We start from the raw sequence: 144,179 nt of genomic DNA, 5'->3' as shown, positions 1-144,179 counted from the left end.
CAGTCCCCCAGCCACCCTCTGGAGAGAACTCAGTCCCCCAGCAACCCTCTGGAGAGAACACAGTCCCTCAGCAACCCTCTGGAGAGATCACAGTCCCTCAGCAACCCTCTGGAGAGAACACAGTCCCTCAGCAACCCTCTGGAGAGATCACAGTCCCTCAGCGACCCTCTGGAGAGAACTCAGTCCCTCAGCAACCCTCTGGAGAGAACACAGTCCCTCAGCAACCCTCTGGAGAGATCACAGTCCCTCAGCGACCCTCTGGAGAGAACACAGTCCCTCGGCAACCCTCTGGAGAGAACTCAGTCCCCCAGCAACCCTCTGGAGAGAACTCAGTCCCTCAGCAACCCTCTGGAGAGAACTCAGTCCCTCAGCAACCCTCTGGAGAGAACTCAGTCCCTCAGCAACCCTCTGGAGAGAACTCAGTCCCCCAGCAACCCTCTGGAGAGAACTCAGTCCCTCAGCAACCCTCTGGAGAGAACACAGTCCCTCAGCAACCCTCTGGAGAGAACTCAGTCCCTTGGCAACCCTCTGGAGAGAACTCAGTCCCTCAGCAACCCTCTGGAGAGAACTCAGTCCCCCAGCAACCCTCTGGAGAGAACTCAGTCCCTCAGCAACCCTCTGGAGAGAACACAGTCCCTCAGCATCCTTCTTTAGAGATCACAGTCCCTCAACAACCCTAGTAGTTACTGAACAACCCTAGTAGTTACTGAAGTTCCCCTGGGTGGTGAGGTGAAGAGGCTTGGACCCTGGCATGGGAAACATTTAAATTGCATACTCCTTGCGTCCTCTCTCCTCGTCTCCTTCTCAAAACCCATTGATTGACAAACTCAGATGTCCCTCCCCTCTGACCTTTTCCTCAAGTAGGTTTTGAGAAGGAGACGAGAGAGGACACACGGATTATGCAATTGAGATGTTCCCCATGCCAGGGTCCAAGCCTTCTCACGTCAGCGCCCAGGGGAACTTCAGTAACTACAATTGGTTCCTGGTCAGACCATAATGTACAGCATTATTTACACTAAATGGCCAAAAGTATGTGGACACCTGCTCATCAAACATCTCATTCCAAAATCATGGACATCCGTATGGAGTTGGTCCTCCCTTTGCTGCTATAACAGCCTTCACTCTTCTGGGAAGGCTTTCCACTAGATGTTGGAACATTGCTGCAAGGACTCGCTTCCATTCAGCCACAAGAGCATTAGTGAGATCGGGCACAGATGTTGTGTGATTAGGCCTGGTTTGCAGTCTTTGTTCCAATTCATCCCAAAGGTGTTCGATGGGGTTGAGATCAGGGCTCTGTGCAGGTCAGTCAAGTTCTTCCGTTATCGACAAATCATTTCTGTATGGACCTTTGTGCATGGGGGTATTGTCATGCTGAAACAGGAAAGGGCCTTCCCCAAACTGTTGCCACAAAGTTGAATGCACAGATCGTCTAAAATGTAATTGTATGCTATAGCATTAAGTTATTAGTTATTAGAAAATTTGGTGGTGAGTGTTGCAACTGAGGACAGACAATTTTTACGCCCTTCAGCACTTTGCAGTCCCGTTCTGTGAGTTTGTGTGGTCTATCACTTCTGTTATTGCCATGATTGCTCCTAGATGTTTCCACTTCACAATAACAGCACTTAGCTGACGAGAGAGAGACGTCATCAGAGCGCACAACAGGACACTGGACTGTCTGCACTCAGTCTGTTGTTTACATTAAAACGTTTAATTAAATCCATTTTAATCCCAACTAAAGGTTTGTTACTAAGGATTCCACAACGCAGGTAGCCTTTACGGCTGGGACTGCAAGTTTGTGTTCCTTTTTTTTGCGTGGATTCCGCAAGTGCTAGCTGTCTGTACTACAGACAACTGTCATCGTCGTGGGAAAGACTCACTGTTATCTTCTCGTAAAACAACTGGTTGCAGTATAGTGCCAATCTGGATACCAAGCAGATCCTGAGGGAATCTACGAGTACCGACAGCGTTACACTATGGAGGAACAACATACTCCTTCGTGGAAAGATCCGACCACCTCACAAAATAACTTTAACCCAACAAACAAAACAGAAAAACAGATTAATCTACAGACACGGACGATTTACTTACCATTGAAGTAGAGGCTAGTGCTCTGGCTGGAATCCATGCACCACTGGAACAGTTGTGTGAGGAGGTAGCAGGGCTGGAATCCATGCAACACTGGAACAGTTGTGTGAGGAGGTAGCAGGGCTGGAATCCATGCACCACTGGAACAGTTGTGTGAGGAGGTAGCAGGGCTGGAATCCATGCACCACTGGAACAGTTGTGTGAGGAGGTAGCAGGGCTGGAATCCATGCACCACTGGAACAGTTGTGTGAGGAGGTAGCAGGGCTGGAATCCATGCAACACTGGAACAGTTGTGTGAGGAGGTAGCAGGGCTGGAATCCATGCAACACTGGAACAGTTGTGTGAGGAGGTAGCTGGAACAGTTGTGTGAGGAGGTAGCAGGGCTGGAATCCATGCAACACTGGAACAGTTGTGTGAGGAGGTAGCAGGGCTGGAATCCATGCAACACTGGAACAGATATGTGAGGAGGTAGCAGGGCTGGAATCCATGCAACACTGGAACAGTTATGTGAGGAGGTAGCAGGGCTGGAATCCATGCAACACTGGGACAGTTGTGTGAGGAGGTAGCAGGGCTGGAATCCATGCAACACTGGAACAGTTGTGTGAGGAGGTAGCAGGGCTGGAATCCATGCAACACTGGAACAGTTGTGTGAGGAGGTAGCAGGGCTGGAATCCATGCAACACTGGAACAGTTGTGTGAGGAGGTAGCAGGGCTGGAATCCATGCAACACTGGAACAGTTGTGTGAGGAGGTAGCAGGGCTGGAATCCATGCAACACTGGAACAGTTGTGTGAGGAGGTAGCAGGGCTGGAATCCATGCAACACTGGAACAGTTGTGTGAGGAGGTAGCAGGGCTGGAATCCATGCAACACTGGAACCGTTGTGTGAGGAGGTAGCAGGGCTGGAATCCATGCAACACTGGAACAGTTGTGTGAGGAGGTAGCAGGGCTGGAATCCATGCAACACTGGAACAGTTGTGTGAGGAGGTAGCAGGGCTGGAATCCATGCAACACTGGAACAGTTATGTGACGAGGTAGCAGGGCTGGAATCCATGCAACACTGGAACAGTTGTGTGAGGAGGTAGCAGGGCTGGAATCCATGCAACACTGGAACAGTTGTGTGAGGAGGTAGCAGGGCTGGAATCCATGCAACACTGGAACAGTTGTGTGAGGAGGTAGCAGGGCTGGAATCCATGCAACACTGGAACAGTTGTGTGAGGAGGTAGCAGGGCTGGAATCCATGCAACACTGGAACAGTTATGTGAGGAGGTAGCAGGGCTGGAATCCATGCAACACTGGAACAGTTGTGTGAGGAGGTAGCAGGGCTGGAATCCATGCAACACTGGAACAGTTGTGTGAGGAGGTAGCAGGGCTGGAATCCATGCAACACTGGAACAGTTGTGTGAGGAGGTAGCAGGGCTGAGGGGGAGTTTGGAGTTCAGCCAGAGTTAAATTCTCAACCTCCAAAGAGAAAACAAGACACTCACAGTCAAGGTAAAAATACACGATTCCAACATGGATTGTCTACTCAGGGAAAACAGGGTGATGAATGAGACGCTACTAGACATACAAAGTCGTAGCGTGAAAATCTATTTTTTTCTGGTATTCCTGAGGACGCATCCAATAATCTCGAGGGCGCGATCAGAGAATTCATGAAATCCGCATTGAAACTTCCTATAGAGACTGTAAACAAGGTGTCTTTCCACCGAGTACAGACTTGGAGCTTCCTATAGAGACTGTAAACAAGGTGGCTTTCCACCGGGTAAAGACTTGGAACTTCCTATAGAGACTGTAAACAAGGTGGCTTTTCACCGGGTAAAGACTTGGAACTTCCTATAGAGACTGTAAACAAGGTGGCTTTTCACCGGGTAAAGACTTGGAACTTCCTATAGAGACTGTAAACAAGGTGGCTTTCCACCGAGTAAAGACTTGGAGCTCGGAGCTACAAGACCAAGGGTCCCCGACCGACCATCGCAAAATTTGAACACTACCAACAAAAGGAGCTGATCAAAAGCAGAGGAAGGGAGCTTCAAGGGACCAAATTCAGTCTCAATGACCAATTTCCAAAGGAGATAAATGAACGTCGTAAGAGACTGTATCCGGTACAAAGACAACAAAGGAAGGATGGTAGGCGTTCCTTTATCATTGTGGAGAAACTCTTTGTAGATGGACAGCTGTTCCGAGACAGCTCCATAACACCATGGCTGTATTAAATTCTACAGGGACTTCAGGTTATGAATAAAGGTATGGGAAATGTTTAAAATATCTGAACATTATGAAGTGAATATGAACACACACGTACTCAACTTACACATACAGACTTATACACACACACACACCTGATCTCGCTCTCTTCTCTCACTCTCTCTTTCTCTCTTTTCTCTCCTCTCCCTCTCTATTGTCGAGAACTGTTTTGTAATTTCATGTGTTTATTGTTTGTCTATCTTTTTTATGTATTTGTCTACATGTTTATGTATGTTTACAACAAGCAAGGGGACGATATCAGAGTCGGGGCATTGGGGAATAATAACATATTGTACGGAATAAATTTGTACTGTAGTGAAGCCGTCTCCAGAGTAATGCAAGGTCTCTTTCATGTGAAACGTCAATTGCTATGGAAATGCTGGGATGTGTTTTTCAATGATGTTAAATGGAATTATGATGCAACTATGATGGTGATACGATATGGATTACAATTATGAATATTAAGGCTATACACACTACATGTTACACACATAGACACTCAAACATGCAAATTGGCAGAGTTGTTATTTATTTGGACATCACACATTATAGTCTTACTCTTATACTAGCCTTACTCTCTCATTATATCATATTCAATATCATACACATCAGCCTACTCAGATTTGTTACATACATAATTTGTCTCAATTTCTTTACATTGTGGCATTGGCTTACAGGCAAACAGGCAAGGGAATAAAAAAAATATTGCTAGAACCTATTTCTAATTCTAAATATCAGACATTTGAAAGCTCTAGTTTTGACCTTCATAATACCTCTGATGGCAGTAACTTTACAAGCTCTAATTATGGTCAATTTAGCCTGATAATAGTATCTAGTTTTGGTAAGGGGTGAAATAAGTATAGCTAGTTATAATTGTAATGGTTTGGAAGATTATAAAAAAAGATAATTCTTTACATGGCTAAATGAAAACGAACATAACATATACTGTTTACAAGAATCTCACTCTACATCCTTAGATGAAGTTGCGTAGAAAAATGCATTTTCTGTCATGTACAAAGGAACTCAAAGGGTGTGATGATATTAATTAACAAAATTTTAATCTGAATGTGCAAATAATCAGGATTGATTCTCAAGGAAGGTGGATCCTTTGGATATGAAAGTGGACGAAAAATCTCATTAATCTATATGGTCCAAATCAGGATGATCCACACCTCTTCAAAAAGATTTATACCAATTTCTTGAACTTACAGGCAACAAATGATCTAATCTTTATGGTAGGAGACTATAACTGTAACGGCTGTTGGAAGGAGGACCAAGGTGCAGCGTGGTACGTGTTCATCTTTATTATTTGAACTGACCTCTGATTAACAAAAAAACAACGAAGAGAACGAACGAAACAGTTCTGTCTGGTGCAGAAAGACACAAAACAGAAAACAACTACCCACCAAAACCCATGTGGGAAAAAGCTGCCTAAGTACCTCTGCCTCTGATTGAGAGGCATACCCGGCCAAACAACAAAGAAATACAAAACATAGAAACTGAACATAGAATGCCCACCCTAGTCACACCCTGGCCTAAACAAAATAGAGAATAAAAGCCTCTCTGTGGCCAGGGCGTGACAATAACACAGTGTCAAGTACCTCAATGGACCGTAAAGGTAATCACTCTACAGACTATCATCACCATGCCCTTAAGGAAATCACAAATATTATGGACACATTAGAAATAGTGGATATTTGGAGACTAAAAAAAACCGACCTAGTGAGATATACATGGAGACTTAATCAAGCTCGTCGTCTTGACTACTTTCTTGTCTCTTTCTCTCTTGCATCAAAGGTTAAAAAAAAGTTTTAATGGGAGACAGAATACGATCAGATCATCATCTAATTGGCATTCACATAACTAGTAGATTTTCCACGTGGACCCAGATATTGGAAATTTAATCAGTTTACTGGAGGACAACTTATTTTTAACTAAGACAAAAGAATATATATAGTATAATATATATACAGTATAATATAGGTTCAGCAAATCCCCTTATTGTCTGGGATACCTTTAAATGTACCTTCAGGGGTCATTAAATTCAATTTTCATCAATAATAAAAAAGCAGCAGATAGCAATAAAAACGATACTACAGAGATACAAAATAAGTTAGAGGAAAAACAAAAAGAACTTGAAGAACTTATTCAGGAACGAACCAATGTAATCTATTACTAAAATAAAGCAAACTGGATGGAATATGGAGAGAAATGCACAAAATTCTTCCTGAATCTCCAATACAGGAACGCTAACAAAAATAATTTGCAGAAACTCGTTACTGAAGACGGAGTCATCTATAATTCTCCGAATTATATTTTAAAAGAGGAAGCTAATTATTTTAGGCAAATGTTCTCTTTTCCGTCTCATCCTCTCCCACTGAATGAAGATCACATTTACATTTACATTTAAGTCATTTAGCAGACGCTCTTATCCAGAGCGACTTACAAATTGGTGCATACACCTTATGACATCCAGTGGAACAGCCACTTACAATAGTGCATCTAAATCTTTTAGGGGGGTGAGAAGGATTACTTACCCTATCCTAGGTATTCCTTGAAGAGGTGGGGTTTCAGGTGTCTCCGGAAGGTGGTGATTGACTCCGCTGTCCTGGCGTCGTGAGGGAGTTTGTTCCACCATTGGGGGCCAGGGCAGCGAACAGTTTTGACTGGGCTGAGCGGGAACTGTACTTCCTCAGTGGTAGGGAGGCGAGCAGGCCAGAGGTGGATGAACGCAGTGCCCTTGTTTGGGTGTAGGGCCTGATCAGAGCCTGGAGGTACTGAGGTGCCGTTCCCCTCACAGCTCCGTAGGCAAGCACCATGGTCTTGTAGCGGATGCGAGCTTCAACTGGAAGCCAGTGGAGAGAGCGGAGGAGCGGGGTGACGTGAGAGAACTTGGGAAGGTTGAACACCAGACGGGCTGCGGCGTTCTGGATGAGTTGTAGGGGTTTAATGGCACAGGCAGGGAGCCCAGCCAACAGCGAGTTGCAGTAATCAAGACGGGAGATGACAAGTGCCTGGATTAGGACCTGCGCCGCTTCCTGTGTGAGGCAGGGTCGTACTCTGCGGATGTTGTAGAGCATGAACCTACAGGAACGGGACACCGCCTTGATGTTAGTTGAGAACGACAGTGTGTTGTCCAGGATCACGCCAAGGTTCTTAGCGCTCTGGGAGGAGGACACAATGGAGTTGTCAACCGTGATGGCGAGATCATGGAACGGGCAATCCTTCCCCGGGAGGAAGAGGAGCTCCGTCTTGCTGAGGTTCAGCTTGAGGTGGTGATCCGTCATCCACACTGATATGTCTGCCAGACATGCAGAGATGCGATTCGCCACCTGGTCATCAGAAGGGGAAAGGAGAAGATTAATTGTGTGTCGTCTGCATAGCAATGATAGGAGAGACCATGTGAGGTTATGACAGAGCCAAGTGACTTGGTGTATAGCGAGAATAAGAGAGGGCCTAGAACAGAGCCCTGGGGACACCAGTGGTGAGAGCGCGTGGTGAGGAGACAGATTCTCGCCACGCCACCTGGTAGGAGCGACCTGTCAGGTAGGACGCAATCCAAGCGTGGGCCGCGCCGGAGATGCCCAACTCGGAGAGGGTGGAGAGGAGGATCTGATGGTTCACAGTATCGAAGGCAGCCGATAGGTCTAGAAGGATGAGAGCAGAGGAGAGAGAGTTAGCTTTAGCAGTGCGGAGCGCCTCCGTGATACAGAGAAGAGCAGTCTCAGTTGAATGACTAGTCTTGAAACCTGACTGATTTGGATCAAGAAGGTCATTCTGAGAGAGATAGCGGTAGAGCTGGCCAAGGACGGCATGCTCAAGAGTTTTGGAGAGAAAAGAGAGAAGGGATACTGGTCTGTAGTTGTTGACATCGGAGGGATCGAGTGTAGGTTTTTTCAGAAGGGTGCAACTCTCGCTCTCTTGAAGACGGGAGGGACGTAGCCAGCGGTCAGGGATGAGTTGATGAGCGAGGTGAGGTAAGGGAGAAGGTCTCCGGAAATGGTCTGGAGAAGAGAGGAGGGGATAGGGTCAAGCGGGCAGGTTGTTGGGCGGCCGGCCGTCACAAGACGCGAGATTTCATCTGGAGAGAGAGGGGGAGAAAGAGGTCAGAGCATAGGGTAGGGCAGTGTGAGCAGAACCAGCGGTGTCGTTTGACTTAGCAAACGAGGATCGGATGTCGTCGACCTTCTTTTCAAAATGGTTGACGAAGTCATCTGCAGAGAGGGGAGGAGGGGGATTCAGGAGGGAGGAGAAGGTGGCAAAGAGCTTCCTAGGGTTAGAGGCAGATGCTTGGAATTTAGAATGGTAGAAAGTGGCTTTAGCAGCAGAGACAGAGGAGGAAAATGTAGAGAGGAGGGAGTGAAAGGATGCCAGGTCCGCAGGGAGGCGGTTTTCCTCCATTTCCGCTCGGCTGCCCGGAGCCCTGTTCTGTGAGCTCTCAATGAGTCGTCGAGCCATGGAGCGGGAGGGAGGACCGAGCCGGCCTGGAGGATAGGGGACATAGAGAGTCAAAGGATGCAGAAAGGGAGGAGAGGAGGGTTGAGGAGGCAGAATCAGGAGATAGGTTGGAGAAAGTTTGAGCAGAGGGAAGAGATGATAGGATGGAAGAGGAGAGAGTAGCGGGGAGAGAGAGCGAAGGTTGGGACGGCGCGATACCATCCGAGTAGGGGCAGTGTGGGAAGTGTTGGATGAGAGCGAGAGGGAAAAGGATACAAGGTAGTGGTCGGAGACTTGGAGGGGAGTTGCAATGAGGTTAGTAGAAGAGCAGCATCTAGTAAAGATGAGGTCAAGCGTATTGCCTGCCTTGTGAGTAGGGGGGGAAGGTGAGAGGGTGAGGTCAAAAGAGGAGAGGAGTGGAAAGAAGGAGGCAGAGAGGAATGAGTCAAAGGTAGACGTGGGGAGGTTAAAGTCGCCCAGAACTGTGAGAGGTGAGCCGTCCTCAGGAAAGGAGCTTATCAAGGCATCAAGCTCATTGATGAACTCTCCAAGGGAACCTGGAGGGCGATAAATGATAAGGATGTTAAGCTTGAAAGGGCTGGTAACTGTGACAGCATGGAATTCAAAGGAGGCGATAGACAGATGGGTAAGGGGAGAAAGAGAGAAAGACCACTTGGGAGAGATGAGGATCCCGGTGCCACCACCCCGCTGACCAGAAGCTCTCGGGGTGTGCGAGAACACGTGGGCGGACGAGGAGAGAGCAGTAGGAGTAGCAGTGTTATCTGTGGTGATCCATGTTTCCGTCAGTGCCAAGAAGTCGAGGGACTGGAGGGAGGCATAGGCTGAGATGAACTCTGCCTTGTTGGCCGCAGATCGGCAGTTCCAGAGGCTACCGGAGACCTGGAACTCCACGTGGGTCGTACGCGCTGGGACCACCAGATTAGGTGGCCGCGGCCACGCAGTGTGGAGCGTTTGTATGATCTGTGCAGAGAGGAGAGAACAGGGATAGACAGACACATAGTTGACAGGCTACAGAAAAGGCTACGCTAATGCAAGGAGATTGGAATGACAAGTGGACTACACGTCTCGAATGTTCAGAAAGTTAAGCTTACATAGCAAGAATCTTATTGACTAAAATGATTAAAATGATACAGTACTGCTGAAGTAGGCTAGCTGGCAGTAGCTGCGTTGTTGACACTAATCAAGTCGTTCCGTTGAGTGTAATAGTTTCTACAGTGCTACTATTCGGGGGCTAGCTGGCTAGCTAGCAGTGTTGTTTACGTTACGTTGCGTTAAAAGAACGACAATAGCTGGCTAGCTAACCTAGGAAATCGCTCTAGACTACACAATTATCTTTGAAACAAAGACGGCTATGTAACTAGCTATGTAGCTAGCTACGATCAAACAAATCAAACCGTTGTACTGTAATGAAATGAAAATGTGATACTACCTGTGAATGCGATCGGGTTGTTGAGTCTATTCGGTAGACGTTGGCTAGCTGTTGGCTAGCTGTTGGCTAGCTGTTGGCTAGCTAGCAGAGTCTCCTACGTTAAGGACGACAAATAGCTGGCTAGCGAACCTCAGTGAATTAAGATAATCACTCCAAGACTACACACTCTAAACTACACAATTATCTTGGAAACAAAGACAGCTGTGTAGCTAGCTAACACTAAACTAATCAAGTCGTTCAGTTGAGTGAATAGCACTACAGTGATGCTAATCTGTGTGCGTTAGCTAGCGTTGCTAGCTCCTGGGCGAATAGCAGTGTAGACTACGTTAGGGCGACGAAATACGATAATTATGCAATTATCTCTGATACAAGGACGGCTATGTAGCTAGCTAAGAAGAATTGCTAAGATTAGACAAATCAAACCGTTGTACTATAATGAAATGTAATGAAAAAGTTCTACAACCTGCAGAGCGAAGTGCGAATGCGACCGCTCGCTCCAACCCGGAAGTGACGTCATCAGTGACGTTCACGGTAAGGAATTCTTTCCAGATAATATAAAAAATTGAAAATTAACAAATGCACAGAAAGATCAGTGCGAAGGCCAAATTACAGAGGAATAACTTTTTGAGGCTATTAAATCCTTTCAGTCTGAAAAACCCCGGGAATTGATGGCATACTGGTAGAGGTATATCAAATATTTTTTTATATACTAAAAGCTCCATTGTTAGATTGTTTTAACTACTCCTATAGAAATGGTAGTCTGTCACGTACTCAGCAGGAAGGTCTGATTTCTCTATTATTAAAACAAGACCCAGATGGCAAATATAAAGACCCAGTCTATCTAAAAAACTGGAGGCCCCTTGCACTTCAATGTTGTGATGCAAAAATACTAGCAAAATGCAGAGCACTCAGAATTAAAAGGGTTTTACCAGGTATTGTTCATCCTGATCAGACAAGTTTTTTACATGGACGATACATTGCAGATAATATACGACAACTACTAGAAATCATGAAACACATAAGAAGCCAGGAATGGTATTTATAGCAGATTTTGAAAAGGCATTTGATAAAGTAAGACTGGATTTTATTTAAAAATGCCTAGATTTTTTCAAGTTCCGTAATTCTCTTATAAAATGGGTAAAAATAATGTATAGCAACCCCAGGTGTAAAATAGTAAATAATGGCTACTTCTCAGAGAGTTTTGAATTGTCAAGAGGAGTTAAACAAGGGTGTCCGCTGTCACCATATCTATTCGTTAATGGCCATCGAAATGCTAGCTATTAAAATCAGATCCAAGAACAACATTAGAGGATTAGAAATCCAAGGCTTAAAAACAAAGGTGTCCATGTATGCCGATGACTCAACTTTTATGTTGAGTCCTTAAGTTAGATCCCTGCAATGTCTCATTAAAGATCTAGATAACTTTTCTGTCCTCTCTGGACTAAAACCTAATTATGATAAGTGTGCAATATTACTTGGATCCTTAAAAAATACAACTTTTACATTACCTTGCAGCTTACCTACAAAATGGGCTGATGGTGAAGTAGACATACTCAGTATTCATATCACAAAATATATAAATAAGCTTTCCACAATGAATTTCAATAGAAACCTTGTAAAAATAGACAAGATCCTGCAACCATGGAGAGGTAAATACCTGTCTATTTATGGAAAAAAGGCCCTGATTAACTCCTTAGTCATATCTCAGTTTACTCACTTACTTATGGCGTTTTTCAAATCATATGAGCAAAAAATATTTCACTTTATCTGGGACGCTAAACTAGACAAAATATAACGTGCCTATCTATATAATGAATATGAATTGGGTGGGTTGGGATAATTAAATATATTCAAGCACTAAAAGCTTCAGTCATTCAAAAGTTTTATTTGAACCCTAAATTCTCAAGTAGATTAATGAGAAAAGCTCATCCATTGTTTAAAAATGGCCTTTTTGTCTTTGTGCAGATTGCCATGTCTCATTTTCAATTAATTGAAAATTATACTTTTTTCAAAGTATCCGTCTTTTTCAAACAAGCATTGCAGAGCTGGCTACAATTTCAATTTCCTCCCCCTGAAAATATAGAACAAATATTACAACAAATATTATGGCTGAACTCAAATGTGCTGGTTGATAAATACCCATATTTAGGGGAAAGATGTTTGAAAAGGTTATTTGGTTCTTAAATGATATTGTAAATCGGAATGGAAGAGTTATGTTCTTCATGGAGTTATCAGAATTGTACGGGAAGGTCTGCTCAATCCAAAAGTACAACCAATTGAGTACAGCATTGCCCCAAAAATGGAGGAGGCGGGTGGCAGCGGGAGGAGGTAGGGAACTGGTCTGTCTGCCCAATATAAAGGATCAATACTGGAGGAGGTAGGGAACTGGTCTGTCTGCCCAATATAAAGGATCAATACTGGAGGAGGCAGGTGGCAGTGGGAGGAGGTAGGGAACTGGTCTGTCTGCCCAATATAAAGGATCAAAACTGGAGGTGTCAGCGGGAGGAGGTAGGAGGAGGTAGGGAACTGGTCTGTCTGCCCAATATAAAGGATCAATACTGGAGGAGGCAGGTGGCAGCGGGAGGAGGTAGGGAACTGGTCTGTCTGCCCAATATAAAGGATCACAACTGGAGGAGGCAGGGGGCAGCAGGAGGAGGTAGGGAACTGGTCTGTCTGCCCAATATAAAGGATCAAAACTGGAGGAGGCAGGTGACAATGGGAGGAGGTAGGGAACTGGTCTGTCTGCCCAATATAAAGGATCAATACTGGAGGAGGCAGCTGGCAGCAGGAGGAGGTAGGGAACTGGTCTGTCTGCCCAATATAAAGGATCAATACTGGAGGAGGCAGCTGGCAGCAGGAGGAGGTAGGGAACTGGTCTGTCTGCCCAATATAAAGGATCAATACTGGAGGAGGTAGGGAACTGGTCTGTCTGCCCAATATAAAGGATCAAAACTGGAGGAGGCAGGTGGCAGCGGGAGGAGGTAGGGAACTGGTCTGTCTGCCCAATATAAAGGATCAATACTGGAGGAGGTGGGGAACTGGTCTGTCTGCCCAATATAAAGGATCAATACTGGAGGAGGCAGGGAACTGGTCTGTCTGCCCAATATAAAGGATCAATACTGGAGGAGGAGGGTGGCAGCAGGAGGAGGTAGGGAACTGGTCTGTCTGCCCAATATAAAGGATCAATACTGGAGGAGGTAGGGAACTGGTCTGTCTGCCCAATATAAAGGATCAATACTGGAGGAGGAGGGTGGCAGCGGGAGGAGGAGGGAACTGGTCTGTCTGCCCAATATAAAGGATCAATACTGGAGGAGGCGGGTGGCAGCGGGAGGAGGTAGGGAACTGGTCTGTCTGCCCAATATAAAGGATCAATACTGGAGGAGGAGGGTAGGAGGAGGTAGGGAACTGGTCTGTCTGCCCAATATAAAGGATCAATACTGGAGGAGGTAGGGAACTGGTCTGTCTGCCCAATATAAAGGATCAATACTGGAGGAGGCAGGTGGCAGTGGGAGGAGGTAGGGAACTGGTCTGTCAGCCCAATATAAAGGATCAATACTGGAGGAGGAGGGTGGCAGCGGGAGGAGGTAGGGAACTGGTCTGTCTGCCCAATATAAAGGATCAAAACTGGAGGAGGCAGGGGGCAGTGGGAGGAGGTAGGGAACTGGTCTATCTGCCAAATATAAACGATCAAAACTGGAGGAGGTAGGGAACTGGTCTGTCTGCCCAATATAAAGGATCAATACTGGAGGAAGTAGGGAACTGGTCTGTCTGCCCAATATAAAGGATCAATACTGGAGGAGGTAGGGAACTGGTCTGTCTGCCCAATATAAAGGATCTAAACTGGAGGAGGCAGGTGGCAGTGGGAGGAGGTAGGGAACTGGTCTGTCTGCCCAATATAAAGGATCAATACTGGAGGAGGTAGGGAACTGGTCTGTCTGCCCAATATAAAGGATCAAAACTGGAGGAGGTAGGGAACTGGTCTGTCTGCCCAATATAAAGGATCAATACTGGAGGAGGTAGGGAACTGGTCTGTCTGCCCAATATAAAGGATCAATACTGGAGGAGGTAGGGAACTGGTCTGTCTGCCCAATATAAAGGATCTAAACTGGAGGAGGCAGGTGGCAGTGGGAGGAGGTAGGGAACTGGTCTGTCTGCCCAATATAAAGGATCTAAACTGGAGGAGGCAGGTGGCAGTGGGAGGAGGTAGGGAACTGGTCTGTCTGCCCAATATAAAGGATCAATACTGGAGAAGGCAGGGGGAGGAGGGAGGAGGTAGGGAACTGGTCTGTCTGCCCAATATAAAGGATCAAAACTGGAGAAGGCAGGGGAGGAGGGAGGAGGTAGGGAACTGGTCTGTCTGCCCAATATAAAGGATCAATACTGGAGGAGGCAGGTGGGAGGAGGGAGGAGGTAGGGAACTGGTCTGTCTGCCCAATATAAAGGATCAATACTGGAGAAGGCAGGGGGAGGAGGGAGGAGGTAGGGAACTGGTCTGTCTGCCCAATATAAAGGATCAATACTGGAGGAGGCAGGGAACTGGTCTGTCTGCCCAATATAAAGGATCAATACTGGAGGAGGAGGGTGGCAGCGGGAGGAGGTAGGGAACTGGTCTGTCTGCCCAATATAAAGGATCAATACTGGAGGAGGTAGGGAACTGGTCTGTCTGCCCAATATAAAGGATCAATACTGGAGGAGGAGGGTGGCAGCGGGAGGAGGTAGGGAACTGGTCTGTCTGCCCAATATAAAGGATCAATACTGGAGGAGGCAGGTGGCAGTGGGAGGAGGTAGGGAACTGGTCTGTCTGCCCAATATAAAGGATCAAAACTGGAGGTGTCAGCGGGAGGAGGTAGGAGGAGGTAGGGAACTGGTCTGTCTGCCCAATATAAAGGATCAATACTGGAGGAGGCAGGTGGCAGCGGGAGGAGGTAGGGAACTGGTCTGTCTGCCCAATATAAAGGATCACAACTGGAGGAGGCAGGGGGCAGCAGGAGGAGGTAGGGAACTGGTCTGTCTGCCCAATATAAAGGATCAAAACTGGAGGAGGCAGGTGACAATGGGAGGAGGTAGGGAACTGGTCTGTCTGCCCAATATAAAGGATCAATACTGGAGGAGGCAGCTGGCAGCAGGAGGAGGTAGGGAACTGGTCTGTCTGCCCAATATAAAGGATCAATACTGGAGGAGGCAGCTGGCAGCAGGAGGAGGTAGGGAACTGGTCTGTCTGCCCAATATAAAGGATCAATACTGGAGGAGGTAGGGAACTGGTCTGTCTGCCCAATATAAAGGATCAAAACTGGAGGAGGCAGGTGGCAGCGGGAGGAGGTAGGGAACTGGTCTGTCTGCCCAATATAAAGGATCAATACTGGAGGAGGTGGGGAACTGGTCTGTCTGCCCAATATAAAGGATCAATACTGGAGGAGGTAGGGAACTGGTCTGTCTGCCCAATATAAAGGATCAATACTGGAGGAGGAGGGTGGCAGCGGGAGGAGGTAGGGAACTGGTCTGTCTGCCCAATATAAAGGATCAATACTGGAGGAGGTAGGGAACTGGTCTGTCTGCCCAATATAAAGGATCAATACTGGAGGAGGAGGGTGGGAGGAGGTAGGGAACTGGTCTGTCTGCCCAATATAAAGGATCAATACTGGAGGAGGGTGGCAGTGGGAGGAGGTAGGGAACTGGTCTGTCTGCCCAATATAAAGGATCAATACTGGAGGAGGTAGGGAACTGGTCTGTCTGCCAATATAAAGGATCAATACTGGAGGAGGTAGGGAACTGGTCTGTCTGCCCAATATAAAGGATCAATACTGGAGGAGGCAGGTGGCAGTGGGAGGAGGTAGGGAACTGGTCTGTCAGCCCAATATAAAGGATCAATACTGGAGGAGGAGGGTGGCAGCGGGAGGAGGTAGGGAACTGGTCTGTCTGCCCAATATAAAGGATCAAAACTGGAGGAGGCAGGGGGCAGTGGGAGGAGGTAGGGAACTGGTCTATCTGCCAAATATAAACGATCAAAACTGGAGGAGGTAGGGAACTGGTCTGTCTGCCCAATATAAAGGATCAATACTGGAGGAAGTAGGGAACTGGTCTGTCTGCCCAATATAAAGGATCAATACTGGAGGAGGTAGGGAACTGGTCTGTCTGCCCAATATAAAGGATCTAAACTGGAGGAGGCAGGTGGCAGTGGGAGGAGGTAGGGAACTGGTCTGTCTGCCCAATATAAAGGATCAATACTGGAGGAGGTAGGGAACTGGTCTGTCTGCCCAATATAAAGGATCAAAACTGGAGGAGGTAGGGAACTGGTCTGTCTGCCCAATATAAAGGATCAATACTGGAGGAGGTAGGGAACTGGTCTGTCTGCCCAATATAAAGGATCAATACTGGAGGAGGTAGGGAACTGGTCTGTCTGCCCAATATAAAGGATCTAAACTGGAGGAGGCAGGTGGCAGTGGGAGGAGGTAGGGAACTGGTCTGTCTGCCCAATATAAAGGATCTAAACTGGAGGAGGCAGGTGGCAGTGGGAGGAGGTAGGGAACTGGTCTGTCTGCCCAATATAAAGGATCAATACTGGAGAAGGCAGGGGAGGAGGGAGGAGGTAGGGAACTGGTCTGTCTGCCCAATATAAAGGATCAAAACTGGAGAAGGCAGGGGGAGGAGGGAGGAGGTAGGGAACTGGTCTGTCTGCCCAATATAAAGGATCAATACTGGAGGAGGCAGGTGGGAGGAGGGAGGAGGTAGGGAACTGGTCTGTCTGCCCAATATAAAGGATCAATACTGGAGAAGGCAGGGGAGGAGGGAGGAGGTAGGGAACTGGTCTGTCTGCCCAATATAAAGGATCAAAACTGGAGAAGGCAGGGGGAGGAGGGAGGAGGTAGGGAACTGGTCTGTCTGCCCAATATAAAGGATCAATACTGGAGGAGGCAGGTGGGAGGAGGGAGGAGGTAGGGAACTGGTCTGTCTGCCCAATATAAAGGATCAATACTGGAGGAGGAGGGTGGCAGCGGGAGGAGGTAGGGAACTGGTCTGTCTGCCCAATATAAAGGATCAATACTGGAGGAGGCGGGTGGCAGTGGGAGGAGGTAGGGAACTGGTCTGTCTGCCCAATATAAAGGATCAATACTGGAGGAGGCAGGTGGCAGTGGGAGGAGGTAGGGAACTGGTCTGTCTGCCCAATATAAAGGATCAATACTGGAGGAGGCAGGGAACTGGTCTGTCTGCCCAATATAAAGGATCAAAACTGGCGGAGGAATAAAAATAGCATAAATAGGAAAGTTTACCAGTTCCATTTGAGGACCAGGATGTTGACAACTGTGCCAAACAGATTGCAAAATAGTTGGGAAGAGATTTTTGATGTACTGATTTCATGGTACAGGGTGTATGAGTTGATATATAAAACGCAAGATTTAAGACTTCGTGCTTTTCAGCTAAAATTATTACATAGAATTCTTGCCACCAACAAAATGTTGAATATTTGGGGCATAAAATCATTGAAGCTCTGCATATTTTGTTGTGAGGATACAGAATCAATAGACCATTTATTTGGGTATTGCCCTCAGGTAGCCTGTTTCTGGTCTCTGGTTCAGGAATGGCTGATCAAAAATTGACCCTAGAAATAGTACTGTTAGGAGATCTGGAGAGACCGGGTCCGGGTCAGTTAATTACTAATATACTAATACTCTTAGTTAAAGTATTTATCTTCAACACGCAATCTGTAGATTCTATTCGATTAGATAGATTGAAATTGTACGTTAAATATTATAGCATTGTTGAAAGATATGTGTTGCGTAGAAACACGAAGTGGGTGACCAACAGAGATAAATGGGATGGGCTGAGGGAAGTTGAGGGTTGGTATGTGGAATTGGAGACAAGTGGGAGTGGAGTTGCATTAGTACAACTAATGCCAGTTTGCCTGAGGCTGATGCAGTGCAGGTGTTTTTACAACTAATGCCAGTTTGCCTGAGGCTGATGCAGTGCAGGTGTTTTTAATGCCAGTTTGCCTGAGGCTGATGCAGTGCAGGTGTTTTTAATGCCAGTTTACCTGAGGCTGATGCAGTGCAGGTGTTTTTACAACTAATGCCAGTTTGCCTGAGGCTGATGCAGTGCAGGTGTTTTTACAACTAATGCCAGTTTGCCTGAGGCTGATGCAGTGCAGGTGTTTTTAATGCCAGTTTGCCTGAGGCTGATGCAGTGCAGGTGTTTTTAATGCCAGTTTACCTGAGGCTGATGCAGTGCAGGTGTTTTTACAACTAATGACGGTTTGCCTGAGGCTGATGCAGTGCAGGTGTTTTTAATGCCAGTTTGCCTGAGGCTGATGCAGTGCAGGTGTTTTTAATGCCAGTTTGCCTGAGGCTGATGCAGTGCAGGTGTTTTTACAGCTAATGCCAGTTTGCCTGAGGCTGATGCAGTGCAGGTGTTTTTACAACTAATGACGGTTTGCCTGAGGCTGATGCAGTGCAGGTGTTTTTAATGCCAGTTTGCCTGAGGCTGATGCAGTGCAGGTGTTTTTACAGCTAATGACGGTTTACCTGAGGCTGATGCAGTGCAGGTGTTTTTAATGCCAGTTTGCCTGAGGCTGATGCAGTACAGGTGTTTTTAATGCCGGTTTACCTGAGGCTGATGCAGTGCAGGTGTTTTTACAGCTAATGCCAGTTTGCCTGAGGCTGATGCAGTGCAGGTGTTTTTACAACTAATGACGGTTTGCCTGAGGCTGATGCAGTGCAGGTGTTTTTACAACTAATGCCAGTTTGCCTGAGGCTGATCCAGTGCAGGTGTTTTTAATGCGGTTTGCCTGAGGCTGATGCAGTGAAGGTGTTTCTAATGCCGGTTTGCCTGAGGCTGATGCAGTGAAGGTGTTTCTAATGCCGGTTTGCCTGAGGCTGATGCAGTGAAGGTGTTTCTAATGCCGGTTTACCTGAGGCTGATGCAGTGCAGGTGTTTTTACAGCTAATGCCAGTTTGCCTGAGGCTGATGCAGTGCAGGTGTTTTTAATGCCAGTTTACCTGAGGCTGATGCAGTGCAGGTGTTTTTACAACTAATGCCAGTTTGCCTGAGGCTGATGCAGTGCAGGTGTTTTTACAACTAATGCCAGTTTGCCTGAGGCTGATGCAGTGAAGGTGTTTTTACAACTAATGCCAGTTTGCCTGAGGCTGATGCAGTGCAGGTGTTTTTACAACTAATGCCGGTTTGCCTGAGGCTGATGCAGTGCAGGTGTTTTTACAACTAATGCCGGTTTGCCTGAGGCTGATGCAGTGAAGGTGTTTTTACAACTAATGCCAGTTTGCCTGAGGCTGATGCAGTGCAGGTGTTTTTAATGCCAGTTTACCTGAGGCTGATGCAGTGCAGGTGTTTTTACAACTAATGCCAGTTTGCCTGAGGCTGATGCAGTGCAGGTGTTTTTACAACTAATGCCAGTTTGCCTGAGGCTGATGCAGTGAAGGTGTTTTTACAACTAATGCCAGTTTGCCTGAGGCTGATGCAGTGCAGGTGTTTTTACAGCTAATGCCGGTTTGCCTGAGGCTGATGCAGTGCAGGTGTTTTTAATGACGGTTTGCCTGAGGCTGATGCAGTGCAGGTGTTTTTACAACTAATGCCAGTTTGCCTGAGGCTGATGCAGTGCAGGTGTTTCTAATGACGGTTTGCCTGAGGCTGATGCAGTGAAGGTGTTTTTACAACTAATGCCAGTTTGCCTGAGGCTGATGCAGTGCAGGTGTTTTTACAACTAATGCCAGTTTGCCTGAGGCTGATGCAGTGCAGGTGTTTTTACAACTAATGCCAGTTTGCCTGAGGCTGATGCAGTGCAGGTGTTTTTAATGCCAGTTTGCCTGAGGCTGATGCAGTGCAGGTGTTTTTAATGCCAGTTTGCCTGAGGCTGATGCAGTGCAGGTGTTTTTAATGCCAGTTTGCCTGAGGCTGATGCAGTGAAGGTGTTTTTACAACTAATGCCAGTTTGCCTGAGGCTGATGCAGTGCAGGTGTTTTTAATGCCAGTTTGCCTGAGGCTGATGCAGTGCAGGTGTTTTTAATGCCAGTTTGCCTGAGGCTGATGCAGTGCAGGTGTTTTTAATGCCAGTTTGCCTGAGGCTGATGCAGTGCAGGTGTTTTTAATGCCAGTTTGCCTGAGGCTGATGCAGTGCAGGTGTTTTTAATGCCAGTTTGCCTGAGGCTGATGCAGTGCAGGTGTTTTTACAACTAATGCCAGTTTGCCTGAGGCTGATGCAGTGCAGGTGTTTCTAATGACGGTTTGCCTGAGGCTGATGCAGTGAAGGTGTTTCTAATGCCGGTTTGCCTGAGGCTGATGCAGTGCAGGTGTTTCTAATGACGGTTTGCCTGAGGCTGATGCAGTGCAGGTGTTTCTAATGACGGTTTGCCTGAGGCTGATGCAGTGCAGGTGTTTTTACAGCTAATGCCGGTTTGCCTGAGGCTGATGCAGTGCAGGTGTTTTTACAGCTAATGCCGGTTTGCCTGAGGCTGATGCAGTGCAGGTGTTTTTAATGACGGTTTGCCTGAGGCTGATGCAGTGCAGGTGTTTTTACAACTAATGCCGGTTTGCCTGAGGCTGATGCAGTGCAGGTGTTTTTACAACTAATGCCGGTTGCCTGAGGCTGATGCAGTGCAGGTGTTTTTACAACTAATGCCGGTTTGCCTGAGGCTGATGCAGTGAAGGTGTTTTTACAACTAATGCCCTGAGGCTTGCCTGAGGCTGATGCAGTGCAGGTGTTTTTACAACTAATGCCAGTTTGCCTGAGGCTGATGCAGTGAAGGTGTTTTTAATGCCAGTTTGCCTGAGGCTGATGCAGTGCAGGTGTTTGTACACATGCATATACACACACTCTCATTCAAATAAACACATGTAAGAACACACACATACATGTAATAGTGCCAGACATGCAAACAAACATATAAAGTCGGCATTGCTGTTATGATTTCACTTGTCCTTGATGTCCTTTGTTTTAAATTAATTGTTTTATTTTGCATTGTTGTTCTCTGTTTTCTTCTGTCTTTTCCTTTTTTCTCTTTAGTTGATTCTCTTGGTTGTTGGTGCATTGGGAGGTTCTTGGGGGTGGGGAATGGAATCAAGTATATATTTTTTTCTTCTGGGGTGGACTGTGGGAGGGGTCTCGAATGGTTGAGGGACAGCTATTGGGGAACTGTGGGGGGATCTTGGAGGGTTTGGGTTTCACAGATTGTGATCATGAAAAAGGAAATGACATGACATTTATTGTATATCACTATCATGCACATGCACCCTCACACATAAGGATGGCTCTGTTGCGGAAAGACTGATACATGTTTGACAATGTCTTGATGCTGTATTGGTTGTCCTTCATGTTCTAATACTTTAATGTTCCTCCTTCCCTGTGTTTTTGTAATAAGTAATTATCAAAAAAAAATATATATATATTTTTTTAAACAACAGCCCTTACAGTTGACTGGGGCAGCTCAAGCAGGACAGACATTTGACTAACTGACTTGTTGGAAAGGTGGCATCCTATGACGGTGCCGCGTTGAAAGTCACTGAGCTCTTCAGTAAGGCCCTTCTACTGCTAATGTTTGGCTATGGAGATTAAATGGCTGTGTGCTCGATTTTATACGCCTGTCAGCAACGGGTGTGGCTGAAATAGCCAAATCCACTAATTTGAAGGTGTGTCTACATACTTTTGTGTATATAGTGTACCGTATATCTGTCATGTTCCTTTCTATGCCTCTGTTAAGAGAAGTTACAGAACTGTTGATTTTCTTTCTTTAACTACAGCATTCTCATTAGAACCTTCAGGCCCATTTCAATCAGATTCACTTTACTGATGTTTTGACGATGTTGAAGATGGAACTGCATTAGAGCTGTCAAATCTAAAACGGCTCCCGGCATTATACCTAAAGCAGACATTGTCATTTGCTGCAGAGTCAATTGAGATATATCTCATGCAGACTTGTTTACAAGTTCCAACACTATAATGTGAGATGTAATCTACACCTCCATTAGGATGTTAGAAATCCTCATTATTTAGTTTCATGATTTTCAATTTGAGCGTCATTATTTCTATATAGCCCACACTTTCTCCTTCTGAACCTCTAACGCAAGTGGGACGGGTGTGGCTTCGTGACAATGGGAGGATTTGATAATGCTGAGCCGTGGGGCACCGGTCTATGGCCCCTGACGTCAACGGGCAAAAGAAATGAGGGAGGAGAGCCCTTCTCAAATGGAACAGTAATCTGCGCCACTCAGTCAACAAGGCAGCATGGTGCATTGTCCAGAAACATACATCTATTTAACATAAAATATAAATGTAGGGTTGAATTTTCAAACTGGTTTTCATTGGGAAGGAAGATAAAGCGTTTTTATCAAAAGCAATCACTTACTCCTCCATTAATTAATGAAATGATTTACTTCAGTTTGTTTTGAGCCGTCTTTGCCATGGGCTTTGAATGGGGCACCTGGCTCACGCCCGGGAGGCAGCCTGGTTCCCAGAATGAATGCAATCAACTTTCATCCGGTGCAAAACCCAGGCGCCCGAGCCAGATTAATCAAATCCCCACATTGAACACAAGAGCAGCTGCTCACCGATTTGACAGCTCCAATGCAACTCCACCTCCAACACCACCAAAACATCAGCTATGCGGGTGTCGGCTATTAAATCAAATCAAATTGTATTTGTTACATGCACCGAATACAACAGGTAGACCTTACCATGAAATGCGTATTTACAAGCCCGTAACCAACAATGCAGTTTGTTTTAAGTAAGAAAATATTTGCTACAAAAATACATAAAAATAAAAAGTATTTAAAAAAGTAACACAATAAAATAACCATAACAAGGCTATATAGGAGGTATAGGTACAGAGTCAATGTGAGGGGGTACAGGTTAGTCGAGGTAGTTGAGGTAATATGTCTATGCATAGATAATAAACAGCCAGTAGCAGCAGCTTAAAAAAGGGGGTGAATGCAAATTGTCCGGGGTAGCAACTTGAGTCTCTGCTCGGCAGTCTCATGGCTTGGGGGTAGAAGTTGTTAAGGAGCCTTTTGGACCTCGACTTGGCGCTCCTGTACCGCTTGCCATGCAGAGAGAACAGCCTAGGACTTGGGAGGTTGGAGTCTTTGACAATATTTAGGGCCTTCCTCTGACACCGCCTAGTATAGAGGTCCTGGACGACAGGAAGCTTGGCCCGGTTTATATTTGCAGCTACTCTTCCTGGGGTCCAGGAAAATTAAGACAGTTATACAATTGCAAAAACATTACAATATATTCAAAACAGATTTCACAACACTTTGTGTGCCCTCAGGTCCCTACTCTACTACCACATATCTACAACACAAAATCCATGTGTATGTGTGTGTATAGTGCGTATGTTATCGTATGTGTCTGTGCTTATGTTTGTGTTTTTTCACAGTCCCCGGTGTTCCATAAGGTGCATTTGTATCTGTTTTTTAAATCTAATTTTACTGCTTGCATCAGTTACTTGAAGTGGAATAGAGTTTCCATGTAGTCATGGCTCTATGTAGTACTGTGCGCCTCCCATAGTCTGTTCTGGATGTGGGGATTGTGAAGAGACCTCTGGTGGCATGTCGGTTAATATTTGATCTGATTAAGTCTTAGCCTTCAGATACGGTGAAATATGCAGTACCTGCTAGGTGAAGACATCTGTTTCTGATGTTATCTACAGTACTGACAGTAAGGACATCGTAGTACTTAGTTTCACTTGCTATATGATGCATTTGTTTTGTTGTTAATGTCATAAAATACCTGTCAAAAACACTTCCAATAAAGCATCACAGTACTGCTGTCTGTATTATTATGCAAACCACACAATGTTCAACAAATGGAAATAATTGAAAACTCATTTTTTAAAGAAAACAGAAGGTTATATTTATGCTATTCAATTGTTTTGTTTAATATACAACATTAAGAATGAAAATGTAGAATTAGAAAAGTGGTGATATTTAAATAAACATTGACAGGGAAACAGCAGAAAAGTGGTGATATTTAAATAAACATTGACAGGGAAACTGCAGAAAAGCTGGTGATATTTAAATAAACATTGACAGGGAAACAGCAGAAATACATACAATACCCCATAATGAAAGAGCAAAAACAGGTTTTAGGATTTTTTTTGCAAATAAGAAATAAAAAACTGAAATATCACATGTACATAAGTATTCAGACCCTTTACTCAGTACTTTGTTAAACTGCTTTTGGCAACCCTTTGGGTTGGAGGAGCAAACCCAGAGAAGACAAGGCAGGATACAGGCAAAGATTTTTTTATAACTAACCCAATGTAGACTGGGCAGAACAAACAAGGAAATGGGGAGAGCCAAGCACGAGCTAGCGAGATCGTATTGACTCGTTCTATCATGTATTTGCATATTTCTGTTAGGGAACACCTACTCTGTGAAATGTGTGTGTGCAATAACTCAATTCGCCCATGCACACATTCTAAACATCTCACTTTTTAGAAACTTTGGGAAAAGGTCAAGTCTACAAAACGCAGTCAGTCCACTGTTCGTAACAGATTCTAGTTTTGGGAACGGAAAACTGTATGGAAATCAGATGTTTCATTAATAATCTCTGCTCCATCTCCTCCCACTGCTGGCACCTGGGCTTCTTCTTCTTCTTCTGTAGGAATGGATGGCATCCAACTTTTAGACACCGCCACCTACTTTAAATCAAATCAACTGTATTGGTCACATACACATGGTTAGCAGATGTTAATGCGAGTGTAGCGAAATGCTTGTGCTTCTGGTTCCAACAATGCAGTAGTAACCAACGAGTAATCTAACCTAACAATTTCAAAACTACTACCTTATACACACACAAATGTAAAGAGATAAAGAATATGTACATAAAGATATATGAATGAGTGATGGTACAGAACGGTATAGGCAAGATGCAGTAGATGCTATCGAGTACAGTATATACATATGAGATGAGTAATGTAGGGTATGTAAACAAAGTGCCATAGTTTAAAGTGTATTACATAAAGATGCAGTAGATGATAGAGTACAGTATAAACATATACATATGAGATAAGTAATGTAGGGTATGTAAACATTATATTAAGTAGCATAGTTTAAAGTGGCTAGTGATATATTTTACATCAATTCCCATTATTGAAGTGGCTGGAGTTGAGTCAGTGTGTTGGCAGCAGCCACTCAATGTTAGTGGTGGCTGTTTAACAGTCTGATGGCCTTGAGATAGAAGCTGTTTTTCAGTCTCTCGGTCCCTGCTTTGATGCACCTGTACTGACCTTGCCTTCTGGATGATAGCGGGGTGAACAGGCAGTGGCTCGGGTGGTTGTTGTCCTTGATGATCTTTATGGCCTTCCTGTGACATCGGGTGGTGTTGGTATCCTGGAGGGCAGGTAGTTTGCCCCCAGTGATGCGTTGTGCAGACCTCACTACCCTCTGGAGAGCCTTACAGTTGTGAGTGGAGCAGTTGCCGTACCAGGTGGTGATACAGCCCGACAGGATGCTCTCGATTGTGCATCTGTAGAAGTTTGTGAGTGCTTTTGGTGACAAGCCGAATTTCTTCAGCCTCCTGAGGTTCCAGAGGTGCTGCTGCGCCTTCTTCACGATGCTGTCTGTGTGGGTGGACTAATTTGTTTTGTCCGTGATGTGTACACCGAGGAACTTAAAACTTACTACCCTCTCCACTACTGTCCCATCGATGTGGATAGGGGGGTGCTCCCTCTGCTGTTTCCTGAAGTCCACAATCATCTCTTTTGTTTTGTTGACGTTGAGTGTGAGGTTATTTTCCTGACACCACACTCCGAGGGCCCTCACCTCCTCCCTGTAGGCTGTCTCGTCGTTGTTGGTAATCAAGCCTACCACTGTTGTGTGTCGTCCGCAAACTTGATGATTGAGTTGGAGGCGTGCGTGGCCACGCAGTCGTGGGTGAACAGGGAGTACAGGAGAGGGCTCAGAACGCACCCCTGTGGGGCCCCAGCGTTGAGGATCAAAGGGGTGCAGATGTTGTTACCTACCCTCACCACCTGGGGGCGGCCCGTCAGGAAGTCCTGTACCCAGTTGCACAGGGCGGGGTCGAGACCCAGGGTCTCGAGCTTGATGACGAGTTTAGAGGGTACTATGGTGTTAAATGCTGAGCTGTAGTCGATGAACATTCTCACATAGGTATTCCTCTTGTCCAGATGGGTCAGGGACCTATGTGGACCTATTTGGGCGGTAAGCAAATTGGAGTGGGTCTAGGGTTTCAGGTAGGGTGGAGGTGATATGGTCCTTGACTAGGCTCTCAAAGCACTTCATGATGACGGAAGTGAGTGCTACGAGGCGGTAGTTGTTTAGCTCAGTTACCTTAGATATCTTGGGAACAGGGACAATGGTGGCCCTCTTGAAGCATGTGGGAACAGCAGACTGGTATAGGGATTGATTGAATATGTCTGTAAACACACCAGCCAGCTGGTCTGCGCATGCTCTGAGGACGCGGCTAGGGATGCCGTCTGGGCCTGTAGCCTTGCGAGGGTTAACACGTTTAAATGTTTTACTCATTTTGTCTGTCATAGTTGAAGTGTACATATGATGAAAATTACAGGCCTCTCTCATCTTTTTAAGTGGGAGAACTTGCACAATTGGTGGCTGACTAAATACTTTTTTGCCCCACTGTACCATGTTATTTTCCTGCCATGGTACTGACCAAAAAAATATATACCATTGTTTTGTCCTACCAGCATGTAGTGAAACATGAAAGCATGGTATTTGTTTACAATGTATTATGATGGTCTGTGTCCCACCGTTTTTCAGATAAAGTAACCAAAACGTAGTAATTTATGGTAACGTCAACTCACGTAAACTCGTACATCGCCTTGGTCCGTACAATTGCCCTTATTTTAGCGCCCCCAAAACGTAATACTTCCAGATCAACTGTAATGTCAATACCATTGTAAAGCACAATTTCTCCCCTTTCCAACAGAATCAATTTCATGACCTAAACACTGCCCGTTTCTGCATAATTCAAGCAGGCAATGAGTCCCGTCGGGTCTTTTAAAAAATGGCAGGTGGGGAAGCCAAACTAATGCGTGATAGTGAGACGGAGAGATGTGTGGGAAAATAGCTTTTTTTCACCCGATCTGTCCAACTTATCACCTTATCGCCTCTAAAATGTAAATGAACACTATAAAAAGTTTATATAATGTTTCATCACATTTGAAGGTTTGTGTCGAATTTGAATCGGGTATTTAGGGCGGTGCTAAAGTGATCTTAGAAATAAACAGCGGCTTTGAGAATGATGATCGCATGCAATGATGACGCAAAAAATGACGAGGTATCCTCCCCTTACTGTCCATTTCTTGTTTCTAAAGGATGAGTGTAGTGCTACACCTGGTGGAGAGAGATTGTAAGACAGAAATAGTTGCTTTATGCGTGCTGTACTTTACGACATGACACGTCCCGAAGTAACGGAGGGTTCGTTTTTTTCAACTTTTCTCCAATACTATAGAGCCATTATCATGTCGATCAACGCTTGAATAGAAACCTAGTTCACGCCCCCGATTTTGAAGTCAACATAGTCCCATTAGTTTTCTTTGTAGCCTCATTTGAATGTTGCGGTTGCGCACATTTGTACGGAATGGGGTGAGTTTACTCACTTAATGCAACATTGACTACTAGCTCTGCAATGGCAAAGCGTAGGTCTAGTACCCTCTTAAATCCCTTTATCGCTTAGTCAAAAAGCACAACACACAGCCTAGTAGTGTAGTGTACCCTCTTAAACCTTGGGACCTGGATAGGGTATGGTGAGAAGAATGAAGGAAGTCTGAAACCATGACGATTTAAAATAGTTCATCTGGTGCTTCTCTCTTCAATACAGTTCTCAGTTGGTTCTCTCTCATTCAACTGACTTGACTACTCTTGTACAATTGTAAATAGCCAACATAATCTTTTTATACTATTATTTTTTTTACTATTTACTATCGTATCTAATAGATACATGTTCATCGTGTAATTCTCAACATATCCCTAAAAACAGCAAGCTACAACGCTTCCCTTTGTTTACACTGTGAGAACGTTCGTTGGTTCTGTCGCCACGACGACAGGCTAGCTTGACTGGAGCTAATTTTAGCCGACGTTAGCTTTTATGCTAACATACTTTTAGAAATGAATTGAACTATGAAAACATTATTAAGAAATAACAACAACCATATCATTACACTCCGCATAACTTCGTGTCATATCCTATGCTTTCTAACTCGCTCACCGTAATGACAACGTTTAAAATGTTTTGTTTTTAGATGGCTCCTCACTCCTGTTCAAACTGACTCACTGACTAGTCAGGTTAGCACGAGCCACTGTAGAGGGAGACGCGTGAGGGCAACCACTGGAGCGAGCGGCTCCCCCTGCCGGCCGAAACATGCGCAACACCCCTTGACTGTCAATATTGTGAATTATTACAAAATGCCAAAGAGTAGGCTACCATATATCTCACATTCTCCTACATTTCAGGTAATCAACACGGGGAACCAAAACATGAGCAAAAAAGGTACTGTAATGCTGTTGTCTGTGCCCAATTATGTTTGTACCATGTTGTGTTGCTACCATGTTGTTGTTACCTTGCTATGTTGTTGTCTTAAATCAAATCAAATTTATTTATATAGCCCTTCGTACATCAGCTGATATCTCAAAGTGCTGTACAGAAACCCAGCCTAAAACCCCAAACAGCAAACAATGCAGGTGTAAAAGCACGGTGGCTAGGAAAAACTCCCTAGAAAGGCCAAAACCTAGGAAGAAACCTAGAGAGGAACCGGGCTATGTGGGGTGGCCAGTCCTCTTCTGGCTGTGCCGGGTAGAGATTATAACAGAACATGACCAAGATGTTCAAATGTTCATAAATGACCAGCATGGTCGAATAATAATAAGGCAGAACAGTTGAAACTGGAGCAGCAGCACAGTCAGGTGGACTGGGGACAGCAATGAGCCATCATGTCAGGTAGTCCTGGGGCACGGTCCTAGGGCTCAGGTCCTCCGAGAGAGAGAAAGAAAGAGAGAATTAGAGAGAGCATATGTGGGGTGGCCAGTCCTCTTCTGGCTGTGCCGGGTGGAGATTATAACAGAACGTGGCCAAGATGTTCAAATGTTCATAAATGACCAGCATGGTTGAATAATAGTAAGGCAGAACAGTTGAAACTGGAGCAGCAGCATGGCCAGGTGGACTGGGGACAGCAAGGAGTCATCATGTCAGGTAGTCCTGGGACATGGTCCTAGGGCCCAGGCCAGTTGAAACTGGAGCAGCAGCATGGCCAGGTGGACTGGGGACAGCAAGGAGTCATCATGTCAGGTAGTCCTGGGGCATGGTCCTAGGGCTCAGGTCCTCCGAGAGAGAGAAAGAAAGAGAGGAGAGAATTAGAGAACGCACACTTAGATTCACACAGGACACCGAATAGGACAGGAGAAGTACTCCAGATATAACAAACTGACCCTAGCCCCCGACACATAAACTACTGCAGCATAAATACTGGAGGCTGAGACAGGAGGGGTCAGGAGACACTGTGGCCCCATCCGAGGACACCCCGGACAGGGCCAAACAGGAAGGATATAACCCCACCCACTTTGCCAAAGCACAGCCCCCACACCACTAGAGGGATATCTTCAACCACCAACTTACCATCCTGAGACAAGGCCGAGTATAGCCCACAAAGATCTCCGCCACGGTACAACCCAAGGGGGGCGCCAACCCAGACAGGCCGACCACAACAGTGGATCAACCCACCCAGGTGACGCACCCCCCCAGGGACGGCACGAGAGAGCCCCAGCAAGCCAGTGACTCAGCCCCAGTAACAGGGTTAGAGGCAGAGAATCCCAGTGGAAAGAGGAGAACCGGCCAGGCAGAGACAGTAAGGGCGGTTCGTTGCTCCAGAGCCTTTCTGTTCACCTTCCCACTCCTGGGCCAGACTACACTCAATCATATGACCCACTGAAGAGATGAGTCTTCAGTAAAGACTTAAAGGTTGAGACCGAGTTTGCGTCTCTGACATGGGTAGGCAGACCGTTCCATAAAAATGGAGCTCTATAGGAGAAAGCCCTGCCTCCAGCTGTTTGCTTAGAAATTCTAGGGACAATTAGGAGGCCTGCGTCTTGTGACCGTAGCGTACGTGTAGGTATGTACGGCAGGACCAAATCAGAGAGGTAGGTAGGAGCAAGCCCATGTAATGCTTTGTAGGTTAGCAGTAAAACCTTGAAATCAGCCCTTGCTTTGACAGGAAGCCAGTGTAGAGAGGCTAGCACTGGAGTAATATGATCAAATTTGTTGGTTCTAGTCAGGATTCTAGCAGCCGTATTTAGCACTAACTGAAGTTTATTTAGTGCTTTATCCGGGTAGCCGGAAAATAGAGCATTGCAGTAGTCTAACCTAGAAGTGACAAAAACATGGATTAATTTTTCTGCATCATTTTTGGACAGAAAGTTTCTGATTTTTGCAATGTTACGTAGATGGAAAAAAGCTGTCCTCGAAATGGTCTTGATATGTTCTTCAAAAGAGAGATCAGGGTCCAGAGTAACGCCGAGGTCCTTCACAGTTTTATTTGAGACGACTGTACAACCATTAAGATTAATTGTCAGATTCAACAGAAGATCTCTTTGTTTCTTGGGACCTAGAACAAGCATCTCTGTTTTGTCCGAGTTTAATAGTAGAAAGTTTGCAGCCATCCACTTCCTTATGTCTGAAACACATGCTTCTAGCGAGGGCAATTTTGGTGCTTCACCATGTTTCATTGAAATGTACAGCTGTGTGTCATCCGCATAGCAGTGAAAGTTTACATTATGTTTTCGAATAACATCCCCAAGAGGTACTACTTTATGTAGTGTTGTGTTGTCTCTCTTGTCGTGATGTGTGTTTTGTCCTATATTTATATATTTTGTTTAATTATCCCAGCCGGCCGTCCCTGCTGGAGGCCTTTGCCCTTTGGTAGGCCGTCATTGTAAATAACTCCACCCTTAGGATTATTCAGCATGTCAACAACCATTTCAACAGTAACATCTGTTACTCCCAATATCTCTTTTGCCTTCTCCACAATAACCTTCGACCTGTCATTTCTGCTTTCCACAACCCGACTCGTATTGATAACCTTACCAATAAAGGCTATGAAGTGAACTTTATTCATTATCAAAGTGTCCTTTGACAGTCTACATTCATGAGCACCAGATTTCTGAACAGGTCTCCAAACCATGCCAGGGCCATCAGAAGCACCAGTCCTGACAGCAGGCCCACTTACTACAGGTACATCCATGTCAGCTCCATCAGTCTGACAGCAGGCCCACTTACTACAGGTACATCCCTGTCAGCTCCATCAGTCTGACAGCAGGCCCACTTACTACAGGTACATCCATGTCAGATCCATCAGTCTGACAGCAGGCCTACTTACTACAGGTACATCCCTGTCAGATCCATCAGTCTGACAGCAGGCCCACTTACTACAGGTACATCCCTGTCAGATCCATCAGTCTGACAGCAGGCCCACTTACTACAGGTACATCCCTGTCAGATCCATCAGTCTGACAGCAGGCCCACTTACTACAGGTACATCCCTGTCAGCTCCATCAGTCTGACAGCAGGCCCACTTACTACAGGTACATCCATGTCAGCTCCATCAGTCTGACAGCAGGCCCAGGTCCTCTCTTCACCATATTTAGCAGTGAGTGGAAACGCCAACCGGATGCTTTAGATTTATACATCTGGTGAAACATCAGGCTCGTTGTTCTCTGTGGCGCAGATTATGTAATTATTACCCCGATTCTGTTGCAAAGTGTTTTTTTACAACAGAAACCATTTACTTCAAAGGAAAATGCAAACAAGAGTTTACTATTGGACAAATTCAGGTTAATCCCGCCACGTTTCATTCCTTTTCCTCTTTTTACTTCTGTTTGGTTCTTAAACCCCAGGGGTGTATTCATTAGTCGGGTTTCCGTTGCAAAATGTTTAGTCTGTTACAAAATGTGTTGCAATGGAAACTGTTATTTCAAACGAAAACAAGACTTTCTATTGGACAAATTCATGTAGGTCCTTCCTTGTTAGATCCTGTTTCCTTCAATTTGGTTCCTAGATAGTAAACGTCAACAATAAACGGTTTCGCAACAGACTAATAAACATTTTGCAACGGAATCTGACTAATGAATACACCCCAGAAGTGTTTGGCAAATTCAGGTTAGTCCCTCCCCATTTCGTCCATGTTTGCTTCTGTTTAAGAAATGCTTTGAAACAAAATTGGCAGAATGAATACACCCCAGCTGTCATTGCAAAGTCAGCAGTGGGAGAAGCCTCACAATGTTATAATTGAAAAGTTCTCTAAATTAAATTGTCATCTATAGGCCTAATGTTACCAACATCACATGTCCAATAACATAAAATACATGCCACGATAATGATTGTGTTGGATTAGGGATTTCATAATTCAAATTATTTTTAAATTAAACTCCAAACATGTCAAATTACTTTTATATTTTATATTATTTTAAAACACCCAGATTTGCCTTATTCTAGATTGTTTTATAATATTATCTGACCCTTGTACCATTTGCATGGATTGCATTTTACAATTGTAAATGGTTTGAATGCGTAGCAAATAAATCTGAAATAACAGCTGTTATTAGGACCCTAGTGACGGTCCTCCACTTTGTTTTCTATGGACTCCTATGAGAATAGCGTTTATATTCTAGTCCGTGTCGAAACATTCAGGCGCGGTTGAAGGATACCTAAAACTGTACTTTTGCCTTCCGCGTTGGCAATTCCTTCGGTGCCGACTTTTCTCCACGTCAGTTTTGCATTGTAGACAGATAATATTCTAGCGTTGTTATAAAACACTCATGTAACGTCGACGATAACTTTGTAGTTATCTAAGAAACAGCCACCAGTCGCATCGACAATGTCATTAACGTTACTGGAGACGGATGACAGCTATGACTTTGTTTTTAAAATAGTTTTAGTGGGCGATGTAGGTGTTGGCAAAACTTGTGTGGTTCAACGGTTCAAGTCCGGCAATTTCATGGAAAGACAAGGAAATACCATCGGAGTGGACTTTACCATGAAGACAATGGATATTCAAGGGAAGAGAGTGAAGGTTAGTAGCTAAAGTAACCTGATGTGAATTGATCAATTCCCATAGCCTAGCCTATGTAACTGTTAACCAAAGTCAACAATAGACAGTGGCGCGTATTCATGGATGCGAAGGGAAGCCAGGCTTCCCCCCAAAATTGATCCCCCACTGAAATAAATACATCAAATATTTTATTTCGTTACTCTGTGTTTCATAATTTTCCTTCAATTCGCAAGAGGCTGAATGGACACTCTCACCAGAGAAACCACCCGAGAAAGCGAACCAGCTCTGTGTGTAGTGATGCTGTATGACATTATTGACACCCATAGCATTGAATCCAAGGGAAGCCAGCGAGCATTTGCAATAGGGTCCAGCTCTGCCGCCATATATCAGAGCAGTCATCCCTCAGGGTCTCTACGCTGTATATACAGCAGTATGTGGACACCCCTTCAAATGAGTGGATTCTGCTTTTTCAGCCACACCTGTTGCTGACAGGTGTATAAAATCGAGCACACAGTCATGCAATCAACATAGACAAACATTGGCAGTAGCATGTCCCGTACTGAAGAGTTCAGTGACTTTCAACGTGGCACCGCCATAGGATGCCACCTTTCCAACAAGTCAGTTTGTCAAATGTCTTCTCTGCTGTAAGTGCTGTTATTGAGAAGTGGAAACATCTAGGAGCAACAACGGCTCAGCCAGCGAAGTGGTAGGCCACACAAACTCAGAACAAGACTGCTGAAACGTGTAAAAAATTGTCTGTCCTCGGTTGCAACACTCACTACCGAGGTCTAAACTGCCTCTGGAAGCAACGTCAGCACAATAACTGTTTGTCGGGAGCTTCATGAAATGGGTTTCCATGGCTGAGCAGCCAAGCGTCGGCTGGAGTGGTGTAAAGCTCGCTGCCATTGGACTCAGGAGCAATTGCACAACTGTATCTCTACTTGCACATCATCTTCTGCACATCTATTCCAGTGTTTAATTGCTAAATTGTAATTATTTTGCCACTATGGCCTATTTATTGCCTTACCTCCCTAACCGTGCTTCATTTGCACACACTGTATATAGATTTTTCTATTGTGTTATTGACTTGGCGTTTGTTTATCCCATGTGTAACTCTGTGTTTGTGTCGCATTGCTTTGCTTTATTCTTGGCAAGGTCTCTGTTGTGAATGAGAACTTGTTCTCAACTGGCCTACCTGGTTAAATCAAGGTGTTCTCAACTGGCCTACCTGGTTAAATCAAGGTGTTCTCAACTGGCCTACCTGGTTAAATCAAGGTGTTCTCAACTGGCCTACCTGGTTAAATCAAGGTGTTCTCAACTGGCCTACCTGGTTAAATCAAGGTGTTCTCAACTGGCCTACCTGGTTAAATCAAGGTGTTCTCAACTGGCCTACCTGGTGAAATAAAGGTGTTCTCAACTAGCCTACCTGGTTAAATAAAGGTGTTCTCAACTAGCCTACCTGGTTAAATAAAGGTGTTCTCAATTGGCCTACCTGGTTAAATAAAGGTGTTCTCAACTGGCCTACCTGGTTAAATAAAGGTGTTCTCAACTGGCCTACCTGGTTAAATAAAGGTGTTCTCAATTGGCCTACCTGGTTAAATCAAGGTGTTCTCAACTGGCCTACCTGGTTAAATAAAGGTGTTCTCAACTGGCCTACCTGGTTAAATAAAGGTGTTCTCAACTAGCCTACCTGGTTAAATAAAGGTGTTCTCAACTAGCCTACCTGGTTAAATAAAGGTGTTCTCAACTAGCCTACCTGGTTAAATCAAGGTGTTCTCAACTAGCCTACCTGGTTAAATAAAGGTGTTCTCAACTAGCCTACCTGGTTAAATAAAGGTGTTCTCAACTGGCCTACCTGGTTAAATAAAGGTGTTCTCAATTGGCCTACCTGGTTAAATAAAGGTGTTCTCAACTGGCCTACCTGGTTAAATAAAGGTGTTCTCAACTGGCCTACCTGGTTAAATAAAGGTGTTCTCAATTGGCCTACCTGGTTAAATCAAGGTGTTCTCAACTGGCCTACCTGGTTAAATAAAGGTGTTCTCAACTAGCCTACCTGGTTAAATAAAGGTGTTCTCAACTAGCCTACCTGGTTAAATAAAGGTGTTCTCAACTAGCCTACCTGGTTAAATAAAGGTGTTCTCAACTGGCCTACCTGGTTAAATCAAGGTGTTCTCAACTAGCCTACCTGGTTAAATAAAGGTGTTCTCAACTGGCCTACCTGGTTAAATAAAGGTGAAATAAAACATATTTTTAAAAAAATGGAAATGTGTTCTCAGGAGTGATGAATCATGCTTTACCATCTGGCAGTCCAACGGACGAGTCTGGATTTGGAGGATGCCAGGAGAACGCTACCTGCCTCAATGCATAGCGCCAACTGTAAAGTTTGGTGGAGGAGGAATAATGGTCTGCGGCTGTTTTTCATTGTTCAGGCCCCTTAGTTCCAGTGAAGGGAAAGCTTAACGCTACAGCACACAATGACATTCTAGGCTATTCTGTGCTTCCAGCTTTGTGCTAACCGTTTGGGGAAGGCCCCATGCACAAAGCGAGGTCCACACAGAAATGGTTTGTCAAGATCCATGTGGAAGAACTTGACTAGCCTACACGGAGACCTGACCTCAACCCCATTTGAACAGCTTTGGGATGAATTGGAACGCCAACTGTGAGCCAGGCCTAATCACCCAACATCAGTGCCCGACCTCACTAATGCTCTTGGGGCTGAATGGAAGCAAGTCCCCGCAGCAATGTTCCAACATCTAGTGGAAAGCCTTCCCAGAAGAGTGGAGGCTGTTATAGCAGCAAAGGGGGGACCAACTCCATATTAATGCTCATACTTTTAGACTTTTACTCAAGTAGTATTTTACTGGGTGACTTTCACTTTTACTTGAGTAACTTTCTATTAAGGTATCTATACTTTTACTCAAGTATGACAATTGGGTACTTTTTCCACCACTGCATTTTAGCCAGGTAGGCTAGGACAAAAACTAAAAGCTTCTACTGTATGACAGTCAACATGAGAGGATGGCATCGGCGTTTCTCAATAAGTAGGGTGAGTCAACATGTTTTTTCTACTTGCACGAACACACACACACACACAGAAATTAAAACCATGGAGAGCCTCATCATATTTAGCTTACTTTGATTGAACTATATTGTTTTTGGTATCTTTTAGTTGTCACTGTATTAGACTAAGCATAGGTAATTTGATGATGTTGAAATGGTACTGGAATAGTGGAAGCAGCTGCTGGGTTCTTTGACTTGCGGTAGCATGACTCCTGGGTTCTTTGTGACTTGCGGTAACCTGACTCTCCTGGGTTCTTTGACTTGCGGTAGCATGACTCCTGGGTTCTTTGTGACTTGCGGTAACCTGACTCTCCTGGGTTCTTTGTGACTTGCGGTAGCATGACTCCTGGGTTCTTTGTGACTTGCGGTAACCTGACTCTCCTGGGTTCTTTGTGACTTGCGGTAGCCTGACTCTCCTGGGTTCTTTGACTTGCGGTAACCTGACTCTCCTGGGTTCTTTGTGACTTGCGGTAACCTGACTCTCCTGGGTTCTTTGTGACTTGCGGTAGCATGACTCCTGGGTTCTTTGTGACTTGCGGTAACCTGACTCTCCTGGGTTCTTTGTGACTTGCGGTAGCATGACTCCTGGGTTCTTTGTGACTTGCGGTAACCTGACTCTCCTGGGTTCTTTGTGACTTGCGGTAACCTGACTCTCCTGGGTTCTTTGTGACTTGCGGTAGCCTGACTCTCCTGGGTTCTTTGTGACTTGCGGTAACCTGACTCTCCTGGGTTCTTTGTGACTTGCGGTAGGTAGCCTGACTCTCCTGGGTTCTTTGTGAGTTGCGGTAGCCTCACTCTCCTGGTTTCTAAATTAGTAGCTGTTTAGTGGTCTCAAATGTCTGAAACATTAACTTGATTGACCTTGCTGTAGGTCATGTAACTGTTTTACATGCAATATGCTTTGTGGGCTTCACTAGACAGATGTTGCTCTCTGGTTTGGTGATGAAACAAAGGTGTGGTTGAATTTATTCTGCCACTGTGTCTTGTCTCATCCTTAGGCCAATATATCACAGTGTCAAGACATATGAACTAACAGGTTATAGAGCAAACAACGCAATTATCACAACACACAGGTTGATTTGATTTGATTTGTTGTAATATGTATTTGTTTTCCCCTGGCTTGCAGTGTGTGGGGGAAATCACTGGGGAAGCCCACTGCCAATGATAATATGTGTAGTTAACTAGCTCTGAGATTACCCTGGGTTAGGGCTCACTGTGAGATAACCCTGGGTTAGGGCTAACTCTGTGAGATAACCCTGGGCTAGGGCTAACTCTGTGAGATAACCCTGGGCTAGGGCTAACTCTGTGAGATAACCCTGGGCTAGGGCTAACTCTGTGAGATAACCCTGGGTTAGGGCTAACTCTGTGAGATAACCCTGGGTTAGGGCTAACTCTGTGAGATAACCCTGGGTTAGGGCTAACTCTGTGAGATAACCCTGGGTTAGGGCTAACTCTGTGAGATAACCCTGGGTTAGGGCTAACTCTGAGAGATAACCCTGGGTTAGGGCTAACTCTGTGAGATAACCCTGGGTTAGGGCTAACTCTGTGAGATAACCCTGGGTTAGGGCTAACTCTGTGAGATAACCCTGGGTTAGGGCTAACTCTGTGAGATAACCCTGGGTTAGGGCTAACTCTGTGAGATAACCCTGGGTTAGGGCTAACTCTGTGAGATTACCCTGGGTTAGGGCTAACTCTGTGAGATTACCCTGGGTTAGGGCTAACTCTGTGAGATTACCCTGGGTTGGGGCTCACTCTGTGAGATAACCCTGGGTTGGGGCTCACTCTGTGAGATAACCCTGGGTTAGGGCTCACTCTGTGAGATAACCCTGGGTTGGGGCTCACTCTGTGAGATAACCCTGGGTTAGGGCTCACTCTGTGAGATTACCCTGGTTTAGGGCTAACTCTGAGAGATTACCCTGGGTTAGGACTCACTGTGAGATAACCCTCGGTTAGGGCTAAGTTTGTGAGAACCCTGGGTTAGGGCTAACTCTGTGAGAACCCTGGGTTAGGGCTAACTCTGTGAGATAACCCTGGGTTAGGGCTAACTCTGTGAGATAACCCTGGGTTAGGGCTAACTCTGTGAGATAACCCTGGGTTAGGGCTAACTCTGTGAGATAACCCTGGGTTAGGGCTAACTCTGTGAGATAACCCTGGGTTAGGGCTAACTCTGTGAGATAACCCTGGGTTAGGGCTAACTCTGTGAGATAACCCTGGGTTAGGGCTAACTCTGTGAGATTACCCTGGGTTAGGGCTAACTCTGTGAGATTACCCTGGGTTGGGGCTCACTCTGTGAGATTACCCTGGGTTGGGGCTCACTCTGTGAGATAACCCTGGGTTGGGGCTCACTCTGTGAGATTACCCTGGGTTAGGGCTAACTCTGTGAGATAACCCTGGGTTGGGGCTCACTCTGTGAGATAACCCTGGGTTGGGGCTCACTCTGTGAGATTACCCTGGGTTAGGGCTAACTCTGTGAGATAACCCTGGGTTGGGGCTCACTCTGTGAGATAACCCTGGGTTGAATATGTTGTCCAGCTGCAGATCTGGGACACGGCGGGCCAGGAACGTTTCAGGACGATCACCCAGAGTTATTACCGCAGCACCAACGGAGCCGTCATTGCCTATGACATCACTAAGAGAGGAACCTTCATGGCTGTGCCCAAGTGGATGGAGGACGTCAAGAAATACGGAGGGTCAAACATTGTACCCCTGCTCATCGGTTAGTTGTTAGTTACTAGGGTCAGACTTTATCTGGATAGTCCATCTATAGATGGATAGCTGAATGATTGATTTCCAGTTAGGTAACAGTTAGGGATTACAGTTAGGGTTAGCATAAGGATTAGGGTCAGCGTTAGGGTTAGCATAAGGGTTAGGGTTAGCATAAGGGTTAGGGTTAGCATAAGGGTTAGGGTTAGAATAAGGGTTAGGGTTAGAATTAGGGTTAGCATAAGGGTTAGGGTTAGCATAAGGGTTAGGGTTAGCATAAGGGTTAGAATAATGGTTAGGGTTAGAATAAGGGTTGGGGTTAGAATAAGGGTTAGCATAAGGGTTAGGGTTAGCATAAGGGTTAGGGTTAGCATAAGGGTTAGAATAATGGTTAGGGTTAGAATAAGGGTTGGGGTTAGAATAAGGGTTAGCATAAGGGTTAGGGTTAGCATAAGGGTTAGGGTTAGCATAAGGGTTAGGGTTAGCATAAGGGTTAGAATAAGGGTTAAGGTTAGCATAAGGGTTAGGGTTAGCATAAGGGTTAGGGTTAGCATAAGGGTTAGGGTAAGGATAAGGGTAAGGGTTCAAGTTAGGGTTAAAGCAACATCTCAAGGCACAACACCTCTCCTCTATTTGACCTAGATAGTTTGTGTGTATGTATTGATATGTAGGCTACGTGTGCCTTTTTTACATGTGTAGTTCTGTCCTTGAGCTGTCTATTAATGTTCTGTATTATGTTTTGTGTGGACACCAGGAAGAGTAGCTGCTGATTTTGCAACCGCTAATGGGGATCCTAATAAAGTCCCAAATACCCTATGTATTGACTGGCCCCTATGGACTGACTGACTAGCTGGCTGACTGGCCCCTATGGACTGACTGGCTGACTGGCCCCTATGGACTGGCTGGTGGCTGACTGGCCCCTATGGACTGACTGACTAGCTGGCTGACTGGCCCCTATGGACTGACTGGCTGACTGGCCCCTATGGACTGGCTGGTGGCTGACTGGCCCCTATGGACTGACTGGCCCCTATGGACTGGCTGGCTAACTGGCCCCTATGGGCTGGCTGACTGGCCACTATGGACTGACTGGCCCCTATGGACTGACTGGCTGACTGGCCCCTATGGACTGACTGACTAGCTGGCTGACTGGCCCCTATGGACTGGCTGGCTGACTGCCCCATATGGACTGGCTGACTGGCCCCTTTAAAAAAAAAAATTATACCTTTATTTAACTAGGCAAGTCAGTTAAGAACAAATTCTTATTTACAATGACGGCCTAGGAACAGTGGGTTAACTGCCTGTTCAGGGGCAGAACGACAGATTTGTACCTTGTCAGCTCGGGGATTTGAACTTGCAACCTTCCGGTTACTAGTCCAACACTCTAACCACTAGGCTACCCTGCCGCCCCTATGGACTGACTGGCCCCTATGCATGGAATGACCTGCTGACTGGTCCCTATGTACTGACTGGCCCCTATGGACTGGCTGGCTGACTGGCCCCTATGGACTGGCTGGCTGACTGGCCCCTATGGACTGGCTGGCTGACTGGCCCCTATGAATTGACTGCCTGACTGGCCCCTATGGACTGACTGACTGACTGGCTGGCTGACTGGCCCCTATGGACTGGCCGACTGGCCCCTATGGACTGGCTGACTGGCCCCTATGGACTGACTGGCCCCTATGGACTGACTGGCTGGCTGGCTGATTGACTGGCCCCTATGGACTGACTAACTGACTGGCCCCTATGGACTGACTGACTGACTGGCCCCTATGGACTGACTGACTGACCCCTATGGACTGGCTGACTGACCCCTATAAATTGACTGGCTGACTGGCCCCTATGGACTGGCTGACTGGTCCCTATGTACTGGCTGACTGGCCCCTATGCATGGACTGACTGGCTGACTGGTCCCTATGTATTGACTGACTGGCTGACTGACTGGCCCCTATGGACTGACTGGCTGGCTGACTGGCCCCTGTGGACTGGCTGACTGGCCCCTATGCATGGACTGACTAGCTGACTTGTCCCTATGTACTGGCTGACTGGCCCCTATGCATGGACTGACTGGCTGACTGGCCCCTATGCACTGGCTGACTGGCCCCAATGCATGGACTGAGTGACTCACTGGCTGACTGGCCCCTATGTATGGACTGACTGCCCCCTATGGACTGACTGGCTGACTGGCCCCTATGTATGCACTGACTGGCCCCTATGGACTGACTGGCTGACTGGCCCCTATGGACTGGCTGGCTGACTGGCCCCTATGGACTGGCTGGCTGACTGGCCCCTATGGACTGGCTGGCTGACTGGCCCCTATGAATTGACTGCCTGACTGGCCCCTATGGACTGACTGACTGACTGGCTGGCTGACTGGTCCCTATGTATGTACTGGCTGACTGGTCCCTATGTATGTACTGGCTGACTGGTCCCTATGGACTGACTGACTGGTCCCTATGTATGTATGTATGTACTGGCTGACTGGTCCCTATGTATGTATGTACTGGCTGACTGGTCCCTATGTATGTATGTACGTACTGGCTGACTGGTCCCTATGTATGTATGTACTGGCTGACTGGTCCCTATGTATGTATGTACGTACTGGCTGACTGGTCCCTATGTATGTATGTACTGGCTGACTGGTCCCTATGGACTGGCTGACTGGTCCCTATGTATGCATGTATGTACTGGCTGACTGGTCCCTATGTATGTATGTACTGGCTGACTGGTCCCTATGTATGTATGTATGTACGTACTGGCTGACTGGTTCCTATGTATGTATGTACTGGCTGACTGGTCCCTATGGACTGGCTGACTGGCCCCTATGGACTGGCTGACTGGTCCCTATGTACTGGCTGACTGGCCCCTATGCATGGACTGACTGGCTGACTGGTCCCTATGTATTGACTGACTGGCTGGCTGACTGACTGGCCCCTATGGACTGGCTGGCTGACTGGCCCCTGTGGACTGGCTGACTGGCCCCTATGCATGGACTGACTAGCTGACTTGTCCCTATGTACTGGCTGACTGGCCCCTATGCATGGACTGACTGACTCACTGGCTGACTGGCCCCTATGTATGGACTGACTGGCCCCTATGGACTGACTGGCTGACTGGCCCCTGTGTATGGACTGACTGGCCCCTATGGACTGACTGGCTGACTGGCCCCTATGTATGTACTGGCTGACTGGTCCCTGTGGACTGACTGACTGGTCCCTATGGACTGACTGACTGGCTGACTGGTCCCTATGTATGTACTGGCTGACTGGTCCCTGTGGACTGACTGACTGGTCCCTATGGACTGACTGACTGGTCCCTATGGACTGACTGACTGGTCCCTATGGACTGACTGACTGACTGACTGGTCCCTATGTATGTACTGGCTGACTGGTCCCTATGGACTGACTGACTGACTGGTCCCTATGGACTCGCTGACTGGTCCCTATGTATGTACTGGCTGACTGGTCCCTATGGACTGACTGACTGGTCCCTATGTACTGGCTGACTGGTCCCTATGGACTGGCTGACTGGTCCCTATGGACTGACTGACTGGTCCCTATGTATGTACTTGCTGACTGGTCCGTATGTATGTACTTGCTGACTGGTCCCTATGTATGTACTGGCTGACTGGTCCCTATGGACTGACTGACTGGTCCCTATGGACTGGCTGACTGGTCCCTATGGACTGACTGACTGACTGGCTGACTGGTCCATATGTATGTACTGGCTGACTGGTCCCTGTATGTATGTATGTACTGGCTGACTGGTCCCTATGTATGTATGTACTGGCTGACTGGTCCCTATGTATGTATGTACTGGCTGACTGGTCCCTATGTATGTATGTACTGGCTGACTGGTCCCTATGGACTGACTGACTGGCTGACTGGTCCCTATGGACTGGCTGACTGGTCACTATGGACTGACTGACTGGCTGACTGATCCCTATGGACTGACTGACTGGCTGACTGGTCCCTATGTATGTACTGGCTGACTGGTCCCTATGGACTGGCTGACTGGTCCCTATGTATGGACTGACTGACTGGCGCCTATGTACGGACTGGCCCCTATGGACTAACTGACATAGTGGTCCCTATGGACTGACAAGTTGACTGAGTGAATGGCCTCTATGGGCTGACTGGCTGTCTGACTGACTGGCCCTTTTGGACTAACTGACATAGTGACCCATATGGACTGACTGGCCCCTATGGACTGATTGACTCTGCAACAGCTAATGGGGATCCTAATAAAATAGAAGAAATACCAAATAGCCCATTGTGCCCCCACCTCAACTCTCACCTCTCTCTCCTCCTGTCCTCTCATCTTTACCTCTCCTCCTCCTTTTCCTCAACTCTCCTCCTCACGTCTCCTCATCTTCCCTCACCTCTCCTCCTTTCCCCTTACCTGTCCCCTTCACCTCTCCTCCTCTTCCCTCTCCTGTCCCCTTCACCTCTCCTCACTTCTCCCCTATCCATACCTGTCCTCTCTTCTCCCACCTGTCCTCTCCCATCTCTCCTCACTCACCTGTCCTCTCCTCTCTTCCTCACCTCTATTTCTGACCTCTTCCTCACCTCTTCACCTCACCCCCTCCTCCTCTTTACCTCACCCCCTCCTCCTCTTTACCTCACCCCCTCCTCCTCTTTACCTCACCCCCTCCTCCTCTTCACCTCACCCCCTCCTCCTCTTCACCTCACCCCCTCCTCCTCTTCACCTCACCCCCTCCTCCTCTTTACCTCACCCCTCCTCCTCTTTACCTCACCCTCTCCTCCTCTTTACCTCACCCCCTCCTCCTCTTTACCTCACCCCTCCTCCTCTTTACCTCACCCTCCTCCTCTTTACCTCACCCCTCCTCCTCTTTACCTCACCCCCTCCTCCTCTTTACCTCACCCCCTCCTCTTTACCTCACCCCCTCCTCCTCTTTACCTCACCCCCTCCTCTTTACCTCACCCCCCTCCTCTTTACCTCACCCCTCCTCCTCTTCACCTCACCCCCTCCTCCTCTTCACCTCACCCCCTCCTCCTCTTTACCTCCCCCTCTCCTCCTCTTTACCTCACCCCCTCCTCCTCTTTACCTCACCCCTCCTCCTCTTCACCTCACCCTCCTCCTCTTCACCTCACCCCCTCCTCCTCTTTACCTCACCCCCTCCTCCTCTTTACCTCACCCCCTCCTCCTCTTTACCTCACCCTCTCCTCCTCTTTACCTCACCCCCTCCTCCTCTTTACCTCACCCCCTCCTCCTCTTTACCTCACCCTCTCCTCCTCTTCACCTCACCCCCTCCTCCTCTTTACCTCACCCCCTCCTCCTCTTTACCTCACCCCCTCCTCCTCTTTACCTCCCCCCCTCCTCCTCTTTACCTCCCCCCTCCTCCTCTTTACCTCACCCCTCCTCCTCTTTACCTCCCCCCTCCTCCTCTTTACCTCACCCCTCCTCCTCTTTACCTCACCCCCTCCTCCTCTTTACCTCACCCCCTCCTCCTCTTTACCTCCCCCCCTCCTCCTCTTTACCTCACCCCCTCCTCCTCTTTACCTCACCCCCTCCTCCTCTTTACCTCACCCCCTCCTCCTCTTTACCTTACCCCCTCCTCCTCTTCCTCATCTCTGCTCCTCTTCCTCATCTCTCCTAACCTCTCTTCCACCTCCCCTCTTTACCTGTCCTCTCCCCTCTTCCACCTCCCCTCTTCTCCCCTCTCCTCCTCCCTTCTTCCCCCCTCACCTGTCCTCTCCCCTCTTCCACCCTCACCTTATCCCACCTGTCCTCTCCCCTCTTCCACCCTCACATCATCCCACCTGTCCTCTCCCCCTCACATCATTCCACCTGTCCTCTCCCTTCCCCCCTCACCTGTCCTCCCTCTTCTCGGTCTTCCTATCTTCTCTCTCTCTCCTCTCTATCCTCAGGGAATAAGTCTGACCTGGTGGATCAGCGTGAGGTGTCGTTAGAAGATGCCCAGACCATGGCCCACCAGCTGGAGTTCCTGACGGCCATTGAGACATCGGCTAAAGACGCCTCCAACGTGGATGAGGCCTTTAACAAGATGGCCGCCGAGCTCATCCTGCGCCACGGGGGACCCATGTTCAATGAGAATGTGACGGAAAGCTTCAAACTCAACAGCAAAGACATGGGCGGAGAAGGCTGGGGCTGTGGCTGCTGATAGGAGGTGGAGAGGGGACTGTACATGTTGATGATTCAAAGGTTTTGCACCAGCTGGGACTGTGGATAGTGACCAACAGGTGGTTTGTTGACATGTGTTGTGAAAAACATATATTTGTTTTATTCTGTTTCAGGGACCAGTTGAGAAACTTTCTGATGTAGCAATACCTGTTTTTTTTATGGGGGGAGGGGGGGATGTGGGGGAGGGAGGCATGACCTGCACAGAAATATTTTGCAGAGAGAAAAGTGGATGTTATTGGACGTAAATACAATCTCTGATCCAGAGAGTTGATCTGAACCACTATTGGAGTCAAACCCTGACTTTTACTTCCCAGAGCATGTAGCTGTGCTGTCCCTCCCTGCCCTTTAACGGAGACAGACAGGCCTGACAGGAAATGTTAAATCTATCACTTCATGTGGTGTGGCGGCCTGACATCACAGATGTTATTGAACCTTGTTCTGTCGACAGTATTACAGTGTAGAAGATATATAAACCTGCCCAGCAAGTCATGACAGGATTGATGATGATGTTTTTATGGGGAGGACAGAGTACATACACGTACCATAGACTTTGATATTTTTGCACAGTGATTATTGTTAGAAATTGACCTGCCATGTTTGAAGTTGTGCGATATGTCAAGGAAATGTGACTGGTGTTGCACATCAGAGTGTAATCTTGATTCTGAATGCTTGTTGAATCATGACTGGCACAATCAGTCTCCTCCTGTGAAGACTACAGATCAGTGTATTTGGAAAGTATTCAGACCCCTTGACTTTGTCCACATTCTGTTAGCTTTATTCTAAAATGGATGAAATAAAAATGATGTCTCAATGTACACACAATACCCCATAATGACAAAGCAAAAACTGTTTTTTTAGATATTTTTGCAAATTTATCACAAATAAAAACATACCTCACATAAGTACTCAGACCCTTTGCTATGAGACTCAAAATTCAGCTCCGGTGCATCCTGTTTCCATTGACCATCCTTGAGATTTTTCTACAACTTGATTGGAAAGGCACACACCTGTCTATATAAGGTCCCACAGTTGACAGTGCATGTCAGAGCAAAAATCAATCTGTGAGGTCAAAGGAATTGTCCGTAGAGCTCCGAGACAGGATTGTGTTGAGGCACAGATCTTGGGAAGGGTACCAAAACATTTCTGCAGCATTGAAGGTCCCCAAGAACACAGTGGTCTCCATCATTCTCAAATTTAAGAAGTTTGGAACCACCAAGACTTTTCTTAGAGCTGGCCGCCCAGCTAAACTGAGCAATCGGGTGAAGGGCCTTGGTCAGGGAGGTGACCAAGAACCCGATGGTCTCTCTGACAGAGCTCCAGAGGACCTCTGTGGAGATGGGAGGTCTCTGCAGTACTCCACCCATCAGGCCTTTATGGTAGTGGTCAAACATGCCACTCCTCAGTAAAAGGCATGACAGCCCACAAGGAGTTTGCCAAAAATAACCTAAAGGACTCTCAGACCATGAGAAACAAGATTTTATGGTCTGATGAAACCAAGATTGAACTCTTTGGCCTGAATGCCAAGCGTCACATCTGGAGTAAACCTGGCACCATCCCTACAGTGAAGCATGGTGGTGGCAGCAGCATGCTGTGGGGATGTTTTTCAGCAGCAGGGACTAGTCAGGATCAAGGGAAAGATGAACTAAGCAAAGTACAGGGAGATCCTTAATGAAAATCTGCTCCAGAGTGTTTAAGACCTCAGGCTGGGGTGAAGGTTCACCATCCAACAGGACAACGACCCTAAGCACACAGCCAAGACAACTCAGGAGTGGCTTTGGGACAAGTCACTGAATGTCCTTGAGTTGCCCAGCCAGAGCCCGGACTTGAATCCGATCGAACATCTCTGGAGACATGACAATATCTGTGCAGCGACGCTCCCCATCCAACCTGACAGAGCTTGAGAGGATCTGCAGAGAAGAATGGCAGAATTTCCCCAAATACAGGTGTGCCAAGCTTGTAGTGTCATACCCAAGAAGACTCCAGGCTGTAATCGCTGCCAAAGGTGTTTCTACAATTGAATAAATGATCTGAATACTTATGTAAATGTTATAGTTCAGCTTTTTTATATTAATGTAATATATACAAATTAGCTAAATTTTCAAAAAACCTGTTTTTACTTTGCAATTATGGGGCATTGTATGTAGATTGATGAGGGGGGGAAGCAATCCTAGGATAAGGCTGTAACGTAACAAAATGCGGAAAAAGTCAAGGGGTCTGAATACTTTCCGGCTGCACTGTGTTGTACTGCGGGAAGGGAGTATCAGGCTGTTTTATATCTGTCTCGGGCTTGGAGGTGGAATGCAAGGCTTGTGAATCAAGTTTCTGTATAGTACCATTTACTATGTACTTTTTATGGATCTGTACATTCTGAAGGAGATGGATTTCGATCACACATGTCAAATAGCTTTTTGAAATGTGCTAGTTAAAGTATACATCCAGTTTTATAATACAGGAAATATGTCCCATTTTAATAACTTGGTTGAAATGGTCGTCATGGCTCTATTTAATACTGTGTTTCCCAGCCTGTTCTGGACCTGGGGACTGTGAAGAGACCTCTGGTTGCATGTCTTGTGTTGTACCGATGGGTGTCTGGACTGTGAAGAGACCTCTGGTTGCATGTCTTGTGTTGTACCGATGGGTGTCTGGACTGTGAAGAGACCTCTGGTTGCATGTCTTGTGTTGTACCGATGGGTGTCTGGACTGTGTGTGAACTGCTTGAACAGACAGTTTGGTACCATCAACACCTCGCACAAAGACCAATAGTGATGCAGTCAATTTCTCCTGAACTTTTAGCCAGGAGAGACTGACATACATGTTACTGACACTTTCCCTCCGTTTACATCTAAGTCCGATACGGGCTGCTTTGTTCTGGACCAACTGCAATTTACCTTTGTCTTCTGACGCACATGACCGACAATACGGACTGTGGTTCCAAAAAAATACCAATTAGGAATTTGGTCGGGGGTCGACTCCTGGTATCATATGAACACAAATAAGATGTGGAAAATGTTAAATGAGCTTTAAAAAGGCAACCTTTTCCCTTTGCTTTGTGGCATTATGTGTAGAATTGCATAAATTAGCTTTAAAAAGGCAACCTTTTCCCTTTGCTTTGTGGCATATGTGTAGAATTGCATAAATTAGCTTTAAAAAGGCAACCTTTTCCCTTTGCTTTGTGGCATATGTGTAGAATTGCATAAATTAGCTTTAAAAAGGCAACCTTTTCCCTTTGCTTTGTGGCATATGTGTAGAATTGCATAAATTAGCTTTAAAAAGGCAACCTTTTCCCTTTGCTTTGTGGCATATGTGTAGAATTGCATAAATTAGCTTTAAAAAGGCAACCTTTTCCCTTTGCTTTGTGGCATTATGTGTAGAATTGCATAAATTAGCTTTAAAAGGGCAACCTTTTCCCTTTGCTTTGTGGCATATGTGTAGAATTGCATAAATTAGCTTTAAAAAGGCAACCTTTTCCCTTTGCTTTGTGGCATATGTGTAGAATTGCATAAATTAGCTTTAAAAAGGCAACATTTTCCCTTTGCTTTGTGGCATATGTGTAGAATTGCATAAATTAGCTTTAAAAAGGCAACCTTTTCCCTTTGCTCTGTGACATTATGTGTAGAATTGCATGAAATGTACTTTAAGAGCTGCTAACTCTCTGCCAACAATATATTTTTTTAACAGTTTGAGGTTGCATGGTTTGTGAGGTGGGGGTTTGCTACGTCGATAAATGACTATCAATCCAGACCGTTGCCAACTAGGACATTTGTGTGACAGGACCTGCTCGAATAGTATTTGAGAACCCCTGTTCTAGATGAACAGATTGCCTTTCTCTGTTATTGAGTTGTGGAGAGAGATATGACAGAAGTGAGAATAGACAATGGAATCATAATGTGTAACTATTCAGTTATTCCACATCTTTATAAGAGTGAGGTGTTGTCAGTGAATGTTTGTTTTTCATCTTTATTCTGAACCTGATCTGTTCATGTCATTTTCTTAGGTAAACCTTTTCTTTGGTTTGAGGGTTGCAGAACTATTGGTGGGCTTTTGAGGGACTGAGGGAAACCAGTTCAGGTTATTTGTCTTTTATCAACAATAGCAAATGAGATAAATATTGTTCATCTTAACTTGTTAATAAAATGAATATCATAGCCTATACATGCAGTTACTATACAGTGGTCACCTTCTCTAGCCCCGTTTATACCTGCTGCTAGCTAACGTGTCCTTTATCCGGATCTTGTCCTGATCTTGCCTGTTTACACTTATAACATCTGATCAAAATCTGTTCGCAATGCGTCTTTTATTCATCTAAAAATGTGGGCACAATCAGAATGTGGACAAGATAAGGACAAAAGGACGCAAATTAGAACCAGGTATAAACGTGGCTGATGTGCCATAATCACAGTATCTGTCTTCAATAAAGTTACAATATCTGTAATCCGTTTAAATACCTTGACATTTAATTTAACTTAACATTTTATACATGGAAAAGATGATTTCATACAATGACATAAAGTAATATAAATGCATACATTGCAGATCCTATGACATGCACAAATATGTGAACATATGTACTTAGTGTAAGTATAAAATATCTTTCAGCTTAAGGCACTATAAAAGAAAACCATACCCAATGATTGGATGTTTTACTGCATACAGTAAAGGACTGTTCTAGAAGACTAATGCACTATTCTACTCTTATGCTTTCATTTCTGATGGCATGACCTGACATAAGTGCATATGAAACCATTATCTGACCAGGGACAGGACCTATCTGGTCATGGTACAACAGCTAGTACAGGCAGCCACGCTGTACTGTTCACGATCAGTCAGACCCATTCAGATATACAGGACAAAGACTTACTACTCTCTAATAGTGCATTGTTGCTTTTGTTTTCAGTACAGTCGATGCAGTTATTTACAATTAAGGGAAAGGGGGATACCTAGTCAGTTGTACAACTGAATGCCTTCAACTGATCATGCGATCACATATCTGGTATCTGCCTGCCCTCAACGCAAAGTCTACCTGCTTTTCTATCGTTTTGAAAAGTAACCTGATCAAATCTAGTACCCGTCGAAGGTTTGGACACCCACTCATTCCAGGGTTTTTCTGTATTTTTTACTATTTTCTACACTGTAGAATAATAGTGAAGACATCAAAACTATGAAATAACAGATATGGAATCATGTAGTAACCAAAAAAAGTGTTAAACAAATCATAATATATTTTATATTTGAGATTCTTCAAAGTAGCCACCCTTTGACTTGATGACAGTTTTGCACACTCTTGACATTCTCTCAACCAGCTTCATGAGGTAGTCACCTGGAAAGCATTTCAATTAACAGGTGTGCCTTGTTAATTTGTGGAATATCTTTCCTTCTTAATGCGTTTGAGCCAATCAGTTGTGTTGTGACAACGTAGGGGTGGTATAAAGAAGATAGCCCTATTTGGTAAAAGACCCAAGTCCACATTATGGCAAGAACAGCTCAAATAAGCAAAGAGAAACGACAGTCCATCATTACTTTAAGACATGAAGGTCAGTCAATCTGGAACATTTCAAGAACTATGTTTCTACTCTTTCTACAGTCTCACGCTAAACTGTTTCTACAGTCTCAGACTCTACTGTTTCTACAGTCTCAGACTCTACTGTTTCTACAGTCTCAGACTACTGTTTCTACAGTCTCAGACTCTACTGTTTTTACAGTCTCAGACTCTACTGTTTCTACAGTCTCAGACTACTGTTTCTTCTGTTTCTACAGTCTCAGACTCTTCTGTTTCTACAGTCTCAGACTCTACTGTTTCTACAGTCTCAGACTCTACTGTTTCTACAGTCTCAGACTCTACTGTTTCTACAGTCTCAGACTCTACTGTTTTTACAGTCTCAGACTCTACTGTTTCTACAGTCTCAGACTACTGTTTCTTCTGTTTCTACAGTCTCAGACTCTACTGTTTCTACAGTCTCAGACTCTGCTATTTCTACAGTCTCAGACTCTACTGTTTCTACAGTCTCAGACTACTGTTTCTTCTGTTTCTACAGTCTCAGACTCTACTGTTTCTACAGTCTCAGACTACTGTTTCTACAGTCTCAGTCTACTATTTCTACAGTCTCAGACTACTGTTTCTACAGTCTCAGACTACTGTTTCTACAGTCTCAGACTACTGTTTCTACAGTCTCAGTCTACTGTTTCTACAGTCTCAGACTACTGTTTCTACAGTCTCAGACTACTGTTTCTACAGTCTCAGACTACTGTTTCTACAGTCTCAGACTCTACTGTTTCTACAGTCTCAGACTCTACTGTTTCTACAGTCTCAGACTCTACTGTTTCTACAGTCTCAGACTACTGTTTCTACAGTCTCAGACTCTACTGTTTCTACAGTCTTAGACTACTACTTATTCTGTTTCTACAGTCTCAGACTCTACTGTTTCTACAGTCTCAGACTCTACTGTTTCTACAGTCTTAGACTACTACTTATTCTGTTTCTACAGTCTCAGACTCTACTGTTTCTACAGTCTCAGACTACTGTTTCTACAGTCTCAGACTACTGTTTCTACAGTCTCAGACTCTACTGTTTCTACAGTCTCAGACTCTGCTGTTTCTACAGTCTCAGACTCTACTGTTTCTACAGTCTCAGAATACTGTTTCTACAGTCTCAGGCTACTGTTTCTTCTGTTTCTACAGTCTCAGACTCTACTGTTTCTACAGTCTCAGACTCTACTGTTTCTACAGTCTCAGTCTACTGTTTCTACAGTCTCAGACTACTGTTTCTACAGTCTCAGACTACTGTTTCTACAGTCTCAGACTCTACTGTTTCTACAGTCTCAGACTACTGTTTCTACAGTCTCAGACTACTGTTTCTACAGTCTCAGAATCTACTGTTTCTACAGTCTCAGACTCTACTGTTTCTACAGTCTCAGACTCTACTGTTTCTACAGTCTCAGACTACTGTTTCTACAGTCTCAGGCTACTGTTTCTTCTGTTTCTACAGTCTCAGACTCTACTGTTTCTACAGTCTCAGACTCTACTGTTTCTACAGTCTCAGACTCTACTGTTTCTACAGTCTCAGTCTACTGTTTCTACAGTCTCAGACTACTGTTTCTACAGTCTCAGACTACTGTTTCTACAGTCTCAGACTACTGTTTCTACAGTCTCAGACTCTGCTGTTTTTACAGTCTCAGACTCTACTGTTTCTACAGTCTCAGACTCTACTGTTTCTACAGTCTCAGACTCTACTGTTTCTACAGTCTCAGGCTACTTTTTATTCTGTTTCTACAGTCTCAGACTACTGTTTCTTCTGTTTCTACAGTCTCAGACTCTACTGTTTCTACAGTATCAGACTCTACTGTTTCTACAGTCTCAGTCTACTGTTTCTACAGTCTCAGACTACTGTTTCTACAGTCTCAGACTACTGTTTCTACAGTCTCAGACTCTACTGTTTCTACAGTCTCAGACTACTGTTTCTACAGTCTCAGACAACTGTTTCTACAGTCTCAGACTCTACTGTTTCTACAGTCTCAGACTACTGTTTCTACAGTCTCAGACTACTGTTTCTACAGTCTCAGACTCTACTGTTTCTACAGTCTCAGACTACTGTTTCTACAGTCTCAGACTCTACTGTTTTTACAGTCTCAGACTCTACTGTTTCTACAGTCTCAGACTCTACTGTTTCTACAGTCTCAGACTCTACTGTTTCTACAGTCTCAGACTCTACTGTTTCTACAGTCTCAGACTACTGTTTATTCTGTTTCTACAGTCTCAGACTACTGTTTCTTCTGTTTCTACAGTCTCAGACTCTACTGTTTCTGCAGTCTCAGACTCTACTGTTTCTACAGTCTCAGTCTACTGTTTCTACAGTCTCAGACTACTGTTTCTACAGTCTCAGACTACTGTTTCTACAGTCTCAGACTACTGTTTCTACAGTCTCAGACTACTGTTTCTACAGTCTCAGACTACTGTTACTACAGTCTCAGACTCTACTGTTTCTACAGTCTCAGACTACTGTTTCTACAGTCTCAGACTCTACTGTTTTTACAGTCTCAGACTCTACTGTTTCTACAGTCTCAGACTACTGTTTCTACAGTCTCAGACTATACTGTTTTTACAGTCTCAGACTCTACTGTTTCTACAGTCTCAGACTACTGTTTCTACAGTCTCAGACTACTGTTTCTACAGTCTCAGACTCTACTGTTTCTACAGTCTCAGACTACTATTTCTACAGTCTCAGACTACTGTTTCTACAGTCTCAGACTCTACTGTTTCTACAGTCTCAGACTCTACTGTTTCTACAGTCTCAGACTACTATTTCTACTGTTTCTACTGTTTCTACAGTCTCAGACTACTGTTTCTACAGTCTCAGACTCTACTGTTTCTACAGTCTCAGACTCTACTGTTTCTACAGTCTCAGACTACTGTTTCTACAATCTCAGACTACTGTTTCTACAGTCTCAGACTACTGTTTCTACAGTCTCAGACTCTACTATTTCTACTGTTTCTACTTCCTCAGTTTTTAACCCTGAAACCATCCTCACTGGGATGTGATATACAAATATGAAATGGCACCATATTCCCTATCTTTTGAACTACACATGGAATAGGGTCATTTTGGACGTACAAGTTATACAACTCTAATGCTATTCTACAGGTCAATGCCTCGTAGAAACAAAGTTCTCCTGTTGACAGATGAGTTCCACAGCGTTGTGTACGTCCTCTACGATGTGTCCTGGTTCCATCAGGGCCGGGTCGAAGCGGAAGTCCCGGTGACCATGGAACACAGTCTCGGTGATGCTGTGGCTGGCATCAGCCGGCACCTCGCTGTGGGGGTTATAGACACCGGTACATACCAGCAGAGATTTACAGGAGGTGGCGGAGGGGGAGGCCAGCTCGCTCTCCAAGGCACTCTCCATGTCCTGGTCCTGGATAAGGGCTTTAGGGGACCCTCTGCCCCCTGTACCCTCCACCGTGGCCTGCACTACTTGGGCAGCAGTCTGCCTGGTCCGGACCCTTTCCTCCAGATAGCGGTTATACAGGTTGGCTCCATAGATATCTGTCATCAGGTTGTCTCTTTGTTAGATGGAATAAAGGTCAGACACTAGTTAGAAGGGAACAGGGTATCTAATAACATGTCAGTAGTATCATTAAACTAATACTAACATGTCAATAGGATCATTACAGCATTACTACATAGGTGTAACATGTTAATACAGTATCATTACATAATTACTGCATAGATGTAACATGTCAATACAGTATATTTTACAGCATTACTACATATGTGTAAGGAACAATAATTAGAGTGAAGCATAGGGTTTCTTACAGCTCTGTCTCAGATCGGTTTGTGCTGTAGTGTTTTGCTGCCTCCTGTGGTTCCTTACCCGACAGCGTAGAAGTATAGTGTTCTGATGGGTGTAGGTTCTATCCTGATAGTGTATAGTGTTCTGATGGGTGTAGGTTCTATCCTGATAGGGTAGAGTGTTCTGATGGGTGTAGGTTCTATCCTGATAGGGTAGAGTGTTCTGATGGGTGTAGGTTCTATCCTGATAGGGTAGAGTGTTCTGATGGGTGTAGTCCTAACCTGATTGTGTATAGTGTTCTGATGGGTGTAGGTCCTAACCTGATTGCAATTCCCTTTGGAGTTTAACTAAATCAGAGGACCGCCCATGAGCACAGTTATGGTCAGGCATCCTGGGACAGGGCCTTTTCTGCAATTCCGAATAAAATCCCCCCCTTGAATTTCTCAACAGACCATGTTTCTCTCAATTACGAGAGGACAAAGGTTGCAGACCAGCTTACCTCGATAACGAGAGGGCCAAGGTTTGAGACCAGACTGCTGAATCTTTTAACCATCCCACGTGGTTAAACTCTTAGACTATCGATAACGACAGAATAAGAACAAGTCTTTGATATTAATTACGAGTCTGCAGCTAGGAATTCGGTATCATCGAACGTGAAGACCTACAACCGCCGAAACCTCTATCCATAACGACATGAATGAATGTCACTCTGAACTACCCATTCTAACCACGACAGAGAGGGCGGACAAACTCTCCAACAGAAACAAACTTTTCAACAGAGATCCTGACGACACACTGAGTGTAAATATATATATTGATTGCAATTGTTTACGAATGAGTGAACGTTCATGTGCAAAGGATTAGCATTTCAATTGTTATAATTATCAACTGTGTGTTGTCTTATCTCAGTTGACCCCCACTTCCCTTTTGTACACCATGCCGCGATGCCGGTTTATCCCACTAGGGAATCTCCGTTATCATTTCCTTGTAAATATCTACTGTTTGTTTATGCATTTCTGTGAATTACTTAGTTAGTAATTAAATTATTTAAGACAATTGATGTATGGATGACTCACAGTGAAGACTGGGTTCAACAATTTACGACGTTTGGAATGAGACTAACGTGAGGTAAAATAAAGAATTAATTCATCAGAAGACTATTGATCAGATATGAAAATATCTGAAAACGTATATTTGGAAAAATTTCCTTGGTGCCCCGACTTCCTAGTTAATTACAGTTACATGACTAATCAGTTTAATCGCGTAATAATAATTACAGAGTCATTTGATAAAAACTAAAAGTCTTCAGTTAATGATAGTAAAGACACAACAATAGTGTTCTGATGGGTTTAGGGTACTTACCTGATAGTGTATAGTGTTCTGATGGGTGTAGGTTCTATCCCTATAGTGTTCTGATGAATGTAGGTTCTAACCTGATAGTGTATCGTGTTCTGATGGGTGTAGGTTCTAAGCTGATAGTGTATTGTGTTCTTGATGGGGTTATTACCTGATAGTGTTTAGTGTTCTGATGGGGCTATTACCCAACAGTGTATTGTGTTCTGATGGGTGAAGATTCTAACCTGATAGCGTAGAGTGTTCTGATGGAGTTATTGCCCAATAGTGTATTGTGTTCTGATGGGGCTGTTACCTGATAGTGTATTGTGTTCTGATGGGGCTGTTACCCGATAGCGTATAGTGTTAGGATGGGTGTAGGTTCTAACCTGATAGCATTGAGTGTTCTGATGGGGTTAATACTCGATAGTGTTCTGATGGGTGTAGGTTCTAAGCTGATAGTGTATTGTGTTCTTGATGGGGTTATTACCTGATAGTGTTTAGTGTTCTGATGGGTGTAGGTTCTAACCCGATAGCGTTGAGTGTTCTGATGGGGTTATTACTCGATAATGTATAGTGTTCTGATGGGTGTAGGTTCTAACCTGATAGCGTTGAGGGTTCTGATGGGGTTATTACTCGATAATGTATTGTGTTCTGATGGGTGTAGGTTCTAACCCGATAGTGTATAGTGTTCTGATGGGGCTATTACCCAATAGTGTATTGTGATCTGATGGGGTTATTACTCGATAGCGTATAGTGTTCTGATGGGGTTCTAACCCGATAGTGTATAGTGTTCTGATGGGTGTAGGTTCTAACCTGATAGTTTATAGTGTTCTGATGGGTGTAGGTTCTAACCTGATAGTTTATAGTGTTCTGATGGGTGTAGGCTCAAACCAGATAGTGCATAGTGTTTTTATAGGTGTAGGTTCCAAGCCGATATCATATAGTGTGCTGATATTTTTATTACCCAATACTGTATAGTGTTCTGATGGGGTTATTAGTCGATAGCGTATAGTGTTCTGATGGGTGTAGGTTATAACCTGATGGTTTATACTGCTCTGATGGGTGTAGGTTATAACCTTATAGTGTATAGTGTTCTGATGGGGTTATTACCTGATAGTGTAGTGTGTTCTGATGGGTGTAGGTTATAACCTTATAGTGTATAGTGTTCTGATGGGTGTAGGTTATAACCTTATAGTGTATAGTGTTCTGATGGGGTTATTACCTGATAGTGTATAGTGTTCTGATGGGGTTATTACCTGATAGTGTATAGTGTTCTGATGGGGTTATTACCTGATAGTGTATAGTGTTCTGATGGGGTTATTACCTGATAGTGTATAGTGTTCTGATGGGGTTATTACCTGATAGTGTATAGTGTTCTGATGGGGTTATTACCTGATAGTGTAGTGTGTTCTGATGGGTGTAGGTTATAACCTGATAGTGTATAGTGTTCTGATGGGTGTAGGTTATAACCTGATAGTGTATAGTGTTCTGATGGGTGTAGGTTATAACCTGATAGTGTATACTGCTCTGATGGGTGTAGGTTATAACCTGATAGTGTATAGTGTTCTGATGGGGTTATAACCTGATAGTGTATAGTGTTCTGATGGGTGTAGGTTATAACCTGATAGTGTATAGTGTTCTGATGGGGTTATTACCTGATAGTGTAGTGTGTTCTGATGGGTGTAGGTTATAACCTGATAGTGTATAGTGTTCTGATGGGGTTATAACCTGATAGTGTATAGTGTTCTGATGGGGTTATTACCTGATAGTGTATAGTGTTCTGATGGGGTTATTACCTGATAGTGTAGTGTGTTCTGATGGGTGTAGGTTATAACCTGATAGTGTATAGTGTTCTGATGGGGTTATTACCTGATAGTGTAGTGTGTTCTGATGGGTGTAGGTTATAACCTGATAGTGTATAGTGTTCTGATGGGTGTAGGTTATAACCTGATAGTGTATAGTGTTCTGATGGGGTTATTACCTGATAGTGTAGTGTGTTCTGATGGGTGTAGGTTATAACCTGATAGTGTATAGTGTTCTGATGGGGTTATTACCTGATAGTGTAGTGTGTTCTGATGGGTGTAGGTTATAACCTTATAGTGTATAGTGTTCTGATGGGGTTCTAACCCGATAGTGTATAGTGTTCTGAAGGTTGTAGGTTCTAACCCGATAGTGTATAGTGTTCTGATGAGGTTCTAACCCGATAGCGTAGAGTGTTCTGATGAGGTTCTAACCCGATAGTGTATACTGCTCTGATGAGGTTATTACCCGATAGCGTAGAGTGTTCTGAAGGTTGTAGGTTCTAACCCGATAGTGTATACTGCTCTGATGAGGTTATTACCCGATAGCGTAGAGTGTTCTTATAGGTGTCCTCCAGCCTCTCTCTGCAGCCTGCTCCCTGATGAGGTACTCAGCGAAGTGATATGTTAGTTCAGAAGGTTTCCCCATCAGAGCTTCGTACTTCAGCTCCTGACCCGTTATCTTCCTGTAGATGTTCTCCAGACACACAAGGAACATCCCGTGGCCAAACCTACGCAAACACACACACACACACACACACACACACACACACACACACACACACACACACACACACACTACACACACACACACACACACACACACACACACACACACACACACACACACACACACACACACACACACACACACAATGACTACACAATGACTGGCAGTGTGACTAAAACCTTTGTCAACCGATGTTCCATGTCACTTAGTGTCATCTTTCTCAGTGACTTGTTACCGTGGAGACTGGGCCTCGGCCATCCACATCAGGTCCATGTTACAGGCCAGCAGCGGCAGGTGGGAGGAGTGACGCATCTCATGGGCGTTACCCAGGCTCCCATTGGTCAGCAACACATCAATGATTAGCTGCAGGTTGCTCTCCCATCGTATTGGCTCGCCGAACAGGATGACCGCTGCGACCAGGAAAAAAGAGAAACAACATCATTAAATTGTGAGTTTATACTTTCTTAAAATCTGAAAGGTTATTCTACATGTAGAACCATTATTTGGAGAAAATGTACTATGATATGAACAATATGCTTCTTACCTTGAACTATAGGGAGATTCACAATAGGTGAAGACTGCAACAAGAGAAGAATAACATTCAGGACACCAGAGTACATACACCCTGAAGTGTCCCTAGGTAACCAGAGTACATACACCCTAAAGTGTCCCTAGGACACCAGAGTACATACACCCTGAAGTGTCCCTAGGACACCAGAGTACATACACCCTAAAGTGTCCCTAGGTAACCAGAGTACATACACCCTAAAGTGTCCCTAGGTAACCAGAGTACATACACCCTGAAGTGTCCCTAGGACACCAGAGTACATACACCCTGAAGTGTCCCTAGGACACCAGAGTACATACACCCTAAAGTGTCCCTAGGACACCAGAGTACATACACCCTAAAGTGTCCCTAGGACACCAGAGTACATATACCCTAAAGTGTCCCTAGGACACCAGAGTACATACACCCTAAAGTGTCCCTAGGACACCAGAGTACATACACCCTAAAGTGTCCCTAGGACACCAGAGTACATACACCCTAAAGTGTCCCTAGGACACCAGAGTACATACACCCTGAAGTGTCCCTAGGTCACCAGAGTACATACACCCTAATGTGGGCACAGTCACTCTCAATCACCATCTCCTCCCTGACCTTTCACATCGCTGTGCATGTGATCCTGCTCTAGCAGAGGTAACATGGTGATACACCCTGGGTAGGGTATCCTGAGCTTCAGGTGGTAGGAATATATTTTGGGCTCCTGGATAAAAGTGTCTAAATATATATAATATTCTGAACTACCAGTATATACAATAATATACAGTAACACAACATGACCTACATAGGGAGAACACAGTCATAGCAGAGGTGGACTTTATGGGTTCTTGAGGCAAATGTGTTCCTTGTGAGGGGAGGGACCTATGAACTAAATTACATGACTTAGACTTTTCAATCTCTTGTTATAGAGCCACCATGTGGCCAATTGCCATGGTATTGCGTGAGAGGGTGTGGCCCTAGGGCCTTTACCATGTTGTTAAGTTGCACAGTCCAAGGCCTTTTCATCTCATGGAAGAAAAAATAAATTCTTCACCAACATGGTAGAAAGAGGAATATAATAACAATAATGAAGTGGAACAAACACAACAGGATTTCACCAGCTGCTTGAACCCCTAAACATACCAGGGTTCAGGCTGTGGGTCCACTGTGCCACCATCAGGACACATCGCCTTAGGATGAGATGCTTCTGTACTCCTGACCACACTTGGCAAATATCACAACTCTAAATCAACCAGATCATGCAATATAATATGACTATTTTAAAATGTCTACTTCTCCTGAACTGCTTAACCGATTGGAACCAAATTTGGTATATAGCATTTATGGATGCACGTCTTTAAACGACATAGCCACTATGAACCAATGAGCTTGCATGAATGTTTCTTCCTGTCCAACACCGCCACCATGCGACCAAACTCAACAATTTTCTTCAGGTTAGCTTGACTCACCTCCCTGAGCGTGTGTGACAAATTTCATCACTCTGAGTCAAACAGATCAAGAGAGATAAACATGTGCCCATTATAGCGACTCAATTTAGATAAATTGAGTCTTGCATGGTATTGCATGAGAGGGTGTGGCCATTATGTTGCTAATCTGAACATTCCTGACATTTTCATCTCAAGGGGATTATTTTCTTCACCAGTAACTAGAAAAGTACATTTCCTGTAGAAAATGTGGTGTGCTTGCTAGCTTGTGAAGCTCAATTAATTGATAGGATATGATAGCCTGAGCAAGTGAAAGTTGGTCTGGTGTCTCTTGCTTGAATGGTTCAAGAGTTACTGTTGGTGGGTCATTTTATGCTAATTTATATAGTTGTAGTTGATACAAGTTTTAAAGAATTTTATGTTAGGATAGCCTGAACATGTGACAATTGGTTTGGTGTTTCTAGCTTGAATGATTCAAGTGTTTTAATTTTTTAATTTTACCTTTATTTAACCAGGCAAGTTAGTTAAGAACACATTCTTATTTTCAATGACGACCTGGGAACAGGGGGTTAACTGCCTGTTCAGGGGCAGAACGACAGATTTGTACCTTCTCAGCTCAGGGATTTGAACTTGCAACCTTCCGGTTACTAGTCCAACGCTCTAACCACTAGGCTACGCAGTGGGTTATTTTATGCTATTTTTATATAGTTATAGTTGATCAAAGTTTATGAGAATTTGAAGTTATGATAGCCTGAACATGTGAACGTTTGTCTGGTGTCCCTAGCTTGAACAGTTCAATAATTATTGTTTGTGAATTATTTTTTCCATTTAAATGCATCGGTATCCATAGCAATGACTTCGTTTGAGCTGCTCAGTGACATGTTATGAGAGAGTTGACGTTAGCTAGCTTCTTTTTTCATCACTCTAAACTCCTACAAACAACTGTAACTTTTTATTGGTAGAAGATATTTTTGTTCAAAGCCAGATTTGGAAAGCAGAGAAGTAGAGGAAGATTCCATACGCTCTAAGTTTCTGGCTGACTTTTGGGGGGAGTGTAGTTTGGAACAAGTTGGGAAAAAAGTGTTAATATATTTACTAAAACTGCTGTATAGTTAGATCCGGATATTTTTGTTCTGCAAACATTTGAATAGCATAGCAGTAGACGAAGATGCCACACTCTCTAACTTTTTGTCTAACTTGTTGGGTAAGTGGTCAAATGTTAAGTTGTTTATAAAAAGTTAGAGAAAATGTTGTTGATGCAGTTACTTAAACAGCTGTAGCATTTGATCGGTACCAGATAATTCTGTTATTATTTCAGGTTTGAAAAGCAGAGAAGTAGAGGCAGATTGGTCAAAGTATCTGATGTTTCAAAAGTTACAGTGAAAGTTACAGTGAAAGTTACAGTGAAAGTTACAGTGAAAGTTACATTGAAAGTTACAGTGAAAGTTACAGTGAAAGTTACAGTGAAAGTTACAGTGAAAGTTACAGTGAAAGTTACATTGAAAGTTACATTGAAAGTTACAGTGAAAGTTACAGTGAAAGTTACAGTGAAAGTTACATTGAAAGTTACATTGAAAGTTACAGTGAAAGTTACATTGAAAGTTACATTGAAAGTTACAGTGAAAGTTACAGTGAAAGTTACAGTGAAAGTTACATTGAAAGTTACATTGAAAGTTACAGTGAAAGTTACAGTGAAAGTTACAGTGAAAGTTACAGTGAAAGTTACAGTGAAAGTTACAGTGAAAGTTACATTGAAAGTTACAGTGAAAGTTACAGTGAAAGTTACATTGAAAGTTACAGTGAAAGTTACATTGAAAGTTACATTGAAAGTTACAGTGAAAGTTACAGTGAAAGTTACATTGAAAGTTACATTGAAAGTTACATTGAAAGTTACAGTGAAAGTTACAGTGAAAGTTACATTGAAAGTTACAGTGAAAGTTACATTGAAAGTTACATTGAAAGTTACAGTGAAAGTTACAGTGAAAGTTACATTGAAAGTTACATTGAAAGTTACATTGAAAGTTACAGTGAATGTTGGAAACGTTGATGTCACAACGGGGAGCTTTAGAATGTTGAAAAAAGTTCCATTAAAATGAACGAAGATGGACAAAAAGAAAGACCAAAAAAATGTATAGTTTAAAAAGTATAAATCATTTTTTTTTTTTAAGTTGAATGCAAACACACTATTTCATAGTTTGAATGGTGTTTCTAGCTTAAACGGTGTAAGAGAAGTAGCATGCAGAAAAATAAGATGAAGATTTAAAGTATGAACTTTTGCTTCGCAAGTACCACCTAACAATAACTTGATGGTCATTTTCCATTATGAAACATTTGATGGGACTTGCCTCAACTCTTTACATGTATTTCTGTGGTAGTTGAAGAAGTTTAAAATGTTTTACTTAAGCCAAGAGTTAAATATAGTCAAATTTAAATGTTGTAAAATAATCCGTATGATTACTTTGATAGACTACACTATCAACCTTATTACTTTGGATTTTGTTAGATCACAAATAACTACACTCAGAAAAAGTTCCAGAAAATGTTGAGGTCACTTAAACAGCTGTAACGTTTGGTTGGTACCAGATCATTCTGTTATTATTCCAGATTTGAACAGCAGAGAAGTAGAGGAAGATGTCACAACCTTTGACTCTTTGTGTAAGTTTTTGTCAAAGTGGTCAAAGTAGCTGATTTGTGTCAAAAGTTGCATTGTTGCATTTACAGTGGATGGAAGTTGGAAGTGATGACGTCACAATAATTAGCCACATTAAAGTGAATGAAGAAAGACGTTTTAAAGTGTGAATGGTGTTTGTCGCAGTGTAAGTAAGAGGAGTAGCGTGCAGGAGAAGAATAAAAAGAAGTACAACAAAGTTTTAGAATGTGACGTTTGCTTCGTACGTCCCATTAATAACAATAAAAAGTGAGAATTATGTTGAAGATTTAAGTGGGGGCTTTTGCCTTGCAAACCCCACAATAATTAAAGCAGCGAGCAGTGTTGTCAGGGTTCAAGCTAGGTACTGTTGTTTATTGTTGGTAAATGTTGAAGTGAGTTGAGAAGTTGTTGTAGGATGGCAAAAGTGTTAGTACTACCTGAACAGGTGCATCAGGAGTTTTGATAGTGTTTCACTATGAAAACTTTCACATACATACTGTAAATGCACATAGTCAAACACACACACACACACACACACACACACACACACACACACACACACACACACACACACACACACACACACACACACACACACACACACACACACACACTCGCATCATAATGTCACCCTCTGGACAAATTGGACACATCACCCTAGGATGAGCTACTTCTGTACTCCTTACCACACTTGCCAAATATCACAACTCGACATCAACCAATCATGCAATAGTCCTTTGATCTATTTTGGACCATTTGTAATGATGTTGACTACTTTAAATGTCTTCTTCACTTCCTGTTGAACACAGAACGAGGGAGAGCTCGATTTGTTGTTTTGGAAAGTTTTGAAAGTCTATTGGAAAAGTTTGGTTTCTAGCTAGCTACCTTTTGATTTTGGATCCTGTGACATGGTTGGCATCAGTTGCTGGGACTGTTACTATCTGTCCAGTCTAGGACAGACCCCAAGGCCGGATCTGAGGAGCTGTTTGGGGGCCCCAGTGCCCCCGCACATTGACTCTGTACCGGTAACCCCTGTATATAGCCTCCACATTGACTCTGTACCGGTACCCCCTGTATATAGCCTCCACATTGACTCTGTACCGGTACCTCCTGTATATAGCCTCCACATTGACTCTGTACCGTAACACCCTGTATATAACCTCCACATTGACTCTGTACCGGTACACCCTGTATATAGCCTCCATATTGACTCTGTACCAGTACCCCCTGTATATAGCCTCCACATTGACTCTGTACTGGTACCCCCTGTATATAGCCTCCACATTGACTCTGTACCGGTACCCCTGTATATAGCCTCCACATTGACTCTGTACCGGTACCCCCTGTATATAGCCTCCACATTGACTCTGTACCGGTACCCCTGTATATAGCCTCCACATTGACTCTGTACTGGTACCCCTGTATATAGCCTCCACATTGACTCTGTACCGGTACCCCTGTATATAGCCTCCACATTGACTCTGTACCGTAACACCCTGTATATAACCTCCACATTGACTCTGTACCGGTACCCCTGTATATAGCCTCCACATTGACTCTGTACTGGTACCCCTGTATATAGCCTCCACATTGACTCTGTACCAGTACCCCTGTATATAGCCTCCACATTGACTCAGTACCAGTACCCCTGTATATAGCCTCCACATTGACTCTGTACTGGTACCCCTGTATATAGCCTCCACATTGACTCTGTACTGGTACCCCTGTATATAGCCTCCACATTGACTCTGTACCAGTACCCCTGTATATAGCCTCCACATTGACTCTGTACCAGTACCCCTGTATATAGCCTCCACATTGACTCTGTACTGGTACCCCTGTATATAACCTCCACATTGACTCTGTACTGGTACCCCTGTATATAGCCTCCACATTGACTCTGTACCGGTACCCCTGGATATAGCCTCCACATTGACTCAGTACCGGTACACCCTGTATATAGCCTCCACATTGACTCTGTACTGGTACCCCTGTATATAGCCTCCACATTGACTCTGTACCTGTACCCCTGTATATAGTCTCCACATTGACTCTGTACCGGTACCCCTGTATATAGCCTCCACATTGACTCTGTACCGGTACCCCCTGTATATAGCCTCCACATTGACTCTGTACTGGTACCCCTGTATATAGCCTCCACATTGACTCTGTACCGGTACCCCTGTATATAGCCTCCACATTGACTCTGTACCGGTACCCCTGTATATAGCCTCCACATTGACTCTGTAAAGGTACCCCTGTATATAGCCTCCACATTGACTCTGTACCGGTACCCCTGTATATAGCCTCCACATTGACTCTGTACCGGTACCCCTGTATATAGCCTCCACATTGACTCTGTACCGGTACCCTGTATATAGCCTCCACATTGACTCTGTACCGGTACCCCTGTATATAGCCTCCACATTGACTCTGTACCGGTACCCCTGTATATAGCCTCCACATTGACTCTGTACCGGTACCCCTGTATATAGCCTCCACATTGACTCTGTACCGGTACCCCTGTATATAGCCTCCACATTGACTCTGTACCGGTACCCCCTGTATATAGCCTCCACATTGACTCTGTACTGGTACCCCTGTATATAGCCTCCACATTGACTCTGTACCGGTACCCCTGTATATAGCCTCCATATTGACTCTGTACTGGTACCCCTGTATATAGCCTCCACATTGACTCTGTACCGGTACCCCTGTATATAGCCTCCACATTGACTCTGTACCGGTACCCCTGTATATAGCCTCCACATTGACTCTGTACTGGTACCCCTGTATATAGCCTCCACATTGACTCTGTACCGGTACCCCTGTATATAGCCTCCACATTGACTCTGTACCGGTACCCCCTGTATATAGTCTCCACATTGACTCTGTACCGGTACCCCCTGTATATAGTCTCCACATTGACTCTGTACCGGTACCCCCTGTATATAGCCTCCACATTGACTCTGTACCGGTACCCCCTGTATATAGCCTCCACATTGACTCTGTACCGGTACCCCCTGTATATAGCCTCCACATTGACTTTTCCTCTTTTCCATATTATGTTTATCTCTGATAAGCTAAACAGGAAAGGGCTGAAAATAGCCCATATTAACATATGTAGCCTTAGAAATAAGATTAATGAAATCAATAACTTGCTATCATCAGATAACATTAATATATTAGCCATTTCTGACTCACTTAGATATTTAATTGTATGATACAGCAGTAGCAATACAAGGATATAACATTTGTAAGTCGCTCTGGATAAGAGCGTCTGCTAAATGACTTAAATGTAAATGTAAATGTATAGAAGAGACAGAAATGCTTATGGGGGAGGTGTTGCTGTATATATTCAGAGCCATATCCATGTAATGTTTATAGGGGAGCTGTTGCTGTATATATTCAGAGCCATATCCCTGTAATGTTTATAGGGGAGGAGTTACTGTATATATCCAGAGCCATATCCCTGTCATGTTTACAGGGGAGGAGTTACTGTATATATTCAGAGCCATATCCCTGTAATGTTTACAGGGGAGGAGTTACTGTATATATCCAGAGCCATATCCCTGTAATGTTTATAGGGGAGGTGTTACTGTATATATTCAGAGCCATATCCCTGTAATGTTTACAGGGGAGGAGTTACTGTATATATTCAGAGCCATATCCCTGTAATGTTTATAGGGGAGGAGTTACTGTATATATTCAGAGCCATATCCCTGTAATGTTTATAGGGGAGGAGTTACTGTATATATCCAGAGCCATATCCCTGTAATGTTTATAGGGGAGGTGTTGCTGTATATATTCAGAGCCATATCCCTGTAATGTTTATAGTGGAGGTGTTGTTGTATATATTCAGAGCCATATCCCTGTAATGTTTACAGGGGAGGAGTTGTATATATTCAGAGCCATATCCGTGTAATGTTTATAGGGGAGGTGTTGTATATATCCAGAGCCATATCCCTGTAATGTTTATAGGGGAGGTGTTGTATATATTCAGAGCCATATCCCTGTAATGTTTATAGTGGAGGTGTTGTTGTATATATTCAGAGCCATATCCCTGTAATGTTTACAGGGGAGGAGTTGTATATATTCAGAGCCATATCCCTGTAATGTTTATAGGGGAGGTGTTGTATATATCCAGAGCCATATCCCTGTAATGTTTATAGGGGAGGTGTTGTATATATTCAGAGCCATATCCCTGTAATGTTTATAGTGGAGGTGTTGTTGTATATATTCAGAGCCATATCCCTGTAATGTTTACAGGGGAGGAGTTGTATATATTCAGAGCCATATCCCTGTAATGTTTATAGGGGAGGTGTTGTATATATCCAGAGCCATATCCCTGTAATGTTTATAGGGGAGGTGTTGTATATATCCAGAGCCATATCCCTGTAATGTTTATAGGGGAGGTGTTGCTGTATATATTCAGAGCCATATCCCTGTAATGTTTATAGGGGAGGTGTTGTATATATTCAGAGCCATATCCCTGTAATGTTTATAGGGGAGGTGTTGTATATATTCAGAGCCATATCCCTGTAATGTTTATGGGGGAGGTGTTGTATATATTGAGAGCCATATCCCTGTAATGTTTATAGGGGAGGTGTTGTATATATTCAGAGCCATATCCCTGTAATGTTTATGGGGGAGGTGTTGTATATATTCAGAGCCATATCCCTGTAATGTTTACAGGGGAGGTGTTCTATATATTCCATATCCCTGTAATGTTTAGAGAAGATCTCATGTCAGGTGTTATTGAAGTGTTGTGGTTGCAGGTTCACCTGGCACATCTAACGCCTTTTCTTTTGGGGTGTTGCTACAGGCCACCAAAAAAAAGAGGAAACTGTATTTTGCTGCAAAGATTTTAAGATTTTTACTTTAAATTAAATTGTGAGCAGAAAGACACATACAACTCAATTTTTCATCAAATCAGATGGAGTATTCATCGTGAAACCATTTGATGTTGCCAATTATTTGAATGATTACTTAATTGGCAAAGTGGGCAAACTTAGGCAGGAAATCCCAACAACGAAGTGAGCCATTGTACTCATGCGTAAAAATAAATAAAAGCATTGCAAGTTTGAATTTTGTAAAGTTAGTGTGGGAGAGGTGGAAAAATTATTGTTATCGATCAATAATGACAAACATCCTGGCATTAACAACTTAGATGGAAAGCCACTGAGGATGGTAGCTGACTCTATAGCCACTCCTATCTGTCATATCTTTAATCTGAGCCTAGAGGAAAGTCTTTGTCCTCAGGCCTGGAGGGAAGACAAAGTAAGTCCGCAACCCAAGAGTGGTAAAGCGGCATTTGCTGGTTTTAACAGCAGACCTATCAGCTTGCTGCTAGCTCTTAGCAAACTGTTGAAAAAAATGGTGTTTGATCAAATACAATGCTATTTCTCTATAAACAAATTAACAACAGACTGTCAGCATGCTTGTAGAGAAAGGCACACAACATGTACTACACTGACACAAATGACTGATGATTGGTTGAAAGAAAATAAGAAGATTGTGGGAGCTGTCCTGTTAGATTTCAGTGCAGCCTTTGATATTATTGACCAGAACCTGTTGTTGAAAAAAATGTATGCTACAGTTCAAAAGTTTGGGGTCACTTAGAAATGTCCTTGTTTTTGAAAGAAAAGCATATTTTTTGTCCATTAAAATAACATCAAAGTGATCAGAAATACAGTGTAGACATTGTTAATGTTGTAAATGACTATTGTAGCTGGAAACGGCTGATTTTGAATGGAATATCTACATAGGTGTACAGAGGACCGTTATCAGCAACCATCACTCCTGTGTTCCAATGGCACGTTGTGTTAGCTAATCCAAGTTTATCATTTTAAAAGGCTAATTGATCATTAGAAAACCATTTTTCAATTATGTTAGCACAGCTGAAAACTGTTGTCCTGATTAAAGAAGCAATAAAACTGGCCTTCTTTAGACTAGCTGAGTATCTGGAGCATCAGAATCTGTGGGTTCGATTACAGGCTCAAAATGGCCAGAAACAAAGACATTTCTTCTGAAACTCGTCAGTCTATTCTTGTTCTGAGAAATGAAGGCTATTCCATGAGAGAAACTGAAGATCTCTCCCTTCACAGAACAGCGCAAACTGGCTCTAACCAGAATAGAAAGAGGGAGGCACGGTGCACAACTGAGCAAGAGGACAAGTACAGGCAGAGTTGAAAAGAAAAGGCCAGACTGGCCAATAAAAGTACAAAAAGATTAAGATGGGAAAAAGAACACAGACACTGAACAGAGGAAGATTGTAAAAAAGTGTTATGGACAAACAAATCTAAATTTGAGGTGTTCGGATCACAAAGAAGAACTGTGTCGAGAGACGCAGAAAAAATGAAGATGCTGGAGGAGTGCTTGATGCCATCTGTCAAGCATGGTGGAGGCAGTGTGATGGTCTGGAGGAGGTGGAGGCGGAGGTGGAGGCAATGTGATGGTCTGGTGGAGGTGGAGGCGGAGGCAATGTGATGGTCTGGTGGAGGTGGAGGGAGGCAATGTGATGGTCTGGTGGAGGTGGAGGGAGGCAATGTGATGGTCTGGTGGAGGCGGAGGCGGAGGCAATGTGATGGTCTGGTGGAGGCGGAGGGAGGCAATGTGATGGTCTTGTGGAGGGAGGCAATGTGATGGTCTGGTGGAGGCGGAGGGAGGCAATGTGATGGTCTGGTGGAGGTGGAGGGAGGCAATGTGATGGTCTTGTGGAGGGAGGCAATGTGATGGTCTTGACTATAATTCCTATTCATTTTGCAACTAATTTCATGTATATTTTAATGGAAAACAAAGACATTTCTAAGTGACCCAAACTATTGAACTGTAGTGCATGTACCCATGTTTTTAAACACAACATCTTCCAGGACTCTATCTCAAACAATATGGCCACTATGATCCAATGAGGTTGCATGAATGGTTTTTCCTGTCCAACAGCACCACTGTGCGTGCGTGCGTGCGTGCGTGCGTGCGTGCGTGCGTGCGTGTTCCTACTGGTAGTTTGGGTCGTCTGTTGTGGTCCACCATATCCAGCAGGGGGAAGTATTCTCTCAACATGTCGATGCTCACCACATTCTGGAAGCCCAGACTGGAGGAACGTTAAGGATCAACATGGTAACATCTATAACATCTAAAACATACATTTAACCTTTATTTAAGTAGGCAAGTCAGTTAAGAAACAAATTCTTATTTACATTGTCAGCCTACCCCGGACGACGCTGATTGAAGTGGATTTAACAATTGACATCAATAAGGGATCATAGCTTTCACTTCGATTCGCCTGGTCAGTCTATGTCATGGAATACTCTTAATGTTTTGTATACTCAGTGGAATTTCCACAGTTTATACTATATCAAAGACCGTTATGTATTCTCTGTGCTAGAAATGGTCTGATCATCAGCATGGCTGACGATGCTGTGTTTAGGTTTGCTAGCCCCCAGGCTGAAGCAGTAGGCCAAACCTTTAACTGAACCACAACATCATCTGCTCTTATCATCATCATCGGTGCACGAAATTTTGTTGGCTTCGCCTAAAAGTTCAGAGCACTATTATTGTATAAGCTCTCATTACTGTCCCTGGACCTGCCAGGCTGTCACCCAGTAATCACAGAGACCTTGAATGTATGGGGAGCAGATGAACCAGGGTTACAAAACACAACCAGCTGTACAGCCATGTGATCTCACTGATCAACATAGAACTACCCCTCTAAGAAAGACTAAAGGCTTTGATTGATGTTTTAAATGTCAAAGATACTCACACTGGCTGAGTAACTATATACATCTGGTGATGATAGCACAGTGAAACAGCAAGCAGAGTTAGAAGTGATTAGACAGATACTTGTTAGCGATATCCAGTACAGGTCCTTGTCCTGACACCAGAACACATTTCTCATGGTACTTCGTGAACATCCTGAGAGGACTGTGAGACAGCATCACCTGGTCCTGGGAGATCTACAAGAGAAAGACACAACACCGATACAAAGTAATCAAACACAGTGACTGTTGCAGTCTACTGAAGTGGCTGCTGCCTGAAACTACAGCCTGAAACCACCTTCAGTATAAAGTGAGAATGATAATGATTGTAGATCAGGTGACATAATTGCATGTTAATGATAATGATTTTAGGTCAGGTGACAGACACTATGACAACATCCAGACAGTTTTACATGAATGTTATTTGCACTTCTCAGTTCCGACCTCCAGGTGAATTAGCTTGCTGTAAGAGACATGAAACATGAGCCTGGCTTGCAGATACTCCCAGTGCCAGGTTTAAGGTTAGACTCCCAAGGTCAGGGTTAGAATCCCAGGGTTACGGGTTAGAACCCCGGGGTTAGGGTTGAACTCCAAGGCTCAGAGGTTAGACTCCCAAGGTTAGGGTTAAACTCCCTGTGTTAGGGTTAGATTCCCGGGTTAGGGGTTAGACTCCCAGGGTTAGGGTTAGACTCCAAGGGTTAGGGTTAGACTCCCAGGGTTAGGGGTTAGACTCCCAGGGTTAGGGGTTAGACTCCCAGGGTTAGAGGTTAGACTCCTAGGGTTAGGGGTTAGACTCCCAGAGTTAGGGGTTAGACTCCCAGGGTTAGAGGTTAGTCTCCCAAGGTTAGAGGTTAGACTCCCAAGGTTAGAGGTTGGACTCCCAGGGTTGAACTCCCAGGGTTAGACTCCCAGGGTTGGACTCCCAGGGTTAGGGGTTAGACTCCCAGGGCTTTGGGTTAGACTCCCAGGGGTTAGGGGTTAGACTCCCAGGATTAGACTCCCAGGGTTAGGGTTAGACTCCCAGGGTTAGACTCCCAGGGGTTAGACTCCCAGTGTTAGACTCCCAGGGTTAGGGGTTAGACTCCCAGGGTTAGACACCCAGGGTTAGGGGTTAGACTCCCAGGGGTTATGGGTTAGGCTCCCAGGGGTTTGGGTTAGACGCCCAGGGGTTAGGGGTTAGACTCCCAGGGTTAGACTCCCAGGGGTTATGGGTTAGATGCCCAGGGGTTAGGGGTTAGACTCCCAGGGTTAGACTCCCAGGGGTTAGGGGTTAGACTCCCAGGGTTAGACTCCCAGGGTTAGGGTTAGACTCCCAGGGTTAGGGTTAGACTCCCAGGGGTTAGGGTTAGACTCCCAGGGGTTAGGGTTAGACTCCCAGGGGTTAGGGTTAGACTCCCAGGGATTAGGGGTTAGACTCCCAGGGATTAGGGGTTAGACTCCCAGGGTTAGGGGTTAGATTTATAAGGTTAGACTCCCAGAGTTAGGGGTTAGAAACCCAGGGTTAGAGGTTGGACTCCCAGGGTTAGGGGTTAGACTCCCAGTGTTGGACTCTCAGGGTTAGACTCCCAAGGTTAGAGGTTAGACACCCAGGATTGGACTCCCAGGGTTAGACTCCCAGGGTTAGAATCCCAGGGTTGGACTCCCAGGGTTAGGGGTTAGACTCCTTGGGTTAGAGGTTAGACTCCCAGGGTTGGACTCCCAGGGTTAGTAGTCAAAGGTTAAGGTTAGGGTTGGACTCTCAGGGTTAGTAGTCAGAGGTTAGGGTTAGGGGTCAAAGGTTAGGGTTGGACTCCCAGGGTTAGTAGTCAAAGGTTAGGGTTAAGGTTAGGGTTGGACTCCCAGGGTTAGTAGTCAGAGGTTAGGGTTAGTAGTCAGAGGTTAGGGTTAGGGGTCAGAGGTTTGGGTTAGGGTTGGACTCCCAGGAATAGGGTTAGGGGTCAAAGGTTAGGGTTGGACTCCCAGGGTTATTAGTCAAAGGTTAGGGTTAGGGGTCAGAGGTTTGGGTTAGGGTTGGACTCCCAGGAATAGGGTTAGGGGTCAGAGGTTAGGGTTTGGGTTGGACTCACAGGCACTCCCAAGGTTAGGGTTAGGGGTCAGAGGGTAGAGCTAGGTTTGGACTCACAGGCACTCCCAGTATTTGAGACAGTTGATCAGCCTTCTTCTGACGGAGACAGTTTCCAGCGTTGGTGACGAACACCACAGGAACCAAGAACTGTCCTCTGGAGTCCACCAACTTCTGGAAGGCCTTTTTAGCAGCTGGAATAGGAGTCTTCCCCCGGACCAGCACCCCATCGATGTCAAACAGCAGACCGAACCCTGGCTGGATCTAGAGCACAAGGAGGATCATTGACACTTCTGAGAAAGGCATTGGACAAACCATGTGCCAAATACGGTACAACCATTCTTTACATTTCAGGTGTTGTCACACACAAACCATCCATGCATATGGCATCACAGCAAAACGGCAAGATCTGGTCCTGATCTGCACAACCAAAAGCAACCACCCCCAGACAGACGCAAACAGACCCAGACAGACCCAGACAGGCCCAGACAGACTCAGACGGATGCAAACAGAACCAAACAGGCCCAGACAACCCCAAACAGACCCAAACAGACCCAAACAGACCCAGACAACCCCAAACAGACCCAAACAGACCCAGACAACCCCAAACAGACCCAAACAGACCCAGACAACCCCAAACAGACCCAAACAGACCCAAACAGGCCCAGACAGACCCAAACAGACCCAGACAGATGCAAACGGACCCAGACAGACCCAACCAGACACAGACAGACCCACCCTAACCTCTGACCTGCACTGCAAAGAATAATAGAGCATTCTCAGAGCATAATACTAAACAATGTTTCCCAGATTTATATATATTTTTAATTATTATTTCACCTTTATTTAACCAGGTAAGCTAGCTGAGAACAAGTTCTCATTCACAACTGTGACCCAGCCAAGATAAAGCAAAGCAGTGCGACAGAAACAACAACACAGAGTTACACATGGAATAAACAAGCGTGCAGTCAATAACACAATAGAAAAAAAAGAAAGTCTATATACATTGTGTGCAAATGGCATGAGGAGGTATGGCAATAAATAGGCTATAGCAAAGTAATTACAATTTAGCAGATTAACACTGGAGTGATAGATGAGCAGATGATGGTGTGTAAGAAGTGATACTGGTGTGCAAAAGAGCAGCAAAGTAAATAAAACAATACGGGGATGAGGTAGGTAGATTGGGTGGGCTATTTACAGATGGACTATGTAGCGATCGGTTAGCTGCTCAGATAGCTGATGTTTAAAGTTAGGGAGGGAAATGTAAGTCTCCAGCTTCAGCGATTTTTCCAATTCGTTCCAGTCACTGGCAGCAGAGAACTGGAAGGAAAGGCGGCCAAAGTAGGTGTTGGCTTTGGGGATGACCAGTGAGATATTGTAACAAACCTCATCCTCTTCTTCTGAAGAGGAGTAGCGAGAAGGATCGGAGGACCAAAACACAGTGTGGTAAGTGTCCATAATGTTTAATAAAAACAACAAAACACTGGAACAAAACAAAATAACCAACGAAACAGTCCCTTGTGGCGACAAACACTGACATGCTTTACCTAGCATAGACTTGTAGATGACCTGGAGCCAGTGGGTCTGGCGACGAATATGTAGCGAGGGCCAGCCGACGAGAGCATACAGGTCGCAGTGGTGGGTGGTATAAGGCGCTTTGGTAACAAAACGGATGGCACTGTGATAGACTGCATCCAATTTGCTGAGTAGAGTATTGGAAGCTATTTTGTATATGACATCACAGAAATTGAGGATCGGTAGGATAGTCAGATTTACTCGGGTAAGTTTGGCGGCGTGAGAGAAGGAGGCTTTGTTGCGAAATAGAAAGCCGATTCTAGATTTGATTTTGGATTGGGGATTTTGGATTGGGAAGGAGAGTTTACAGTCTAGCCAGACACCTAGGTATTTGTAGTTGTCCACGTATTCTAGGTCAGAGCCGTCCAGAGTAGTGATGCTAGTCGGGTGGGCAGGTGCAGGCAGCGAACGGTTGAAAAGCATGCATTGAAGCCCGTTTGGAGGTTTATTTACACAGTGTCCAAAGAAGGGACAGATGTGTACAGAATGGTGTCGTCTGCGTAGAGGTGGATCAGGGAATCACCCGCAGCAAGAGCGACATCGTTGATATATACAAAGAAAAGAGTCGGCCCGAGAATTGAACACTGTGGCACCCCCATAGAGACTGCCAGAGGACCGGACAGCATGCCCTCCGATTTGACCCCCAAAGAGACTGATCTAGAAGAAAAAGAAACGCTCACCTATTAAGACGAGGTGCTGGCTAGCGGAGTAGAAACTTGAAAATAAAAGAGAGCCGCACACTCTTGGAGCTCAGATGCAAAAATTTAATCAGGGTATAACCCCCAAAGAGACTGCCAGATGTCTGGACAACAGGCCCTCCGATTTTACACACTGAACTTTATCTGTGAAGTAGTTGGTGAACCAGGCGAGGCAGTAATTTGAGAAACCAAGGCTATTGAGTCTGCCAATAAGAATACGGTGATTGACAGAGTCGAAAGCCTTGGCCAGGTCGATGAAGACGGCTGCACAGTACTGTCTGTTATCGATGGCGGTTATGATGTCGTTTAGTACCTTGAGCGTGGCTGAGGTGCAACCGTGACCAGCTCAGAAACCGGATTGCACAGTGGAGAAACCAGCATCATGCCAGCTTTATAAACCAGCATCGTCCCAGTTGTATAACCAGCATCATCCCAATTCCCACATTAGCCACGAAGCCCCGGAGGCTTTGTGTCTGTTTGTCAGTGTTTTGATAAGAATGGTTTCCCCTCTATCTCACTCTGTTTCACACACTTGAGGATTATTAAGAACTAACATCCGTCCTCTTTCCCAGGGGAGCACTTGTCTCTCAGTTAAGATCCACTGATACACACACACACACACACACACACACACACACACACACACACACACACACACACACACACACACACACACACACACACACACACACACACACACACACACACACACACACACACACACACACACATTCCACCCTGACCAACATCAGCCACCCTGACTCAACAATGTATTTCATAACTAGAATATGGATTAGGCTGAAATTCCTCAAAATATAGAAACTATATAAAAGCCAGAATGATCGAGCAATTAACACAACTTTATAATTTGTCTTAGTAGAATTATGTTGTTTCTCTTTGTGTCCCTGCAGGAGTTGCTCTGAGAACAGTGTGTCCAGATAAGAGCAGAGCACGATTAGGTGGATGGTGGTAGCATGTAGGCAAGAAGGAGGCAGGCAGCACCTCACCACACCACTACATATCCACAGTACCTCACCACGACATATCCACAGTACCTCACCACTACATATCTACATCACCACACCACTACATATCTACGTCACCACACCACTACATATCCACAGTACCTCACCACTACATATCCACAGTACCTTACCACTAAATATCTACATCACCTCACCACTACATATCCACAGTACCTCACCACTACATATCTACATCACCACACCACTACATATCCACAGTACCACACCACTACATATCTACATCACCACACCACTACATATCCACAGTACCTCACCACTACATATCCACAGCACCACACCACTACATATCTACATCACCACACCACTACATATCCACAGTACCTCACCACTACATATCTACATCACCACACCACTACATATCCACAGTACCTCACCACTACATATCCACACCACTACATATCTACATCACCACACCACTACATATCCACAGTACCTCACCACTACATATCTACATCACCACACCACTACATATCCACAGTACCTCACCACTACATATCTACATCACCACACCACTACATATCCACAGTACCTCACCACTACATATCTACATCACCACACCACTACATATCCACAGAACCTCACCACTACATATCTACATCACCACACCACTACATATCCACAGTACCTCACCACTACATATCTACCTCACCACACCACTCTATATCCACAGTACCTCACCACACCACTACATATCCACATCACCACACCACTACATATCCACAGTACAGCACCACACAAACTGTGGATATAGTGATAAATCCACAGTACCTCACCACACCACTACATATCCACAGTACCTCACCACACCACTACATATCCACAGTACCTCACCACTACATATTTACATCACCACACCACTACATATCAACATCACCACGCCACTACATATCTATCTCACCACAACCACTACATATCCACAGTACCTCACCACACCACTACATATCCACACCACTACATATCCACAGTACCTCACCACACCACTACATATCCACAGTACATCACCACACCACTACATATCCACAGAACCTCACCACTACATATCCACATCACCACACCACTACATATCCACATCACCACACCACTACATATCCAAAGTACCTCACCACACCACTACATATCCACAGTACCTCACCACCACACACTACATATCCACAGTACCTCACCACACCACTACATATCCACAGCACCTCACCACTACATATCTAAATCACCACACCACTACATATCCACAGTACCACACCACTATATATCTAAATCACCACACCACTACATATCCACAGTACCTCACCACACCACTACATATCCACAGCAACACACCACTATATATCCACAGTACCTCACCACTACATATTTACATCGGCACACCACTACATAACTACATCACCACTACATATCCACAGAACCTCACCATTACATATCCACAGTACCTCACCACTACATCTCCACAGTACCTCACCACACCACTACATATCCACACCACAACATATCCACATCACCACACCACTACATATCCACAGTACCACACCACTACATATCCACATCACCACACCACTACATATCCACACCACTACATCTCCACAGTACCTCACCACACCACTACATATCCACACCACAACATATCCACATCACCACACCACTACATATCCACAGTACCTCACCACTACATATCCACATCACCACACCACTACATATCCATAGTACCTCACCACTACATATCCACATCACCACACCACTACATATCCACAGTACCTCACCACTACATATATACATCGGCACACCACTACATATCCACAGTACATCACCACACCACTATATATCCACAGTACCTCACCACTACATATCCACAGTACCTCACCACTACATATATACATCACCACACCACTACATATCCACAGTACCACACCACTACATATCCACATCACCACACCACTACATATCCACAGTACCTCACCACTACATATATACATCACCACACCACTACATATCCACAGTACCACACCACTACATATCCACATCACCACACCACTACATATCCACAGTACCACACCACTACATATCTAAATCACCACACCACTACATATCCACAGTACCTCACCACAACATATCCACATCAACACACCACAACACCACACCACTACATATCCACAGTACATCACCACACCACTACATTATCCACAGTACATCACCACACCACTACATTATCCACATCACCACACCACTACATATCTACATCACCACACCACTACATATCTACATCACCACACCACTACATATTTACCTCACCACACCACTACATATCCACAGTACCACACCACTACATATCCACGTCACCAAACCACGACATATCTACATCACCACACCACTACATATCCACAGTACCTCACCACACCACTATATATCCACGTCACCACACCACTACATATCCACAGTACCACACCACTACATATCCACAGTACACCACCACACCACTACATATCCACATCACCACACCACTACATATCCACATTACCACACCACTACATATCCACATCACCAAACCACGACTTATCTACATCACCACACCAATACATATCCACAGCACCACACCACTACATATCCACATTACCACACCACTACATATCCACATCACCAAACCACGACTTATCTACACCACCACACCACTATATATCCACAGTACCTACCACACCACTACATATCCACAGCACCACACCACTACATATCCACAGTACATCACCACACCACTATATATCCACAGTACCTCACCACATCACTACATATCCACAGCACCACACCACTATATATCCACAGTACCTCACCACTACATATTTACATCACCACACCACTACATATCCACAGTACATCACCACCCCACTATATATCCACAGTACCTTACCACACCACTACATATCCACAGCACCACACCACTACATATCTACATCACCACACCACTACATATCCACAGTACACCACCACACCACTACATATCCACATCACCACACCACTACATTATCCACAGTACATCACCACACCACTACATTATCCACATCACCACACCACTACATATCTACATCACCACACCACTACATATCTACATCACCACACCACTACATATCCACATCACCACACCACTACATATCTACATCACCACACCACTACATATTTACCTCACCACGCCACTACATATCCACAGTACCTCACCACTACATATCCACAGTACCTTACCACTAAATATCTACATCACCACACCACTACATTATCCACAGTACATCACCACACCACTACATTATCCACATCACCACACCACTACATATCCACATTACCACACCACTACATATCCACATCACCAAACCACGACTTATCTACATCACCACACCAATACATATCCACAGCACCACACCACACCACTATATATCCACAGTACCTTACCACACCACTACATATCCACAGCACCACACCACTACATATCCACAGTACATCACCACACCACTATATATCCACAGTACCTTACCACACCACTACATATCCACAGCACCACACCACTACATATCCACAGTACATCACCACACCACTATATATCCACAGTACCTCACCACATCACTACATATCCACAGTACCTCACCACGCCACTACATATCCACAGAACCTCACCACTACATATCCACAGCACCACACCACTACATATCTACATCACCACACCATGACATATCCATAGTACCACACCACTACATATCCACAGTATAACACCACACCACTACATTTCCACAGCACCACACCACTACATATCCACGGTACCTCACCACAGCACTACATATCCACAGTACCACACCACACCACTATATATCCACGTCACCACACCACTACATATCCACAGTACCACACCAATACATATCCACAGTACACCACCACACCACTAAATATCCACACCACCACACCACTACATATCCACATCACCAAACCACGACATATCTACATCACCACACCACTACATATCCACAGTACCACACCACTACATATCCACATCACCAAACCACGACATATCTACATCACCACGCCACTACATATCCACAGTACCTCACCACACCACTATATATCCACGTCACCACACCACTACATATCCACAGTACCACACCACTACATATCCACAGTACACCACCACACCACTACATATCCACATTACCACACCACTACATATCCACATTACCAAACCACGACATATCTACATCACCACACCAATACATATCCACAGCACCACACCACTACATATCCACAGTACATCACCACACCACTATATATCCACAGTACCTTACCACACCACTACATATCCACAGCACCACACCACTACATATCCACAGTACATCACCACACCACTATATATCCACAGTACCTCACCACATCACTACATATCCACAGCACCACACCACTATATATCCACAGTACATCACCACTACATATCTATCTCACCACAACCACTACATATATACATCGGCACACCACTACATATCTACATCACCACGCCACTACATATCCACAGTACCACACCACTACATATCCACATCACCAAACCACGACATATCTACATCACCACACCACTACATATCCACAGTACCTCACCACACCACTATATATCCACGTCACCACACCACTACATATCCACAGTACCACACCACTACATATCCACAGTACACCACCACACCACTACATATCCACATCACCACACCATTACATATCCACAGTACCTCACCACTACATATCCACAGTACACCACCACACCATTACATATCCATAGCACCACACCACTACATATCTACATCACCACACCATTACATATCCACAGTACCTCACCACTACATATCCACAGTACACCACCACACCATTACATATCCATAGCACCACACCACTACATATCCACATCACCACACCACTACATTATCCACAGTACATCACCACACCACTACATTATCCACATCACCACACCACTACATATCTACATCACCACACCACTACATATTTACCTCACCACGCCACTACATATCCACAGTACCACACCACTACATATCCACAGCACCACACCACTACATATCTACATCACCACACCACTACATATCCACAGTACCTCACCACACCACTATATATCCACGTCACCACACCACTACATATCCACAGTACCACACCACTACATATCCACAGCACCACACCACTACATATCTACATCACCACACCACTACATATCCACAGTACCTCACCACACCACTATATATCCACGTCACCACACCATTACATATCCACAGTACCTCACCACTACATATCCACAGTACACCACCACACCACTACATTATCCACATCACCACACCACTACATATCTACATCACCACACCACTACATATCTACATCACCACGCCACTACATATCCACAGTACCACACCACTACATATCCACAGCACCACACCACTACATATCTACATCACCACACCATTACATATCCACAGTACCACACCACTACATATCCACAGCACCACACCACTACATATCCACATCACCACACCACTACATTATCCACAGTACATCACCACACCACTACATTATCCACATCACCACACCACTACATATCCACAGTACCACACCACTACATATCCACAGTACCACACCACTACATATCTACATCACCACACCACTACATATTTACCTCACCACGCCACTACATATCCACAGAACCTCACCACTACATATCCACAGCACCACACCACTACATATCTACATCACCACACCACTACATATCTACATCACCACACCACTACATATCTACATCACCACACCACTACATATCCACATCACCACACCACCACATATCCACATCACCACACCATGACATATCCATAGTACCACACCAATACATATCCACAGTATAACACCACACCACTACATTCCACAGCACCACACCACTACATATCCACGGTACCTCACCACAGCACTACATATCCACAGTACCACACCACACCACTATATATCCACGTCACCACACCACTACATATCCACAGTACCACACCACACCACTACATATCCACGGTACCTCACCACAGCACTACATATCCACGTCACCACACCACTACATATCCACAGTACCACACCACTACATATCCACAGTACACCACCACACCACTACATATCCACACCACCACACCACTACATATCCACAGTACCACACCACTACATATCCACATCACCAAACCACGACATATCCACAGTACCACACCACTACATATCCACAGTACACCACCACACCACTAAATATCCACACCACCACACCACTACATATCCACAGTACCACACCACTACATATCCACATCACCAAACCACGACATATCCACAGTACCTCACCACTACATATCTACATCACCACACCACTACATATCCACAGTACCACACCACTACATATCCACAGTACCACACCACTACATATCCACAGTACCACACCACTACATATCCACAGTACCACACCACTACATATCCACAGTACCACCCCACTATATATCCACAGTACCTTACCACACCACTACATATCCACATCACCAAACCACGACATATCTACATCACCACACCACTACATATCCACAGTACTCACCACACCACTACATATCCACGTCACCACACCACTACATATCCACAGTACCACACCACTACATATCCACAGTACACCACCACACCACTACTTATCCACATCACCACACCACTACATATCCACATTACCACACCACTACATATCCACATCACCAAACCACAACATATCTACATCACCACACCAATACATATCCACAGCACCACACCACTACATATCCACAGTACATCACCACACCACTATATATCCACAGTACCTTACCACACCACTACATATCCACAGCACCACACCACTACATATCCACAGTACATCACCACACCACTATATATCCACAGTACCTCACCACATCACTACATATCCACAGCACCACACCACTATATATCCACAGTACCTCACCACTACATATCTATCTCACCACAACCACTACATATATACATCGGCACACCACTACATATCTACATCACCACACCACTACATATTTACATCACCACACCACTACATATCCACAGTACATCACCACCCCACTATATATCCACAGTACCTTACCACACCACTACATATCCACAGCACCACACCACTACATATCTACATCACCACACCACTACATATCCACAGTACACCACCACACCACTACATATCCACAGCACCACACCACTACATATCCACAGTACCTTACCACACCACTACATATCAACAGCACCACACCAATACATATCCACAGCACCACACCACTACATATCCACAGTACCTTACCACACCACTATATATCCACGTCACCACACCATTACATATCCACAGTACCTCACCACTACATATCCACAGTACACCACCACACCACTACATTATCCACATCACCACACCACTACATATCTACATCACCACGCCACTACATATCCACAGTACCACACCACTACATATCCACAGCACCACACCACTACATATCTACATCACCACACCATTACATATCCACAGTACCACACCACTACATATCCACAGCACCACACCACTACATATCCACATCACCACACCACTACATTATCCACAGTACATCACCACACCACTACATTATCCACATCACCACACCACTACATATCTACATCACCACACCACTACATATTTACCTCACCACGCCACTACATATCCACAGAACCTCACCACTACATATCCACAGTACCCCACCACACCACTACATATCCACAGCACCACACCACTACATATCCCCAGTACATCACCACACCACTACATATCCACAGCACCACACCACTACATATCTACATCACCACACCACTACATATCCACATCACCACACCATGACATATCCATAGTACCCCACCACACCACTACATATCCCCAGTACATCACCACACCACTACATATCCACAGCACCACACCACTACATATCTACAGCACCACACCACTACATATCCACATCACCACACCATGACATATCCACAGTACCCCACCACACCACTACATATCTACATCACCACACCACTACATATCTACATCACCACACCACTACATATCTACATCACCACACCACTACATATCCACATCACCACACCACCACATATCCACATCACCACACCATGACATATCCATAGTACCACACCAATACATATCCACAGTATAACACCACACCACTACATTCCACAGCACCACACCACTACATATCCACGGTACCTCACCACAGCACTACATTGTGGTCCTTCTGTGGCTCAGTTGGTAGAGCATGGCGCTTGTAACGCCAGGGTAGTGGGTTCGATTCCCGGGACCACCCATACGTAGAATGTATGCACACATGACTGTAAGTCGCTTTGGATAAAAGCGTCAGCTAAATGGCATATATTATTATTATTATTATATTACTACATATCCACAGTACCACACCACACCACTATATATCCACGTCACCACACCACTACATATCCACACCACCACACCACTACATATCCACAGTACCACACCACTACATATCCACAGTACCACACCACACCACTATATATCCACGTCACCACACCACTACATATCCACAGTACCACACCACACCACTACATATCCACGGTACCTCACCACAGCACTACATATCCACGTCACCACACCACTACATATCCACAGTACCACACCACTACATATCCACAGTACACCACCACACCACTACATATCCACACCACCACACCACTACATATCCACAGTACCACACCACTACATATCCACATCACCAAACCACGACATATCCACAGTACCACACCACTACATATCCACAGTACACCACCACACCACTAAATATCCACACCACCACACCACTACATATCCACAGTACCACACCACTACATATCCACATCACCAAACCACGACATATCCACAGTACCTCACCACTACATATCTACATCACCACACCACTACATATCCACAGTACCACACCACTACATATCCACAGTACCACACCACTACATATCCACAGTACCACACCACTACATATCCACAGTACCACACCACTACATATCCACAGTACCACCCCACTATATATCCACAGTACCTTACCACACCACTACATATCCACATCACCAAACCACGACATATCTACATCACCACACCACTACATATCCACAGTACCTCACCACACCACTACATATCCACGTCACCACACCACTACATATCCACAGTACCACACCACTACATATCCACAGTACACCACCACACCACTACTTATCCACATCACCACACCACTACATATCCACATTACCACACCACTACATATCCACATCACCAAACCACAACATATCTACATCACCACACCAATACATATCCACAGCACCACACCACTACATATCCACAGTACATCACCACACCACTATATATCCACAGTACCTTACCACACCACTACATATCCACAGCACCACACCACTACATATCCACAGTACATCACCACACCACTATATATCCACAGTACCTCACCACATCACTACATATCCACAGCACCACACCACTATATATCCACAGTACATTAACACACCACTATATATCCACAGTACCTTACCACACCACTACATATCCACAGCACCACACCACTACATATCCACAGTACCTCACCACACTACTACATATCCACACCACTACATATCCACAGCACCACACCACTACATCTCCACAGTACCTCACCACACCACTATATATCCACAGTACCTTACCACACCACTATATATCCACAGTACCTTACCACACCACTACATATCCACAGCACCACACCACTACATATCTACATCACCACACCACTACATATCCACAGTACCACACCACTACATATCCACATCACCAAACCACGACATATCTACATCACCACACCAATACATATCCACAGCACCACACCACTACATATCCACAGTACCTTACCACACCACTATATATCCACAGTACCTTACCACACCACTACATATCCACAGCACCACACCACTACATATCTACATCACCACACCACTACATATCCACAGTACCACACCACTACATATCCACATCACCAAACCACGACATATCTACATCACCACACCAATACATATCCACAGCACCACACCACTACATATCCACAGTACCTTACCACACCACTATATATCCACAGTACCTTACCACACCACTACATATCCACATCACCACACCACTACATATCCACAGTACCACACCACTACATATCCACATCACCAAACCACGACATATCTACATCACCACACCACTACATATCCACAGTACCACACCACTACATATCCACAGTACCACACCACTACATATCCACAGTACCACACCACTACATATCCACAGTACACCACCACACCACTACTTATCCACATCACCACACCACTACATATCCACATCACCAAACCACAACATATCTACATCACCACACCAATACATATCCACAGCACCACACCACTACATATCCACAGTACATCACCACACCACTATATATCCACAGTACCTTACCACACCACTACATATCCACACGGTTTTGACTTGAGGTTATTATTTATAGGGGTGCCAGGTAGGTTGTGCCTACCAGAGAAAACATTGGTTTCTCCTTTTAGTTTGGGTGGGAATGAGTCCCATCTGGTCCGTCAAGTCTACACCAATACAAAGGACTTATGTAAAAGTCAGGATGGAAATAAACTTTTCATAAACCCTTAAAACATTGAAAAGAACTTCAAAAACAACTATATTCTGTTGCGTGGGTTGTATTAGCAACAACAATGATTACACACACACATATAATAATATCACAATGAGTTCTGGTTCCTCCAGAAATGTCCTGTACCTCGGGCCTAAAAAGAGTCCTGCCCGGTAAAGGAGTTCAGTGAACTCAAGTGACTTTTGTCACGCGATGTTTGTCCGTTCATTCCGTGTAGTGTAAACCCAGTATTAAACATACAATCAATATAACAATTACTTTACCACAGAACCTTAAAGCGGATCAACTCTTAATTAAGTCCTCAACTACCACTAACTACACAAATCACAGTATACATCACATCCAAACAAATGAAATACCGTATACAAAAAGGTGGTAGTCAGTCGGTCAGTCAGACAATCCAATCCGCCAATAGATCTCCAGCGGAGAAAGGCCACGAAGAACGGAGAGGTGTAGTCCAGGGACCGAAGAGTGGATCCGATCCTGGGTAAACTCTCTTAGGCTACAAAACACACGTTTAACGGCAACAAAACAAACGGAATAGAGAAGCTTCGGAACTGAGGGTTGAACACATCCTCATGCACGTCTCCATCACAACCCCCTTTCGTGCAGCTGATACTGGCTATTTAATTGGGAATTAAAGGGAAAGCGCCCTATTGGAAGGAGCTGCACTGAGACGGTTCAGAAAAATTCAGGGCCGTCACACACCCCTCCCTGGAAAAAGCCGACCATTGCCCTGGAAGGCACATCTTGGTCGGGAAACCGAGAAAGGTCTCCTCATCACTTTCCTCTACAAAAATATTCATTACTTTTTGGAGCTCATGCTCCTCAGCTGAGGAGTCACAGGCCTTAAGGTGCGAGACTTCTGGGTCTGGGAATCCGAGAAAAGTATCCTCACTATCCTCTTCAAAGATATCCAGGACCTTGCGGCGCTCAATCGCCTCAATTCCTCAGCCGAGGGGTAACAGGCCTTAAGGCGTGAGACATGGACGATGCGCATATCTTCACCTGTGTCCTCTTTCACCACTCGGTAGTTCAAAGGGCCCATCTGCTCCACAATCCTATATGGTCCTTGCCATTTAGGAGCGAGCTTGGCCGAGAAGAATTGTTCAGCTTTCGAGTAAGGATGAGAGCGAAGCCACACCCGATCACGAAGCTGGAACTGCATGTCTCGTCTGTTCTTATCATAATTTCTCTTCTGCTTGAGTCGAGCCTGGATCATGTTCTTTGAGACAAGAGCTCTCAAGTCATGGAGATGGCCTACCTGGTCATAGCAAGCAGCGTCTGGAGTAAGCTGCTGGGGCTGTAGCACCATATCCAAGGGTCCTCGGAGAGGACGACTTAGGTTCAGCTCTGCAGGTGTGACTCCAGTGGACTCTTGCACAGCAGAATTCAGGGCAAATCGAAACTCGTGAAGGTGCTTGTCCCAGTGTTTGTGCTGGGTCCCTACATAGGAAGCAATCATTGTCTTCAAGGTTCGATTTACTCTCTCAGTGAGATTGGTCTGTGGGTGATAGGCCGTGGTCAACTTCTGCCTCAGGTTCCATCTTTGGCAGGTCTCCTCAAAGAGATCAGAGACAAATTGGGAACCTCGATCAGACAGGATGTAATCAGGCACTCCCCAGCGAGTCAGGATCTCTTTCGTAAGGATGTTAGAGACGGTCCTTGCTGTGGCCTGACGCAGGGAAAAGAGTTCCACCCACTTTGAATAGTAATCAACAAAAACAAGTATGTACACATTCTGATTGGAGCTTCTAGGAAATGGACCCATCAAATCCACTCCTAACATTTCCCAAGGTCGGGTAACCACCGTTTGCTGCAACTTGCCAGCAGGCTTTCTACCTTCTGGTTTGTACATTTGACAAACCTGACAATTTCGGATGTGTGACTTCACATCCATGCTCAGATGTGGCCAGTAGAGTAACGCTTGCAACCGCTTGTAGGTTTTGAACCTGCCCAAATGACCAGCTAATGGGTCTTCATGGAAATGTTGAAGCAGTTGTAGGCGTAGAGTGTCCGGTATGTACATTTGGTAGAGTGTTCTGTGAGGTAGTTGTACGACTCGGTAGACTTTATCTTCAATGATGGTCAGCTTTGTGGTAGGATTGACCATCTTTTCTCCATCTTCCAGGATAGTCTGGTACAAAGCCTGTACTTCTGGATCATCCTGTTGAGCTTTCCATATTGCCTCATCAGAGATGGGAAAGTCTGTTTTGGGCGAGTCTCGACTGCTTGACAGGACAGTAGCACATGTAAGATCAGGGCCACCGTTATCACAAGTAGGAGCTCTGGACAAGGCATCTGGAACAGTGTTGTATTTTCCTTTCCTGTATTCCACTGCAAATGTGAACTCTTGCAACCGTAGAGCCCATCTTATGAGTCTGGTGCTTGGTTTGTTGGTCTTGAACACCCACACAAGGGAGGAATGGTCAGTGACCACAGTGAAGTGTCTTCCCTCCAAGTAGTACCTCCACTTTTCCAAAGCCCAGACCACTGCAAGGCACTCTTGCTCTGTTGTGGAGTAGTTCCGTTCTGCTCCATTCAATGTCCGACTGGCGAACGCTAGCACTTCTTCAGTGCCAAGTCCAGTCTGTTGGACTAGGACAGCACCAAGTCCAACATCACTTGCATCAGTGTAAACAACAAAAGGGCAATCAAAGTTGGGATGACCTAAAATGGGAGGTGTGACGAGATGTCGTTTCAGGGTTTCAAAGGAAGTCTGGCACTCTGCCGTCCATTGGAATTTCGCTCCTTTTCGCTTCATCGCGTTGAGGGGTTCTGCCACCTGGGAGAAGTTAGACACAAACCGATGGTACCATCCAGCCATACCAAGGAACCGTTGAAGGGCCTTGAGTGTGGTTGGCACAGGGAAGTCTTGTACAGCCTTTGTCTTTTCAGGATCCACATGAATGCCGTCGAAAGACACAATATGGCCAAGGAACTTCAGGGAGGTTTGGCAGAAGTTGCTCTTCTTCATATTTAAGGTCAGACCAGCTTCTCTTAGCTTGTCCAACACCGCTTGAAGATCTTGAAAGTGTCTTTCTCTGTTCTGAGAGTAGATAATTATATCGTCCAGGTAGACGAAACAGATCTTCCCTTTGAGCTCACCTAACGCAATCTCCATGAGTCTTTGGAAAGTGGCAGGGGCATTCTTTAATCCAAAGGGCATCACCTTAAAGGAAAACAAGCCCTCGGCACAGACAAACGCAGTCTTGTCCTTGCTTTCCTGGTCCATCTCAACCTGCCAATAACCACTATTGAGATCAAGGGTAGTGAACACAACAGCGCCAGACAATGACTCCAGGATCTCATGGATGGTGGGAAGAGGATAGGCATCAGTCTGGGAAACATTGTTGGTCTTCCTATAGTCCACACAAAATCTAAGACCACCAGTCTTTTTTGGGATGAGGACAACAGGAGCAGCCCAGGGAGAGGAGGAACGTTCTATTATATCTTGTGTTAACATATCATTAATGAGTCCCTTTTGGATGATTAGCTTCGCTGGGGACAAACGATATGGCTTTTGCTTGATCGGCATTTCCTGTGTAAGGAATATTTTGTGCTTCAGGAGCCCGGTGCGTCCTAGCTTTGAAGTACATACATCAGCATTATTCTGCAGCTGTTCCAACAGCCTTAACTCCTCTGGCTGTTCCAGCTGAGCTCTTCTCACAGCCTGTAAAAGGAGATCATCAGAAGGATTATCAAGGGTTAGTGGTACCGGAGCAATGGCAGAGAAGACTGCCACATTTGAACCCCAATCATGTAACTTTTTAGCTTCCGATTGGTGCGGTATTAACTGAAAGGAAGGGGATGTCGATGGGGGGCGTAGGCAGTGACTCTTGGGGTTTCAGCTCTGGTTAAAGCACCCAGAGAAGGATGTTCATTGCTGCAAAGACAGTTAGGTGTGTTGGCCTGTTGTGATTTGTGGTTTCTGGAAGGGTTTACTTGATACGGTCTTGGACATGTAGCTGAAGAATGTCCCTTTTGGCTACATCTCCAACAAAACATGAGAGGGGTCTTGGCTGGAGACTCTGGCTGTTGTTGATGGTCTGTCTTGGGTAACTGTTTGGGTGTCTGTTTCTTTCTCTTGTCATATTGCTGTTGGCATTCTCTGTCCTTCTCAAACTGCTGTCCCAAGCGAACCAGTCCATCGACAGTGGTGACTCGTTCTCGGAGTTGACTGGCTAGTAGTGGGTTGATGTTCTTCAAGATCAATTTAATGACCTCTTCCTCCTCAATGCCAGGTTTCCACCTTCTGCACAGGGAGTGGTAACCGTATGCAAAGTCACGGATACTCTCTTTCTCTCCTTGTACTCGATTTCTGACTCTGTCTGCCAATTCATCTGTGTAGTCCTCAGATAGAAATGCAGAGGAAAACTTGGCCTCAAAGTCAGCCCAGGAGGTAGTGGTGAGACGTGCCACATCCCACCAGTCTCGAGCTGTCCCATGCAACACATTCCTCAATGTGGCAAGGAGTTCTTCGTCAGCCAGGGGATTGAGGGCAAGAAAGTCACGACATCTTTCTAGATACATTAGCGGATCAGGACTGTCATCTTTTTTTCCCAAAGGTGGGAAATTGCAATTTAATGGGCATCGCCCCCACATGACGTCTACTCAAATCACCATGAACAAACGAGCTAGGAGGGATTGAGGAAGTAGAGGGGGAGGGCGTTATCGGACAATGAAAATGAACACCAGGATGCATGGTGGATTGCATCCTGCAAGGGGTGGCTGCAGCATGGCCTGGTCTTGGCTGTTCAGAGGTGTCAGCTTGGCCCTCAGTGGTCTGAACTGAAGTGGACACCAGGGAAACTCTGTGTAAGGAGTTGTGCCTAATGGAGGCCATGTCCACAGACACGTCATCCAACATTTTAACACAATTAGAGAGCTCTGTCTGCAAGTGGTCTACAGTGTTAACCATGGGAGAAAAAACAGAATTAACGTCCTTGAGGACCTCAGTGTGGTGATGTTGCAGGCGCCATTGGAGAGTGGCAGTGAGTTGGTTTCGTTGGTAGTCAAACTGCCTGTCCATGGCACCAGTCATTTCCCGTCTTCCACTCTCACTGAGCTCTGTCAGCATGTGGGTTAGAGTGCTCAGTGAGTTTCTGAATTCCATGGCACTCTGTTGTTGCTCTTCCCTCAGACATTTGAATTTATGGTGGATAAGAGTTTGGAGATGTTGTTGAGTCCGACGAATATCAAGGATGTCACCTTGAAGTTGTAAGACTACAACCTCTGGAGATAAACCAGACAATGGAGGAAGGTTGGGTGTCAGAGGGAGGACTAGCTCAGTACTTCCACACAGATCCATGTCAATAAGTGAGTAACTGGTTAGACCTCCTGTGGCCTGTGGCTCAGGCCGAGCATTCAGATTCCCAGGGCTCTGGCCCAAATCAACTCCATTATCTCCATTCACATTATGATTTGTATTGTCAGCTTGATGGTCAGAATGGCCCTGTGTATTCCCATTGACAGGTATGACATGGATGAGCACATTATCTTGGGGTGAAGCCATTGTTTTAATTCCACACAAAATATTTGCTTTGGTTAGTTCTCAATGTTGAGCTGTCCCATCTGGGGTGCCATTTTTTATGTAACGGTTTTGACTTGAGGTTATTATTTATAGGGGTGCCAGGTAGGTTGTGCCTACCAGAGAAAACATTGGTTTCTCCTTTTAGTTTGGGTGGGAATGAGTCCCATCTGGTCCGTCAAGTCTACACCAATACAAAGGACTTATGTAAAAGTCAGGATGGAAATAAACTTTTCATAAACCCTTAAAACATTGAAAAGAACTTCAAAAACAACTATATTCTGTTGCGTGGGTTGTATTAGCAACAACAATGATTACACACACACATATAATAATATCACAATGAGTTCTGGTTCCTCCAGAAATGTCCTGTACCTCGGGCCTAAAAAGAGTCCTGCCCGGTAAAGGAGTTCAGTGAACTCAAGTGACTTTTGTCACGCGATGTTTGTCCGTTCATTCCGTGTAGTGTAAACCCAGTATTAAACATACAATCAATATAACAATTACTTTACCACAGAACCTTAAAGCGGATCAACTCTTAATTAAGTCCTCAACTACCACTAACTACACAAATCACAGTATACATCACATCCAAACAAATGAAATACCGTATACAAAAAGGTGGTAGTCAGTCGGTCAGTCAGACAATCCAATCCGCCAATAGATCTCCAGCGGAGAAAGGCCACGAAGAACGGAGAGGTGTAGTCCAGGGACCGAAGAGTGGATCCGATCCTGGGTAAACTCTCTTAGGCTACAAAACACACGTTTAACGGCAACAAAACAAACGGAATAGAGAAGCTTCGGAACTGAGGGTTGAACACATCCTCATGCACGTCTCCATCACAACCCCCTTTCGTGCAGCTGATACTGGCTATTTAATTGGGAATTAAAGGGAAAGCGCCCTATTGGAAGGAGCTGCACTGAGACGGTTCAGAAAAATTCAGGGCCGTCACAACCACACCACTACATATCCACAGTACATCACCACACCACTATATATCCACAGTACCTCACCACATCACTACATATCCCCAGCACCACACCACTATATATCCACAGTACCTCACCACTACATATCTATCTCACCACAACCACTACATATCTACATCACCACGCCACTACATATTTACATCACCACACCACTACATATCCACAGTACATCACCACCCCACTATATATCCACAGTACCTCACCACATCACTACATATCCACAGCACCACACCACTATATATCCACAGTACATTAACACACCACTATATATCCACAGTACCTTACCACACCACTACATATCCACAGCACCACACCACTACATATCCACAGTACCTTACCACACCACTACATATCAACAGCACCACACCAATACATATCCACAGCACCACACCACTACATATCCACAGTACCTTACCACACCACTATATATCCACAGTACCTTACCACACCACTATATATCCACAGTACCTTACCACACCACTACATATCCACAGCACCACACCACTACATATCTTCATCACCACACCACTACATATCCACAGTACCACACCACTACATATCCACATCACCAAACCACGACATATCTACATCACCACACCAATACATATCCACAGCACCACACCACTACATATCCACAGTACCTTACCACACCACTATATATCCACAGTACCTTACCACACCACTACATATCCACATCACCACACCACTACATATCCACAGTACCACACCACTACATATCCACATCACCAAACCACGACATATCTACATCACCACACCACTACATATCCACAGTACCACACCACTACATATCCACAGTACCACACCACTACATATCCACAGTACACCACCACACCACTACTTATCCACATCACCACACCACTACATATCCACATTACCACACCACTACATATCCACATCACCAAACCACAACATATCTACATCACCACACCAATACATATCCACAGCACCACACCACTACATATCCACAGTACATCACCACACCACTATATATCCACAGTACCTTACCACACCACTACATATCCACAGCACCACACCACTACATATCCACAGTACATCACCACACCACTATATATCCACAGTACCTCACCACATCACTACATATCCACAGCACCACACCACTATATATCCACAGTACCTCACCACTACATATCTACATCACCACGCCACTACATATTTACATCACCACACCACTACATATCCACAGTACATCACCACCCCACTATATATCCACAGTACCTCACCACATCACTACATATCCACAGCACCACACCACTATATATCCACAGTACATTAACACACCACTATATATCCACAGTACCTTACCACACCACTACATATCCACAGCACCACACCACTACATATCCACAGTACATTAACACACCACTATATATCCACAGTACCTTACCACACCACTACATATCAACAGCACCACACCAATACATATCCACAGCACCACACCACTACATATCCACAGTACCTTACCACACCACTATATATCCACAGTACCTTACCACACCACTATATATCCACAGTACCTTACCACACCACTACATATCCACAGCACCACACCACTACATATCTACATCACCACACCACTACATATCCACAGTACCACACCACTACATATCCACATCACCAAACCACAACATATCTACATCACCACACCAATACATATCCACAGCACCACACCACTACATATCCACAGTACCTTACCACACCACTATATATCCACAGTACCTTACCACACCACTACATATCCACATCACCACACCACTACATATCCACAACACCACACCACTACATATCCACAGTACATCACCACACCACTATATATCCACAGTACCTCACCACATCACTACATATCCACAGCACCACACCACTATATATCCACAGTACCTCACCACTACATATCTACATCACCACACCACTACATATCCACAGCACCACACCACTACATATCCACAACACCACACCACTACATATCCACAACACCACACCACTACATATCCACAACACCACACCACTACATATCCACAGTACATCACCACCCCACTATATATCCACAGTACCTTACCACACCACTACATATCCACAGCACCACACCACTACATATCTACATCACCACACCATTACATATCCACAGTACCTCACCACTACATATCCACAGTACCTCACCACACCACTACATATCCACAGCACCACACCACTACATATCTAAATCACCACACCACTACATATCCACAGTACCTCACCACTATATATCCACAGTACCTTACCACACCACTACATATCCACAGCACCACACCACTACATATCCACAGTACCTTACCACACCACTACATATCAACAGCACCACACCAATACATATCCACAGCACCACACCACTACATATCCACAGTACCTTACCACACCACTATATATCCACAGTACCTTACCACACCACTATATATCCACAGTACCTTACCACACCACTACATATCCACAGCACCACACCACTACATATCTACATCACCACACCACTACATATCCACAGTACCACACCACTACATATCCACATCACCAAACCACGACATATCTACATCACCACACCAATACATATCCACAGCACCACACCACTACATATCCACAGTACACCACACCACTATATATCCACAGTACCTTACCACACCACTACATATCCACCACCACACCACTACATATCCACAGTACCACACCACTACATATCCACATCACCAAACCACGACATATCTACATCACCACACCACTACATATCCACAGTACCACACCACTACATATCCACAGTACCACACCACTACATATCCACAGTACACCACCACACCACTACTTATCCACATCACCACACCACTACATATCCACATTACCACACCACTACATATCCACATCACAACCACAACATATCTACATCACCACACCAATACATATCCACAGCACCACACCACTACATATCCACAGTACATCACCACACCACTATATATCCACAGTACCTTACCACACCACTACATATCCACAGCACCACACCACTACATATCCACAGTACATCACCACACCACAGTACTACCACATCACTACATATCCACAGCACCACACCACTATATATCCACAGTACCTCACCACTACATATCTATCTCACCACAACCACTACATATCTACATCACGCCACTACATATTTACATCACCACACCACTACATATCCACAGTACATCACCACCCCACTATATATCCACAGTACCTCACCACATCACTACATATCCACAGCACCACACCACTATATATCCACAGTACATTAACACACCACTATATATCCACAGTACCTTACCACACCACTACATATCCACAGCACCACACCACTACATATCCACAGTACATTAACACACCACTATATATCCACAGTACCTTACCACACCACTACATATCAACAGCACCACACCAATACATATCCACAGCACCACACCACTACATATCCACAGTACCTTACCACACCACTATATATCCACAGTACCTTACCACACCACTATATATCCACAGTACCTTACCACACCACTACATATCCACAGCACCACACCACTACATATCTACATCACCACACCACTACATATCCACAGTACCACACCACTACATATCCACATCACCAAACCACAACATATCTACATCACCACACCAATACATATCCACAGCACCACACCACTACATATCCACAGTACCTTACCACACCACTATATATCCACAGTACCTTACCACACCACTACATATCCACATCACCACACCACTACATATCCACAACACCACACCACTACATATCCACAGTACATCACCACACCACTATATATCCACAGTACCTCACCACATCACTACATATCCACAGCACCACACCACTATATATCCACAGTACCTCACCACTACATATCTACATCACCACACCACTACATATCCACAGCACCACACCACTACATATCCACAACACCACACCACTACATATCCACAACACCACACCACTACATATCCACAACACCACACCACTACATATCCACAGTACATCACCACCCCACTATATATCCACAGTACCTTACCACACCACTACATATCCACAGCACCACACCACTACATATCTACATCACCACACCATTACATATCCACAGTACCTCACCACTACATATCCACAGTACCTCACCACACCACTACATATCCACAGCACCACACCACTACATATCTAAATCACCACACCACTACATATCCACAGTACCTCACCACAACATATCCACAGTACCACACCACTACATATCCACAGCACCACACCACTACATATCTAAATCACCACACCACTACATATCCACAGTACCTCACCACAACATATCCACATCACCACACCACTACATATCCATAGTACATCACCACACCACTACATATCCACAGTACATCACCACACCACTACATATCCATAGTACCTCACCACACCACTACATATCCACAGTACCTCACCACTACATATCCACATCACCACACCACTACATATCCACAATACCTCACCACACCAATAAATATCTACATCACCACACCACTACATATCTACAGTACATCACCACACCACTATATATCCACAGTACCTCACCACATCACTACATATCCACAGCACCACACCACTACATATTTACATCACCACACCACTACATATCTACATCACCACACCACTACATATTTACATCACCACACCACTACATATCCACAGCACCACACCACTACATATTTACATCACCACACCACTACATATCTACATCACCACACCACTATATATCTAAATCACCACACCACTATATATCCACAGTACCTTACCACACCACACCATATCCACAGCACCACACCACTACATATCTACATCACCACACCACTACATATCTAAATCACCACACCACTACATATCCACAGTACCTCACCACTACATATCCACATCACCACACCACTACATATCCACACCACTACATATCCACATCACCACACCACAACATATCCACAGTACCACACCACTATATATCCACAGTACCTCACCAGACCACTACATATCCACAGTACCTCACCACATCACTACATATCCACAGCACCACACCACTATATATCCACAGTACCTCACCACTACATATTTGCATCACCACACCACTACATATCTACATCACCACACCACTACATATCCACAACACCACACCACTATATATCCACAGTACATCACCACTACATATTTGCACCACCACACCACTACATATCCACAGTACATCACCACTACATATTCACATCACCACACCACACCACTGGTATTGGATTTGATTTGATTTGATTTAGTGGTGTGGATATGTAGTGGTGTGGTGAGGTACTGTGGATATATAGTGGTGTGGTGAGGTGCTGTGGATATGTAGTGGTGTGGTGAGGTACTGTGAATATGTAGTGGTGTGGTGTTGTGGATATGTAGTGTTGTGGTGATGTATATATGTAGTGGTGTGGTGTGGTACTGTGGATATCTAGTGATGTGGTGATGTGGATATGTAGTGGTGTGGATATGTAGTGGTGTGGATATGTAGTGGTGTGGTGATGTACTGTGGATATGTAGTGGTGATGTAGATATGTAGTGGTGTGATACTGTGGATATGTAGTGGTGTGATACTGTGGATATGTGGTGGTGTGGTGGTGTACTGTGGATATGTAGTGGTGTGGATATGTAGTGGTGTACTGTGGATATCTAGTGGTGTGCTGGTGTACTGTGGATATGTAGTGGTGTGGTGGTGTGCTGTGGATATGTAGTGGTGTGCTGGTGTACTGTGGATATATAGTGGTGTGGTGGTGTACTGTGGATATGTAGTGATGTGGATATGTAGTGGTGTGGTGGTGTACTGTGGATATGTAGTGGTGTACTGTGGATATGTAGTGGTGTGGATATGTAGTGGTTTACTGTGGATATGTAGTGGTGTGGATATGTAGTGGTGTGGTGGTGTACTGTGTATATATAGTGGTGTGGTGGTGTGCTGTGGATATGTAGTGGTGTGGTGGTGTACTGTGGATATATAGTGGTGTGGTGGTGTGCTGTGGATATGTAGTGGTGTGGTGGTGTACTGTGGATATGTAGTGGTGTGGTGGTGTACTGTGGATATATAGTGGTGTGGTGATGTACTGTGGATATATAGTTGTGTGGTGGTGTACTGTGGATATATAGTGGTGTGGTGCGGTGCTGTGGATATGTAGTGGTGTGGTGGTGTACTGTGGATATATAGTGGTGTGGTGAGGTGCTGTGGATATATAGTGGTGTGGTGAGGTGCTGTGGATATGTAGTGGTGTGGTGGTGTACTGTGGATATATAGTGATGTGGTGAGGTGCTGTGGATATGTAGTGGTGTGGTGGTGTACTGTGGATATATAGTGGTGTGGTGAGGTGCTGTGGATATATAGTGGTGTGGTGAGGTGCTGTGGATATGTAGTGGTGTGGTGAGGTATATTGCCAAAGTCTTTAATGATTTTTTCATTGGCAAGATTAGCAAATTTGTCATTTTGAATTCCCTAAAGTGAGTGTGGAAGAAGTGAAAAAAGTATTGTTGTCTATCAACAATGACAAGCCACCGGGGTCTGACAACTTTGATGGAAAATTACTGAGGATAATAGCAGACAATAATGTCACTTCTATTTGCCATATTTTCAATTTAAGCCTACTAGAAAGTGTGTTGCCCCAGGCTTGGAGGGAAGCAAAAGTCATCCCACAACCTAAGAACAGTAAAGCCCCCTTTACTCGAATCCACGAGCTGACAAGGTACAAATCTGTCGTTCTGCCCCTAAACAAGGCAGTTAACCCCCTGTTCCCCGGTAGGCCGTCATTGTAAATAAGAATTTGTTCTTACTGACTTGCCTAGTTAAATAAAGGTAAAATAAAAATACCCGACCAATCAAATCAAATTAATTTGTATTTGTCAAATGCGCCGAATGCGCAAACGTTTAGTTATTGTAACCTACAGACCACATATATATTCAGAGGCCAGTTGAATTAAAAACTTCGAAACCCCAAAACGATCTTGCATCATTACACCGCTATAACGTTATTATATCGATACATTATATCAACCAAGTACTGAATAATGACGAGACTGTAACGTAACAACACTACCTTGTTATTTAACGTCGAGGCGCCGCTTATCCCACACCTTGTCAGTAGAGTTCCCCGGTCCCCGGGATGGCTGAGCAGGGTGTTTGCAGCCCGGTGTAGGACACTCAGTGCCTTCATGATTCTACTGCTCTGCTGTCGGGTCTCTCTCCGCTGCCTCCTGTTACTCTAATTTAGTTCAACCTTGTTCGAACCCTTCATATATGAAGGCATGATGTGACGAAACCGAGAAGGTGGTCCTACAAACACAGGCGGGGGAGCTGTTCTGTTTAGTAGTGGAACGTCAAAGTGATCTTTAGCGGACGCGGGATTACAAGGTCGCACAGGATTCACACCCTGTGCCACTAGCTGGATTCGACTGATTCAAAGAAACATTCATGCGTTTTGTACTACAGTATTTTAGATCAATCAAACACATTTGAAAATGTATGAGAGAGCTAAACAGCTCATCTGGGGTCAGCGAGGCGCGTTATGCCTGTCATCTATCAGTTTACTTCCAGAGGACTCCAAAATGCCACTGGTTCTGAATGGAGCAACATGTGCTTCATAGGCCAATTGCATTCCTGTGCGGTTATTTCGATCAGGCTACATTATTATTAGGCTACATAGTTAGTAGTTCCAGACACACAAACTCAGTATTTTTCAAGGATTTTAATTTAAACAATTTCAATCAAGACATATCACTTTTTATTACTGATTTCAAGTGATCTATAAACCCAAAAGGTACCTGGTAATTTAGGATGCGGTTTTAGTTCCCCTTAAACCAGCCCTGATGACATCAGACTGACGTTTGAAGACTTTGATATCAATAATGTAAGCCATTTATGTGTCTGGACATTGTCAATACACCTAACAAGAGGATGCAAACTCCCCCAGACACACTGGAACACAGGGCTGGAACAGGGTTATTCTTGATCACTAACCACTAGATTAGAACAGGGTTATTCTTCATCACTAACCACTAGATTAGAACAGGGTTATTCTTCATCACTAACCACTAGATTAGAACAGGGTTATTACTTCATCACTAACCACTAGATTAGAACAGGGTTATTACTTCATCACTAACCACTAGATTAGAACAGGGTTATTTCTTCATCACTAACCACTAGATTAGAACAGGGTTATTTCTTCCTCACTAACAGATTAGAACAGGGTTATTCTTCATCACTAACCACTAGATTAGAACAGGGTTATTACTTCATCACTAACCACTAGATTAGAACAGGGTTATTACTTCATCACTAACCACTAGATTAGAACAGGGTTATTTCTTCATCACTAACCACTAGATTAGAACAGGGTTATTCTTCATTACTAACCACTAGATTAGAACAGGGTTATTCTTCATCACTAACCACTAGATTAGAACAGGGTTATTTCTTCATTACTAACCACTAGATTAGAACAGGGTTATTACTTCCTCACTAACCACTAGATTAGAACAGGGTTATTACTTCATCACTAACCACTAGATTAGAACAGCGTTATTCTTCATCACTAACCACTAGATTAGAACAGGGTTATTCTTGATCACTAACCACTAGATTAGAACAGGGTTATTCTTCCTCACTAACCACGAGATTAGAACAGGGTTATTCTTGATCACTAACCACTAGATTAGAACAGGGTTATTTCTTCATTACTAACCACTAGATTAGAACAGGGTTATTTCTTCATCACTAACCACTAGATTAGAACAGGGTTATTCTTGGATCACTAACCACTACATTAGAACAGGGTTATTTCTTCATCACTAACCACTAGATTAGAACAGGGTTATTTCTTGATCACTAACCACTAGATTAGAACAGGGTTATTTCTTCATTACTAACCACTAGATTAGAACAGGGTTATTTCTTGATCACTAACCACTAGATTAGACCAGGGTTATTTCTTCATCACTAACCACTACATTAGAACAGGGTTATTCTTCATCACTAACCACTAGATTAGAACAGGGTTATTACTTCATCACTAACCACAAGATTAGAACAGGGTTATTCTTGATCACTAACCACTAGATTAGAACAGGGTTGATACTTCATCACTAACCACTAGATTAGAACAGGGTTATTACTTCATCACTAACCACTAGATTAGAACAGGGTTATTCTTGATCACTAACCACTAGATTAGAACAGGGTTATTACTTCATCACTAACCACTAGATTAGAACAGGGTTATTCTTGGATCACTAACCACTAGATTAGAACAGGGTTATTATTGATCACTAACCACTAGATTAGAACAGGGTTATTCTTCATCACTAACCACTAGATTAGAACAGGGTTATTTCTTCATCACTAACCACTAGATTAGAACAGGGTTATTCTTGATCACTACCAGATTAGAACAGGATTTTTTCTTCATCACTAACCACTAGATTAGAACAGGGTTATTTCTTCATCACTAACCACTAGATTAGAACAGGGTTATTTCTTCATCACTCACCACTACATTAGAACAGGGTTATTTCTTCATCACTAACCACTAGATTAGAACAGGTTTATTCTTCATCACTAACCACTAGATTAGAACAGGGTTATTCTTCATCACTAACCACTAGATTAGAACAGGGTTATTTCTTCCTCATTAACCACTAGATTATAACAGGGTTATTCTTCATCACTAACCACTAGATTATAACAGGTTTATTCTTCATTACTAACCACTAGTTTAGAACAGGGTTATTCTTCATCACTAACAGATGAGAACAGGGTTATTTCTTCCCCACTAACCACTAGATTAGAACAGGGTTATTTCTTCATCACTAACCACTAGATTAGAACAGGGTTATTCTTCCTCAATAACCACTAGATTAGAACAGGGTTATTTCTTCCTCACTAACCACAAGATTAGAACAGGGTTATTTCTTCATCACTAACCACTAGATTAGAACAGGGTTATTACTTCATCACTAACCACAAGATTAGAACAGGGTTATTCTTCATCACTAACCACAAGATTAGAACAGGGTTATTTCTTCATCACTAACCACTAGATTAGAACAGGGTTATTCTTCATCACTAACCAATAGATTAGAACAGGGTTATTCTTCATCACTAACCACTAGATTAGAACAGGGTTAATACTTCATCACTAACCACTAGATTAGAACAGGGTTATTTCTTCCTCATTAACCACTAGATTATAACAGGGTTATTCTTCATCACTAACCACTAGATTATAACAGGTTTATTCTTCATTACTAACCACTAGTTTAGAACAGGGTTATTCTTCATCACTAACAGATGAGAACAGGGTTATTTCTTCCCCACTAACCACTAGATTAGAACAGGGTTATTTCTTCATCACTAACCACTAGATTAGAACAGGGTTATTCTTCCTCAATAACCACTAGATTAGAACAGGGTTATTTCTTCCTCACTAACCACAAGATTAGAACAGGGTTATTTCTTCATCACTAACCACTAGATTAGAACAGGGTTATTACTTCATCACTAACCACAAGATTAGAACAGGGTTATTCTTCATCACTAACCACAAGATTAGAACAGGGTTATTTCTTCATCACTAACCACTAGATTAGAACAGGGTTATTCTTCATCACTAACCAATAGATTAGAACAGGGTTATTCTTCATCACTAACCACTAGATTAGAACAGGGTTATTACTTCATCACTAACCACTAGATTAGAACAGGGTTATTTCTTCATCACTAACCACTAGATTAGAACAGGGTTGTTACTTCATCACTAACCACTAGATTAGAACAGGGTTATTTCTTCATCACTAACCACTACATTAGAACAGGGTTATTCTTCAGAACTAACCACTAGATTAGAACAGGTTTATTTCTTCCTCATTAACCACTAGATTAGAACAGGGTTATTCTTCATCACTAACAGATTAGAACATGGTTATTTCTTCCTCACGAACCACTAGATTAGAACAGGGTTATTTCTTCCTCACGAACCACTAGATTAGAACAGGGTTATTTCTTCATCACTAACCACTAGATTAGAACAGGGTTATTCTTAATCACTAACCACTAGATTAGAACAGGGTTATTCTTCCTCACTAACAGATTAGAACAGGGTTATTTCTTCCTCACTAACAGATTAGAACAGGGTTATTTCTTCCTCACTGACAGGTGAGAACAGGGTTATTTCTTCATCACTAACCACTAGATTAGAACAGGGTTATTTCTTCATCACTCACCACTACATTAGAACAGGGTTATTTCTTCCTCATTAACCACTAGTTTAGAACAGGGTTATTCTTCATCACTAACAGATTAGAACAGGGTTATTTCTTCATCACTAACCACTAGATTAGAACAGGGTTATTACTTCATCACTAACCACTAGATTAGAACAGGGTTCGTTCTTCATCCCTAACCACTAGATTAGAACAGGGTTATTTCTTCATCACTAACAGATTAGAACAGGTTTATTTCTTCCTCACTAACAGATTAGACCAGGGTTATTTCTTCCTCACTGACAGATGAGAACAGGGTTATTTCTTCATCACTAACAGATTAGAACAGGGTAATTTCTTCATCACTAACCACTAGATGAGAAGAGGGTTTTTTCTTCATCACTAACCACTACATTAGAACAGGGTTATTCTTCCTCACTAACCACTAGATTAGAACAGGGTTATTACTTCATCACTAACCACTATATTAGAACAGGGTTATTTCTTCATCACTAACCACTAGATTAGAACAGGGTTATTACTTCATCACTAACCACTAGATTAGAACAGGGTTATTTCTTCATCACTAACCACTAGATTAGAACAGGGTTATTACTTCATCACTAACCACTAGATTAGAACAGGGTTATTTCTTCATCACTAACCACTACATTAGAACAGGGTTATTCTTCATCACTAACCACTAGATTAGAACAGGGTTATTCTTCATCACTAACAGATTAGAACAGGGTTATTTCTTCCTCACGAACCACTAGATTAGAACAGGGTTATTTCTTCATCGCTAACCACTAGATTAGAACAGGGTTATTCTTCATCACTAACCACTAGATTAGAACAGGGTTATTCTTCCTCACTAACCACTAGATTAGAACAGGGTTATTACTTCATCACTAACCACTAGATTAGAACAGGGTTATTTCTTCCTCACTAACAGATGAGAACAGGGTTATTTCTTCATTACTAACCACTAGATTAGAACAGGGTTATTTCTTCATCACTCACCACTACATTAGAACAGGGTTATTTCTTCATCACTCACCACTACATTAGAACAGGGTTATTCTTCCTCACTAACCACTAGATTAGAACAGGGTTATTTCTTCATGACTAACCACTAGATTAGAACAGGGTTATTCTTCATCACTAACCACTAGATTAGAACAGGGTTCTTTCTTCCTCACTAACAGATTAGAACAGGGTTCTTTCTTCATCCCTAACAGATTAGACCAGGGTTATTTCTTCCTCACGAACAGATTAGAACAGGGTTATTTCTTCATCACTAACCACTAGATTAGAACAGGGTTATTCTTCCTCACTAACCACTAGATTAGAACAGGGTTTTTTCTTCATCACTAACCACTAGATTAGAACAGGGTTATTATTCATCCCTAACCACTAGATTAGAACAGGGTTATTATTCATCCCTAACCACTAGATTAGAACAGGGTTATTACTTCATCACTAACCACTAGATTAGAACAGGGTTATTTATTCATCACTAACCATTACATTAGAACAGGGTTATTCTTCATCACTAACCACTAGATTAGAACAGGGTTATTTCTTCCTCATTAACCACTAGATTAGAACAGGGTTATTCTTCATCACTAACAGATTAGAACAGGGTTATTTCTTCCTCACTAACCACTAGATTAGAACAGGGTTATTTCTTCATCACTAACCACTAGATTAGAACAGGGTTATTCTTCATCACTAACCACTAGAGTAGAACATCGTTATTTCTTCATCACTAAGCACTAGATTAGAACAGGGTTATTCTTCCTCACTAACCACTAGATTAGAACAGGGTTATTACTTCATCACTAACCACTAGATTAGAACAGGGTTCTTTCTTCATCACTAACAGATTAGAACAGGGTTATTTCTTCCTCACTAACAGATTAGACCAGGGTTATTTCTTCCTCACTGACAGATGAGAACAGGGTTATTTCTTCATCACTAACCACTAGATTAGAACAGGGTTATTTCTTCATCACTCACCACTACATTAGAACAGGGTTATTCTTCATCACTAACAGATTAGAACAGGGTTATTTCTTCCTCACTAACCACTAGATTAGAACAGGGTTATTTCTTCATCACTAACCACTAGATTAGAACAGGGTTATTCTTCATCACTAACCACTAGATTAGAACATGGTTATTTCTTCATCACTAACCACTAGATTATAACAGGGTTATTTCTTCATCACTAACCACTAGATTAGAACAGGGTTATTTCTTCATCACTGACAACGAGATTGGAACATGGTTATTTCTTCCTCACTAACAGATTAGAACAGGGTTATTTCTTCATCACTAACCACGACATTAGAACAGGGTTATTTCTTCATAACTAACCACTACATTAGAACAGGATAATTCTTCCTCACTAACCACTAGATTAGAACAGGGTTATTTCTTCATCACTAACCACTCGATTAGAATAGGTTTTTTCTTCATCACTAACCACGAGATTAGAACAGGGTTATTCTTCATCACTAACCACTAGTTTAGAACAGGGTTATTCTTCCTCATTAACCACTAGATTAGAACATGGTTATTACTTCATCACTAACCACTAGATTATATCATGGTTATTACTTCATCACTAATCACTAGATTAGAACAGGGTTATTTCTTCATCACTAACAGATTAGACCAGGGTTATTTCTTCCTCACTAACAGATTAGAACAGGGTTATTTCTTCATCACTAACCACTAGATTAGAATAGGGTTATTTCTTCATCACTAACCACTACATTAGAACAGGGTTATTTCTTCATCACTAACCACTCGATTAGAATAGGTTTTTTCTTCATCACTAACCACGAGATTAGAACAGGGTTATTCTTCATCACTAACCACTAGATTAGAACAGGGTTAGTCTTCAACACTAACCACTAGATTAGAACAGGTTTATTTCTTCCTCAATAACCACTAGTTTAGAACAGGGTTATTCTTCATCACTAACAGATTAGAACAGGGTTATTTCTTCCTCACTAACAGATTAGACCAGGGTTATTTCTTCCTCACTGACAGATTAGAACAGGGTTATTTCTTCATCACTAACCACTAGATTAGAACAGGGTTATTTCTTCATCACTAACCACTCGATTAGAATAGGTTTTTTCTTCATCACTAACCACGAGATTAGAACAGGGTTATTTCTTCAACACTAACCACTAGATTAGAACAGGTTTATTTTTCATCACTAACCACTAGATTAGAACAGGGTTATTATTCATCCCTAACCACTAGATTAGAACAGGGTTATTACTTCATCACTAACCACTAGATTAGAACAGGGTTATTACTTCATCACTAACCACTAGATTAGAACAGGGTTCTTTCTTCATCCCTAACCACTAGATTAGAACAGGGTTATTTCTTCATCACTAACAGATTAGAACAGGGTTATTTCTTCCTCACTGACAGATGAGAACAGGGTTATTTCTTCATCACTAACCACTAGATTAGAACAGGGTTATTTCTTCATCACTCACCACTACATTAGAACAGGGTTATTTCTTCATCACTCACCACTACATTAGAACAGGGTTATTCTTCCTCACTAACCACTAGATTAGAACAGGGTTATTTCTTCATCACTAACCACTAGATTAGAACAGGTTTATTCTTCATCACTAACCACTAGATTAGAACAGGGTTATTCTTCATCACTAACCACTAGATTAGAACATGGTTATTTCTTCATCACTAACCACTAGATTATAACATGGTTATTACTTCATCACTAACCACTAGATTAGAACAGGGTTATTTCTTCATCACTAACCACTAGATTAGAACAGGGTTATTTCTTCATCACTAACCACTAGATTAGAACAGGGTTATTCTTCATCACTAACCACTAGATTAGAACAGGGTTATTTCTTCATCACTAACCACTAGATTAGAACAGGGTTCTTTCTTCATCCCTAACCACTAGATTAGAACAGGGTTATTTCTTCATCACTAACCACTAGATTAGAACAGGGTTCTTTCTTCATCCCTAACCACTAGATTAGAACAGGGTTATTTCTTCATCACTAACCACTAGATTAGAACAGGTTTATTCTTCATCACTAACCACTAGATTAGAACAGGGTTATTATTCATCCCTAACCACTAGATTAGAACAGGGTTATTACTTCATCACTAACCACTAGATTAGAACAGGGTTATTACTTCATCACTAACCACTAGATTAGAACAGGGTTCTTTCTTCATCCCTAACCACTAGATTAGAACAGGGTTATTTCTTCATCACTAACAGATTAGAACAGGGTTATTTCTTCCTCACTGACAGATGAGAACAGGGTTATTTCTTCATCACTAACCACTAGATTAGAACAGGGTTATTCTTCATCACTAACAGATTAGAACAGGGTTATTTCTTCCTCACGAACCACTAGATTAGAACAGGGTTATTTCTTCATCACTAATCACTACATTAGAACAGGGTTATTCTTCCTCACTAACCACTAGATTAGAACAGGGTTTTTACTTCATCACTAACCACTAGATTAGAACAGGGTTATTTCTTCATCACTAACAGATTAGAACAGGGTTATTTCTTCCTCACTAACAGATTAGAACAGGGTTATTTCTTCCTCACTAACAGATTAGAACAGGGTTATTTCTTCCTCACTGACAGATGAGAACAGGGTTATTTCTTCATTACTAACCACTAGATTAGAACAGGGTTATTTCTTCATCACTCACCACTACATTAGAACAGGGTTATTTCTTCATCACTCACCACTACATTAGAACAGGGTTATTTCTTCATCACTCACCACTACATTAGAACAGGGTTATTCTTCCTCACTAACCACTAGATTATAACAGGGTTATTTCTTCATGACTAACCACTAGATTAGAACAGGGTTATTCTTCATCACTAACCACTAGATTAGAACAGGGTTCTTTCTTCCTCACTAACAGATTAGAACAGGGTTCTTTCTTCATCCCTAACAGATTAGACCAGGGTTATTTCTTCCTCACGAACAGATTAGAACAGGGTTATTTCTTCATCACTAACCACTAGATTAGAACAGGGTTATTCTTCCTCACTAACCACTAGATTAGAACAGGGTTTTTTCTTCATCACTAACCACTAGATTAGAACAGGGTTATTACTTCATCACTAACCACTAGATTAGAACAGGGTTCTTTCTTCATCCCTAACTACTAGATTAGAACAGAGTTATTTCTTCATCACTAACAGATTAGAACAGGGTTATTTCTTCCTCACTAACAGATTAGAACAGGGTTATTTCTTCCTCACTGACAGATGAGAACAGGGTTATTTCTTCATTACTAACCACTAGATTAGAACAGGGTTATTTCTTCATCACTCACCACTACATTAGAACAGGGTTATTTCTTCATCACTCACCACTACATTAGAACAGGGTTATTCTTCCTCACTAACCACTAGATTAGAACAGGGTTATTTCTTCATGACTAACCACTAGATTAGAACAGGGTTATTCTTCATCACTAACCAATAGATTAGAACAGGGTTCTTTCTTCCTCACTAACAGATTAGAACAGGGTTCTTTCTTCATCCCTAACAGATTAGACCAGGGTTATTTCTTCCTCACGAACAGATTAGAACAGGGTTATTTCTTCATCACTAACCACTAGATTAGAACAGGGTTATTCTTCCTCACTAACCACTAGATTAGAACAGGGTTTTTTCTTCATCACTAACCACTAGATTAGAACAGGGTTATTATTCATCCCTAACCACTAGATTAGAACAGGGTTATTATTCATCCCTAACCACTAGATTAGAACAGGGTTATTACTTCATCACTAACCACTAGATTAGAACAGGGTTATTTATTCATCACTAACCATTACATTAGAACAGGGTTATTCTTCATCACTAACCACTAGATTAGAACAGGGTTATTTCTTCCTCATTAACCACTAGATTAGAACAGGGTTATTCTTCATCACTAACAGATTAGAACAGGGTTATTTCTTCCTCACTAACCACTAGATTAGAACAGGGTTATTTCTTCATCACTAACCACTAGATTAGAACAGGGTTATTCTTCATCACTAACCACTAGTTTAGAACATCGTTATTTCTTCATCACTAAGCACTAGATTAGAACAGGGTTATTCTTCCTCACTAACCACTAGATTAGAACAGGGTTATTACTTCATCACTAACCACTAGATTAGAACAGGGTTCTTTCTTCATCACTAACAGATTAGAACAGGGTTATTTCTTCCTCACTAACAGATTAGACCAGGGTTATTTCTTCCTCACTGACAGATGAGAACAGGGTTATTTCTTCCTCACTAACCACTAGATTAGAACAGGGTTATTTCTTCATCACTAACCACTAGATTAGAACAGGGTTATTCTTCATCACTAACCACTAGATTAGAACATGGTTATTTCTTCATCACTAACCACTAGATTATAACAGGGTTATTTCTTCATCACTAACCACTAGATTAGAACAGGGTTATTTCTTCATCACTGACAACGAGATTAGAACATGGTTATTACTTCATCACTAACAGATTAGAACAGTGTTATTTCTTCATCACTAACATATTAGACCAGGGTTATTTCTTCCTAACTAACAGATTAGAACAGGGTTATTTCTTCATCACTAACCACGACATTAGAACAGGGTTATTTCTTCATAACTAACCACTACATTAGAACAGGATCATTCTTCCTCACTAACCACTAGATTAGAACAGGGTTTTTCTTCATCACTAACCACTCGATTAGAATAGGTTTTTTCTTCATCACTAACCACGAGAACAGGGTTAGAACAGGGTTATTCTTCATCACTAACCACTACATTAGAACAGGGTTATTTCTTCATCACTAACCACTCGATTAGAACAGGGTTATTCTTCATCACTAACCACTAGATTAGAACAGGGTTATTCTTCATCACTAACCACTAGATTAGAACAGGGTTTCTTCATCATAACCACGAGATTAGAACATTAACTTCATCACTAACCACGCACTAGATTAGAACATGGTTATTTCTTCAGATTAGAACAGGGTTATTCTTCATCACTAACCACTAGATTAGAACAGGGTTAGTCTTCAACACTAACCACTAGATTAGAACAGGTTTATTTCTTCCTCAATAACCACTAGTTTAGAACAGGGGTATTCTTCATCACTAACAGATTAGAACAGGGTTATTTCTTCCTCACGAACCACTAGATTAGAACAGGGTTATTTCTTCATCACTAACCACTAGATTAGAACAGGGTTATTCTTCATCACTAACCACTAGATTAGAACAGGGTTATTCTTCCTCACTAACAGATTAGAACAGGGTTATTTCTTCCTCACTAACAGATTAGACCAGGGTTATTTCTTCCTCACTGACAGATTAGAACAGGGTTATTTCTTCATCACTAACCACTAGATTAGAACAGGGTTATTTCTTCATCACTAACCACTCGATTAGAATAGGTTTTTTCTTCATCACTAACCACGAGATTAGAACAGGGTTATTTCTTCATCACTAACCACTAGATTAGAACAGGTTTATTCTTCATCACTAACCACTAGATTAGAACAGGGTTATTACTTCATCACTAACCACTAGATTAGAACAGGGTTATTACTTCATCACTAACCACTAGATTAGAACAGGGTTCTTTCTTCATCCCTAACCACTAGATTAGAACAGGGTTATTTCTTCATCACTAACAGATTAGAACAGGGTTATTTCTTCCTCACTGACAGATGAGAACAGGGTTATTTCTTCATCACTAACCACTAGATTAGAACAGGGTTATTTCTTCATCACTCACCACTACATTAGAACAGGGTTATTTCTTCATCACTCACCACTACATTAGAACAGGTTTATTCTTCATCACTAACCACTAGATTAGAACAGGGTTATTCTTCATCACTAACCACTAGATTAGAACATGGTTATTTCTTCATCACTAACCACTAGATTATAACATGGTTATTACTTCATCACTAACCACTAGATTAGAACAGGGTTATTTCTTCATCACTAACCACTAGATTAGAACAGGGTTATTTCTTCATCACTAACCACTAGATTAGAACAGGGTTATTCTTCATCACTAACCACTAGATTAGAACAGGGTTATTTCTTCATCACTAACCACTAGATTAGAACAGGGTTCTTTCTTCATCCCTAACCACTAGATTAGAACAGGGTTATTTCTTCATCACTAACCACTAGATTAGAACAGGGTTCTTTCTTCATCCCTAACCACTAGATTAGAACAGGGTTATTTCTTCATCACTAACCACTAGATTAGAACAGGTTTATTCTTCATCACTAACCACTAGATTAGAACAGGGTTATTATTCATCCCTAACCACTAGATTAGAACAGGGTTATTACTTCATCACTAACCACTAGATTAGAACAGGGTTATTACTTCATCACTAACCACTAGATTAGAACAGGGTTCTTTCTTCATCCCTAACCACTAGATTAGAACAGGGTTATTTCTTCATCACTAACAGATTAGAACAGGGTTATTTCTTCCTCACTGACAGATGAGAACAGGGTTATTTCTTCATCACTAACCACTAGATTAGAACAGGGTTATTCTTCATCACTAACCACGACATTAGAACAGGATCATTCTTCCTCACTAACCACTAGATTAGAACAGGGTTATTCTTCATCACAAACCACTAGTTTAGAACAGGGTTATTACTTCATCACTAACCACTAGATTAGAACAGGGTTATTTCTTCATCACTCACCACTACATTAGAACAGGGTTATTTCTTCATCACTCACCACTACATTAGAACAGGGTTATTCTTCCTCACTAACCACTAGATTAGAACAGGGTTTTTTCTTCATCACTAACCACTAGATTAGAACAGGGTTATTATTCATCCCTAACCACTAGATTAGAACAGGGTTATTATTCATCCCTAACCACTAGATTAGAACAGGGTTATTACTTCATCACTAACCACTAGATTAGAACAGGGTTATTTATTCATCACTAACCATTACATTAGAACAGGGTTATTCTTCATCACTAACCACTAGATTAGAACAGGGTTATTTCTTCCTCATTAACCACTAGATTAGAACAGGGTTATTCTTCATCACTAACAGATTAGAACAGGGTTATTTCTTCCTCACTAACCACTAGATTAGAACAGGGTTATTTCTTCATCACTAACCACTAGATTAGAACAGGGTTATTCTTCATCACTAACCACTAGTTTAGAACATCGTTATTTCTTCATCACTAAGCACTAGATTAGAACAGGGTTATTCTTCCTCACTAACCACTAGATTAGAACAGGGTTATTACTTCATCACTAACCACTAGATTAGAACAGGGTTCTTTCTTCATCACTAACAGATTAGAACAGGGTTATTTCTTCCTCACTAACAGATTAGACCAGGGTTATTTCTTCCTCACTGACAGATGAGAACAGGGTTATTTCTTCCTCACTAACCACTAGATTAGAACAGGGTTATTTCTTCATCACTAACCACTAGATTAGAACAGGGTTATTCTTCATCACTAACCACTAGATTAGAACATGGTTATTTCTTCATCACTAACCACTAGATTATAACAGGGTTATTTCTTCATCACTAACCACTAGATTAGAACAGGGTTATTTCTTCATCACTGACAACGAGATTAGAACATGGTTATTACTTCATCACTAACAGATTAGAACAGTGTTATTTCTTCATCACTAACATATTAGACCAGGGTTATTTCTTCCTCACTAACAGATTAGAACAGGGTTATTTCTTCATCACTAACCACGACATTAGAACAGGGTTATTTCTTCATAACTAACCACTACATTAGAACAGGATCATTCTTCCTCACTAACCACTAGATTAGAACAGGGTTATTTCTTCATCACTAACCACTCGATTAGAATAGGTTTTTTCTTCATCACTAACCACGAGATTAGAACAGGGTTATTCTTCATCACTAACCACTAGATTAGAACAGGGTTATTTCTTCATCACTAACCACTCGATTAGAATAGGTTTTTTCTTCATCACTAACCACGAGATTAGAACAGGGTTATTCTTCATCACTAACCACTAGATTAGAACAGGGTTATTCTTCATCACTAACCACTAGTTTAGAACAGGGTTATTCTTCCTCATTAACCACTAGATTAGAACATGGTTATTACTTCATCACTAACCACTAGATTATATCATGGTTATTACTTCATCACTAATCACTAGATTAGAACAGGGTTATTTCTTCATCACTAACAGATTAGACCAGGGTTATTTCTTCCTCACTAACAGATTAGAACAGGGTTATTTCTTCATCACTAACCACTAGATTAGAATAGGGTTATTTCTTCATAACTAACCACTACATTAGAACAGGGTTATTTCTTCATCACTAACCACTCGATTAGAACAGGGTTATTCTTCATCACTAACCACGAGATTAGAACAGGGTTAGTCTTCATCACTAACCACTAGATTAGAACAGGGTTTTTTCTTCATCACTAACCACGAGATTAGAACAGGGTTATTCTTCATCACTAACCACTAGATTAGAACAGGGTTAGTCTTCAACACTAACCACTAGATTAGAACAGGTTTATTTCTTCCTCAATAACCACTAGTTTAGAACAGGGGTATTCTTCATCACTAACAGATTAGAACAGGGTTATTTCTTCCTCACGAACCACTAGATTAGAACAGGGTTATTTCTTCATCACTAACCACTAGATTAGAACAGGGTTATTCTTCATCACTAACCACTAGATTAGAACAGGGTTATTCTTCCTCACTAACAGATTAGAACAGGGTTATTTCTTCCTCAATAACAGATTAGACCAGGGTTATTTCTTCCTCACTGACAGATTAGAACAGGGTTATTTCTTCATCACTAACCACTAGATTAGAACAGGGTTATTTCTTCATCACTAACCACTCGATTAGAATAGGTTTTTTCTTCATCACTAACCACGAGATTAGAACAGGGTTATTTCTTCATCACTAACCACTAGATTAGAACAGGTTTATTCTTCATCACTAACCACTAGATTAGAACAGGGTTATTACTTCATCACTAACCACTAGATTAGAACAGGGTTATTACTTCATCACTAACCACTAGATTAGAACAGGGTTCTTTCTTCATCCCTAACCACTAGATTAGAACAGGGTTATTTCTTCATCACTAACAGATTAGAACAGGGTTATTTCTTCCTCACTGACAGATGAGAACAGGGTTATTTCTTCATCACTAACCACTAGATTAGAACAGGGTTATTTCTTCATCACTCACCACTACATTAGAACAGGGTTATTTCTTCATCACTCACCACTACATTAGAACAGGTTTATTCTTCATCACTAACCACTAGATTAGAACAGGGTTATTCTTCATCACTAACCACTAGATTAGAACATGGTTATTTCTTCATCACTAACCACTAGATTATAACATGGTTATTACTTCATCACTAACCACTAGATTAGAACAGGGTTATTTCTTCATCACTAACCACTAGATTAGAACAGGGTTATTTCTTCATCACTAACCACTAGATTAGAACAGGGTTATTCTTCATCACTAACCACTAGATTAGAACAGGGTTATTTCTTCATCACTAACCACTAGATTAGAACAGGGTTCTTTCTTCATCCCTAACCACTAGATTAGAACAGGGTTATTTCTTCATCACTAACCACTAGATTAGAACAGGGTTCTTTCTTCATCCCTAACCACTAGATTAGAACAGGGTTATTTCTTCATCACTAACCACTAGATTAGAACAGGTTTATTCTTCATCACTAACCACTAGATTAGAACAGGGTTATTATTCATCCCTAACCACTAGATTAGAACAGGGTTATTACTTCATCACTAACCACTAGATTAGAACAGGGTTATTACTTCATCACTAACCACTAGATTAGAACAGGGTTCTTTCTTCATCCCTAACCACTAGATTAGAACAGGGTTATTTCTTCATCACTAACAGATTAGAACAGGGTTATTTCTTCCTCACTGACAGATGAGAACAGGGTTATTTCTTCATCACTAACCACTAGATTAGAACAGGGTTATTCTTCATCACTAACCACGACATTAGAACAGGATCATTCTTCCTCACTAACCACTAGATTAGAACAGGGTTATTCTTCATCACAAACCACTAGTTTAGAACAGGGTTATTACTTCATCACTAACCACTAGATTAGAACAGGGTTATTTCTTCATCACTCACCACTACATTAGAACAGGGTTATTTCTTCATCACTCACCACTACATTAGAACAGGGTTATTCTTCCTCACTAACCACTAGATTAGAACAGGGTTATTTCTTCATCACTAACCACTAGATTAGAACAGGTTTATTACTTCATCACTAACCACTAGATTAGAATAGGGTTATTCTTCATCACTCACCACTAGATTAGAACAGGGTTATTTCTTCATCACTAACCACTAGATTAGAATAGGGTTATTCTTCATCACTCACCACTAGATTAGAACAGGGTTATTTCTTCATCACTAACCACTAGATTAGAACAGGGTTTTTTCTTCATCACTAACCACTAGATTAGAACAGGGTTATTCTTCATCACTAACCACTAGATTAGAACAGGGTTATTCTTCATCACAAACCACTAGTTTAGAACAGGGTTATTACTTCATCACTAACCACTAGATTAGAACAGGGTTATTTCTTCATCACTCACCACTACATTAGAACAGGGTCATTTCTTCATCACTCACCACTACATTAGAACAGGGTTATTCTTCCTCACTAACCACTAGATTAGAACAGGGTTATTTCTTCATCACTAACCACTAGATTAGAACAGGGTTATTCTTCATTACTAACCACTAGTTTAGAACAGGGTTATTCTTCCTCATTAACCACTACTTTAGAACAGGGTTATTCTTCATCACTAACAGATTAGAACAGTGTTATTTCTTCATCACTAACATATTAGACCAGGGTTATTTCTTCCTCACTAACAGATTAGAACAGGGTTATTACTTCATCACTAACCACTAGATTATATCATGGTTATTACTTCATCACTAATCACTAGATTAGAACAGGGTTATTTCTTCATCACTAACAGATTAGACCAGGGTTATTTCTTCCTCACTAACAGATTAGAACAGGGTTATTTCTTCATCACTAACCACTAGATTAGAATAGGGTTATTTCTTCATAACTAACCACTACATTAGAACAGGGTTATTTCTTCATCACTAACCACTCGATTAGAACAGGGTTATTCTTCATCACTAACCACGAGATTAGAACAGGGTTAGTCTTCATCACTAACCACTAGATTAGAACAGGGTTTTTCTTCATCACTAACCACTACATTAGAACAGGGTTATTCTTCATCACTAACCACTAGATTAGAACAGGGTTATTCTTCATCACTAACCACGAGATTAGAACAGGGTTAGTCTTCATCACTAACCACTAGTTTAGAACAGGGGTATTCTTCATCACTAACAGATTAGAACAGGGTTATTTCTTCCTCACGAACCACTAGATTAGAACAGGGTTATTTCTTCATCACTAACCACTAGATTAGAACAGGGTTATTCTTCATCACTAACCACTAGATTAGAACAGGGTTATTCTTCCTCACTAACAGATTAGAACAGGGTTATTTCTTCCTCACTAACAGATTAGACCAGGGTTATTTCTTCCTCACTGACAGATTAGAACAGGGTTATTTCTTCATCACTAACCACTAGATTAGAACAGGGTTATTTCTTCATCACTAACCACTCGATTAGAATAGGTTTTTTTCTTCATCACTAACCACGAGATTAGAACAGGGTTATTTCTTCATCACTAACCACTAGATTAGAACAGGTTTATTCTTCATCACTAACCACTAGATTAGAACAGGGTTAAGTGGCTGTTCCACTGGTTGTCATAAGGTGTATGCACCAATTTGTAAGTCGCTCTGGATAAGAGCGTCTGCTAAATGACTTAAATGTAATGTAAATGTTATTACTTCATCACTAACCACTAGATTAGAACAGGGTTATTACTTCATCACTAACCACTAGATTAGAACAGGGTTCTTTCTTCATCCCTAACCACTAGATTAGAACAGGGTTATTTCTTCATCACTAACAGATTAGAACAGGGTTATTTCTTCCTCACTGACAGATGAGAACAGGGTTATTTCTTCATCACTAACCACTAGATTAGAACAGGGTTATTTCTTCATCACTCACCACTACATTAGAACAGGGTTATTTCTTCATCACTCACCACTACATTAGAACAGGTTTATTCTTCATCACTAACCACTAGATTAGAACAGGGTTATTCTTCATCACTAACCACTAGATTAGAACATGGTTATTTCTTCATCACTAACCACTAGATTATAACATGGTTATTACTTCATCACTAACCACTAGATTAGAACAGGGTTATTTCTTCATCACTAACCACTAGATTAGAACAGGGTTATTTCTTCATCACTAACCACTAGATTAGAACAGGGTTATTCTTCATCACTAACCACTAGATTAGAACAGGGTTATTTCTTCATCACTAACCACTAGATTAGAACAGGGTTCTTTCTTCATCCCTAACCACTAGATTAGAACAGGGTTATTTCTTCATCACTAACCACTAGATTAGAACAGGGTTCTTTCTTCATCCCTAACCACTAGATTAGAACAGGGTTATTTATTCATCACTAACCACTAGATTAGAACAGGTTTATTCTTCATCACTAACCACTAGATTAGAACAGGGTTATTATTCATCCCTAACCACTAGATTAGAACAGGGTTATTACTTCATCACTAACCACTAGATTAGAACAGGGTTATTACTTCATCACTAACCACTAGATTAGAACAGGGTTCTTTCTTCATCCCTAACCACTAGATTAGAACAGGGTTATTTCTTCATCACTAACAGATTAGAACAGGGTTATTTCTTCCTCACTGACAGATGAGAACAGGGTTATTTCTTCATCACTAACCACTAGATTAGAACAGGGTTATTTCTTCATCACTCACCACTACATTAGAACAGGGTTATTTCTTCATCACTCACCACTACATTAGAACAGGGTTATTCTTCCTCACTAACCACTAGATTAGAACAGGGTTATTTCTTCATCACTAACCACTAGATTAGAACAGGTTTATTCTTCGTCACTAACCACTAGATTAGAACAGGGTTATTCTTGATCACTAACCACTAGATTAGAACAGGGTTATTTCTTCATCACTAACCACTAGATTAGAACAGGGTTATTTCTTCATCACTAACCACTAGATTAGAACAGGGTTATTCTTCATCACTAACCACTAGATTAGAACAGGGTTATTTCTTCATCACTAACCACTAGATTATAACATGGTTATTACTTCATCACTAACCACTAGATTAGAACAGGGTTATTTCTTCATCACTAACCACTAGATTAGAACAGGGTTATTTCTTCATCACTGACCACGAGATTAGAACACGGTTATTACTTCATCACTAACAGATTAGAACAGTGTTATTTCTTCATCACTAACAGATTAGACCAGGGTTATTTCTTCCTCACTAACAGATTAGAACAGGGTTATTTCTTCATCACTAACCACGACATTAGAACAGGATCATTCTTCCTCACTAACCACTAGATTAGAACAGGGTTATTCTTCATCACAAACCACTAGTTTAGAACAGGGTTATTACTTCATCACTAACCACTAGATTAGAACAGGGTTATTTCTTCATCACTCACCACTACATTAGAACAGGGTTATTTCTTCATCACTCACCACTACATTAGAACAGGGTTATTCTTCCTCACTAACCACTAGATTAGAACAGGGTTATTTCTTCATCACTAACCACTAGATTAGAACAGGTTTATTACTTCATCACTAACCACTAGATTAGAATAGGGTTATTCTTCATCACTCACCACTAGATTAGAACAGGGTTATTTCTTCATCACTAACCACTAGATTAGAATAGGGTTATTCTTCATCACTCACCACTAGATTAGAACAGGGTTATTTCTTCATCACTAACCACTAGATTAGAACAGGGTTTTTTCTTCATCACTAACCACTAGATTAGAACAGGGTTATTCTTCATCACTAACCACTAGATTAGAACAGGGTTATTCTTCATCACAAACCACTAGTTTAGAACAGGGTTATTACTTCATCACTCACCACTACATTAGAACAGGGTCATTTCTTCATCACTCACCACTACATTAGAACAGGGTTATTCTTCCTCACTAACCACTAGATTAGAACAGGGTTATTTCTTCATCACTAACCACTAGATTAGAACAGGGTTATTCTTCATTACTAACCACTAGTTTAGAACAGGGTTATTCTTCCTCATTAACCACTACTTTAGAACAGGGTTATTCTTCATCACTAACAGATTAGAACAGAGTTATTTCTTCCTTACTAACCACTAGATTAGAACAGGGTTATTTCTTCATCACTAACCACTAGATTAGAACAGGGTTATTCTTCATCACTAACCACTAGATTAGAACATGGTTATTTCTTCATCACTAACCACTAGATTATAACATGGTTATTACTTCATCACTAACCACTAGATTAGAACAGGGTTATTTCTTCATCACTAACCACTAGATTAGAACAGGGTTATTTCTTCATCACTGACCACGAGATTAGAACATGGTTATTACTTCATCACTAACAGATTAGAACAGTGTTATTTCTTCATCACTAACAGATTAGACCAGGGTTATTTCTTCCTCACTAACAGATTAGAACAGGGTTATTTCTTCATCACTAACCACGACATTAGAACAGGGTTATTTCTTCATAACTAACCACTACATTATTTCTTCCTCATTAACCACTAGATTAGAACAGTGTTATTCTTCATCACTAACAGATTAGAACAGGGTTATTTCTTCCTCACGAACCACTAGATTAGAACAGGGTTCTTTCTTCATCCCTAACTACTAGATTAGAACAGAGTTATTTCTTCATCACTAACAGATTAGAACAGGGTTATTTCTTCCTCACTAACAGATTAGAACAGGGTTATTTCTTCCTCACTGACAGATGAGAACAGGGTTATTTCTTCATTACTAACCACTAGATTAGAACAGGGTTATTTCTTCATCACTCACCACTACATTAGAACAGGGTTATTTCTTCATCACTCACCACTACATTAGAACAGGGTTATTCTTCCTCACTAACCACTAGATTAGAACAGGGTTATTTCTTCATCACTAACCACTAGATTAGAACAGGGTTATTCTTCATCACTAACCACTAGATTAGAACAGGGTTCTTTCTTCCTCACTAACAGATTAGAACAGGGTTCTTTCTTCATCCCTAACAGATTAGACCAGGGTTATTTCTTCCTCACGAACAGATTAGAACAGGGTTATTTCTTCATCACTAACCACTAGATTAGAACAGGGTTATTACTTCATCACTAACCACTAGATTAGAACAGGGTTATTTCTTCATCACTAACCACTAGATTAGAACAGGGTTATTCTTCATCACTAACCACTAGATTAGAACAGGGTTATTATTCATCCCTAACCACTAGATTAGAACAGGGTTATTACTTCATCACTAACCACTAGATTAGAACAGGGTTATTCTTCATCACTAACCACTAGTTTAGAACAGGGTTATTCTTCCTCATTAACCACTACTTTAGAAGAGGGTTATTTCTTCATCACTAACCACTAGATTATAACATGGTTATTACTTCATCACTAACCACTAGATTAGAACAGGGTTATTTCTTCATCACTAACCACTAGATTAGAACAGGTTTATTCTTCATCACTAACCACTAGATTAGAACAGGTTTATTCTTAATCACTAACCACTAGATTAGAACAGGGTTATTATTCATCCCTAACCACTAGATTAGAACAGGGTTATTACTTCATCACTAACCACTAGATTAGAACAGGGTTTTTTCTTCATCACTAACCACTAGATTAGAACAGGTTTATTCTTCATCACTAACCACTAGATTAGAACAGGTTTATTCTTCATCACTAACCACTAGATTAGAACAGGGTTATTATTCATCCCTAACCACTAGATTAGAACAGGGTTATTACTTCATCACTAACCACTAGATTAGAACAGGGTTCTTCTTCATCACTAACCACTTGTTTAGAACAGGGTTATTCTTCATCACTAACCACTAGATTAGAACAGGGTTATTATTCATCCCTAACCACTAGATTAGAACAGGGTTATTACTTCATCACTAACCACTAGATTAGAACAGGGTTATTCTTCATCACTAACCACTAGTTTAGAACAGGGTTATTCTTCCTCATTAACCACTACTTTAGAAGAGGGTTATTTCTTCATCACTAACCACTAGATTATAACATGGTTATTACTTCATCACTAAACACTAGATTAGAACAGGGTTATTTCTTCATCACTAACCACTAGATTAGAACAGGTTTATTCTTCATCACTAACCACTAGATTAGAACAGGTTTATTCTTCATCACTAACCACTAGATTAGAACAGGGTTATTATTCATCCCTAACCACTAGATTAGAACAGGGTTCTTACTTCATCACTAACCACTAGATTAGAACAGGGTTTTTTCTTCATCACTAACCACTAGATTAGAACAGGTTTATTCTTCATCACTAACCACTAGATTAGAACAGGTTTATTCTTCATCACTAACCACTAGATTAGAACAGGGTTATTATTCATCCCTAACCACTAGATTAGAACAGGGTTATTACTTCATCACTAACCACTAGATTAGAACAGGGTTATTCTTCATCACTAACCACTTGTTTAGAACAGGGTTATTCTTCCTCATTAACCACTACTTTAGAAGAGGGTTATTTCTTCATCACTAACCACTAGATTATAACATGGTTATTACTTCATCACTAACCACTAGATTAGAACAGGGTTATTTCTTCATCACTAACCACTGGATTAAAACAGGGTTATTTCTTCATCACTGAACACGAGATTAGAACATGGTTATTTCATCATCACTAAAAGATTAGACCAGGGTTATTTCTTCCTCACTAACAGATTAGAACAGGGTTATTTCTTCATCACTAACCACGACATTAGAACAGGGTTATTTCTTCATAACTAACCACTACATTAGAACAGGATCATTCTTCATCACTAACCACGACATTAGAACAGGGTTATTTCTTCATAACTAACCACTAGATTAGAACAGGGTTATTTCTTCATCACTAACCACTATATTAGAACAGGGTTATTCTTCATCACTAACCACTAGATTATAACAGGGTTATTACTTCATCACTAACCACTAGATTAGAACAGGGTTATTTCTTCATCACTAACCACTAGATTAGAACAGGGTTATTACTTCATCACTAACCACTAGATTAGAACAGGGTTATTTCTTCATCACTAACCACTACATTAGAACAGGGTTATTCTTCATCACTAACCACTAGATTATAACAGGGTTATTACTTCATAACTAACCACTACATTAGAACAGGATCATTCTTCATCACTAACCACGACATTAGAACAGGGTTATTTCTTCATCACTAACCACTAGATTAGAACAGGGTTATTCTTGGATCACTAACCACTACATTAGAACAGGGTTATTTCTTCATCACTAACCACTAGATTAGAACAGGGTTATTACTTCATCACTAACCACTAGATTAGAACAGGGTTATTCTTCATCACTAACCACTAGATTATAACAGGGTTATTACTTCATCACTAACCACTAGATTAGAACAGGTTTATTTCTTCCTCATTAACCACTAGATTAGAACAGGGTTATTCTTCATCACTAACAGATTAGAACAGGGTTATTTCTTCCTCACGAACCACTAGATTAGAACAGGGTTATTTCTTCATCACTAACCACTAGATTAGAACAGGGTTATTCTTCATCACTAACCACTAGATTAGAACAGGGTTATTCTTCCTCACTAACCACTAGATTAGAACAGGGTTATTACTTCATCACTAACCACTAGATTAGAACAGGGTTCTTTCTTCATCCCTAACTACAAGATTAGAACAGAGTTATTTCTTCATCACTAACAGATTAGAACAGGGATATTTCTTCCTCACTAACAGATTAGAACAGGGTTATTTCTTCCTCACTGACTGATGAGAACAGGGTTATTTCTTCATTACTAACCACTAGATTAGAACAGGGTTATTTCTTCATCACTCACCACTACATTAGAACAGGGTTATTCTTCCTCACTAACCACTAGATTAGAACAGGGTTATTTCTTCATCACTAACCACTAGATTAGAACAGGGTTATTCTTCATCACTAACCACTAGATTAGAACAGGGTTATTCTTCATCACTAACCACTAGATTAGAACAGGGTTCTTTCTTCCTCACTAACAGATTAGAACAGGGTTCTTTCTTCATCCCTAACAGATTAGACCAGGGTTATGTCTTCCTCACGAACAGATTAGAACAGGGTTATTTCTTCATCACTAACCACTAGATTAGAACAGGGTTATTCTTCCTCACTAACCACTAGATTAGAACAGGGTTTTTTCTTCATCACTAACCACTAGATTAGAACAGGTTTATTCTTCATCACTAACCATTACATTAGAACAGGGTTATTTATTCATCACTAACCATTACATTAGAACAGGGTTATTCTTCATCACTAACCACTAGATTAGAACAGGGTTATTTCTTCCTCATTAACCACTAGATTAGAACAGGGTTATTCTTCCTCACTAACCACTAGATTAGAACAGGGTTATTTCTTCCTCACTAACCACTAGATTAGAACAGGGTTATTTCTTCATCACTAACCACTAGATTAGAACAGGGTTATTCTTCATCACTAACCACTAGAGTAGAACATCGTTATTTCTTCCTCACTAACCACTAGATTAGAACAGGGTTATTACTTCATCACTAACCACTAGATTAGAACAGGGTTCTTTCTTCATCACTAACAGATTAGAACAGGGTTATTTCTTCCTCACTAACAGATTAGACCAGGGTTATTTCTTCCTCACTGACAGATGAGAACAGGGTTATTTCTTCATCACTAACCACTAGATTAGAACAGGGTTATTTCTTCATCACTAACCACTAGATTAGAACAGGTTTATTCTTCATCACTAACCACTAGATTAGAACAGATTTATTCTTCATCACTAACCACTAGATTAGAACAGGGTTATTATTCATCCCTAACCACTAGATTAGAACAGGGTTATTACTTCATCACTAACCACTAGATTAGAACAGGGTTATTTATTCATCACTAACCATTACATTAGAACAGGGTTATTTATTCATCACTAACCATTACATTAGAACAGGGTTATTCTTCATCACTAACCACTAGATTAGAACAGGGTTATTTCTTCCTCATTAACCACTAGATTAGAACAGGGTTATTCTTCCTCACTAACCACTAGATTAGAACAGGGTTATTTCTTCCTCACTAACCACTAGATTAGAACAGGGTTATTTCTTCATCACTAACCACTAGATTAGAACAGGGTTATTCTTCATCACTAACCACTAGAGTAGAACATCGTTATTTCTTCCTCACTAACCACTAGATTAGAACAGGGTTATTACTTCATCACTAACCACTAGATTAGAACAGGGTTCTTTCTTCATCACTAACAGATTAGACCAGGGTTATTTCTTCCTCACTGACAGATGAGAACAGGGTTATTTCTTCATCACTAACCACTAGATTAGAACAGGGTTATTTCTTCATCACTCACCACTACATTAGAACAGGGTTATTTCTTCCTCACTGACTGATGAGAACAGGGTTATTTCTTCATTACTAACCACTAGATTAGAACAGGGTTATTTCTTCATCACTAACCACTAGATTAGAACAGGGTTATTCTTCATCACTAACCACTAGATTAGAACTGGGTTATTCTTCATCACTAACCACTAGATTAGAACAGGGTTCTTTCTTCCTCACTAACAGATTAGAACAGGGTTCTTTCTTCATCCCTAACAGATTAGACCAGGGTTATGTCTTCCTCACGAACAGATTAGAACAGGGTTATTTCTTCATCACTAACCACTAGATTAGAACAGGGTTATTCTTCCTCACTAACCACTAGATTAGAACAGGGTTTTTTCTTCATCACTAACCACTAGATTAGAACAGGTTTATTCTTCATCACTAACCACTAGATTAGAACAGGTTTATTCTTCATCACTAACCACTAGATTAGAACAGGGTTATTATTCATCCCTAACCACTAGATTAGAACAGGGTTATTACTTCATCACTAACCACTAGATTAGAACAGGGTTATTTATTCATCACTAACCATTACATTAGAACAGGGTTATTTATTCATCACTAACCATTACATTAGAACAGGGTTATTCTTCATCACTAACCACTAGATTAGAACAGGGTTATTTCTTCCTCATTAACCACTAGATTAGAACAGGGTTATTCTTCCTCACTAACCACTAGATTAGAACAGGGTTATTTCTTCCTCACTAACCACTAGATTAGAACAGGGTTATTTCTTCATCACTAACCACTAGATTAGAACAGGGTTATTCTTCATCACTAACCACTAGAGTAGAACATCGTTATTTCTTCCTCACTAACCACTAGATTAGAACAGGGTTATTACTTCATCACTAACCACTAGATTAGAACAGGGTTATTACTTCATCACTAACCACTAGATTAGAACAGGGTTCTTTCTTCATCACTAACAGATTAGACCAGGGTTATTTCTTCCTCACTGACAGATGAGAACAGGGTTATTTCTTCATCACTAACCACTAGATTAGAACAGGGTTATTTCTTCATCACTCACCACTACATTAGAACAGGGTTATTCTTCATCACTAACAGATTAGAACAGGGTTATTTCTTCCTCACTAACCACTAGATTAGAACAGGGTTATTTCTTCATCACTAACCACTAGATTAGAACAGGGTTATTCTTCATCACTAACCACTAGATTAGAACATGGTTATTTCTTCATCACTAACCACTAGATTATAACATGGTTATTTCTTCATCACTAACAGATTAGAACAGTGTTATTTCTTCATCACTAACATATTAGACCAGGGTTATTTCTTCCTCACTAACAGATTAGAACAGGGTTATTTCTTCATAACTAACCACTACATTAGAACAGGATCATTCTTCCTCACTAACCACTAGATTAGAACAGGGTTATTTCTTCATCACTAACCACTCGATTAGAATAGTTTTTTTCTTCATCACTAACCACGAGATTAGAACAGGGTTTTTTCTTCATCACTAACCACGAGATTAGAACAGGGTTATTCTTCATCACTAACCACTAGATTAGAACAGGGTTATACTTCATCACTAACCACTAGTTTAGAACAGGGTTATTCTTCCTCATTAACCACTAGATTAGAACATGGTTATTTCTTCATCACTAACCACTAGATTATAACATGGTTATTACTTCATCACTAACCACTAGATTAGAACAGGGTTATTTCTTCATCACTAACCACTAGATTAAAACAGGGTTATTTCTTCATCACTGAACACGAGATTAGAACATGGTTATTTCTTCATCACTAACAGATTAGACCAGGGTTATTTCTTCCTCACTAACAGATTAGAACAGGGTTATTTCTTCATCACTAACCACGACATTAGAACAGGGTTATTTCTTCATAACTAACCACTACATTAGAACAGGGTTATTTCTTCATCACTAACCACTCGATTAGAATAGGTTTTTTCTTCATCACTAACCACGAGATTAGAACAGGGTTAGTCTTCATCACTGACCACTAGATTAGAACAGGTTTATTTCTTCCTCATTAACCACTAGATTAGAACAGGGGTATTCTTCATCACTAACAGATTAGAACCGGGGTATTTCTTCCTCACGAACCACTAGATTAGAACAGGGTTATTTCTTCATCACTAACCACTAGATTAGAACAGGGTTATTCTTCATCACTAACCACTAGATTAGAACAGGGTTATTCTTCCTCACTAACAGATTAGAACAGGGTTATTTCTTCCTCACTAACAGATTAGACCAGGGTTATTTCTTCCTCACTGACAGATTAGAACATGGTTATTTCTTCATCACTAACCACTAGATTAGAACAGGGTTATTTCTTCATCACTAACCACTCGATTAGAATAGTTTTTTTCTTCATCACTAACCACGAGATTAGAACAGGGTTATTTCTTCATCACTAACCACTAGATTAGAACAGGTTTATTCTTCATCACTAACCACTAGATTAGAACAGGGTTATTCTTCATCACTAACCACTAGTTTAGAACAGGGTTATTCTTCCTCATTAACCACTAGATTAGAACATGGTTATTTCTTCATCACTAACCACTAGATTATAACATGGTTATTACTTCATCACTAACCACTAGATTAGAACAGGGTTATTTCTTCATCACTAACCACTAGATTAAAACAGGGTTATTTCTTCATCACTGAACACGAGATTAGAACATGGTTATTTCTTCATCACTAACAGATTAGACCAGGGTTATTTCTTCCTCACTAACCACTCGATTAGAATAGGTTTTTTCTTCATCACTGACCACGAGATTAGAACAGGGTTATTCTTCATCACTAACCACTAGATTAGAACAGGGTTAGTCTTCATCACTGACCACTAGATTAGAACAGGTTTATTTCTTCCTCACTGACCACTAGATTAGAACAGGTTTATTTCTTCCTCATTAACCACTAGATTAGAACAGGGGTATTCTTCATCACTAACAGATTAGAACAGGGTTATTTCTTCCTCACGAACCACTAGATTAGAACAGGGTTATTTCTTCATCACTAACCACTAGATTAGAACAGGGTTATTCTTCATCACTAACCACTAGATTAGAACAGGGTTATTCTTCCTCACTAACAGATTAGAACAGGGTTATTTCTTCCTCACTAACAGATTAGACCAGGGTTATTTCTTCCTCACTGACAGATTAGAACAGGGTTATTTCTTCATCACTAACCACTAGATTAGAACAGGGTTATTTCTTCATCACTAACCACTAGATTAGAACAGGTTTATTCTTCATCACTAACCACTAGATTAGAACAGGGTTATTATTCATCCCTAACCACTAGATTAGAACAGGGTTATTACTTCATCACTAACCACTAGATTAGAACAGGGTTATTATTCATCCCTAACCACTCGATTAGAATAGTTTTTTTCTTCATCACTAACCACGAGATTAGAACAGGGTTATTTCTTCATCACTAACCACTAGATTAGAACAGGTTTATTCTTCATCACTAACCACTAGATTAGAACAGGGTTATTATTCATCCCTAACCACTAGATTAGAACAGGGTTATTACTTCATCACTAACCACTAGATTAGAACAGGGTTATTTCTTCATCACTAACAGATTAGAACAGGGTTATTTCTTCCTCACTGACACATGAGAACAGGGTTATTTCTTCATCACTAACCACTAGATTAGAACAGGGTTATTTCTTCATCACTCACCACTACATTAGAACAGGGTTATTTCTTCATCACTCACCACTACATTAGAACAGGGTTATTCTTCCTCACTAACCACTAGATTAGAACAGGGTTATTTCTTCATCACTAACCACTAGATTAGAACAGGGTTATTCTTCATCACTAACCACTAGATTAGAACAGGGTTATTCTTCATCACTAACCACTAGATTAGAACAGGGTTCTTTCTTCCTCACTAACAGATTAGAACAGGGTTCTTTCTTCATCCCTAACAGATTAGACCAGGGTTATGTCTTCCTCACGAACAGATTAGAACAGGGTTATTTCTTCATCACTAACCACTAGATTAGAACAGGGTTATTCTTCCTCACTAACCACTAGATTGGAACAGGGTTTTTTCTTCATCACTAACCACTAGATTAGAACAGGTTTATTCTTCATCACTAACCACTAGATTAGAACAGGTTTATTCTTCATCACTAACCACTAGATTAGAACAGGGTTATTATTCATCCCTAACCACTAGATTAGAACAGGGTTATTACTTCATCACTAACCACTAGATTAGAACAGGGTTATTTATTCATCACTAACCATTACATTAGAACAGGGTTATTTATTCATCACTAACCATTACATTAGAACAGGGTTATTCTTCATCACTAACCACTAGATTAGAACAGGGTTATTTCTTCCTCATTAACCACTAGATTAGAACAGGGTTATTCTTCCTCACTAACCACTAGATTAGAACAGGGTTATTTCTTCCTCACTAACCACTAGATTAGAACAGGGTTATTTCTTCATCACTAACCACTAGATTAGAACAGGGTTATTCTTCATCACTAACCACTAGAGTAGAACATCGTTATTTCTTCCTCACTAACCACTAGATTAGAACAGGGTTATTACTTCATCACTAACCACTAGATTAGAACAGGGTTCTTTCTTCATCACTAACAGATTAGAACAGGGTTATTTCTTCCTCACTAACAGATTAGACCAGGGTTATTTCTTCCTCACTGACAGATGAGAACAGGGTTATTTCTTCATCACTAACCACTAGATTAGAACAGGGTTATTTCTTCATCACTCACCACTACATTAGAACAGGGTTATTCTTCATCACTAACAGATTAGAACAGGGTTATTTCTTCCTCACTAACCACTAGATTAGAACAGGGTTATTTCTTCATCACTAACCACTAGATTAGAACAGGGTTATTCTTCATCACTAACCACTAGATTAGAACATGGTTATTTCTTCATCACTAACCACTAGATTATAACATGGTTATTACTTCATCACTAACCACTAGATTAGAACAGGGTTATTTCTTCATCACTAACAGATTAGAACAGTGTTATTTCTTCATCACTAACATATTAGACCAGGGTTATTTCTTCCTCACTAACAGATTAGAACAGGGTTATTTCTTCATAACTAACCACTACATTAGAACAGGATCATTCTTCCTCACTAACCACTAGATTAGAACAGGGTTATTTCTTCATCACTAACCACTAGATTAGAACAGGGTTATACTTCATCACTAACCACTAGTTTAGAACAGGGTTATTCTTCCTCATTAACCACTAGATTAGAACATGGTTATTTCTTCATCACTAACCACTAGATTATAACATGGTTATTACTTCATCACTAACCACTAGATTAGAACAGGGTTATTTCTTCATCACTAACCACTAGATTAAAACAGGGTTATTTCTTCATCACTGAACACGAGATTAGAACATGGTTATTTCTTCATCACTAACAGATTAGACCAGGGTTATTTCTTCCTCACTAACAGATTAGAACAGGGTTATTTCTTCATCACTAACCACGACATTAGAACAGGGTTATTTCTTCATAACTAACCACTACATTAGAACAGGGTTATTTCTTCATCACTAACCACTCGATTAGAATAGGTTTTTTCTTCATCACTAACCACGAGATTAGAACAGGGTTAGTCTTCATCACTGACCACTAGATTAGAACAGGTTTATTTCTTCCTCATTAACCACTAGATTAGAACAGGGTATTCTTCATCACTAACAGATTAGAACCGGGGTATTTCTTCCTCACGAACCACTAGATTAGAACAGGGTTATTTCTTCATCACTAACCACTAGATTAGAACAGGGTTATTCTTCATCACTAACCACTAGATTAGAACAGGGTTATTCTTCCTCACTAACAGATTAGAACAGGGTTATTTCTTCCTCACTAACCACTCGATTAGAATAGGTTTTTTCTTCATCACTGACCACGAGATTAGAACAGGGTTATTCTTCATCACTAACCACTAGATTAGAACAGGGTTAGTCTTCATCACTGACCACTAGATTAGAACAGGTTTATTTCTTCCTCATTAACCACTAGATTAGAACAGGGGTATTCTTCATCACTAACAGATTAGAACAGGGTTATTTCTTCCTCACGAACCACTAGATTAGAACAGGGTTATTTCTTCATCACTAACCACTAGATTAGAACAGGGTTATTCTTCATCACTAACCACTAGATTAGAACAGGGTTATTCTTCCTCACTAACAGATTAGAACAGGGTTATTTCTTCCTCACTAACAGATTAGACCAGGGTTATTTCTTCCTCACTGACAGATTAGAACAGGGTTATTTCTTCATCACTAACCACTAGATTAGAACAGGGTTATTTCTTCATCACTAACCACTAGATTAGAACAGGTTTATTCTTCATCACTAACCACTAGATTAGAACAGGGTTATTATTCATCCCTAACCACTAGATTAGAACAGGGTTATTCTTGGATCACTAACCACTAGATTAGAACAGGGTTATTTCTTCATCACTAACCACTAGATTAGAACAGGTTTATTCTTCATCACTAACCACTAGATTAGAACAGGGTTATTATTCATCCCTAACCACTAGATTAGAACAGGGTTATTACTTCATCACTAACCACTAGATTAGAACAGGGTTATTATTCATCCCTAACCACTCGATTAGAATAGTTTTTTTCTTCATCACTAACCACGAGATTAGAACAGGGTTATTTCTTCATCACTAACCACTAGATTAGAACAGGTTTATTCTTCATCACTAACCACTAGATTAGAACAGGGTTATTATTCATCCCTAACCACTAGATTAGAACAGGGTTATTTCTTCATCACTAACAGATTAGAACAGGGTTATTTCTTCCTCACTGACAGATGAGAACAGGGTTATTTCTTCATCACTAACCACTAGATTAGAACAGGGTTATTTCTTCATCACTCACCACTACATTAGAACAGGGTTATTTCTTCATCACTCACCACTACATTAGAACAGGGTTATTCTTCCTCACTAACCACTAGATTAGAACAGGGTTATTTCTTCATCACTAACCACTAGATTAGAACAGGTTTATTCTTCATCACTAACCACTAGATTAGAACAGGGTTATTCTTCATTACTAACCACTAGTTTAGAACAGGGTTATTCTTCATCACTAACAGATTAGAACAGGGTTATTTCTTCCTCACTAACCACTAGATTAGAACAGGGTTATTTCTTCATCACTAACCACTAGATTAGAACAGGGTTATTCTTCATCACTAACAGATTAGAACAGTGTTATTTCTTCATCACTAACATATTAGACCAGGGTTATTTCTTCCTCACTAACAGATTAGAACAGGGTTATTTCTTCATCACTAACCACGACATTAGAACAGGGTTATTTCTTCCTCACTGACAGATGAGAAAAGGGTTATTTCTTCATCACTAACCACTAGATTAGAACAGGGTTATTTCTTCATCACTCACCACTACATTAGAACAGGGTTATTCTTCCTCACTAACCACTAGATTAGAACAGGGTTATTTCTTCATCACTAACCACTAGATTAGAACAGGTTTATTCTTCATCACTAACCACTAGATTAGAACAGGGTTATTCTTCATTACTAACCACTAGATTAGAACAGGTTTATTCTTCATCACTAACCACTAGATTATAACATGGTTATTACTTCATCACTAACCACTAGATTAGAACAGGGTTATTTCTTCATCACTAACCACTAGATTAAAACAGGGTTATTTCTTCATCACTGAACACGAGATTAGAACATGGTTATTTCTTCATCACTAACAGATTAGACCAGGGTTATTTCTTCATCACTAACCACAACATTAGAACAGGGTTATTTCTTCATAACTAACCACTACATTAGAACAGGATCATTCTTCCTCACTAACCACTAGATTAGAACAGGGTTATTTCTTCATCACTAACCACTCGATTAGAATAGGTTTTTTCTTCATTACTAACCACGAGATTAGAACAGGGTTATACTTCATCACTAACCACTAGATTAGAACAGGGTTATTTCTTCATCACTAACCACTAGATTAGAACAGGGTTATTCTTCATCACTCACCACTAGATTAGAACAGGGTTATTTCTTCATCACTCACCACTACATTAGAACAGGGTTATTTCTTCATCACTAACCACTAGATTAGAACAGGGTTATTTCTTCATCACTAACCACTAGATTAGAACAGGGTTATTCTTCATCACTCACCACTAGATTAGAACAGGGATATTTCTTCATCACTCACCACTACATTAGAACAGGGTTATTTCTTCATCACTAACCACTAGATTAGAACAGGGTTATTTCTTCATCACTAACCACTAGATTAGAACAGGGTTATTTCTTCATCACTAACCACTAGATTATAACATGGTTATTACTTCATCACTAACCACTAGATTAGAACAGGGTTATTTCTTCATCACTAACCACTAGATTAGAACAGGGTTATTTCTTCATCACTGACCACGAGATTAGAACATGGTTATTACTTCATCACTAACAGATTAGAACAGTGTTATTTCTTCATCACTAACATATTAGACCAGGGTTATTTCTTCCTCACTAACAGATTAGAACAGGGTTATTTCTTCATCACTAACCACGACATTAGAACAGGGTTATTTCTTCCTCACTGACAGATGAGAAAAGGGTTATTTCTTCATCACTAACCACTAGATTAGAACAGGGTTATTTCTTCATCACTAACCACTAGATTAGAACAGGTTTATTCTTCATCACTAACCACTAGATTAGAACAGGGTTATTTCTTCATAACTAACCACTACATTAGAACAGGATCATTCTTCCTCACTAACCACTAGATTAGAACAGGGTTATTCTTCATCACTAACAGATTAGAACAGGGTTATTTCTTCATCACTAACCACTAGATTAGAACAGGTTTATTCTTCATCACTAACCACTAGATTAGAACAGGGTTATTCTTCATTACTAACCACTAGATTAGAACAGGTTTATTCTTCATCACTAACCACTAGATTATAACATGGTTATTACTTCATCACTAACCACTAGATTAGAACAGGGTTATTTCTTCATCACTAACCACTAGATTAAAACAGGGTTATTTCTTCATCACTGAACACGAGATTAGAACATGGTTATTTCTTCATCACTAACAGATTAGACCAGGGTTATTTCTTCATCACTAACCACAACATTAGAACAGGGTTATTTCTTCATAACTAACCACTACATTAGAACAGGATCATTCTTCCTCACTAACCACTAGATTAGAACAGGGTTATTTCTTCATCACTAACCACTCGATTAGAATAGGTTTTTTCTTCATTACTAACCACGAGATTAGAACAGGGTTATTTCTTCATCACTAACCACTAGATTAGAACAGGGTTATTCTTCATCACTCACCACTAGATTAGAACAGGGTTATTTCTTCATCACTCACCACTACATTAGAACAGGGTTATTTCTTCATCACTAACCACTAGATTAGAACAGGGTTATTTCTTCATCACTAACCACTAGATTAGAACAGGGTTATTCTTCATCACTAACCACTAGATTAGAACAGGGTTATTTCTTCATCACTAACCACTAGATTAGAACAGGGTTATTTCTTCATCACTAACCACTAGATTATAACATGGTTATTACTTCATCACTAACCACTAGATTAGAACAGGGTTATTTCTTCATCACTAACCACTAGATTAGAACAGGGTTATTTCTTCATCACTGACCACGAGATTAGAACATGGTTATTACTTCATCACTAACAGATTAGAACAGTGTTATTTCTTCATCACTAACAGATTAGACCAGGGTTATTTCTTCCTCACTAACAGATTAGAACAGGGTTATTTCTTCATCACTAACCACGACATTAGAACAGGGTTATTTCTTCATAACTAACCACTACATTAGAACAGGATCATTCTTCCTGACTAACCACTAGATTAGAACAGGGTTATTTCTTCATCACTAACCACTCGATTAGAATAGGTTTTTTCTTCATCACTAACCACGAGATTAGAACAGGGTTATTCTTCATCACTAACCACTAGATTAGAACAGGGTTATTCTTCATCACTAACCACTAGTTTAGAACAGGGTTATTCTTCCTCATTAACCACTACTTTAGAACAGGGTTATTTCTTCATCACTAACCACTAGATTATAACATGGTTATTACTTCATCACTAACCACTAGATTAGAACAGGGTTATTTCTTCATCACTAACCACTAGATTAAAACAGGGTTATTTCTTCATCACTGAACACAAGATTAGAACATGGTTATTTCTTCATCACTAAAAGATTAGACCAGGGTTATTTCTTCCTCACTAACAGATTAGAACAGGGTTATTTCTTCATCACTAACCACGACATTAGAACAGGGTTATTTCTTCATAACTAACCACTACATTAGAACAGGATCATTCTTCCTCACTAACCACTAGATTAGAACAGGGTTGTTTCTTCATCACTAACCACTAGATTAGAACAGGGTTATTTCTTCATCACTCACCACTACATTAGAACAGGGTTATTTCTTCATCACTAACCACTAGATTAGAACAGGGTTATTTCTTCATCACTAACCACTAGATTATTTCTTCATCACTGACCACGAGATTAGAACATGGTTATTACTTCATCACTAACAGATTAGAACAGTGTTATTTCTTCATCACTAAAAGATTAGACCAGGGTTATTTCTTCCTCACTAACAGATTAGAACAGGGTTATTTCTTCATCACTAACCACTAGATTAGAACAGGGTTATTTCTTCATCACTAACCACTCGATTAGAATAGGTTTTTTCTTCATCACTAACCACGAGATTAGAACAGGGTTATTTCTTCATCACTAACCACTAGATTAGAACAGGTTTATTCTTCATCACTAACCACTAGATTAGAACAGGGTTATTCTTCATTACTAACCACTAGTTTAGAACAGGGTTATTCTTCATCACTAACAGATTAGAACAGGGTTATTTCTTCCTCACTAACCAATAGATTAGAACAGGGTTATTTCTTCATCACTAACCACTAGATTATAACATGGTTATTACTTCATCACTAACCACTAGATTAGAACAGGGTTATTTCTTCATCACTAACCACTAGATTAGAACAGGTTTATTCTTCATCACTAACCACTAGATTAGAACAGGTTTATTCTTCATCACTAACCACTAGATTAGAACAGGGTTATTATTCATCCCTAACCACTAGATTAGAACAGGGTTATTACTTCATCACTAACCACTAGATTAGAACAGGGTTTTTCTTCATCACTAACCACTAGATTAGAACAGGTTTATTCTTCATCACTAACCACTAGATTAGAACAGGTTTATTCTTCATCACTAACCACTAGATTAGAACAGGGTTATTATTCATCCCTAACCACTAGATTAGAACAGGGTTATTACTTCATCACTAACCACTAGATTAGAACAGGGTTATTTCTTCATCACTAACCACTAGATTAAAACAGGGTTATTTCTTCATCACTGAACACAAGATTAGAACATGGTTATTTCTTCATCACTAAAAGATTAGACCAGGGTTATTTCTTCCTCACTAACAGATTAGAACAGGGTTATTTCTTCATCACTAACCACAACATTAGAACAGGGTTATTTCTTCATAACTAACCACTACATTAGAACAGGATCATTCTTCCTCACTAACCACTAGATTAGAACAGGGTTGTTTCTTCATCACTAACCACTAGATTAGAACAGGGTTATTTCTTCATCACTCACCACTACATTAGAACAGGGTTATTTCTTCATCACTAACCACTAGATTAGAACAGGGTTATTTCTTCATCACTAACCACTAGATTATTTCTTCATCACTGACCACGAGATTAGAACATGGTTATTACTTCATCACTAACAGATTAGAACAGTGTTATTTCTTCATCACTAAAAGATTAGACCAGGGTTATTTCTTCCTCACTAACAGATTAGAACAGGGTTATTTCTTCATCACTAACCACTAGATTAGAACAGGGTTATTTCTTCATCACTAACCACTCGATTAGAATAGGTTTTTTCTTCATCACTAACCACGAGATTAGAACAGGGTTATTTCTTCATCACTAACCACTAGATTAGAACAGGTTTATTCTTCATCACTAACCACTAGATTAGAACAGGGTTATTCTTCATTACTAACCACTAGTTTAGAACAGGGTTATTCTTCATCACTAACAGATTAGAACAGGGTTATTTCTTCCTCACTAACCAATAGATTAGAACAGGGTTATTTCTTCATCACTAACCACTAGATTATAACATGGTTATTACTTCATCACTAACCACTAGATTAGAACAGGGTTATTTCTTCATCACTAACCACTAGATTAGAACAGGTTTATTCTTCATCACTAACCACTAGATTAGAACAGGTTTATTCTTAATCACTAACCACTAGATTAGAACAGGGTTATTATTCATCCCTAACCACTAGATTAGAACAGGGTTATTACTTCATCACTAACCACTAGATTAGAACAGGGTTTTTTCTTCATCACTAACCACTAGATTAGAACAGGTTTATTCTTCATCACTAACCACTAGATTAGAACAGGTTTATTCTTCATCACTAACCACTAGATTAGAACAGGGTTATTATTCATCCCTAACCACTAGATTAGAACAGGGTTATTACTTCATCACTAACCACTAGATTAGAACAGGGTTATTTCTTCATCACTAACCACTAGATTAAAACAGGGTTATTTCTTCATCACTGAACACAAGATTAGAACATGGTTATTTCTTCATCACTAAAAGATTAGACCAGGGTTATTTCTTCCTCACTAACAGATTAGAACAGGGTTATTTCTTCATCACTAACCACGACATTAGAACAGGGTTATTTCTTCATAACTAACCACTACATTAGAACAGGATCATTCTTCCTCACTAACCACTAGATTAGAACAGGGTTGTTTCTTCATCACTAACCACTAGATTAGAACAGGGTTATTTCTTCATCACTCACCACTACATTAGAACAGGGTTATTTCGTCATCACTAACCACTAGATTAGAACAGGGTTATTTCTTCATCACTAACCACTAGATTATTTCTTCATCACTGACCACGAGATTAGAACATGGTTATTACTTCATCACTAACAGATTAGAACAGTGTTATTTCTTCATCACTAAAAGATTAGACCAGGGTTATTTCTTCCTCACTAACAGATTAGAACAGGGTTATTTCTTCATCACTAACCACTAGATTAGAACAGGGTTATTTCTTCATCACTAACCACTCGATTAGAATAGGTTTTTTCTTCATCACTAACCACGAGATTAGAACAGGGTTATTTCTTCATCACTAACCACTAGATTAGAACAGGTTTATTCTTCATCACTAACCACTAGATTAGAACAGGGTTATTCTTCATTACTAACCACTAGTTTAGAACAGGGTTATTCTTCATCACTAACAGATTAGAACAGGGTTATTTCTTCCTCACTAACCAATAGATTAGAACAGGGTTATTTCTTCATCACTAACCACTAGATTATAACATGGTTATTACTTCATCACTAACCACTAGATTAGAACAGGGTTATTTCTTCATCACTAACCACTAGATTAGAACAGGTTTATTCTTCATCACTAACCACTAGATTAGAACAGGTTTATTCTTCATCACTAACCACTAGATTAGAACAGGGTTATTATTCATCCCTAACCACTAGATTAGAACAGGGTTATTACTTCATCACTAACCACTAGATTAGAACAGGGTTTTTCTTCATCACTAACCACTAGATTAGAACAGGTTTATTCTTCATCACTAACCACTAGATTAGAACAGGTTTATTCTTCATCACTAACCACTAGATTAGAACAGGGTTATTATTCATCCCTAACCACTAGATTAGAACAGGGTTATTACTTCATCACTAACCACTAGATTAGAACAGGGTTATTCTTCATCACTAACCACTAGTTTAGAACAGGGTTATTCTTCCTCATTAACCACTACTTTAGAAGAGGGTTATTTCTTCATCACTAACCACTAGATTATAACATGGTTATTACTTCATCACTAACCACTAGATTAGAACAGGGTTATTTCTTCATCACTAACCACTAGATTAAAACAGGGTTATTTCTTCATCACTGAACACGAGATTAGAACATGGTTATTTCATCATCACTAAAAGATTAGACCAGGGTTATTTCTTCCTCACTAACAGATTAGAACAGGGTTATTTCTTCATCACTAACCACGACATTAGAACAGGGTTATTTCTTCATAACTAACCACTACATTAGAACAGGATCATTCTTCATCACTAACCACGACATTAGAACAGGGTTATTTCTTCATAACTAACCACTAGATTAGAACAGGGTTATTTCTTCATCACTAACCACTAGTTTAGAACAGGGTTATTCTTCATCACTAACAGATTATAACAGGGTTATTACTTTATCACTAACCACTAGATTAGAACAGGGTTATTTCTTCATCACTAACCACTAGATTAGAACAGGGTTATTCTTCATCACTCACCACTAGATTAGAACAGGGATATTTCTTCATCACTCACCACTACATTAGAACAGGGTTATTTCTTCATCACTAACCACTAGATTAGAACAGGGTTATTTCTTCATCACTAACCACTAGATTAGAACAGGGTTATTTCTTCATCACTAACCACTAGATTAGAACAGGGTTATTTCTTCATCACTAACCACTAGATTAGAACAGGGTTATTTCTTCATCACTAACCACTAGATTAGAACAGGGTTATTTCTTCATCACTAACCACTAGATTATAACATGGTTATTACTTCATCACTAACCACTAGATTAGAACAGGGTTATTTCTTCATCACTAACCACTAGATTAGAACAGGGTTATTTCTTCATCACTGACCACGAGATTAGAACATGGTTATTACTTCATCACTAACAGATTAGAACAGTGTTATTTCTTCATCACTAACAGATTAGACCAGGGTTAATTCTTCCTCACTAACAGATTAGAACAGGGTTATTTCTTCATCACTAACCACGACATTAGAACAGGGTTATTTCTTCATAACTAACCACTACATTAGAACAGGATCATTCTTCCTGACTAACCACTAGATTAGAACAGGGTTATTTCTTCATCACTAACCACTCGATTAGAATAGGTTTTTTCTTCATCACTAACCACGAGATTAGAACAGGGTTATTCTTCATCACTAACCACTAGATTAGAACAGGGTTATTCTTCATCACTAACCACTAGTTTAGAACAGGGTTATTCTTCCTCATTAACCACTACTTTAGAACAGGGTTATTTCTTCATCACTAACCACTAGATTATAACATGGTTATTACTTCATCACTAACCACTAGATTAGAACAGGGTTATTTCTTCATCACTAACCACTAGATTAAAACAGGGTTATTTCTTCATCACTGAACACAAGATTAGAACATGGTTATTTCTTCATCACTAAAAGATTAGACCAGGGTTATTTCTTCCTCACTAACAGATTAGAACAGGGTTATTTCTTCATCACTAACCACGACATTAGAACAGGGTTATTTCTTCATAACTAACCACTACATTAGAACAGGATCATTCTTCCTCACTAACCACTAGATTAGAACAGGGTTGTTTCTTCATCACTAACCACTAGATTAGAACAGGGTTATTTCTTCATCACTCACCACTACATTAGAACAGGGTTATTTCTTCATCACTAACCACTAGATTAGAACAGGGTTATTTCTTCATCACTAAATACTAGATTATTTCTTCATCACTGACCACGAGATTAGAACATGGTTATTACTTCATCACTAACAGATTAGAACAGTGTTATTTCTTCATCACTAAAAGATTAGACCAGGGTTATTTCTTCCTCACTAACAGATTAGAACAGGGTTATTTCTTCATCACTAACCACTAGATTAGAACAGGGTTATTTCTTCATCACTAACCACGAGATTAGAACAGGGTTATTTCTTCATCACTAACCACTAGATTAGAACAGGTTTATTCTTCATCACTAACCACTAGATTAGAACAGGGTTATTCTTCATTACTAACCACTAGTTTAGAACAGGGTTATTCTTCATCACTAACAGATTAGAACAGAGTTATTTCTTCCTCACTAACCAATAGATTAGAACAGGGTTATTTCTTCATCACTAACCACTAGATTAGAACAGGTTTATTCTTCATCACTAACCACTAGATTAGAACAGGTTTATTCTTCATCACTAACCACTAGATTAGAACAGGGTTATTATTCATCCCTAACCACTAGATTAGAACAGGGTTATTACTTCATCACTAACCACTAGATTAGAACAGGGTTTTTTCTTCATCACTAACCACTAGATTAGAACAGGTTTATTCTTCATCACTAACCACTAGATTAGAACAGGTTTATTCTTCATCACTAACCACTAGATTAGAACAGGGTTATTATTCATCCCTAACCACTAGATTAGAACAGGGTTATTACTTCATCACTAACCACTAGATTAGAACAGGGTTATTCTTCATCACTAACCACTTGTTTAGAACAGGGTTATTCTTCCTCATTAACCACTACTTTAGAAGAGGGTTATTTCTTCATCACTAACCACTAGATTATAACATGGTTATTACTTCATCACTAACCACTAGATTAGAACAGGGTTATTTCTTCATCACTGAACACGAGATTAGAACATGGTTATTTCATCATCACTAAAAGATTAGACCAGGGTTATTTCTTCCTCACTAACAGATTAGAACAGGGTTATTTCTTCATCACTAACCACGACATTAGAACAGGGTTATTTCTTCATAACTAACCACTACATTAGAACAGGATCATTCTTCATCACTAACCACGACATTAGAACAGGGTTATTTCTTCATCACTAACCACTATATTAGAACAGGGTTATTCTTCATCACTAACCGCTAGATTATAACAGGGTTATTACTTCATCACTAACCACTAGATTAGAACAGGGTTATTTCTTCATCACTAACCACTAGATTAGAACAGGGTTATTACTTCATCACTAACCACTAGATTAGAACAGGGTTATTTCTTCATCACTAACCACTACATTAGAACAGGGTTATTCTTCATCACTAACCACTAGATTATAACAGGGTTATTACTTCATCACTAACCACTAGATTAGAACAGGTTTATTTCTTCCTCATTAACCACTAGATTAGAACAGGGTTATTCTTCATCACTAACAGATTAGAACAGGGTTATTTCTTCCTCACGAACCACTAGATTAGAACAGGGTTATTTCTTCATCACTAACCACTAGATTAGAACAGGGTTATTCTTCATCACTAACCACTAGATTAGAACAGGGTTATTCTTCCTCACTAACCACTAGATTAGAACAGGGTTATTACTTCATCACTAACCACTAGATTAGAACAGGGTTCTTTCTTCATCCCTAACTACTAGATTAGAACAGAGTTATTTCTTAATCACTAACAGATTAGAACAGGGTTATTTCTTCCTCACTAACAGATTAGAACAGGGTT

The 144,179-nt window shown here is 42.1% G+C and overlaps 2 protein-coding genes and 2 long non-coding RNA genes across 56 annotated transcripts; 3 read left to right on the top strand and 1 right to left on the bottom strand.

Moving 5' to 3' along the window:
- The first annotated feature begins 1,793 nt into the window (after nucleotides 1-1,793).
- Nucleotides 1,794-3,827, top strand: LOC127918098 (uncharacterized). 5 transcript variants are annotated; one of them, XR_008098782.1, is made up of 4 exons: nucleotides 1,794-2,199; nucleotides 2,341-2,434; nucleotides 2,648-2,929; nucleotides 2,977-3,827. It is a non-coding gene; the product is annotated as an uncharacterized LOC127918098 (long non-coding RNA). The 5 variants fall into 5 exon arrangements; XR_008098781.1 differs by having other exon boundaries at nucleotides 1,794-2,434; nucleotides 2,977-3,305; nucleotides 3,353-3,827; XR_008098783.1 differs by lacking the exon at nucleotides 2,341-2,434.
- A 13,275-nt stretch (nucleotides 3,828-17,102) lies between these two features.
- On the top strand, nucleotides 17,103-28,658 carry LOC127918106 (uncharacterized). 49 transcript variants are annotated; one of them, XR_008098835.1, is made up of 8 exons: nucleotides 17,103-18,439; nucleotides 18,663-18,703; nucleotides 18,833-18,973; nucleotides 19,014-19,688; nucleotides 19,865-20,046; nucleotides 20,129-20,175; nucleotides 20,381-20,427; nucleotides 20,918-28,658. It is a non-coding gene; the product is annotated as an uncharacterized LOC127918106 (long non-coding RNA). The 49 variants fall into 49 exon arrangements; XR_008098833.1 differs by lacking the exon at nucleotides 20,381-20,427 and having other exon boundaries at nucleotides 17,103-18,181; nucleotides 18,264-18,439; nucleotides 19,865-20,380; XR_008098831.1 differs by lacking the exon at nucleotides 20,381-20,427 and having other exon boundaries at nucleotides 17,103-18,181; nucleotides 18,223-18,439; nucleotides 19,865-20,380.
- Nucleotides 28,659-32,822: 4,164 nt separating this feature from the next.
- Nucleotides 32,823-49,592, top strand: rab43 (RAB43, member RAS oncogene family). The gene is made up of 3 exons (XM_052501293.1): nucleotides 32,823-33,256; nucleotides 38,828-39,011; nucleotides 44,887-49,592. The coding sequence occupies exons 1-3, from the start codon at nucleotides 33,062-33,064 to the stop codon at nucleotides 45,138-45,140; spliced, it is 633 nt and encodes a 210-aa protein (XP_052357253.1). The 5' UTR covers nucleotides 32,823-33,061; the 3' UTR covers nucleotides 45,141-49,592.
- Nucleotides 49,593-53,661: 4,069 nt separating this feature from the next.
- On the bottom strand, nucleotides 53,662-100,861 carry zgc:77375 (uncharacterized protein LOC402927 homolog). The gene is made up of 8 exons (XM_052501292.1): nucleotides 100,566-100,861; nucleotides 72,824-73,027; nucleotides 70,787-70,899; nucleotides 69,944-70,037; nucleotides 58,853-58,886; nucleotides 58,544-58,718; nucleotides 58,121-58,309; nucleotides 53,662-54,214 (listed from the first exon to the last, which is right to left on the bottom strand). Exons 1-8 carry the CDS (start codon nucleotides 100,680-100,682, stop codon nucleotides 53,797-53,799), a joined length of 1,344 nt encoding a protein of 447 aa, XP_052357252.1. The 5' UTR covers nucleotides 100,683-100,861; the 3' UTR covers nucleotides 53,662-53,796.
- Between the last annotated feature and the right edge of the window lie 43,318 nt (nucleotides 100,862-144,179).

Source organism: Oncorhynchus keta, unplaced genomic scaffold (genome assembly GCF_023373465.1).
Source record: "Oncorhynchus keta strain PuntledgeMale-10-30-2019 unplaced genomic scaffold, Oket_V2 Un_contig_1319_pilon_pilon, whole genome shotgun sequence".
Taxonomy (NCBI): domain Eukaryota; kingdom Metazoa; phylum Chordata; class Actinopteri; order Salmoniformes; family Salmonidae; genus Oncorhynchus; species Oncorhynchus keta.
Note: the sequence above shows the minus strand (reverse complement) of the source record. Positions and strands in the feature narration are given on the sequence as shown.

What these genes read in the sequence shown, in the direction of transcription:
- rab43 (XM_052501293.1), top strand. Translation starts at nt 33,062, where the DNA reads ATGTCATTAACGTTACTGGAGACGGATGACAGCTATGACTTTGTTTTT. An exon ending in TTCAAGGGAAGAGAGTGAAG is followed by an intron (nt 33,257 to 38,827) that starts GTTAGTAGCTAA and finishes TATGTTGTCCAG; the next exon opens with CTGCAGATCTGGGACACGGC. An exon ending in CATTGTACCCCTGCTCATCG is followed by an intron (nt 39,012 to 44,886) that starts GTTAGTTGTTAG and finishes CTCTATCCTCAG; the next exon opens with GGAATAAGTCTGACCTGGTG.
- zgc:77375 (XM_052501292.1), bottom strand. Translation starts at nt 100,682, where the DNA reads ATGAAGGCACTGAGTGTCCTACACCGGGCTGCAAACACCCTGCTCAGC. An exon ending in GTACTGGATATCGCTAACAA is followed by an intron (nt 70,038 to 70,786) that starts GTATCTGTCTAA and finishes ACGTTCCTCCAG; the next exon opens with TCTGGGCTTCCAGAATGTGG. An exon ending in GAATCTCCCTATAGTTCAAG is followed by an intron (nt 58,719 to 58,852) that starts GTAAGAAGCATA and finishes TCCTGGTCGCAG; the next exon opens with CGGTCATCCTGTTCGGCGAG.